Source organism: Gorilla gorilla, chromosome 16, assembly GCF_029281585.2.
Source record: "Gorilla gorilla gorilla isolate KB3781 chromosome 16, NHGRI_mGorGor1-v2.1_pri, whole genome shotgun sequence".
Lineage (NCBI taxonomy): Eukaryota > Metazoa > Chordata > Mammalia > Primates > Hominidae > Gorilla > Gorilla gorilla.
In genome coordinates, this window is record NC_073240.2 from 160,997 (window position 1) to 305,175 (window position 144,179).

Sequence of the window (144,179 nt, forward strand, 5' to 3'; positions counted from 1 at the left end):
TACATTATATATAGTAATACAATGTAATATATAATATATTGTGATATATTATACATACTATATTATGATATAATATACGTTATATATTAAGATATTTTACATAAAATATGTAATGTAATCATATAGAATAGAATATTATGTACAATATATAATATATAACCTATTAAATATATATCATATATAATGTATATCATGTATTATATATCTTGTATTATATAATATGTATCATATCTTACATATATGGTACGTTACATGTAATAGATATCATATATTATATGTTTTCTATCATATACTATCTGTTATATATCACATATTATCAATAATATATATCATATGTTCAATATAACATGTATCATACATAACATAATATATAGCATATGTTATATAATATATAATATGTTATATAATATATAGCATATATCATATAATATATATCATATGTCATAATTTATAGCATACAAGTTATATATAACAGAATTTTATATATTATATATGATATATAACATATATAATATATTTTACAAATCATACATAATATATATCACGTATTATATATCATATATTATATATAACTTGCATCACATTACGTTTATAATACATTTTATGTAATATATATCATTTATTATGTTACATATATCATATAATATATGTTATAAATCATATACTATATGTTATATGTCAGATATTATCAATAATATATATCAAATGTTCAATGTAATATATATCATACATTATATAATATATAGCATGTTATAAAATATATTTAATATATTATATAATATATAGCATATTTTACATAATGTATATCATATATCATATTATATACCATATATCATATAATATACACCATACATTATATTATATATATCATATTCTATATAATATACGTCATATATCATATTTATCATAGACAGTATATATTACCTATAATACAGTATTTACATAGCTTACAGTCTATAATTTAAATATTATATTATATATTATATATTTTGTTTAACATATAATATGCAAAATGTATATATTATATGTTTTATATAGGATATATTTGATATTTGATATATATTATCTATTATATATAATATATAACAGATTATATATATTATACACATGTCATAAAATATATTATATGTTGTAGATCATGTTGTAATACACATATTATATATTAGATAAAATATATAATATATAGATTATATATATGACATATAATATAAATAATATATATTATGTGTAGTATATAGTGTCATATAATATATATGACATATAATATATGTAATATATAATCAATATAACACATATATATAATGTGACATTATATTTTTAGTATATTATGAGATATGATATATTATATATATTATACTATGCAGATATAATATATTATATAATATATAATGCATATATATAATACATATTATTTATATAATTGTTTTTAGACAGGGTCTTGTTCTGTTGCACAGACTGTTGTGCAATGGCTCCGTCTTGGCTCACTGCAATCTCTGCCTCACGGGTTCAAGCCATTGTCCTGCCTCAGCCTCCCAGGTAGCTGGGACTACACCATACTGGGACTACTCCAGCTGCCACCATGCCTGGCTAATTTTTTTAGTGTTAGTAGAGACAGGATTTCACTGTATTGACCAGGATGGTCTTGATCTCCTCACGTTGTGATCCTCTTGCCTTGGCCTCCCAAAGTGCTGGGATTAGAGGCCTGAGCCAAGATACATCTTTTTTAAATGAAGAAAAATTTCAAAGGTACTCTGCTTGGTACAATAATCTAATATATAAATTGAGGAATAAAACATAACCATGAAACTTATTGATAGCTGCATATGGAAAATACAGAGGATAATGTTTCAAAAAACATATTTGGAAAGCACTAACTAATCATTTGAAGAGTTTGCATTTGACAGGCCAGTATGAACATACCTTGAATGCAGCAACACAGGTTCCACATGAGAAAAATCAAAATCAGGGAAAATGAAACCACAAAGGTTCAATCTGCTCTGAGCTTTGAAAAACTCAGCACAGACAGTGGCACTTAGGACCAAGGGCGGGAGATCCCTAATCCCATCACCACGGCGATAGGGCATAAGCATTCCAGGGTGAAGGCACAATCCACATGGTGAGGTCCAACTGCTGCCAGGCAGTCAGGAGTGCTTTCACATGTACAGGAAGGTCATTGAAGGCTCAGTGTTTTCTTGCAAAAACTGAATCCCAAGCCCACACATTACTATGCTGTACCTCTTAAAATAAGTTATGAGATGGGAAACAGGGCACCCCCAAATATATATATATATATATGTGTGTATATATATATAATTTATATAATGTAATATATATAACTTATATAATATGTATAACATATGTATAATTTTCTTTTACATCTTGCATGCTTATATTATGTACAATATCTTAGGTATAATATAAAATATAATGATATGTTATTATTATATACAATATAGTACATGTAATAATATATATTACATATAACAAAATATATAATTATATACTTAATTGTACAGTTATATATATAATTATGTACAATATAATAATATATAGTATATATAACATATAATATCTAATATATCATATGTTATATAATATAGTATATCATATGTATTACACAGTATAAACTATATGAAATTTACTCTATGATATAATATATGATGTATTATATATTACGTATAATATGGAACATATTATACATATGTAATATATTAGATATTATATAACATAAAATGTATTATTATATAAGATATTATATAACTTATAATGTATTATAAATTATATAACATATTGTATATTATATCCTATTATTATATATATTATAATATTATATGTGACATGTATTAAATTAAACGTTATATAATATATTACATTATATATAGTAATACAATGTAATATATAATATATTGTGATATATTATACATACTATATTATGATATAATATACGTTATATATTAAGATATTTTACATAAAATATGTAATGTAATCATATAGAATAGAATATTATGTACAATATATAATATATAACCTATAAATTATATATCATATATAATGTATATCATGTATTATATATCTTGTATTATATAATATGTATCATATCTTATATATATCGTACATTACATGTAATAGATATCATATATTATATGTTTTCTATCATATACTATATGTTATATATCACATATTATCAATAATATATATCATATGTTCATTGTAACATATATCATACATAACATAATATATAGCATAGGTTATATAATATATAACATGTTATATAATATATAGCATATATCATATAATATATATCATATGTCATAGTATATACCATACAAGCTGTATATAACAGAATTTTATATATTATATATAATATATAACATATATAATATATTTTATAAATCATACATAATATATATCACGTATTATATATCATATATTATATATAACATGCATCACATTACGTTTATCATACATTTTATGTAATATATATCATTTATTATGTTACATATCATATATTATGTTTAATATATCATATATTATATGTTCTATATCATATACTATATGTTATATGTCAGATATTATCAGTAATATATATCAAATGTTCAATGTAATATATATCATACATTATATAATATATAGCATGTTATAAAATATATTTAATATATTATGTAATATATAGCATATTTTACATAATGTATATCATATATCATATTATATACCATATATCATATAATATACACCATACATTATATTATATATATCATATGCTATATAATATACGTCATATATCATATTTATCATAGACTGTATATATTACCTATAATACAGTATTTACATAGCTTACAGTCTATAATTTGAATATTATATTATATATTATATATTTTGTTTAACATATAATATGCATAATGTATATATTATATGTTTTATATAGGATATATTTGATATTTGATATATATTATCTATTATATATAATATATAACAGATTATATATATTATATACATGTCATAAAATATATTATATGTTGTAGATCATGTTGTAATACACATATTATATATTAGATAAAATATATAATATATAGATTATATATATTACATATAATATAAATAATATATATTATGTGTAGTATATAGTGTCATATAATATATATGACATATAATATATGTAATATATAATCAATATAACACATATATATAATGTGACATTATATTTTTATGTATGTTATGAAATATTATATATAATATATATTATACTATACAGATATAATATATTATATAATATATAATGCATATATATAATATATATTATTTATATAATTGTTTTTAGACAGGGTTTTGTTCTGTTGCACAGACTGTTGTGCAATGGCTCCGTCTTGGCTCACTGCAATCTCTGCCTCACGGGTTCAAGCGATTGTCCTGCCTCAGCCTCCCAGGTAGCTGGGACTACACCATACTGGGACTACTCCAGCTGCCACCATGCCTGGCTAATTTTTTTAGTGTTAGTAGAGACAGGATTTCACTGTATTGACCAGGATGGTCTTGATCTCCTCACGTTGTGATCCTCTTGCCTTGGCCTCCCAAGGTGCTGGGATTAGAGGCCTGAGCCAAGATACATCTTTTTTAAAGGAAGAAAAATTTCAAAGGTACTCTGCTTGGTACAATAATCAAATATATAAATTGAGGAATAAAACATAACCATGAAACTTATTGATAACTGGATATGGAAAATACAGAGGATAATGTTTCAAAAAACATATTTGGAAAGCACTAACTAATCATTTGAAGAGTTTGCATTTGACAGGCCAGTATGAACATACCTTGAATGCAGCAACACAGGTTCCACATGAGAAAAATCAAAATCAGGGAAAATGAAACCACAAAGGTTCAATCTGCTCTGAGCTTTGAAAAACTCAGCACAGACTGTGGCACTTAGGACCAAGGGCGGGAGATCCCTAATCCCATCACCACGGCGATAGGGCATAAACATTCCAGGGTGAAGGCACAATCCACATTGTGAGGTCCAACTGTTGCCAGGCAGTCAGGAGTGCTTTCACATGTACAGGAAGGTCATTGAAGGCTCAGTGTTTTCTTTCAAAAACTGAATCCCAAGCCCACACATTACTATGCTGTACCTCTTAAAATAAGTTATGAGATGGGAAACAGGGCACCCCCAAATATAAATATATATATATATATGTGTGTATATATATATAATTTATATAATGTAATATATATAACTTATATAATATGTATAACATATGTATAATTTTCTTTTACATCTTGCATGCTTATATTATGTACAATATCTTAGGTATAATATAAAATATAATGATATGTTATTATTATATACAATATAGTACATGTAATAATATATATTACATATAACAAAATATATAATTATATACTTAATTGTACAGTTATATATATAATTATGTACAATATAATAATATATAGTATATATAACTTATAATATCTAATACATCATATGTTATATAATATAGAATATCATATGTATAACACAGTATATAATATATGAAATTTACTCTATGATATAATATATGATGTATTATATATTACATATAATATAGAACATATTATACATATGTAATATATTAGATATTATATATCATATAATGTATAATATGTTAGATATTATATAACTTATAATGTATTATAAATTATATAACATATTATATACTATATCCTATTATAATATATATTATAATATTATATATGACATGTATTAAATTAAACGTTATATAATATATTACATTATATATAGTAATACAATGTAATATATAATATATTGTGATATATTATACATACTATATTATGATATAATATACGTTATATATTAAGATATTTTACATAAAATATGTAATGTAATCATATAGAATAGAATATTATGTACAATATATAATATATAACCTATAAAATATATATCATATATAATGTTTATCATGTATTATATATCTTGTATTATATAATATGTATCATATCTTACATATATCGTACATTACATGTAATAGATATCATATATTATATGTTTTCTATCATATACTATCTGTTATATATCACATATTATCAATAATATATATCATATGTTCAATGTAACATGTATCATAAATAACATAATATATAGCATATGTTATATAATATATAATATGTTATATAATATATAGCATATATCAAAATATATATCATGTGTCATAATATATACCATACAAGTTGTATATAACAGAATTTTATATATTATATATAATATATAACATATATAATATATTTCATAAATCATACATAATATATATCACGTATTATATATCATATATTATATATAACATGCATCACATTACGTTTATCATTCATTTTATGTAATATATATCATTTATTATGTTACATATCATATATTATGTTTAATATATCATATATTATATGTTATATGTCATATACTATATGTTATATGTCAGATTTTATCAATAATATATATCAAATGTTCAATGTAATATATATCATACATTATATAATATATAGCATGTTATAAAATATATTTAATATATTATATAATATATAGCATATTTTACATAATGTATATCATATATCATATTATATACGATATATCATATAATATTCACCATACATTATATTATATATATCATATGCTATATAATATACGTCATATATCATATTTATCATAGACAGTATATATTACTATAATACAGTATTTACATAGCTTACAGTCTATAATTTAAATATTATATTATATATTATATATTTTGTTTAACATATAATATGCATAATGTATATATTATATGTTTTATATAGGATATATTTGATATTTGATATATATTATCTATTATATATAATATATAAGAGATTATATATAGTATACATGTCATAAAATATATTATATGTTGTAGATCATGTTGTAATACACATATTATATATTAGATAAAATATATAATATATAGATTATATATATTACATATAATGTAAATAATATATATTATGTGTAGTATATAGTGTCATATAATATATATGACATATAATATATGTAATATATAATCAATATAACACATATATATAATGTGACATTATATTTTTATGTATATTATGAGATATGATATATTATATATATTATACTATGCAGATATAATATATTATATACTATATAATGCATATATATAATACATATTATATATATAATTGTTTTTAGACAGGGTCTTGTTCTGTTGCACAGACTGTTGTGCAATGGCTCCATCTTGGCTCACTGCAATCTCTGCCTCATGGGTTCAAGCGATTGTCCTGCCTTAGCCTCCCAGGTAGCTGGGACTACACCATACTGGGACTACTCCAGCTGCCACCATGCCTGGCTAATTTTTTTAGTGTTAGTAGAGACAGGATTTCACTGTATTGGCCAGGATGGTCTTGATCACCTCACGTTGTGATCCTCTTGCCTTGGCCTCCCAAAGTGCTGGGATTAGAGGCCTGAGCCAAGATACATCTTTTTTAAATGAAGAAAAATTTCAAATGTACTCTGCTTGGTACTATAATCAAATATATATATTGAGGAATAAAACATAACCATGAAACTTATTGATAACTGCATATGGAAAATACAGAGGATAATGTTTCCAAAAACATATTTGGAAAGCACTAACTAATCATTTGAAGAGTTTGCATTTGACAGGCCAGTATGAACATACCTTGAATGCAGCAACGCAGGTTCCACATGAGAAAAATCAAAATCAGGGAAAATGAAACCAGAAAGGTTCAATCTGCTCTGAGCGTTGAAAAACTCAGCACAGACAGTGGCACTTAGGACCAAGGCCGGGAGATCCCTAATCCCATCTCCACGGCGATAAGGCATAAACATTCCAGGGTGAAGGCACAATCCACATTGTGAGGTCCAACTGCTGCCAGGCCGTCAGGAGTGCTTTGACATGTACAGGAAAGTCATCGAAGGCTCAGTGTTTTCTTTCAAAAACTGAATCCCAAGCCCACACATTACTATGCTGTACCTCTTAAAATAAGTTATGAGATGGGAAACAGGGCACCCCCAAATATATATATATATATTTATATGTGTGTATATATATATAATTTATATAATGTAATATATATAACTTATATAATATGTATAACATATGTATAATTTTCTTTTACATCTTGCATGCTTATATTATGTACAATATCTTAGGTATAATATAAAATATAATGATATGTTATTATTATATACAATATATTACATGTAATAATATATATTACATAGAACAAAATATATAATTATATACTTAATTGTACAGTTTTATATATATAATTATGTACAATATAATAATATATAGTATATATAACCTATAATATCTAATATATCATATGTTATATAATATAGAATATCATATGTATAACACAGTATATAATATATGAAATTTATTCTATGACATAATATATGATGTATTATATATTACGTATAATATGGAACATATTATACATATGTAATATATTAGATATTATATAACATATAATGTATTATATATTAGATATTATATAACTTATAATGTATTATAAATTATATAACATATTATATACTATATCCTATTGTGATATATATTATAATATTATATATGACATGTATTAAATTAAACGTTATATAATATATTACATTATATATAGTAATACAATATAATATATAATATATTGGAAAGTATTATACATAATATATTATGATATAATATACGTTATATATTAAGATATTTTACATAAAATATGTAATGTAATCATATAGAATAGAATATTATGTACAATATATAATATATAACCTATAAATTATATATCATATATAATGTATATCATGTATTATATATCTTGTATTACATAATATGTATCATATCTTATATATATCGTACATTACATGTAATAGATATCATATATTATATGTTTTCTATCATATACTATATGTTATATATCACATATTATCAATAATATATATCATATGTTCATTGTAACATATATCATACATAACATAATATATAGCATAGGTTATATAATATATAACATGTTATATAATATATAGCATATATCATATAATATATATCATATGTCATAGTATATACCATACAAGCTGTATATAACAGAATTTTATATATTATATATAATATATAACATATATAATATATTTTATAAATCATACATAATATATATCACGTATTATATATCATATATTATATATAACATGCATCACATTACGTTTATCATACATTTTATGTAATATATATCATTTATTATGTTACATATCATATATTATGTTTAATATATCATATATTATATGTTATATATCATATACTATATGTTATATGTCAGATATTATCAGTAATATATATCAAATGTTCAATGTAATATATATCATACATTATATAATATATAGCATGTTATAAAATATATTTAATATATTATGTAATATATAGCATATTTTACATAATGTATATCATATATCATATTATATACCATATATCATATAATATACACCATACATTATATTACATATATCATATGCTATATAATATACGTCATATATCATATTTATCATAGACAGTATATATTACGTATAATACAGTATTTACATAGCTTACAGTCTATAATTTAAGTATTATATTATATATTATATATTTTGTTTAACATATAATATGCATAATGTATATATTATATGTATTATATAGGATATATTTGATATTTGATATATATTATCTATTATATATGATATATAACAGATTATATATATTGTATACGTGTCATAAAATATATTATATGTTGTAGATCATGTTGTAATACACATATTATATATTAGATAAAATATATAATATATAGATTATATATATTACATACAATGTAAATAATATATATTATGTGTAGTATATAGTTTCATATAATATATATGACATATAATATATGTAATATATAATCAATATGACACATATATATAATGTGACATTATATTTTTATGTATATTATGAGATATGATATATTATATATATTATACTATGCAGATATAATATATTATATACTATATAATGCATATATATAATACATATTATTTATATAATTGTTTTTAGACAGGGTCTTGTTCTGTTGCACAGACTGTTGTGCAATGGCTCCCTCCTGGCACACTGCAATCTCTGCCTCACGGGTTCAAGCGATTGTCCTGCCTCAGCCTCCCAGGTAGCTGGGACTACACCATACTGGGACTACTCCAGCTGCCACCATGCCTGGCTAATTTTTTTAGTGTTAGTAGAGACAGGATTTCACTGTATTGACCAGGATGGTCTTGATCTCCTCACGTTGCGATCCTCTTGCCTTGGCCTCCCAATGTGCTGGGATTAGAGGCCTGAGCCAAGATACATCTTTTTTAAATGAAGAAAAATTTCAAAGGTTCTCTGCTTGGTACAATAATCAAGTAAATAAATTGAGGAATAAAACATAACCATGAAACATATTGATAACTGCATATGGAAAATACAGAGGATAATGTTTCCAAAAACATATTTGGAAAGCACTAACTAATCATTTGAAGAGTTTGCATTTGACAGGCCAGTATGAACATACCTTGAATGCAGCAACGCAGGTTCCACATGAGAAAAATCAAAATCAGGGAAAATGAAACCAGAAAGGTTCAATCTGCTCTGAGCGTTGAAAAACTCAGCACAGACAGTGGCACTTAGGACCAAGGCCGGGAGATCCCTAATCCCATCTCCACGGCGATAGGGCATAAACATTCCAGGGTGAAGGCACAATCCACATTGTGAGGTCCAACTGCTGCCAGGCAGTCAGGAGTGCTTTCACATGTAGAGGAAAGTCATCGAAGGCTCAGTGTTTTCTTTCAAAAACTGAATCCCAAGCCCACACATTACTATGCTGTACCTCTTAAAATAAGTTATGAGATGGGAAACAGGGCACCCCCAAATATATATATATATATTTATATGTGTGTATATATATATAATTTATATAATGAAATATATATAACTTATATAATATGTATAACATATGTATAATTTTCTTTTACATCTTGCATGCTTATATTATGTACAATATCTTAGGTATAATATAAAATATAATGATATGTTATTATTATATACAATATAGTACATGTAATAATATATATTACATAGAACAAAATATATAATTATATACTTAATTGTACAGTTATATATATAATTATGTACAATATAATAATATATGGTATATATAACATATAATATCTAATACATCATATGTTATATAATATAGAATATCATATGTATAACACAGTATATAATATATGAAATTTACTCTATGATATAATATATGATGTATTATATATTACATATAATATGGGACATATTATACATATGTAATATATTAGATATTATATAACATATAATATATTATATATTAGATATTACATAACTTATAATGTATTATAAATTATATAACATATTATATACTATATCCTATTGTGATATATATTATAATATTATATATGACATGTATTAAATTAAACGTTATATAATATATTACATTATATATAGTAATACAATATAATATATAATATATTGGAAAGTATTATACATAATATATTATGATATAATATACGTTATATATTAAGATATTTTACATAAAATATGTAATGTAATCATATAGAATAGAATATTATGTACAATATATAATATATAACCTATAAATTATATATCATATATAATGTATATCATGTATTATATATCTTGTATTACATAATATGTATCATATCTTATATATATCGTACATTACATGTAATAGATATCATATATTATATGTTTTCTATCATATACTATCTGTTATATATCACATATTATCAATAATATATATCATATGTTCATTGTAACATATATCATACATAACATAATATATAGCATATGTTATATAATATATAACATGTTATATAATATATAGCATATATCATAATATATATCATATGTCATAGTATATACCATACAAGTTACATGTAACAGAATTTTATATATTATATATAATATATAACATATATAATATATTTTATAAATCATACATAATATATATCACGTATTATATATCATATATTATATATAACATGCATCACATTACGTTTATCATACATTTTATGTAATATATATCATTTATTATGTTACATATCATATATTATGTTTAATATATCATATATTATATGTTATATATCATATACTATATGTTATATGTCAGATATTATCAATAATATATATCAAATGTTCAATGTAATATATATCATACATTATATAATATATAGCATGTTATAAAATATATTTAATATATTATATAATATATAGCATATTTTACATAATGTATATCATATATCATATTATATACCATATATCATATAATATACACCATACATTATATTATATATATCATATGCTATATAATATACGTCATATATCATATTTATCATAGACAGTATATATTACCTATAATACAGTATTTACATAGCTTACAGTCTATAATTTAAATATTATATTATGTATTATATATTTTGTTTAACATATAATATGCATAATGTATATATTATATGTTTTATATAGGATATATTTGATATTTGATATATATTATCTATTATATATAATATATAACAGATTATATATATTATATACATGTCATAAAATATATTATATGTTGTAGATCATGTTGTAATACACATATTATATAATAGATAAAATATATAATATATAGATTATATATATTACATATAATATAAATAATATATATTATGTGTAGTATATAGTGTCATATAATATATATGACATATAATATATGTAATATATCATCAATATAACACATATATATAATGTGACATTATATTTTTATGTATGTTATGAAATATGATATATTATATATATTATACTATACAGATACAATATATTATATAATATATAATGCATATATATAATACATATTATTTATATAATTGTTTTTAGACAGGGTCTTGTTCTGTTGCACAGACTGTTGTGCAATGGCTCCGTCTTGGCTCACTGCAATCTCTGCCTCACGGGTTCAAGCGATTGTCCTGCCTCAGCCTCCCAGGTAGCTGGGACTACACCATACTGGGACTACTCCAGCTGCCACCATGCCTGGCTAATTTTTTTAGTGTTAGTAGAGACAGGATTTCACTGTATTGACCAGGATGGTCTTGATCTCCTCACGTTGTGATCCTCTTGCCTTGGCCTCCCAAGGTGCTGGGATTAGAGGCCTGAGCCAAGATACATCTTTTTTAAATGAAGAAAAATTTCAAAGGTACTCTGCTAGGTACAATAATCAAGTAAATAAATTGAGGAATAAAACATAACCATGAAACTTATTGATAACTGCATATGGAAAATACAGAGGATAATGTTTCAAAAAACATATTTGGAAAGCACTAACTAATCATTTGAAGAGTTTGCATTTGACAGGCCAGTATGAACATACGTTGAATGCAGCAACACAGGTTCCACATGAGAAAAATCAAAATCAGGGAAAATGAAACCACAAAGGTTCAATCTGCTCTGAGCTTTCAAAAACTCAGCACAGACAGTGGCACTTAGGACCAAGGGCGGGAGATCCCTAATCCCATCACCACGGCGATAGGGCATAAACATTCCAGGGTGAAGGCACAATCCACATTGTGAGGTCCAACTGCTGCCAGGCAGTCAGGAATGCTTTCACATGTACAGGAAGGTCATTGAAGGCTCAGTGTTTTCTTTCAAAAACTGAATCCCAAGCCCACACATTACTATGCTGTACCTCTTTAAATAAGTTATGAGATGGGAAACAGGGCACCCCCAAATATATATATATATATATGTGTGTATATATATATAATTTATATAATGTAATATATATAACTTATATAATATGTATAACATATGTATAATTTTCTTTTACATCTTGCATGCTTATATTATGTACAATATCTTAGGTATAATATAAAATATAATGATACGTTATTATTATATACAATATAGTACATGTAATAATATATATTACATATAACAAAATATATAATTATATACTTAATTGTACAGTTATATATATAATTATGTACAATATAATAATATATAGTATATATAACATATAATATCTAATATATCATATGTTATATAATATAGAATACCATATGTATAACACAGTATATAATATATGATAATTACTCTATGATATATTATATGATGTATTATATATTACATATAATATGGAACATATTATACATATGTAATATATTAGATATTATATAACATATAATGTATTATATATTAGATATAATATAACTTATAATGTATTATAAATTATATAACATATTGTATATTATATCCTATTATTATATATATTATAATATTATATATGACATGTATTAAATTAAACGTTATATAATATATTACATTATATATAGTAATACAATGTAATATATAATATATTGTGATATATTATACACACTATATTATGATATAATATACGTTATATATTAAGATATTTTACATAAAATATGTAATGTAATCATATAGAATAGAATATTATGTACAATATATAATATATAACCTATAAAATATATATCATATATAATGTTTATCATGTATTATATATCTTGTATTATATAATATGTATCATATCTTACATATATCGTACATTACATGTAATAGATATCATATATTATATGTTTTCTATCATATACTATCTGTTATATATCACATATTATCAATAATATATATCATATGTTCAATGTAACATGTATCATACATAACATAATATATAGCATATGTTATATAATATATAATATGTTATATAATATATAGCATATATCATAATATATATCATGTGTCATAATATATACCATACAAGTTGTATATAACAGAATTTTATATATTATATATAATATATAACATATATAATATATTTTATAAATCATACATAATATATATCACGTATTATATATCATATATTATATATAACATGCATCACATTACGTTTATCATACATTTTATGTAATATATATCATTTATTATGTTACATATCATGTATTATGTTTAATATATCATGTATTATATGTTATATATCATATACTATATGTTATATGTCAGATATTATCAATAATATATATCAAATGTTCAATGTAATATATATCATACATTATATAATATATAGCATGTTATAAAATATATTTAATATATTATATAATATATAGCATATTTTACATAATGTATATCATATATCATATTATATACGATATATCATATAATATACACCATACATTATATTATATATATCATATGCTATATAATATACGTCATATATCATATTTATCATAGACAGTATATATTACCTATAATACAGTATTTACATAGCTTACAGTCTATAATTTAAATATTATATTATATATTATATATTTTGTTTAACATATAATATGCATAATGTATATATTATATGTTTTATATAGGATATATTTGATATTTGATATATATTATCTATTATATATAATATATAAGAGATTATATATAGTATACATGTCATAAAATATATTATATGTTGTAGATCATGTTGTAATACACATATTATATATTAGATAAAATATATAATATATAGATTATATATATTACATATAATGTAAATAATATATATTATGTGTAGTATATAGTGTCATATAATATATGTGACATATAATATATGTAATATATAATCAATATAACACATATATATAATGTGACATTATATTTTTATGTATATTATGAGATATGATATATTATATATATTATACTATGCAGATATAATATATTATATACTATATAATGCATATATATAATACATATTATATATATAATTGTTTTTAGACAGGGTCTTGTTCTGTTGCACAGACTGTTGTGCAATGGCTCCATCTTGGCTCACTGCAATCTCTGCCTCATGGGTTCAAGCGATTGTCCTGCCTTAGCCTCCCAGGTAGCTGGGACTACACCATACTGGGACTACTCCAGCTGCCACCATGCCTGGCTAATTTTTTTAGTGTTAGTAGAGACAGGATTTCACTGTATTGGCCAGGATGGTCTTGATCACCTCACGTTGTGATCCTCTTGCCTTGGCCTCCCAAAGTGCTGGGATTAGAGGCCTGAGCCAAGATACATCTTTTTTAAATGAAGAAAAATTTCAAATGTACTCTGCTTGGTACAATAATCAAATATATAAATTGAGGAATAAAACATAACCATGAAACTTATTGATAACTGCATATGGAAAATACAGAGGATAATGTTTCCAAAAACATATTTGGAAAGCACTAACTAATCATTTGAAGAGTTTGCATTTGACAGGCCAGTATGAACATACCTTGAATGCAGCAACGCAGGTTCCACATGAGAAAAATCAAAATCAGGGAAAATGAAACCAGAAAGGTTCAATCTGCTCTGAGCGTTGAAAAACTCAGCACAGACAGTGGCACTTAGGACCAAGGGCGGGAGATCCCTAATCCTATCACCACGGCGATAAGGCATAAACATTCCAGGGTGAAGGCACAATCCACATAGTGAGGTCGAACTGCTGCCAGGCCGTCAGGAGTGCTTTCACATGTACAGGAAAGTCATCGAAGGCTCAGTGTTTTCTTTCAAAAACTGAATCCCAAGCCCACACATTACTATGCTGTACCTCTTAAAATAAGTTATGAGATGGGAAACAGGGCACCCCCAAATATATATATATATATATATATATATATATATATATATATATGTGTGTGTATATATATATAATTTATATAATGTAATATATATAACTTATATAATATGTATAACATATGTATAATTTTCTTTTACATCTTGCATGCTTATATTATGTACAATATCTTAGGTATAATATAAAATATAATGATATGTTATTATTATATACAATATATTACATGTAATAATATATATTACATAGAACAAAATATATAATTATATACTTAATTGTACAGTTATATATATAATTATGTACAATATAATAATATATAGTATATATAACAAATAATATCTAATATATCATATGTTATATAATATAGAATATCATATGTATAACACAGTATATAATATATGAAATTTATTCTATGATATAATATATGATGTATTATATATTACGTATAATATGGAACATATTATACATATGTAATATATTAGATATTATATAACATATAATGTATTATATATTAGATATTATATAACTTATAATGTATTATAAATTATATAACATATTATATACTATATCCTATTGTAATATATATTATAATATTATATATGACATGTATTAAATTAAACGTTATATAATATATTACATTATATATAGTAATACAATATAATATATAATATATTGGAAAGTATTATACATAATATATTATGATATAATATACGTTATATATTAAGACATTTTACATAAAATATGTAATGTAATCATATAGAATAGAATATTATGTACAATATATAATATATAACCTATAAATTATATATCATATATAATGTATATCATGTATTATATATCTTGTATTATATAATATGTATCATATCTTATATATATCGTACATTACATGTAATAGATATCATATATTATATGTTTTCTATCATATACTATATGTTATATATCACATATAATCAGTAATATATATCATATGTTCAATGTAACATATATCATACATAACATAATATATTGTATAGGTTATATAATATATAACATGTTATATAATATATAGCATATATCATATAATATATATCATATGTCATAGTATATACCATACAAGTTGTATATAACAGAATTTTATATATTATATATAATATATAACATATATAATATATTTTATAAATCATACATAATATATATCACGTATTATATATCATATATTATATATAACATGCATCACATTACGTTTATCATACATTTTATGTAATATATATCATTTATTATGTTACATATCATATATTATGTTTAATATATCATATATTATATGTTATATATCATATACTATATGTTATATGTCAGATATTATCAGTAATATATATCAAATGTTCAATGTAATATATATCATACATTATATAATATATAGCATGTTATAAAATATATTTAATATATTATATAATATATAGCATATTTTACATAATGTATATCATATATCATATTATATACCATATATCATATAATATACACCACACATTATATTACATATATCATATGCTATATAATATATGTCATATATCATATTTATCATAGACAGTATATATTGCGTATAATATAGTATTTACATAGCTTACAGTCTATAATTTAAGTATTATATTATATATTATATATTTTGTTTAACATATAATATGCATAATGTATATATTATATGTTTTATATAGGATATATTTGATATTTGATATATATTATCTATTATATATAATATATAACAGATTATATATATTACATACATCTCATAAAATATATTATATGTTGTAGATCATGTTGTAATACACATATTATATATTAGATAAAATATATAATATATAGATTATATATATTACATATAATATAAATAATATATATTATGTGTAGTATATAGTGTCATATAGTATATTTGACATATAATATATGTAATATGTAATCAATATAACACATATATATAATGTGACATTATATTTTTATGTATATTATGAGATATGATATGTTATATATATTATACTATGCAGATATAATATATTATATAATATATAATGCATATATATAATACATATTATTTATATAATTGTTTTTAGACAGGGTCTTGTTCTGTTGCACAGACTGTTGTGCAATGGCTCCCTCTTGGCACACTGCAATCTCTGCCTCACGGGTTCAAGCGATTGTCCTGCCTCAGCCTCCCAGGTAGCTGGGACTACACCATACTGGGACTACTCCAGCTGCCACCATGCCTGGCTAATTTTTTTAGTGTTAGTAGAGACAGGATTTCACTGTATTGACCAGGATGGTCTTGATCTCCTCACGTTGTGATCCTCTTGCCTTGGCCTCCCAAAGTGCTGGGATTAGAGGCCTGAGCCAAGATACATCTTTTTTAAATGAAGAAAAATTTCAAAGGTACTCTGCTTGGTACAATAATCAAGTAAATAAATTGAGGAATAAAACATAACCATGAAACATATTGATAACTGCATATGGAAAATACAGAGGATAATGTTTCAAAAAACATATTTGGAAAGCACTAACTAATCATTTGAAGAGTTTGCATTTGACAGGCCAGTATGAACATACCTTGAATGCAGCAACACAGGTTCCACATGAGAAAAATCAAAATCAGGGAAAATGAAACCCGAAAGGTTCAATCTGCTCTGAGCTTCGAAAAACTCAGCACAGACAGTGGCACTTAGGACCAAGGGCGGGAGATAACTAATCCCATCACCACGGCGATAGGGCATAAACATTCCAGGGTGAAGGCACAATCCACATTGTGAGGTCCAACTGCTGCCAGGCAGTCAGGAGTGCTTTCACATGTACAGGAAAGTCATTGAAGGCTCAGTGTTTTTTTTCAAAAACTGAATCCCAAGCCCACACATTACTATGCTGTACCTCTTAAAATAAGTTATGAGATGGGAAACAGGGCACCCCCAAATATATATATATATATATATATATATGTGTGTATATATATATAATTTATATAATGTAATATATATAACTTATATAATATGTATAACATATGTATAATTTTCTTTTACATTTTGCATGCTTATATTATGTACAATATCTTAGGTATAATATAAAATATAATTTTATGTTATTATTATATACAATATATTACATGTAATAATATATATTACATAGAACAAAATATATAATTATATACTTAATTGTACAGTAATATATATAATTATGTAAAATATAATAATATATAGTATATATAACATATAATATCTAATATATCATATGTTATATAATATAGAATATCATATGTATAACACAGTATATAATATATGAAATTTATTCTATGATATAATATATGATGTATTATATATTACGTATAATATGGAACATATTATACATATGTAATATATTAGATATTATATAACATATAATGTATTATATATTAGATATTATATAACTTATAATGTATTATAAATTATATAACATATTATATACTATATCCTATTGTAATATATATTATAATATTGTATATGACATGTATTAAATTAAACGTTATATAATATATTACATTATATATAGTAATACAATATAATATATAATATATTGGAAAGTATTATACATAATATATTATGATATAATATACGTTATATATTAAGACATTTTACATAAAATATGTAATGTAATCATATAGAACAGAATATTATGTACAATATATAATATATAACCTATAAATTATATATCATATATAATGTATATCATGTATTATATATCTTGTATTATATAATATGTATCATATCTTATATATATCGTACATTACATGTAATAGATATCATATATTATATGTTTTCTATCATATACTATATGTTATATATCACATATTATCAATAATATATATCATATGTTCAATGTAACATATATCATACATAACATAATATATAGCATAGGTTATATAATATATAACATGTTATATAATATATAGCATATATCATATAATATATATCATATGTCATAGTATATACCATACAAGTTGTATATAACAGAATTTTATATATTATATATATTATATAACATATATAATATATTTTATAAATCATAGATAATATATATCACGTATTATATATCATATATTATATATAACATGCATCACATTACGTTTATCATACATTTTATGTAATCTATATCATTTATTATGTTACATATCATATATTATGTTTAGTATATCATATATTATATGTTATATATCATATACTATATGTTATATGTCAGATATTATCAATAATATATATCAAATGTTCAATGTAATATATATCATACATTATATAATATATAGCATGTTATAAAATATATTTAATATATTATATAATATATAGCATATTTTACATAATGTATATCATATATCATATTATATACCATATATCATATAATATACACCATACATTATATTATATATATCATATGCTATATAATATACGTCATATATCATATTTATCATAGACAGTATATATTACCTATAATACAGTATTTACATAGCTTACAGTCTATAATTTAAATATTATATTAAATATTATATATTTTGTTTAACATATAATATGCATAATGTATATATTACATGTTTTATATAGGATATATTTGATATTTGATATATATTATCTATTATATATAATATATAACAGATTATATATATTGTATACAAGTCATAAAATATATTATATGTTGTAGATCATGTTGTAATACACATATTATATATTAGATAAAATATATAATATATAGCTTATATATTACATATAATGTAAATAATATATGTTATGTGTAGTATATAGTGTCATATAATATATATGACATATAATATATGTAATATATAATCAATATAACACATATATATAATGTGACATTATATTTTTATGTATATTATGAGATATGATATATTATACATATTATACTATGCAGATATAATATATTATATAGTATATAATGCATATATATAATACATATTATTTATATAATTGTTTTTAGACAGGGTCTTGTTCTGATGCACAGACTGTTGTGCAATGGTCCGTCTTGGCTCACTGCAATCTCTGCCTCACGGGTTCAAGCGATTGTCCTGCCTCAGCCTCCCAGGTAGCTGGGACTACACCATACTGGGACTACTCCAGCTGCCACCATGCCTGGCTAATTTTTTTAGTTTTAGTAGAGACAGGATTTCACTGTATTGACCAGGATGGTCTTGATCTCCTCACGTTGTGATCCTCTTGCCTTGGCCTCCCAAAGTGCTGGGATTAGAGGCCTGAGCCAAGATACAGCTTTTTTAAATGAAGAAAAATTTCAAAGGTACTCTGCTTGGTACAATAATCAAATATATAAATTGAGGAATAAAACATAACCACGAAACTTATTGATAGCTGCATATGGAAAATACAGAGGATAATGTTTCAAAAAACATATTTGGAAAGCACTAACTAATCATTTGAAGAGTTTGCATTTGACAGGCCAGTATGAACATACCTTGAATGCAGCAACACAGGTTCCACATGAGAAAAATCAAAATCAGGGAAAATGAAACCACAAAGGTTCAATCTGATCTGAGCTTTGAAAAACTCAGCACAGACAGTGGCACTTAGGACCAAGGGCGGGAGATCCCTAATCCCATCACCACGGCGATAGGGCATAAGCATTCCAGGGTGAAGGCACAATCCACATGGTGAAGTCCAACTGCTGCCAGGCAGTCAGGAGTGCTTTCACATGTACAGGAAGGTCATTGAAGGCTCAGTGTTTTCTTTCAAAAACTGAATCCCAAGCCCACACATTACTATGCTGTACCTCTTAAAATAAGTTATGAGATGGGAAACAGGGCACCCCCAAATATATATATATATATATGTGTGTATATATATATAATTTATATAATGTAATATATATAACTTATATAATATGTATAACATATGTATAATTTTCTTTTACATCTTGCATGCTTATATTATGTACAATATCTTAGGTATAATATAAAATATAATGATATGTTATTATTATATACAATATAGTACATGTAATAATATATATTACATATAACAAAATATATAATTATATACTTAATTGTACAGTTATATATATAATTATGTACAATATAATCATATATAGTATATATAACATATAATATCTAATATATCATATGTTATATAATATAGTATATCATATGTATTACACAGTATAACCTATATGAAATTTACTCTATGATATAATATATGATGTATTATATATTACGTATAATATGGAACATATTATACATATGTAATATATTAGATATTATATAACATAAAATGTATTATTATATGAGATATTATATAACTTATAATGTATTATAAATTATATAACATATTGTATATTATATCCTATTATTATATATTATAATATTATATATGACATGTATTAAATTAAACGTTATATAATATATTACATTATATATAGTAATACAATGTAATATATAATATATTGTGATATATTATACATACTATATTATGATATAATATACGTTATATATTAAGATATTTTACATAAAATATGTAATGTAATCATATAGAATAGAATATTATGTACAATATATAATATATAACCTATTAAATATATATCATATATAATGTATATCATGTATTATATATCTTGTATTATATAATATGTATCATATCTTACATATATCGTACATTACATGTAATAGATATCATATATTATATGTTTTCTATCATATACTATCTGTTATATATCACATATTATCAATAATATATATCATATGTTCAATGTAACATGTATCATACATAACATAATATATAGCATATGTTATATAATATATAATATGTTATATAATATATAGCATATATCATATAATATATATCATATGTCATAATATATACTATACAAGTTATATATAACAGAATTTTATATATTATATATAATATATAACATATATAATATATTTTATAAATCATACATAATATATATCACGTATTATATATCATATATGATATATAACATGCATCACATTACGTTTATCATACATTTTATGTAATCTATATCATTTATTATGTTACATATCATATATTATGTTTAGTATATCATATATTATATGTTATATATCATATACTATATGTTATATGTCAGATATTATCAATAATATATATCAAATGTTCAATGTAATATATATCATACATTATATAATATATAGCATGTTATAAAATATATTTAATATATTATATAATATATAACATATTTTACATAATGTATATCATATATCATATTATATACCATATATCATATAATATACACCATACATTATATTATATACAACATATGCTATATAATATACGTCATATATCATATTTATCATAGACAGTATATATTACCTATAATACAGTATTTACATAGCTTACAGTCTATAATTTAAATATTATATTAAATATTATATATTTTGTTTAACATATAATATGCATAATGTATATATTATATGTTTTATATAGGATATATTTGATATTTGATATATATTATCTATTATATAGAATATATAACAGATTATATATATTGTATACATGTCATAAAATATATTATATGTTGTAGATCATGTTGTAATACACATATTATATATTAGATAAAATATATAATATATAGCTTATATATATTACATATAATGTAAATAATATATGTTATGTGTAGTATATAGTGTCATATAATATATATGACATATAATATATGTAATATATAATCAATATAACACATATATATAATGTGACATTATATTTTTATGTATATTATGAGATATGATATATTATACATATTATACTATGCAGATATAATATATTATATAGTATATAATGCATATATATAATACATATTATTTATATAATTGTTTTTAGACAGGGTCTTGTTCTGATGCACAGACTGTTGTGCAATGGTCCGTCTTGGCTCACTGCAATCTCTGCCTCACGGGTTCAAGCGATTGTCCTGCCTCAGCCTCCCAGGTAGCTGGGACTACACCATACTGGGACTACTCCAGCAGCCACCATGCCTGGCTAAATTTTTTAGTGTTAGTAGAGACAGGATTTCACTGTATTGACCAGGATGGTCTTGATCTCCTCACGTTGTGATCCTCTTGCCTTGGCCTCCCAAAGTGCTGGGATTAGAGGCCTGAGCCAAGATACATCTTTTTTAAATGAAGAAAAATTTCAAAGGTACTCTGCTTGGTACAATAATCAAGTAAATAAATTGAGGAATAAAACATAACCATGAAACATATTGATAACTGCATATGGAAAATACAGAGGATAATGTTTCCAAAAACATATTTGGAAAGCACTAACTAATCATTTGAAGAGTTTGCATTTGACAGGCCAGTATGAACATACCTTGAATGCAGCAACACAGGTTCCACATGAGAAAAATCAAAATCAGGGAAAATGAAACCCGAAAGGTACAATCTGCTCTGAGCTTCGAAAAACTCAGCACAGACAGTGGCACTTAGGACCAAGGGCGGGAGATAACTAATCCCATCACCACGGCGATAGGGCATAAACATTCCAGGGTGAAGGCACAATCCACATTGTGAGGTCCAACTGCTGCCAGGCAGTCAGGAGTGCTTTCACATGTACAGGAAAGTCATTGAAGTCTCAGTGTTTTCTTTCAAAAACTGAATCCCAAGCCCACACATTACTATGCTGTACCTCTTAAAATAAGTTATGAGATGGGAAACAGGGCACCCCCAAATATATATATATATATATATATATATATATATATGTGTGTATATATATATAATTTATATAATGTAATATATATAACTTATATAATATGTATAACATATGTATAATTTTCTTTTACATTTTGCATGCTTATATTATGTACAATATCTTAGGTATAATATAAAATATAATTTTATGTTATTATTATATACAATATATTACATGTAATAATATATATTACATAGAACAAAATATATAATTATATACTTAATTGTACAGTTATATATATAATTATGTACAATATAATAATATATAGTATATATAACATATAATATCTAATATATCATATGTTATATAATATAGAATATCATATGTATAACACAGTATATAATATATGAAATTTATTCTATGATATAATATATGATGTATTATATATTACGTATAATATGGAACATATTATACATATGTAATATATTAGATATTATATAACATATAATGTATTATATATTAGATATTATATAACTTATAATGTATTATAAATTATATAACATATTATATACTATATCCTATTGTAATATATATTATAATATTATATATGACATGTATTAAATTAAACGTTATATAATATATTACATTATATATAGTAATACAATATAATATATAATATATTGGAAAGTATTATACATAATATATTATGATATAATATACGTTATATATTAAGACATTTTACATAAAATATGTAATGTAATCATATAGAATAGAATATTATGTACAATATATAATATATAACCTATAAATTATATATCATATATAATGTATATCATGTATTATATATCTTGTATTATATAATATGTATCATATCTTATATATATCGTACATTACATGTAATAGATATCATATATTATATGTTTTCTATCATATACTATATGTTATATATCACATATTATCAATAATATATATCATATGTTCAATGTAACATATATCATACATAACATAATATATAGCATAGGTTATATAATATATAACATGTTATATAATATATAGCATATATCATATAATATATATCATATGTCATAGTATATACCATACAAGTTGTATATAACAGAATTTTATATATTATATATATTATATAACATATATAATATATTTTATAAATCATAGATAATATATATCACGTATTATATATCATATATGATATATAACATGCATCACATTACGTTTATCATACATTTTATGTAATCTATATCATTTATTATGTTACATATCATATATTATGTTTAGTATATCATATATTATATGTTATATATCATATACTATATGTTATATGTCAGATATTATCAATAATATATATCAAATGTTCAATGTAATATATATCATACATTATATAATATATAGCATGTTATAAAATATATTTAATATATTATATAATATATAGCATATTTTACATAATGTATATCATATATCATATTATATACCATATATCATATAATATACACCATACATTATATTATATATATCATATGCTATATAATATACGTCATATATCATATTTATCATAGACAGTATATATTACCTATAATACAGTATTTACATAGCTTACAGTCTATAATTTAAATATTATATTAAATATTATATATTTTGTTTAACATATAATATGCATAATGTATATATTACATGTTTTATATAGGATATATTTGATATTTGATATATATTATCTATTATATATAATATATAACAGATTATATATATTGTATACAAGTCATAAAATATATTATATGTTGTAGATCATGTTGTAATACACATATTATATATTAGATAAAATATATAATATATAGCTTATATATCACATATAATGTAAATAATATATGTTATGTGTAGTATATAGTGTCATATAATATATATGACATATAATATATGTAATATATAATCAATATAACACATATATATAATGTGACATTATATTTTTATGTATATTATGAGATATGATATATTATACATATTATACTATGCAGATATAATATATTATATAGTATATAATGCATATATATAATACATATTATTTATATAATTGTTTTTAGACAGGGTCTTGTTCTGATGCACAGACTGTTGTGCAATGGTCCGTCTTGGCTCACTGCAATCTCTGCCTCACGGGTTCAAGCGATTGTCCTGCCTCAGCCTCCCTGGTAGCTGGGACTACACCATACTGGGACTACTCCAGCTGCCACCATGCCTGGCTAATTTTTTTAGTTTTAGTAGAGACAGGATTTCACTGTATTGACCAGGATGGTCTTGATCTCCTCACGTTGTGATCCTCTTGCCTTGGCCTCCCAAAGTGCTGGGATTAGAGGCCTGAGCCAAGATACAGCTTTTTTAAATGAAGAAAAATTTCAAAGGTACTCTGCTTGGTACAATAATCAAATATATAAATTGAGGAATAAAACATAACCACGAAACTTATTGATAGCTGCATATGGAAAATACAGAGGATAATGTTTCAAAAAACATATTTGGAAAGCACTAACTAATCATTTGAAGAGTTTGCATTTGACAGGCCAGTATGAACATACCTTGAATGCAGCAACACAGGTTCCACATGAGAAAAATCAAAATCAGGGAAAATGAAACCACAAAGGTTCAATCTGATCTGAGCTTTGAAAAACTCAGCACAGACAGTGGCACTTAGGACCAAGGGCGGGAGATCCCTAATCCCATCACCACGGCGATAGGGCATAAGCATTCCAGGGTGAAGGCACAATCCACATGGTGAAGTCCAACTGCTGCCAGGCAGTCAGGAGTGCTTTCACATGTACAGGAAGGTCATTGAAGGCTCAGTGTTTTCTTTCAAAAACTGAATCCCAAGCCCACACATTACTATGCTGTACCTCTTAAAATAAGTTATGAGATGGGAAACAGGGCACCCCCAAATATATATATATATATATGTGTGTATATATATATAATTTATATAATGTAATATATATAACTTATATAATATGTATAACATATGTATAATTTTCTTTTACATCTTGCATGCTTATATTATGTACAATATCTTAGGTATAATATAAAATATAATGATATGTTATTATTATATACAATATAGTACATGTAATAATATATATTACATATAACAAAATATATAATTATATACTTAATTGTACAGTTATATATATAATTATGTACAATATAATCATATATAGTATATATAACATATAATATCTAATATATCATATGTTATATAATATAGTATATCATATGTATTACACAGTATAACCTATATGAAATTTACTCTATGATATAATATATGATGTATTATATATTACGTATAATATGGAACATATTATACATATGTAATATATTAGATATTATATAACATAAAATGTATTATTATATGAGATATTATATAACTTATAATGTATTATAAATTATATAACATATTGTATATTATATCCTATTATTATATATTATAATATTATATATGACATGTATTAAATTAAACGTTATATAATATATTACATTATATATAGTAATACAATGTAATATATAATATATTGTGATATATTATACATACTATATTATGATATAATATACGTTATATATTAAGATATTTTACATAAAATATGTAATGTAATCATATAGAATAGAATATTATGTACAATATATAATATATAACCTATTAAATATATATCATATATAATGTATATCATGTATTATATATCTTGTATTATATAATATGTATCATATCTTACATATATCGTACATTACATGTAATAGATATCATATATTATATGTTTTCTATCATATACTATCTGTTATATATCACATATTATCAATAATATATATCATATGTTCAATGTAACATGTATCATACATAACATAATATATAGCATATGTTATATAATATATAATATGTTATATAATATATAGCATATATCATATAATATATATCATATGTCATAATATATACTATACAAGTTATATATAACAGAATTTTATATATTATATATAATATATAACATATATAATATATTTTATAAATCATACATAATATATATCACGTATTATATATCATATATGATATATAACATGCATCACATTACGTTTATCATACATTTTATGTAATCTATATCATTTATTATGTTACATATCATATATTATGTTTAGTATATCATATATTATATGTTATATATCATATACTATATGTTATATGTCAAATATTATCAATAATATATATCAAATGTTCAATGTAATATATATCATACATTATATAATATATAGCATGTTATAAAATATATTTAATATATTATATAATATATAACATATTTTACATAATGTATATCATATATCATATTATATACCATATATCATATAATATACACCATACATTATATTATATACAACATATGCTATATAATATACGTCATATATCATATTTATCATAGACAGTATATATTACCTATAATACAGTATTTACATAGCTTACAGTCTATAATTTAAATATTATATTAAATATTATATATTTTGTTTAACATATAATATGCATAATGTATATATTATATGTTTTATATAGGATATATTTGATATTTGATATATATTATCTATTATATAGAATATATAACAGATTATATATATTGTATACATGTCATAAAATATATTATATGTTGTAGATCATGTTGTAATACACATATTATATATTAGATAAAATATATAATATATAGCTTATATATATTACATATAATGTAAATAATATATGTTATGTGTAGTATATAGTGTCATATAATATATATGACATATAATATATGTAATATATAATCAATATAACACATATATATAATGTGACATTATATTTTTATGTATATTATGAGATATGATATATTATACATATTATACTATGCAGATATAATATATTATATAGTATATAATGCATATATATAATACATATTATTTATATAATTGTTTTTAGACAGGGTCTTGTTCTGATGCACAGACTGTTGTGCAATGGTCCGTCTTGGCTCACTGCAATCTCTGCCTCACGGGTTCAAGCGATTGTCCTGCCTCAGCCTCCCAGGTAGCTGGGACTACACCATACTGGGACTACTGCAGCTGCCACCATGCCTGGCTAAATTTTTTAGTGTTAGTAGAGACAGGATTTCTCTGTATTGACCAGGATGGTCTTGATCTCCTCACGTTGTGATCCTCTTGCCTTGGCCTCCCAAAGTGCTGGGATTAGAGGCCTGAGCCAAGATACAGCTTTTTTAAATGAAGAAAAATTTCAAAGGTACTCTGCTTGGTACAATAATCAAATATATAAATTGAGGAATAAAACATAACCACGAAACTTATTGATAGCTGCATATGGAAAATACAGAGGATAATGTTTCAAGAAACATATTTGGAAAGCACTAACTAATCATTTGAAGAGTTTGCATTTGACAGGCCAGTATGAACACTCCTTGAATGCAGCAACACAGGTTCCACATGAGAAAAATCAAAATCAGGGAAAATGAAACCACAAAGGTTCAATCTGCTCTGAGCTTTGAAAAACTCAGCACAGACAGTGGCACTTAGGACCAAGGGCGGGAGATCCCTAATCCCATCACCACGGCGATAGGGCATAAACATTCCAGGGTGAAGGCACAATCCACATTGTGAGGTCCAACTGCTGCCAGGCAGTCAGGAGTGCTTTCACATGTACAGGAAAGTCATTGAAGGCTCAGAGTTTTCTTTCAAAAACTGAATCCCAAGCCCACACATTACTATGCTGTACCTCTTAAAATAAGTTATGAGATGGGAAACAGGGCACCCCCAAATATATATATATATATATATGTGTGTATATATATATAACTTATATAATGTAATATATATAACTTATATAATATGTATAATATATGTATAATTTTCTTTTACATCTTGCATGCTTATATTATGTACAATATCTTAGGTATAATATAAAATATAATGATATGTTATTATTATATACAATATAGTACATGTAATAATATGTATTACATATAACAAAATATATAATTATATACTTAATTGTACAGTTATATATATAATTATGTACAATATAATAATATATAGTATATATAACATATAATATCTAATATATCATATGATATATAATATAGAATATCATATGTATAACACAGTATATAATATATGAAATTTACTCTATGATATAATATATGATGTATTATATATTACATTTAATATAGAACATATTATACATATGTAATATATTAGATATTATATAACATATAATGTATTATATATTAGATATTATATAACTTATAATGTATTATAAATTATATAACATATTGTTTATTATATCCTATTATATATATTATATTATATATGACATGTATTAAATTAAACGTTATATAATATGTTACATTATATATAGTAATACAATGTAATATATAATATATTGTGATATATTATACATACTATATTATGATATAATATACGTTATATATTAAGATATTTTACATAAAATATGTAATGTAATCATATAGAATAGAATATTATGTACAATATATAATATATAACCTATAAAATATATATCATATATAATGTATATCATGTATTATATATCTTGTATTATATAATATGTATCATATCTTACATATATCGTACATTACATGTAATAGATATCATATATTATATGTTTTCTATCATATACTATCTGTTATATATCACATATTATCAATAATATATATCATATGTTCAATGTAACATGTATCATAAATAACATAATATATAGCATATGTTATATAATACATAATATGTTATATAATATATAGCATATATCATATAATATATATCATATGTCATAATATATACCATACAAGTTATATATAACAGAATTTTATGTATTATATATAATATATAACATATATAATATATTTTATAAATCATACATAATATATATCACGTATTATATATCATATATTATATATAACTTGCATCACATTACGTTTATCATACATTTTATGTAATATATGTCATTTATTATGTTACATATCATATATTATGTTTAATATATCATATATTATATGTTATATATCATACACTATATGTTATATGTCAGATATTATCAATAATATATATCAAATGTTCAATGTAATATATATCATACATTATATAATATATAGCATGTTATAAAATATATTTAATATATTATATAATATATGGCATATTTTACGTAATGTATATCATATATCTTATTATATACCATATATCATATAGTATACACCATACATTATATTATATATATCATATGCTATATAATATATGTCATATATCATATTTATCATAGACAGTATATATTACCTATAATACAGTATTTACATAGCTTACAGTCTATAATTTAAATATTATATTATATATTATATATTTTGTTTAACATATAATATGCATAATGTATATATTATATGTTTTATATAGGTTATATTTTATATTTGATATAAATTATCTATTTTATATAATATATAACAGATTATATATATTATATACATGTCATAAAATATATTATATGTTGTAGATCATGTTGTAATACACATATTATATATTAGATAAAATATATAATATATAGATTATATATATTACATATAATATAAACAATATATATTATGTGTAGTATATAGTGTCATATAATATATGTGACATATAATATATGTAATATATAATCAATATAACACATATATATAATGTGACATTATATTTTTATGTATATTATGAGATATGATATATTATATATATTATACTATGCAGATATAATATATTATATAATATATAATGCATATATATAATACATATTATTTATATAATTGTTTTTAGACAAGGTCTTGTTCTGTTGCACAGACTGTTGTGCAATGGCTCCGTCTTGGCTCACTGCAATCTCTGCCTCACGGGTTCAAGCGATTGTCCTGCCTCAGCCTCCCAGGTAGCTGGGACTACACCATACTGGGACTACTCCAGCTGCCACCATGCCTGGCTAATTTTTTTAGTGTTAGTAGAGACAGGATTTCACTGTATTGACCAGGATGGTCTTGATCTCCTCACGTTGTGATCCTCTTGCCTTGGCCTCCCAAAGTGCTGGGATTAGAGGCCTGAGCCAAGATACATCTTTTTTAAATGAAGAAAAATTTCGAAGGTACTCTGCTTGGTACAATAATCAAGTAAATAAATTGAGGAATAAAACATAACCATGAAACATATTGATAACTGCATATGGAAAATACAGAGGATAAAGTTTCAAAAAACATATTTGGAAAGCACTAACTAATCATTTGAAGAGTTTGCATTTGACAGGCCAGTATGAACATACCTTGAATGCAGCAACACAGGTTCCACATGAGAAAAATCAAAATCAGGGAAAATGAAACCACAAAGGTTCAATCTGCTCTGAGCTTTGAAAAACTCAGCACAGACAGTGGCACTTAGGACCAAGGGCGGGAGATCCCTAATCCCATCACCACGGCGATAGGGCATAAACATTCCAGGGTGAAGGCACAATCCACATTGTGAGGTCCAACTGCTGCCAGGCAGTCAGGAGTGCTTTCACATGTACAGGAAGGTCATTGAAGGCTCAGTGTTTTCTTTCAAAAACTGAATCCCAAGCCCACACATTACTATGCTGTACCTCTTAAAATAAGTTATGAGATGGGAAACAGGGCACCCCCAAATATATATATATATATATATATATATGTGTGTATATATATATAATTTATATAATGTAATATATATAACTTATATAATATGTATAACATATGTATAATTTTCTTTTACATCTTGCATGCTTATATTATGTACAATATCTTAGGTATAATATAAAATATAATGATATGTTATTATTATATACAATATAGTACATGTAATAATATATATTACATATAACAAAATATATAATTATATACTTAATTGTACAGTTATATATATAATTATGTACAATATAATAATATATAGTATATATAACATATAATATCTAATACATCATATGTTATATAATATAGAATATCATATGTATAACACAGTATATAATATATGAAATTTACTCTATGATATAATATATGATGTATTATATATTACATATAATATAGAACATATTATACATATGTAATATATTAGATATTATATAACATATAATGTATAATATATTAGATATTATATAACTTATAATGTATTATAAATTATATAACATATTATATACTATATCCTATTATAATATATATTATAATATTATATATGACATGTATTAAATTAAACGTTATATAATATATTACATTATATATACTAATACAATATAATATATACTATATTGTGATATATTCTACATAATATATTATGATATAATATACGTTATATATTAAGATATTTTACATAAAATATGTAATGTAATCATATAGAATAGAATATTATGTACAATATATAATATATAACCTATAAATTATATACCATATATAATGTATATCATGTATTATATATCTTGTATTATATAATATGTATCATATCTTATATATATCGTACATTACTTGTAATAGATATCATATATTATATGTTTTCTATCATATACTATCTGTTATATATCACATATTATCAATAATATATATCATATGTTCAATGTAACATATATCATACATAACATAATATATAGCATATGTTATATAATATATAATATGTTATATAATATATAGCATATATAATAATATATAACATATGTCATAGTATATACCATACAAGTTACATGTAACAGAATTTTATATATTATATATAATATATAACATATATAATATATTTTTTAAATCATACATAATATATATCACGTATTATATATCATATATTATATATAACATGCATCACATTACGTTTATCATACATTTTATGTAATATATATCATTTATTATGTTACATATCATATATTATGTTTAATATATCATATATTATATGTTATATATCATATACTATATGTTATATGTCAGATATTATCAATAATATATATCAAATGTTCAATGTAATATATATCATACATTATATAATATATAGCATGTTATAAAATATATTTAATATATTATATAATATATAGCATATTTTACATAATGTATATCATATATCATATTATATACCATATATCATATAATATACACCATACATTATATTATATATATCATATGCTATAAAATATACGTCATATATCATATTTATCATAGACAGTATATATTACCTATAATACAGTATTTACATAGCTTACAGTCTATAATTTAAATATTATATTATATATTATATATTTTGTTTAACATATAATATGCATAATGTATATATTATATGTTTTATATAGGTTATATTTGATATTTGATATAAATTATCTATTTTATATAATATATAACAGATTATATATATTATATACATGTCATAAAATATATTATATGTTGTAGATCATGTTGTAATACACATATTATATATTAGATAAAATATATAATACATAGATTATATATATTACATATAATATAAATAATATATATTATGTGTAGTATATAGTGTCATATATGTGACATATAATTTATGTAATATATAATCAATATAACACATATATATAATGTGGCATTATATTTTTATGTATATTATGAGATATGATATATTATATATATTATACTATGCAGATATAATATATTATATAATATGTAATGCATATATATAATACATATTATTTATATAATTGTTTTTAGACAGGGTCTTGTTCTGTTGCACAGACTGTTGTGCAATGGCTCCGTCTTGGCTCACTGCAATCTCTGCCTCACGGGTTCAAGCGATTGTCCTGCCTCAGCCTCCCAGGTAGCTGGGACTACACCATACTGGGACTACTCCAGCTGCCACCATGCCTGGCTAATTTTTTTAGTGTTAGTAGAGACAGGATTTCACTGTATTGACCAGGATGGTCTTGATCTCCTCACGTTGTGATCCTCTTGCCTTGGCCTCCCAAAGTGCTGGGATTAGAGGCCTGAGCCAAGATACATATTTTTAAATGAAGAAAAATTTCAAAGGTACTCTGCTTGGTACAATAATCAAGTAAATAAATTGAGGAATAAAACATAACCATGAAACATATTGATAACTGCATATGGAAAATACAGAGGATAATGTTTCAAAAAACATATTTGGAAAGCACTAACTAATCATTTGAAGAGTTTGCATTTGACAGGCCAGTATGAACATACCTTGAATGCAGCAACACAGGTTCCACATGAGAAAAATCAAAATCAGGGAAAATGAAACCACAAAGGTTCAATCTGCTCTGAGCTTTGAAAAACTCAGCACAGACAGTGGCACTTAGGACCAAGGGCGGGAGATCCCTAATCCCATCACCACGGCGATAGGGCATAAACATTCCAGGGTGAAGGCACAATCCACATGGTGAGGTCCAACTGCTGCCAGGCAGTCAGGAGTGCTTTCACATGTACAGGAAGGTCATTGAAGGCTCAGTGTTTTCTTTCAAAAACTGAATCCCAAGCCCACACATTACTATGCTGTACCTCTTAAAATAAGTTATGAGATGGGAAACAGGGCACCCCCAAATATATATATATATATATATGTGTGTATATATATATAATTTATATAATGTAATATATATAACTTATATAATATGTATAACATATGTATAATTTTCTTTTACATCTTGCATGCTTATATTATGTACAATATCTTAGGTATAATATAAAATATAATGATATGTTATTATTATATACAATATAGTACATGTAATAATATATATTACATATAACAAAATATATAATTATATACTTAATTGTACAGTTATATATATAATTATGTACAATATAATAATATATAGTATATATAACATATAATATCTAATATATCATATGTTATATAATATAGAATATCATATGTATAACACAGAATAAAATATATGAAATTTACTCTATGATATAATATATGATATATTATATATTACATATAATATGGAACATATTATACATATGTAATATATTAGATATTATATGACAGATAATGTATTATATATTAGATATTATATAACTTATAATATATTATAAATTATATAACCTATTGTATATTATATCCTATTATTATATATATTATAATATTATATATGACATGTATTAAATTAAACGTTATATAATATATTACACTATATATAGTAATACAATGTAATATATAATACATTGTGCTATATTATACATACTATATTATGATATAATATACGTTATATATTAAGATATTTTACAAAATATGTAATGTAATCATATAGAATAGAATATTATGTACAATATATAGTATATAACCTATAAAATATATATCATATATAATGTATATCATGTATTATATATCTTGTATTATATAATATGTATCATATCTTACATATATCGTACATTACATGTAATAGATATCATATATTATATGTTTTCTATCATATACTATCTGTTATATATCACATATTATCAATAATATATATCATATGTTCAATGTAACATGTATCATACATAACATAATATATAGCATATGTTATATAATATATAATATGTTATATAATATATAGCATATACCATATAATATATATCATATGTCATAATATATACCATACAAGTTATATATAACAGAATTTTATATATTATATATAATATATAACATATATAATATATTTTATAAATCATACATAATATATATCACGTATTATATATCATATATTATATATAACTTGCATCACATTACGTTTATCATACATTTTATGTAATCTATATCATTTATTAAGTTACATATCATATATTATGTTTAATATATCATATAATATATGTTATAGATCATATACTATATGTTATATGTCAGATATTATCAATAATATATATCAAATGTTCAATGTAATATATATCATACATTACATAATATATAGCATGTTATAAAATATATTTAATATATTATATAATATATAGCATATTTTACATAATGTATATCATATATCATATTATACACCATATATCATATAATATACACCATACATTATATTATATATATCATATGCTATATAATATACGTCATATATCATATTTATCATAGACAGTATATATTACCTATAATACAGTATTTACATAGCTTACAGTCTATAATTTAAATATTATATTATATATTATATATTTTGTTTAACATATAATATGCATAATGTATATATTATATGTTTTATAAAGGATATATTTGATATTTGATATATATTATCTATTATATATGATATGTAACAGATTATATATATTGTATACATGTCATAAAATATATTATAAGTTGTAGATCATGTTGTAATACACATATTATATATTAGATAAAATATGTAATATATAGATTATATATATTACATATAATGTAAATAATATATATTATGTGTAGTATATAGTTTCATATAATATATATGACATATAATATATGTAATATATAATCAATATAACACATATATATAATGTGACATTATATTTTTATGTATATTATGAGATATGATATATTATATATATTATACTATGCAGATATAATATATTATATACTATATAATGCATATATATAATACACATTATTTATATAATTGTTTTTAGACAGGGTCTTGTTCTGTTGCACAGACTGTTGTGCAATGGCTCCGTCTTGGCTCACTGCAATCTCTGCCTCACGGGTTCAAGCGATTGTCCTGCCTCAGCCTCCCAGGTAGCTGGGACTACACCATACTGGGACTACTCCAGCTGCCACCATGCCTGGCTAATTTTTTTAGTGTTAGTAGAGACAGGATTTCACTGTATTGGCCAGGATGGTCTTGATCTCCTCACGTTGTGATCCTCTTGCCTTGGCCTCCCAAAGTGCTGGGATTAGAGGCCTGAGCCAAGATACATCTTTTTTAAATGAAGAAAAATTTCAAAGGTACTCTGCTTGGTACAATAATCAAGTAAATAAATTGAGGAATAAAACATAACCATGAAACTTATTGATAACTGCATATGGAAAATACAGAGGATAATGTTTCAAAAAACATATTTGGAAAGCACTAACTAATCATTTGAAGAGTTTGCATTTGACAGGCCAGTATGAACATACCTTGAATGCAGCAACACAGGTTCCACATGAGAAAAATCAAAATCAGGGAAAATGAAACCACAAAGGTTCAATCTGCTCTGAGCTTTCAAAAACTCAGCACAGACAGTGGCACTTAGGACCAAGGGCGGGAGATCCCTAATCCCATCACCACGGCGATAGGGCATAAACATTCCAGGGTGAAGGCAGAATCCACATGGTGAGGTCCAACTGCTGCCAGGCAGTCAGGAGTGCTTTCACATGTACAGGAAGGTCATTGAAGGCTCAGTGTTTTCTTTCAAAAACTGAATCCCAAGCCCACACATTACTATGCTGTACCTCTTAAAATAAGTTATGAGATGGGAAACAGGGCACCCCCAAATATATATATATATATATGTGTGTATATATATATAATTTATATAATGTAATATATATAACTTATATAATATGTATAACATATGTATAATTTTCTTTTACATCTTGCATGCTTATATTATGTACAATATCTTAGGTATAATATAAAATATAATGATATGTTATTATTATATACAATATAGTACATGTAATAATATATATTACATATAACAAAATATATAATTATATACTTAATTGTACAGTTATATATATAATTATGTACAATATAATAATATATAGTATATATAACATATAATATCTAATATATCATATGTTATATAATATAGAATATCATATGTATAACACAGTATAAAATATATGAAATTTACTCTATGATATAATATATGATGTATTATATATTACGTATAATATGGAACATATTATACATATGTAATATATTAGATATTATATAACATATAATGTATTATTATATGAGATATTATATAACTTATAATGTATTATAAATTATATAACATATTGTATATTATATCCTATTATTATATATATTATAATATTATATATGACATGTATTAAATTAAACGTTATATAATATATTACATTATATATAGTAATACAATGTAATATATAATATATTGTGATATATTATACATACTATATTATGATATAATATACGTTATATATTAAGATATTTTACATAAAATATGTAATGTAATCATATAGAATAGAATATTATGTACAATATATAATATATAACCTATAAAATATATATCATATATAATGTATATCATGTATTATATATCTTGTATTATATAATATGTATCATATCTTACATATATCGTACATTACATGTAATAGATATCATATATTATATGTTTTCTATCATATACTATCTGTTATATGTCACATATTATCAATAATATATATCATATGTTCAATGTAACATATATCATACATAACATAATATATAGCATATGTTATATAATATATAATATGTTATATAATATATAGCATATATCATATAATATATATCATATGTCATAATATATACCATACAAGTTATATATAACAGAATTTTATATATTATATATTATATATAACATATATAATATATTTTATAACTCATATATAATATATATCACGTATCATATATCATATATTATATATAACTTGCATCACGTTACGTTTATCATACATTTTATGTAATCTATATCATTTATTAAGTTACATATCATATATTATGTTTAATATATCATATAATATATGTTATAGATCATATACTATATGTTATATGTCAGATATTATCAATAATATGTATCAAATGTTCAATGTAATATATATCATACATTACATAATATATAGCATGTTATAAAATATATTTAATATATTATATAATATATAGCATATTTTACATAATGTATATCATATATCATATTATACACCATATATCATATAATATACACCATACATTATATTATATATATCATATGCTATATAATATACGTCATATATCATATTTATCATAGACAGTATATATTACCTATAATACAGTATTTACATAGCTTACAGTCTATAATTTAAATATTATATTATATATTATATATTTTGTTTAACATATAATATGCATAATGTATATATTATATGTTTTATAAAGGATATATTTGATATTTGATATATATTATCTATTATATATGATATGTAACAGATTATATATATTGTATACATGTCATAAAATATATTATAAGTTGTAGATCATGTTGTAATACACATATTATATATTAGATAAAATATGTAATATATAGATTATATATATTACATATAATGTAAATAATATATATTATGTGTAGTATATAGTTTCATATAATATATATGACATATAATATATGTAATATATAATCAATATAACACATATATATAATGTGACATTATATTTTTATGTATATTATGAGATATGATATATTATATATATTATACTATGCAGATATAATATATTATATACTATATAATGCATATATATAATACACATTATTTATATAATTGTTTTTAGACAGGGTCTTGTTCTGTTGCACAGACTGTTGTGCAATGGCTCCGTCTTGGCTCACTGCAATCTCTGCCTCACGGGTTCAAGCGATTGTCCTGCCTCAGCCTCCCAGGTAGCTGGGACTACACCATACTGGGACTACTCCAGCTGCCACCATGCCTGGCTAATTTTTTTAGTGTTAGTAGAGACAGGATTTCACTGTATTGACCAGGATGGTCTTGATCTCCTCACGTTGTGATCCTCTTGCCTTGGCCTCCCAAAGTGCTGGGATTAGAGGCCTGAGCCAAGATACATCTTTTTTAAATGAAGAAAAATTTCAAAGGTACTCTGCTTGGTACAATAATCAAGTAAATAAATTGAGGAATAAAACATAACCATGAAACTTATTGATAACTGCATATGGAAAATACAGAGGATAATGTTTCAAAAAACATATTTGGAAAGCACTAACTAATCATTTGAAGAGTTTGCATTTGACAGGCCAGTATGAACATACCTTGAATGCAGCAACACAGGTTCCACATGAGAAAAATCAAAATCAGGGAAAATGAAACCACAAAGGTTCAATCTGCTCTGAGCTTTCAAAAACTCAGCACAGACAGTGGCACTTAGGACCAAGGGCGGGAGATCCCTAATCCCATCACCACGGCGATAGGGCATAAACATTCCAGGGTGAAGGCACAATCCACATGGTGAGGTCCAACTGCTGCCAGGCAGTCAGGAGTGCTTTCACATGTACAGGAAGGTCATTGAAGGCTCAGTGTTTTCTTTCAAAAACTGAATCCCAAGCCCACACATTACTATGCTGTACCTCTTAAAATAAGTTATGAGATGGGAAACAGGGCACCCCCAAATATATATATATATATATGTGTGTATATATATATAATTTATATAATGTAATATATATAACTTATATAATATGTATAACATATGTATAATTTTCTTTTACATCTTGCATGCTTATATTATGTACAATATCTTAGGTATAATATAAAATATAATGATATGTTATTATTATATACAATATACTACATGTAATAATATATATTACATATAACAAAATATATAATTATATACTTAATTGTACAGTTATATATATAATTATGTACAATATAATAATATATAGTACATATAACATATAATATCTAATATATCATATGTTATATAATATAGAATGTCATATGTATAACACAGTATAAAATATATGAAATTTACTCTATGATATAATATATGATGTATTATATATTACATATAATATGGAACATATTATACATATGTAATATATTAGATATTATATAACATATAATGTATTATTATATGAGATATTATATAACTTATAATGTATTATAAATTATATAACATATTGTATATTATATCCTATTATTATATATATTATAATATTATATATGACATGTATTAAATTAAACGTTATATAATATATTACATTATATATAGTAATACAATGTAATATATAATATATTGTGATATATTATACATACTATATTATGATATAATATACGTTATATATTAAGATATTTTACATAAAATATGTAATGTAATCATATAGAATAGAATATTATGTACAATATATAATATATAACCTATAAAATATATATCATATATAATGTATATCATGTATTATATATCTTGTATTATATAATATGTATCATAACTTACATATATCGTACATTACATGTAATAGATATCATATATTATGTTTTCTATCATATACTATCTGTTATATATCACATATTATCAATAATATATATCATATGTTCAATGTAACATGTATCATACATAACATAATATATAGCATATGTTATATAATATATAATATGTTATATAATATATAGCATATATCATATAATATATATCATATGTCATAATATATACCATACAAGTTATATATAACAGAATTTTATATATTATATATAATATATAACATATATAATATATTTTATAAATCATACATAATATATATCACGTATTATATATCATATATTTTATATAACTTGCATCACATTACGTTTATCATACATTTTATGTAATCTATATCATTTATTATGTTACATATCATATATTCTGTTTAATATATCATATAATATATGTTATATATCATATACTATATGTTATATGTCAGATATTATCAATAATATATATCAAATGTTCAATGTAATATATATCATACATTATATAATATATAGCATGTTATAAAATATATTTAATATATTATATAATATATAGCATATTTTACATAATGTATATCGTATATCATATTATATACCATATATCATATAATATACACCATACATTATGTTATATATATCATATGCTATATAATATACGTCATATATCATATTTATCATAGACAGTATATATTACCTATAATACAGTATTTACATAGCTTACAGTCTATAATTTAAATATTATATTATATATTATATATTTTGTTTAACATATAATATGCATAATGTATATATTATATGTTTTATATAGGATATATTTGATATTTGATATATATTATCTATTATATATGATATATAACAGATTATATATATTGTATACATGTCATAAAATATATTATATGTTGTAGATCATGTTGTAATACACATATTATATATTAGATAAAATGTATAATATATAGATTATATATATTACATATAATGTAAATAATATATATTATGTGTAGTATATAGTTTCATATATTATATATGACATATAATATATGTAATATATAATCAATATAACACATATATATAATGTGACATTATATTTTTATGTATATTATGAGATATGATATATTATATATATTATACTATGCAGATATAATATATTATATACTATATAATGCATATATATAATACATATTATTTATATAATTGTTTTTAGACAGGGTCTTGTTCTGTTGCACAGACTGTTGTGCAATGGCTCCGTCTCGGCTCACTGCAATCTCTGCCTCACGGGTTCAAGCGATTGTCCTGCCTCAGCCTCCCAGGTAGCTGGGACTACACCATACTGGGACTACTCCAGCTGCCACCATGCCTGGCTAATTTTTTTAGTGTTAGTAGAGACAGGATTTCACTGTATTGACCAGGATGGTCTTGATCTCCTCACGTTGTGATCCTCTTGCCTTGGCCTCCCAAAGTGCTGGGATTAGAGGCCTGAGCCAAGATACATCTTTTTTAAATGAAGAAAAATTTCAAAGGTACTCTGCTTGGTACAATAATCAAGTAAATAAATTGAGGAATAAAACATAACCATGAAACTTATTGATAACTGCATATGGAAAATACAGAGGATAATGTTTCAAAAAACATATTTGGAAAGCACTAACTAATCATTTGAAGAGTTTGCATTTGACAGGCCAGTATGAACATACCTTGAATGCAGCAACACAGGTTCCACATGAGAAAAATCAAAATCAGGGAAAATGAAACCACAAAGGTTCAATCTGCTCTGAGCTTTCAAAAACTCAGCACAGACAGTGGCACTTAGGACCAAGGGCGGGAGATCCCTAATCCCATCACCACGGCGATAGGGCATAAACATTCCAGGGTGAAGGCACAATCCACATGGTGAGGTCCAACTGCTGCCAGGCAGTCAGGAGTGCTTTCACATATACAGGAAGGTCATTGAAGGCTCAGTGTTTTCTTTCAAAAACTGAATCCCAAGCCCACACATTACTATGCTGTACCTCTTAAAATAAGTTATGAGATGGGAAACAGGGCACCCCCAAATATATATATATATATATGTGTGTATATATATATAATTTATATAATGTAATATATATAACTTATATAATATGTATAACATATGTATAATTTTCTTTGACATCTTGCATGCTTATATTATGTACAATATCTTAGGTATAATATAAAATATAATGATATGCTATTATTATATACAATATACTACATGTAATAATATATATTACATATAACAAAATATATAATTATATACTTAATTGTACAGTTATATATATAATTATGTACAATATAATAATATATAGTACATATAACATATAATATCAAATATATCATATGTTATATAATATAGAATATCATATGTATAACACAGTATAAAATATATGAAATTTACTCTATGATATAATATATGATGTATTATATATTACATATAATATGGAACATATTATACATATGTAATATATTAGATATTATATAACATATAATGTATTATTATATGAGATATATAACTTATAATGTATTATAAATTATATAACATATTGTATATTATATCCTATTATTATATATATTATAATATTATATATGACATGTATTAAATTAAACGTTATATAATATATTACATTATATATAGTAATACAATGTAACATATAATATATTGTGATATATTATACATACTATATTATGATATAATATACGTTATATATTAAGATATTTTACATAAAATATGTAATGTAATCATATAGAATAGAATATTATGTACAATATATAATATATAACCTATAAATTATATATCATATATAATGTATATCATGTATTATATATCTTGTATTATATAATATGTATCATATCTTACATATATCGTACATTACATGTAATAGATATCATATATTATATGTTTTCTATCATATACTATCTGTTATATATCACATATTATCAATAATATATATCATATGTTCAATGTAACATGTATCATACATAACATAATATATAGCATATGTTATATAATATATAATATGTTATATAATATATAGCATATATCATATAATATATATCATATGTCATAATATATACCATACAAGTTATATATAACAGAATTTTATATATTATATATAATATATAACATATATAATATATTTTATAAATCATACATAATATGTATCACGTATTATATATCATATATTATATATAACTTGCATCACATTACGTTTATCATACATTTTATGTAATCTATATCATTTATTATGTTACATATCATATATTCTGTTTAATATATCATATAATATATGTTATATATCATATACTATATGTTATATGTCAGATATTATCAATAATATATATCAAATGTTCAATGTAATATATATCATACATTATATAATATATAGCATGTTATAAAATATATTTAATATATTATATAATATATAGCATATTTTACATAATGTATATCGTATATCATATTATATACCATATATCATATAATATACACCATACATTATGTTATATATATCATATGCTATATAATGTACGTCATATATCATATTTATCATAGACAGTATATATTACCTATAATACAGTATTTACATAGCTTACAGTCTATAATTTAAATATTATATTATATATTATATATTTTGTTTAACATATAATATGCATAATGTATATATTATATGTTTTATATAGGATATATTTGATATTTGATATATATTATCTCTTATATATGATATATAACAGATTATATATATTGTATACATGTCATAAAATATATTATATGTTGTAGATCATGTTGTAATACACATATTATATATTAGATAAAATGTATAATATATAGATTATATATATTACATATAATGTAAATAATATATATTATGTGTAGTATATAGTTTCATATAATATATATGACATATAATATATGTAATATATAATCAATATAACACATATATATAATGTGACATTATATTTTTATGTATATTATGAGATATGATATATTATATATATTATACTATGCAGATATAATATATTATATACTATATAATGCATATATATAATACATATTATTTATATAATTGTTTTTAGACAGGGTCTTGTTCTGTTGCACAGACTGTTGTGCAATGGCTCCGTCTTGGCTCACTGCAATCTCTGCCTCACGGGTTCAAGCCATTGTCCTGCCTCAGCCTCCCAGGTAGCTGGGACTACACCATACTGGGACTACTCCAGCTGCCACCATGCCTGGCTAATTTTTTTAGTGTTAGTAGAGACAGGATTTCACTGTATTGACCAGGATGGTCTTGATCTCCTCACGTTGTGATCCTCTTGCCTTGGCCTCCCAAAGTGCTGGGATTAGAGGCCTGAGCCAAGATACATCTTTTTTAAATGAAGAAAAATTTCAAAGGTACTCTGCTTGGTACAATAATCAAGTAAATAAATTGAGGAATAAAACATAACCATGAAACTTATTGATAACTGCATATGGAAAATACAGAGGATAATGTTTCAAAAAGCATATTTGGAAAGCACTAACTAATCATTTGAAGAGTTTGCATTTGACAGGCCAGTATGAACATACCTTGAATGCAGCAACACAGGTTCCACATGAGAAAAATCAAAATCAGGGAAAATGAAACCACAAAGGTTCAATCTGCTCTGAGCTTTGAAAAACTCAGCACAGACAGTGGCACTTAGGACCAAGGGCGGGAGATCCCTAATCCCATCACCACGGCGATAGGGCATAAACATTCCAGGGTGAAGGCACAATCCACATGGTGAGGTCCAACTGCTGCCAGGCAGTCAGGAGTGCTTTCACATGTACAGGAAGGTCATTGAAGGCTCAGTGTTTTCTTTCAAAAACTGAATCCCAAGCCCACACATTACTATGCTGTACCTCTTAAAATAAGTTATGAGATGGGAAACAGGGCACCCCCAAATATATATATATATATATGTGTGTATATATATATAATTTATATAATGTAATATATATAACTTATATAATATGTACAACATATGTATAATTTTCTTTTACATCTTGCATGCTTATATTATGTACAATATCTTAGGTATAATATAAAATATAATGATATGCTATTATTATATACAATATACTACATGTAATAATATATATTACATATAACAAAATATATAATTATATACTTAATTGTACAGTTATATATATAATTATGTACAATATAATAATATATAGTACATATAACATATAATATCAAATATATCATATGTTACATAATATAGAATATCATATGTATAACACAGTATAAAATATATGAAATTTACTCTATGATATAATATATGATGTATTATATATTACATATAATATGGAACATATTATACATATGTAATATATTAGATATTATATAACACATAATGTATTATTATATGAGATATTATATAACTTATAATGTATTATAAATTATATAACATATTGTATATTATATCCTATTATTATATATATTATAATATTATATATGACATGTATTAAATTAAACGTTATATAATATATTACATTATATATAGTAATACAATGTAATATATAATATATTGTGATATATTATACATACTATATTATGATATAATATACGTTATATATTAAGATATTTTACATAAAATATGTAATGTAATCATATAGAATAGAATATTATGTACAATATATAATATATAACCTATAAAATATATATCATATATAATGTATATCATGTATTATATATCTTGTATTATATAATATGTATCATATCTTACATATATCGTACATTACATGTAATAGATATCATATATTATATGTTTTCTATCATATACTATCTGTTATATATCACATATTATCAATAATATATATCATATGTTCAATGTAACATGTATCATACATAACATAATATATAGCATATGTTATATAATATATAATATGTTATATAATATATAGCATATATCATATAATATATATCATATGTCATAATATATACCATACAAGTTATATATAACAGAATTTTATATATTATATATAATATATAACATATATAATATATTTTATAAATCATACATAATATATATCACGTATTATATATCATATATTACATATAACTTGCATCACATTACGTTTATCATACATTTTATGTAATCTATATCATTTATTATGTTACATATCATATATTCTGTTCAATATATCATATAATATATGTTATATATCATATACTATATGTTATATGTCAGATATTATCAATAATATATATCAAATGTTCAATGTAATATATATCATACATTATATAATATATAGCATGTTATAAAATATATTTAATATATTATATAATATATAGCATATTTTACATAATGTATATCGTATATCATATTATATACCATATATCATATAATATACACCATACATTATGTTATATATATCATATGCTATATAATGTACGTCATATATCATATTTATCATAGACAGTATATATTACCTATAATACAGTATTTACATAGCTTACAGTCTATAATTTAAATATTATATTATATATTATATATTTTGTTTAACATATAATATGCATAATGTATATATTATATGTTTTATATAGGATATATTTGATATTTGATATATATTATCTCTTATATATGATATATAACAGATTATATATATTGTATACATGTCATAAAATATATTATATGTTGTAGATCATGTTGTAATACACATATTATATATTAGATAAAATGTATAATATATAGATTATATATATTACATATAATGTAAATAATATATATTATGTGTAGTATATAGTTTCATATAATATATATGACATATAATATATGTAATATATAATCAATATAACACATATATATAATGTGACATTATATTTTTATGTATATTATGAGATATGATATATTATATATATTATACTATGCAGATATAATATATTATATACTATATAATGCATATATATAATACATATTATTTATATAATTGTTTTTAGACAGGGTCTTGTTCTGTTGCACAGACTGTTGTGCAATGGCTCCGTCTTGGCTCACTGCAATCTCTGCCTCACGGGTTCAAGCCATTGTCCTGCCTCAGCCTCCCAGGTAGCTGGGACTACACCATACTGGGACTACTCCAGCTGCCACCATGCCTGGCTAATTTTTTTAGTGTTAGTAGAGACAGGATTTCACTGTATTGACCAGGATGGTCTTGATCTCCTCACGTTGTGATCCTCTTGCCTTGGCCTCCCAAAGTGCTGGGATTAGAGGCCTGAGCCAAGATACATCTTTTTTAAATGAAGAAAAATTTCAAAGGTACTCTGCTTGGTACAATAATCAAGTAAATAAATTGAGGAATAAAACATAACCATGAAACTTATTGATAACTGCATATGGAAAATACAGAGGATAATGTTTCAAAAAGCATATTTGGAAAGCACTAACTAATCATTTGAAGAGTTTGCATTTGACAGGCCAGTATGAACATACCTTGAATGCAGCAACACAGGTTCCACATGAGAAAAATCAAAATCAGGGAAAATGAAACCACAAAGGTTCAATCTGCTCTGAGCTTTGAAAAACTCAGCACAGACAGTGGCACTTAGGACCAAGGGCGGGAGATCCCTAATCCCATCACCACGGCGATAGGGCATAAACATTCCAGGGTGAAGGCACAATCCACATGGTGAGGTCCAACTGCTGCCAGGCAGTCAGGAGTGCTTTCACATGTACAGGAAGGTCATTGAAGGCTCAGTGTTTTCTTTCAAAAACTGAATCCCAAGCCCACACATTACTATGCTGTACCTCTTAAAATAAGTTATGAGATGGGAAACAGGGCACCCCCAAATATATATATATATATATGTGTGTATATATATATAATTTATATAATGTAATATATATAACTTATATAATATGTACAACATATGTATAATTTTCTTTTACATCTTGCATGCTTATATTATGTACAATATCTTAGGTATAATATAAAATATAATGATATGCTATTATTATATACAATATACTACATGTAATAATATATATTACATATAACAAAATATATAATTATATACTTAATTGTACAGTTATATATATAATTATGTACAATATAATAATATATAGTACATATAACATATAATATCAAATATATCATATGTTACATAATATAGAATATCATATGTATAACACAGTATAAAATATATGAAATTTACTCTATGATATAATATATGATGTATTATATATTACATATAATATGGAACATATTATACATATGTAATATATTAGATATTATATAACACATAATGTATTATTATATGAGATATTATATAACTTATAATGTATTATAAATTATATAACATATTGTATATTATATCCTATTATTATATATATTATAATATTATATATGACATGTATTAAATTAAACGTTATATAATATATTACATTATATATAGTAATACAATGTAATATATAATATATTGTGATATATTATACATACTATATTATGATATAATATACGTTATATATTAAGATATTTTACATAAAATATGTAATGTAATCATATAGAATAGAATATTATGTACAATATATAATATATAACCTATAAAATATATATCATATATAATGTATATCATGTATTATATATCTTGTATTATATAATATGTATCATATCTTACATATATCGTACATTACATGTAATAGATATCATATATTATATGTTTTCTATCATATACTATCTGTTATATATCACATATTATCAATAATATATATCATATGTTCAATGTAACATGTATCATACATAACATAATATATAGCATATGTTATATAATATATAATATGTTATATAATATATAGCATATATCATATAATATATATCATATGTCATAATATATACCATACAAGTTATATATAACAGAATTTTATATATTATATATAATATATAACATATATAATATATTTTATAAATCATACATAATATATATCACGTATTATATATCATATATTACATATAACTTGCATCACATTACGTTTATCATACATTTTATGTAATCTATATCATTTATTATGTTACATATCATATATTCTGTTCAATATATCATATAATATATGTTATATATCATATACTATATGTTATATGTCAGATATTATCAATAATATATATCAAATGTTCAATGTAATATATATCATACATTATATAATATATAGCATGTTATAAAATATATTTAATATATTATATAATATATAGCATATTTTACATAATGTATATCGTATATCATATTATATACCATATATCATATAATATACACCATACATTATGTTATATATATCATATGCTATATAATGTACGTCATATATCATATTTATCATAGACAGTATATATTACCTATAATACAGTATTTACATAGCTTACAGTCTATAATTTAAATATTATATTATATATTATATATTTTGTTTAACATATAATATGCATAATGTATATATTATATGTTTTATATAGGATATATTTGATATTTGATATATATTATCTCTTATATATGATATATAACAGATTATATATATTGTATACATGTCATAAAATATATTATATGTTGTAGATCATGTTGTAATACACATATTATATATTAGATAAAATGTATAATATATAGATTATATATATTACATATAATGTAAATAATATATATTATGTGTAGTATATAGTTTCATATAATATATATGACATATAATATATGTAATATATAATCAATATAACACATATATATAATGTGACATTATATTTTTATGTATATTATGAGATATGATATATTATATATATTATACTATGCAGATATAATATATTATATACTATATAATGCATATATATAATACATATTATTTATATAATTGTTTTTAGACAGGGTCTTGTTCTGTTGCACAGACTGTTGTGCAATGGCTCCGTCTTGGCTCACTGCAATCTCTGCCTCACGGGTTCAAGCGATTGTCCTGCCTCAGCCTCCCAGGTAGCTGGGACTACACCATACTGGGACTACTCCAGCTGCCACCATGCCTGGCTAATTTTTTTAGTGTTAGTAGAGACAGGATTTCACTGTATTGACCAGGATGGTCTTGATCTCCTCACGTTGTGATCCTCTTGCCTTGGCCTCCCAAAGTGCTGGGATTAGAGGCCTGAGCCAAGATACATCTTTTTTAAATGAAGAAAAATTTCAAAGGTACTCTGCTTGGTACAATAATCAAGTAAATAAATTGAGGAATAAAACATAACCATGAAACTTATTGATAACTGCATATGGAAAATACAGAGGATAATGTTTCAAAAAACATATTTGGAAAGCACTAACTAATCATTTGAAGAGTTTGCATTTGACAGGCCAGTATGAACATACCTTGAATGCAGCAACACAGGTTCCACATGAGAAAAATCAAAATCAGGGAAAATGAAACCACAAAGGTTCAATCTGCTCTGAGCTTTCAAAAACTCAGCACAGACAGTGGCACTTAGGACCAAGGGCGGGAGATCCCTAATCCCATCACCACGGCGATAGGGCATAAACATTCCAGGGTGAAGGCACAATCCACATGGTGAGGTCCAACTGCTGCCAGGCAGTCAGGAGTGCTTTCACATGTACAGGAAGGTCATTGAAGGCTCAGTGTTTTCTTTCAAAAACTGAATCCCAAGCCCACACATTACTATGCTGTACCTCTTAAAATAAGTTATGAGATGGGAAACAGGGCACCCCCAAATATATATATATATATATATATATGTGTGTATATATATATAATTTATATAATGTAATATATATAACTTATATAATATGTACAACATATGTATAATTTTCTTTTACATCTTGCATGCTTATATTATGTACAATATCTTAGGTATAATATAAAATATAATGATATGCTATTATTATATACAATATACTACATGTAATAATATATATTACATATAACAAAATATATAATTATATACTTAATTGTACAGTTATATATATAATTATGTACAATATAATAATATATAGTACATATAACATATAATATCTAATATATCATATGTTATATAATATAGAATATCATATGTATAACACAGTATAAAATATATGAAATTTACTCTATGATATAATATATGATGTATTATATATTACATATAATATGGAACATATTATACATATGTAATATATTAGATATTATATAACATATAATGTATTATTATATGAGATATTATATAACTTATAATGTATTATAAATTATATAACATATTGTATATTATATCCTATTATTATATATATTATAATATTATATATGACATGTATTAAATTAAACGTTATATAATATATTACATTATATATAGTAATACAATGTAATATATAATATATTGTGATATATTATACATACTATATTATGATATAATATACGTTATATATTAAGATATTTTACATAAAATATGTAATGTAATCATATAGAATAGAATATTATGTACAATATATAATATATAACCTATAAAATATATATCATATATAATGTATATCATGTATTATATATCTTGTATTATATAATATGTATCATATCTTACATATATCGTACATTACATGTAATAGATATCATATATTATATGTTTTCTATCATATACTATCTGTTATATATCACATATTATCAATAATATATATCATATGTTCAATGTAACATGTATCATACATAACATAATATATAGCATATGTTATATAATATATAATATGTTATATAATATATAGCATATATCATATAATATATATCATTTGTCATAATATATACCATACAAGTTATATATAACAGAATTTTATATATTATATATAATATATAACATATATAATATATTTTATATATCATACACAATATATATCACGTATTATATATCATATATTATATATAACTTGCATCACATTACGTTTATCATACATTTTATGTAATCTATATCATTTATTATGTTACATATCATATATTCTGTTTAATATATCATATAATATATGTTATATATCATATACTGTATGTTATATGTCAGATATTATCAATAATATATATCAAATGTTCAATGTAATATATATCATACATTATATAATATATAGCATGTTATAAAATATATTTAATATATTATATAATATATAGCATATTTTACATAATGTATATCGTATATCATATTATATACCATATATCATATAATATACACCATACATTATATTATATATATCATATGCTATATAATATACGTCATATATCATATTTATCATAGACAGTATATATTACCTATAATACAGTATTTACATAGCTTACAGTCTATAATTTAAATATTATATTATATATTATATATTTTGTTTAACATATAATATGCATAATGTATATATTATATGTTTTATATAGGATATATTTGATATTTGATATATATTATCTATTATATATGATATATAACAGATTATATATATTGTATACATGTCATAAAATATATTATATGTTGTAGATCATGTTGTAATACACATATTATATATTAGATAAAATATGTAATATATAGATTATATATATTACATATAATGTAAATAATATATATTATGTGTAGTATATAGTTTCATATAATATATATGACATATAATATATGTAATATATAATCAATATAACACATATATATAATGTGACATTATATTTTTATGTATATTATGAGATATGATATATTATATATATTATACTATGCAGATATAATATATTATATACTATATAATGCATATATATAATACATGTTATTTATATAATTGTTTTTAGACAGGGTCTTGTTCTGTTGCACAGACTGTTGTGCAATGGCTCCGTCTTGGCTCACTGCAATCTCTGCCTCACGGGTTCAAGCGATTGTCCTGCCTCAGCCTCCCAGGTAGCTGGGACTACACCATACTGGGACTACTCCAGCTGCCACCATGCCTGGCTAATTTTTTTAGTGTTAGTAGAGACAGGATTTCACTGTATTGACCAGGATGGTCTTGATCTCCTCACGTTGTGATCCTCTTGCCTTGGCCTCCCAAAGTGCTGGGATTAGAGGCCTGAGCCAAGATACATCTTTTTTAAATGAAGAAAAATTTCAAAGGTACTCTGCTTGGTACAATAATCAAGTAAATAAATTGAGGAATAAAACATAACCATGAAACTTATTGATAACTGCATATGGAAAATACAGAGGATAATGTTTCAAAAAACATATTTGGAAAGCACTAACTAATCATTTGAAGAGTTTGCATTTGACAGGCCAGTATGAACATACCTTGAATGCAGCAACACAGGTTCCACATGAGAAAAATCAAAATCAGGGAAAATGAAACCACAAAGGTTCAATCTGCTCTGAGCTTTCAAAAACTCAGCACAGACAGTGGCACTTAGGACCAAGGGCGGGAGATCCCTAATCCCATCACCACGGCGATACGGCATAAACATTCCAGGGTGAAGGCACAATCCACATGGTGAGGTCCAACTGCTGCCAGGCAGTCAGGAGTGCTTTCACATGTACAGGAAGGTCATTGAAGGCTCAGTGTTTTCTTTCAAAAACTGAATCCCAAGCCCACACATTACTATGCTGTACCTCTTAAAATAAGTTATGAGATGGGAAACAGGGCACCCCCAAATATATATATATATATATATATATGTGTGTATATATATATAATTTATATAATGTAATATATATAACTTATATAATATGTATAACATATGTATAATTTTCTTTTACATCTTGCATGCTTATATTATGTACAATATCTTAGGTATAATATAAAATATAATGATATGCTATTATTATATACAATATACTACATGTAATAATATATATTACATATAACAAAATATATAATTATATACTTAATTGTACAGTTATATATATAATTATGTACAATATAATAATATATAGTACATATAACATATAATATCTAATATATCATATGTTATATAATATAGAATATCATATGTATAACACAGTATAAAATATATGAAATTTACTCTATGATATAATATATGATGTATTATATATTACATATAATATGGAACATATTATACATATGTAATATATTAGATATTATATAACATATAATGTATTATTATATGAGATATTATATAACTTATAATGTATTATAAATTATATAACATATTGTATATTATATCCTATTATTATATATATTATAATATTATATATGACATGTATTAAATTAAACGTTATATAATATATTACATTATATATAGTAATACAATGTAATATATAATATATTGTGATATATTATACATACTATATTATGATATAATATACGTTATATATTAAGATATTTTACATAAAATATGTAATGTAATCATATAGAATAGAATATTATGTACAATATATAATATATAACCTATAAAATATATATCATATATAATGTATATCATGTATTATATATCTTGTATTATATAATATGTATCATATCTTACATATATCGTACATTACATGTAATAGATATCATATATTATATGTTTTCTATCATATACTATCTGTTATATATCACATATTATCAATAATATATATCATATGTTCAATGTAACATGTATCATACATAACATAATATATAGCATATGTTATATAATATATAATATGTTATATAATATATAGCATATATCATATAATATATATCATTTGTCATAATATATACCATACAAGTTATATATAACAGAATTTTATATATTATATATAATATATAACATATATAATATATTTTATATATCATACACAATATATATCACGTATTATATATCATATATTATATATAACTTGCATCACATTACGTTTATCATACATTTTATGTAATCTATATCATTTATTATGTTACATATCATATATTCTGTTTAATATATCATATAATATATGTTATATATCATATACTGTATGTTATATGTCAGATATTATCAATAATATATATCAAATGTTCAATGTAATATATATCATACATTATATAATATATAGCATGTTATAAAATATATTTAATATATTATATAATATATAGCATATTTTACATAATGTATATCGTATATCATATTATATACCATATATCATATAATATACACCATACATTATATTATATATATCATATGCTATATAATATACGTCATATATCATATTTATCATAGACAGTATATATTACCTATAATACAGTATTTACATAGCTTACAGTCTATAATTTAAATATTATATTATATATTATATATTTTGTTTAACATATAATATGCATAATGTATATATTATATGTTTTATATAGGATATATTTGATATTTGATATATATTATCTATTATATATGATATATAACAGATTATATATATTGTATACATGTCATAAAATATATTATATGTTGTAGATCATGTTGTAATACACATATTATATATTAGATAAAATATGTAATATATAGATTATATATATTACATATAATGTAAATAATATATATTATGTGTAGTATATAGTTTCATATAATATATATGACATATAATATATGTAATATATAATCAATATAACACATATATATAATGTGACATTATATTTTTATGTATATTATGAGATATGATATATTATATATATTATACTATGCAGATATAATATATTATATACTATATAATGCATATATATAATACATGTTATTTATATAATTGTTTTTAGACAGGGTCTTGTTCTGTTGCACAGACTGTTGTGCAATGGCTCCGTCTTGGCTCACTGCAATCTCTGCCTCACGGGTTCAAGCGATTGTCCTGCCTCAGCCTCCCAGGTAGCTGGGACTACACCATACTGGGACTACTCCAGCTGCCACCATGCCTGGCTAATTTTTTTAGTGTTAGTAGAGACAGGATTTCACTGTATTGACCAGGATGGTCTTGATCTCCTCACGTTGTGATCCTCTTGCCTTGGCCTCCCAAAGTGCTGGGATTAGAGGCCTGAGCCAAGATACATCTTTTTTAAATGAAGAAAAATTTCAAAGGTACTCTGCTTGGTACAATAATCAAGTAAATAAATTGAGGAATAAAACATAACCATGAAACTTATTGATAACTGCATATGGAAAATACAGAGGATAATGTTTCAAAAAACATATTTGGAAAGCACTAACTAATCATTTGAAGAGTTTGCATTTGACAGGCCAGTATGAACATACCTTGAATGCAGCAACACAGGTTCCACATGAGAAAAATCAAAATCAGGGAAAATGAAACCACAAAGGTTCAATCTGCTCTGAGCTTTCAAAAACTCAGCACAGACAGTGGCACTTAGGACCAAGGGTGGGAGATCCCTATTCCCATCACCACGGCGATAGGGCATAAACATTCCAGGGTGAAGGCACAATCCACATGGTGAGGTCCAACTGCTGCCAGGCAGTCAGGAGTGCTTTCACATGTACAGGAAGGTCATTGAAGGCTCAGTGTTTTCTTTCAAAAACTGAATCCCAAGCCCACACATTACTATGCTGTACCTCTTAAAATAAGTTATGAGATGGGAAACAGGGCACCCCCAAATATATATATATATATATGTGTGTATATATATATAATTTATATAATGTAATATATATAACTTATATAATATGTATAACATATGTATAATTTTCTTTTACATCTTGCATGCTTATATTATGTACAATATCTTAGGTATAATATAAAATATAATGATATGCTATTATTATATACAATATACTACATGTAATAATATATATTACATATAACAAAATATATAATTATATACTTAATTGTACAGTTATATATATAATTATGTACAATATAATAATATATAGTACATATAACATATAATATCTAATATATCATATGTTATATAATATAGAATATCATATGTATAACACAGTATAAAATATATGAAATTTACTCTATGATATAATATATGATGTATTATATATTACATATAATATGGAACATATTATACATATGTAATATATTAGATATTATATAACATATAATGTATTATTATATGAGATATTATATAACTTATAATGTATTATAAATTATATAACATATTGTATATTATATCCTATTATTATATATATTATAATATTATATATGACATGTATGAAATTAAACGTTATATAATATATTACATTATATATAGTAATACAATGTAATATATAATATATTGTGATATATTATACATACTATATTATGATATAATATACGTTATATATTAAGATATTTTACATAAAATATGTAATGTAATCATATAGAATAGAATATTATGTACAATATATAATATATAACCTATAAAATATATATCATATATAATGTATATCATGTATTATATATCTTGTATTATATAATATGTATCATATCTTACATATATCGTACATTACATGTAATAGATATCATATATTATATGTTTTCTATCATATACTATCTGTTATATATCACATATTATCAATAATATATATCATATGTTCAATGTAACATGTATCATACATAACATAATATATAGCATATGTTATATAATATATAATATGTTATATAATATATAGCATATATCATATAATATATATCATTTGTCATAATATATACCATACAAGTTATATATAACAGAATTTTATATATTATATATAATATATAACATATATAATATATTTTATATATCATACACAATATATATCACGTATTATATATCATATATTATATATAACTTGCATCACATTACGTTTATCATACATTTTATGTAATCTATATCATTTATTATGTTACATATCATATATTCTGTTTAATATATCATATAATATATGTTATATATCATATACTATATGTTATATGTCAGATATTATCAATAATATATATCAAATGTTCAATGTAATATATATCATACATTATATAATATATAGCATGTTATAAAATATATTTAATATATTATATAATATATAGCATATTTTACATAATGTATATCATATATCATATTATATACCATATATCATATAATATACACCATACATTATATTATATATATCATATGCTATATAATATACGTCATATATCATATTTATCATAGACAGTATATATTACCTGTAATACAGTATTTACATAGCTTACAGTCTATAATTTAAATATTATATTATATATTATATATTTTGTTTAACATATAATATGCATAATGTATATATTATATGTTTTATATAGGATATATTTGATATTTGATATATATTATCTATTATATATGATATATAACAGATTATATATATTGTATACATGTCATAAAATATATTATATGTTGTAGATCATGTTGTAATACACATATTATATATTAGATAAAATATGTAATATATAGATTATATATATTACATATAATGTAAATAATATATATTATGTGTAGTATATAGTTTCATATAATATATATGACATATAATATATGTAATATATAATCAATATAACACATATATATAATGAGACATTATATTTTTATGTATATTATGAGATATGATATATTATATATATTATACTATGCAGATATAATATATTATATACTATATAATGCATATATATAATACATGTTATTTATATAATTGTTTTTAGACAGGGTCTTGTTCTGTTGCACAGACTGTTGTGCAATGGCTCCGTCTTGGCTCACTGCAATCTCTGCCTCACGGGTTCAAGCGATTGTCCTGCCTCAGCCTCCCAGGTAGCTGGGACTACACCATACTGGGACTACTCCAGCTGCCACCATGCCTGGCTAATTTTTTTAGTGTTAGTAGAGACAGGATTTCACTGTATTGGCCAGGATGGTCTTGATCGCCTCACGTTGTGATCCTCTTGCCTTGGCCTCCCAAAGTGCTGGGATTAGAGGCCTGAGCCAAGATACATCTTTTTTAAATGAAGAAAAATTTCAAAGGTACTCTGCTTGGTACAATAATCAAGTAAATAAATTGAGGAATAAAACATAACCATGAAACTTATTGATAACTGCATATGGAAAATACAGAGGATAATGTTTCAAAAAACATATTTGGAAAGCACTAACTAATCATTTGAAGAGTTTGCATTTGACAGGCCAGTATGAACATACCTTGAATGCAGCAACACAGGTTCCACATGAGAAAAATCAAAATCAGGGAAAATGAAACCACAAAGGTTCAATCTGCTCTGAGCTTTCAAAAACTCAGCACAGACAGTGGCACTTAGGACCAAGGGCGGGAGATCCCTATTCCCATCACCACGGCGATAGGGCATAAACATTCCAGGGTGAAGGCACAATCCACATGGTGAGGTCCAACTGCTGCCAGGCAGTCAGGAGTGCTTTCACATGTACAGGAAGGTCATTGAAGGCTCAGTGTTTTCTTTCAAAAACTGAATCCCAAGCCCACACATTACTATGCTGTACCTCTTAAAATAAGTTATGAGATGGGAAACAGGGCACCCCCAAATATATATATATATATATATATGTGTGTATATATATATAATTTATATAATGTAATATATATAACTTATATAATATGTATAACATATGTATAATTTTCTTTTACATCTTGCATGCTTATATTATGTACAATATCTTAGGTATAATATAAAATATAATGATATGCTATTATTATATACAATATACTACATGTAATAATATATATTACATATAACAAAATATATAATTATATACTTAATTGTACAGATATATATATAATTATGTACAATATAATAATATATAGAACATATAACATATAATATCTAATGTATCATATGTTATATAATATAGAATATCATATGTATAACACAGTATAAAATATATGAAATTTACTCTATGATATAATATATGATGTATTATATATTACATATAATATGGAACATATTATACATATGTAATATATTAGATATTATATAACATATAATGTATTATTATATGAGATATTATATAACTTATAATGTATTATAAATTATATAACATATTGTATATTATATCCTATTATTATATATATTATAATATTATATATGACATGTATTAAATTAAACGTTATATAATATATTACATTATATATAGTAATACAATGTAATATATAATATATTGTGATATATTATACATACTATATTATGATATAATATACGTTATATATTAAGATATTTTACATAAAATATGTAATGTAATCATATAGAATAGAATATTATGTACAATATATAATATATAACCTATAAAATATATATCATATATAATGTATATCATGTATTATATATCTTGTATTATATAATATGTATCATATCTTACATATATCGTACATTACATGTAATAGATATCATATATTATATGTTTTCTATCATATACTATCTGTTATATATCACATATTATCAATAATATATATCATATGTTCAATGTAACATGTATCATACATAACATAATATATAGCATATGTTATATAATATATAATATGTTATATAATATATAGCATATATCATATAATATATATCATTTGTCATAATATATACCATACAAGTTATATATAACAGAATTTTATATATTATATATAATATATAACATATATAATATATTTTATATATCATACACAATATATATCACGTATTATATATCATATATTATATATAACTTGCATCACATTACGTTTATCATACATTTTATGTAATCTATATCATTTATTATGTTACATATCATATATTCTGTTTAATATATCATATAATATATGTTATATATCATATACTATATGTTATATGTCAGATATTATCAATAATATATATCAAATGTTCAATGTAATATATATCATACATTATATAATATATAGCATGTTATAAAATATATTTAATATATTATATAATATATAGCATATTTTACATAATGTATATCGTATATCATATTATATACCATATATCATATGATATACACCATACATTATGTTATATATATCATATGCTATATAATATACGTCATATATCATATTTATCATAGACAGTATATATTACCTATAATGCAGTATTTACATAGCTTACAGTCTATAATTTAAATATTATATTATATATTATATATTTTGTTTAACATATAATATGCATAATGTATATATTATATGTTTTATATAGGATATATTTGATATTTGATATATATTATCTATTATATATGATATATAACAGATTATATATATTGTATACATGTCATAAAATATATTATATGTTGTAGATCATGTTGTAATACACATATTATATATTAGATAAAATATGTAATATATAGATTATATATATTACATATAATGTAAATAATATATATTATGTGTAGTATATAGTTTCATATAATATATATGACATATAATATATGTAATATATAATCAATATAACACATCTATATAATGTGACATTATATTTTTATGTATATTATGAGATATGATATATTATATATATTATACTATGCAGATATAATATATTATATACTATATAATGCATATATATAATACATGTTATTTATATAATTGTTTTTAGACAGGGTCTTGTTCTGTTGCACAGACTGTTGTGCAATGGCTCCGTCTTGGCTCACTGCAATCTCTGCCTCACGGGTTCAAGCGATTGTCCTGCCTCAGCCTCCCAGGTAGCTGGGACTACACCATACTGGGACTACTCCAGCTGCCACCATGCCTGGCTAATTTTTTTAGTGTTAGTAGAGACAGGATTTCACTGTATTGGCCAGGATGGTCTTGATCGCCTCACGTTGTGATCCTCTTGCCTTGGCCTCCCAAAGTGCTGGGATTAGAGGCCTGAGCCAAGATACATCTTTTTTAAATGAAGAAAAATTTCAAAGGTACTCTGCTTGGTACAATAATCAAGTAAATAAATTGAGGAATAAAACATAACCATGAAACTTATTGATAACTGCATATGGAAAATACAGAGGATAATGTTTCAAAAAACATATTTGGAAAGCACTAACTAATCATTTGAAGAGTTTGCATTTGACAGGCCAGTATGAACATACCTTGAATGCAGCAACACAGGTTCCACATGAGAAAAATCAAAATCAGGGAAAATGAAACCACAAAGGTTCAATCTGCTCTGAGCTTTCAAAAACTCAGCACAGACAGTGGCACTTAGGACCAAGGGCGGGAGATCCCTAATCCCATCACCACGGCGATAGGGCATAAACATTCCAGGGTGAAGGCACAATCCACATGGTGAGGTCCAACTGCTGCCAGGCAGTCAGGAGTGCTTTCACATGTACAGGAAGGTCATTGAAGGCTCAGTGTTTTCTTTCAAAAACTGAATCCCAAGCCCACACATTACTATGCTGTACCTCTTAAAATAAGTTATGAGATGGGAAACAGGGCACCCCCAAATATATATATATATATATGTGTGTATATATATATAATTTATATAATGTAATATATATAACTTATATAATATGTATAACATATGTATAATTTTCTTTTACATCTTGCATGCTTATATTATGTACAATATCTTAGGTATAATATAAAATATAATGATATGCTATTATTATATACAATATACTACATGTAATAATATATATTACATATAACAAAATATATAATTATATACTTAATTGTACAGTTATATATATAATTTTGTACAATATAATAATATATAGTACATATAACATATAATATCTAATGTATCATATGTTATATAATATAGAATATCATATGTATAACACAGTATAAAATATATGAAATTTACTCTATGATATAATATATGATGTATTATATATTACATATAATATGGAACATATTATACATATGTAATATATTAGATATTATATAACATATAATGTATTATTATATGAGATATTATATAACTTATAATGTATTATAAATTATATAACATATTGTATATTATATCCTATTATTATATATATTATAATATTATATATGACATGTATTAAATTAAACGTTATATAATATATTACATTATATATAGTAATACAATGTAATATATAATATATTGTGATATATTATACATACTATATTATGATATAATATACGTTATATATTAAGATATTTTACATAAAATATGTAATGTAATCATATAGAATAGAATATTATGTACAATATGTAATATATAACCTATAAAATATATATCATATATAATGTATATCATGTATTATATATCTTGTATTATATAATATGTATCATATCTTACATATATCGTACATTACATGTAATAGATATCATATATTATATGTTTTCTATCATATACTATCTGTTATATATCACATATTATCAATAATATATATCATATGTTCAATGTAACATGTATCATACATAACATAATATATAGCATATGTTATATAATATATAATATGTTATATAATATATAGCATATATCATATAATATATATCATTTGTCATAATATATACCATACAAGTTATATATAACAGAATTTTATAAATTATATATAATATATAACATATATAATATATTTTATATATCATACACAATATATATCACGTATTATATATCATATATTATATATAACTTGCATCACATTACGTTTATCATACATTTTATGTAATCTATATCATTTATTATGTTACATATCATATATTCTGTTTAATATATCATATAATATATGTTATATATCATATACTATATGTTATATGTCAGATATTATCAATAATATATATCAAATGTTCAATGTAATATATATCATACATTATATAATATATAGCATGTTATAAAATATATTTAATATATTATATAATATATAGCATATTTTACATAATGTATATCGTATATCATATTATATACCATATATCATATAATATACACCATACATTATGTTATATATATCATATGCTATATAATATACGTCATATATCATATTTATCATAGACAGTATATATTACCTATAATGCAGTATTTACATAGCTTACAGTCTATAATTTAAATATTATATTATATATTATATATTTTGTTTAACATATAATATGCATAATGTATATATTATATGTTTTATATAGGATATATTTGATATTTGATATATATTATCTATTATATATGATATATAACAGATTATATATATTGTATACATGTCATAAAATATATTATATGTTGTAGATCATGTTGTAATACACATATTATATATTAGATAAAATGTATAATATATTGATTATATATATTACATATAATGTAAATAATATATATTATGTGTAGTATATAGTTTCATATAATATATATGACATATAATATATGTAATATATAATCAATATAACACATCTATATAATGTGACATTATATTTTTATGTATATTATGAGATATGATATATTATATATATTATACTATGCAGATATAATATATTATATACTATATAATGCATATATATAATACATATTATTTATATAATTGTTTTTAGACAGGTTCTTGTTCTGTTGCACAGACTGTTGTGCAATGGCTCCGTCTTGGCTCACTGCAATCTCTGCCTCACGGGTTCAAGCGATTGTCCTGCCTCAGCCTCCCAGGTAGCTGGGACTACACCATACTGGGACTACTCCAGCTGCCACCATGCCTGGCTAATTTTTTTAGTGTTAGTAGAGACAGGATTTCACTGTATTGACCAGGATGGTCTTGATCTCCTCACGTTGTGATCCTCTTGCCTTGGCCTCCCAAAGTGCTGGGATTAGAGGCCTGAGCCAAGATACATCTTTTTTAAATGAAGAAAAATTTCAAAGGTACTCTGCTTGGTACAATAATCAAGTAAATAAATTGAGGAATAAAACATAACCATGAAACTTATTGATAACTGCATATGGAAAATACAGAGGATAATGTTTCAAAAAACATATTTGGAAAGCACTAACTAATCATTTGAAGAGTTTGCATTTGACAGGCCAGTATGAACATACCTTGAATGCAGCAACACAGGTTCCACATGAGAAAAATCAAAATCAGGGAAAATGAAACCACAAAGGTTCAATCTGCTCTGAGCTTTCAAAAACTCAGCACAGACAGTGGCACTTAGGACCAAGGGCGGGAGATCCCTATTCCCATCACCACGGCGATAGGGCATAAACATTCCAGGGTGAAGGCACAATCCACATGGTGAGGTCCAACTGCTGCCAGGCAGTCAGGAGTGCTTTCACATGTACAGGAAGGTCATTGAAGGCTCAGTGTTTTCTTTCAAAAACTGAATCCCAAGCCCACACATTACTATGCTGTACCTCTTAAAATAAGTTATGAGATGGGAAACAGGGCACCCCCAAATATATATATATATATATGTGTGTATATATATATAATTTATATAATGTAATATATATAACTTATATAATATGTATAACATATGTATAATTTTCTTTTACATCTTGCATGCTTATATTATGTACAATATCTTAGGTATAATATAAAATATAATGATATGCTATTATTATATACAATATACTACATGTAATAATATATATTACATATAACAAAATATATAATTATATACTTAATTGTACAGATATATATATAATTATGTACAATATAATAATACATAGAACATATAACATATAATATCTAATGTATCATATGTTATATAATATAGAATATCATATGTATAACACAGTATAAAATATATGAAATTTACTCTATGATATAATATATGATGTATTATATATTACATATAATATGGAACATATTATACATATGTAATATATTAGATATTATATAACATATAATGTATTATTATATGAGATATTATATAACTTATAATGTATTATAAATTATATAACATATTGTATATTATATCCTATTATTATATATATTATAATATTATATATGACATGTATTAAATTAAACGTTATATAATATATTACATTATATATAGTAATACAATGTAATATATAATATATTGTGATATATTATACATACTATATTATGATATAATATACGTTATATATTAAGATATTTTACATAAAATATGTAATGTAATCATATAGAATAGAATATTATGTACAATATATAATATATAACCTATAAAATATATATCATATATAATGTATATCATGTATTATATATCTTGTATTATATAATATGTATCATATCTTACATATATCGTACATTACATGTAATAGATATCATATATTATATGTTTTCTATCATATACTATCTGTTATATATCACATATTATCAATAATATATATCATATGTTCAATGTAACATGTATCATACATAACATAATATATAGCATATGTTATATAATATATAATATGTTATATAATATATAGCATATATCATATAATATATATCATTTGTCATAATATATACCATACAAGTTATATATAACAGAATTTTATATATTATATATAATATATAACATATATAATATATTTTATATATCATACACAATATATATCACGTATTATATATCATATATTATATATAACTTGCATCACATTACGTTTATCATACATTTTATGTAATCTATATCATTTATTATGTTACATATCATATATTCTGTTTAATATATCATATAATATATGTTATATATCATATACTATATGTTATATGTCAGATATTATCAATAATATATATCAAATGTTCAATGTAATATATATCATACATTATATAATATATAGCATGTTATAAAATATATTTAATATATTATATAATATATAGCATATTTTACATAATGTATATCGTATATCATATTATATACCATATATCATATGATATACACCATACATTATGTTATATATATCATATGCTATATAATATACGTCATATATCATATTTATCATAGACAGTATATATTACCTATAATGCAGTATTTACATAGCTTACAGTCTATAATTTAAATATTATATTATATATTATATATTTTGTTTAACATATAATATGCATAATGTATATATTATATGTTTTATATAGGATATATTTGATATTTGATATATATTATCTATTATATATGATATATAACAGATTATATATATTGTATACATGTCATAAAATATATTATATGTTGTAGATCATGTTGTAATACACATATTATATATTAGATAAAATATGTAATATATAGATTATATATATTACATATAATGTAAATAATATATATTATGTGTAGTATATAGTTTCATATAATATATATGACATATAATATATGTAATATATAATCAATATAACACATCTATATAATGTGACATTATATTTTTATGTATATTATGAGATATGATATATTATATATATTATACTATGCAGATATAATATATTATATACTATATAATGCATATATATAATACATGTTATTTATATAATTGTTTTTAGACAGGGTCTTGTTCTGTTGCACAGACTGTTGTGCAATGGCTCCGTCTTGGCTCACTGCAATCTCTGCCTCACGGGTTCAAGCGATTGTCCTGCCTCAGCCTCCCAGGTAGCTGGGACTACACCATACTGGGACTACTCCAGCTGCCACCATGCCTGGCTAATTTTTTTAGTGTTAGTAGAGACAGGATTTCACTGTATTGGCCAGGATGGTCTTGATCGCCTCACGTTGTGATCCTCTTGCCTTGGCCTCCCAAAGTGCTGGGATTAGAGGCCTGAGCCAAGATACATCTTTTTTAAATGAAGAAAAATTTCAAAGGTACTCTGCTTGGTACAATAATCAAGTAAATAAATTGAGGAATAAAACATAACCATGAAACTTATTGATAACTGCATATGGAAAATACAGAGGATAATGTTTCAAAAAACATATTTGGAAAGCACTAACTAATCATTTGAAGAGTTTGCATTTGACAGGCCAGTATGAACATACCTTGAATGCAGCAACACAGGTTCCACATGAGAAAAATCAAAATCAGGGAAAATGAAACCACAAAGGTTCAATCTGCTCTGAGCTTTCAAAAACTCAGCACAGACAGTGGCACTTAGGACCAAGGGCGGGAGATCCCTAATCCCATCACCACGGCGATAGGGCATAAACATTCCAGGGTGAAGGCACAATCCACATGGTGAGGTCCAACTGCTGCCAGGCAGTCAGGAGTGCTTTCACATGTACAGGAAGGTCATTGAAGGCTCAGTGTTTTCTTTCAAAAACTGAATCCCAAGCCCACACATTACTATGCTGTACCTCTTAAAATAAGTTATGAGATGGGAAACAGGGCACCCCCAAATATATATATATATATATGTGTGTATATATATATAATTTATATAATGTAATATATATAACTTATATAATATGTATAACATATGTATAATTTTCTTTTACATCTTGCATGCTTATATTATGTACAATATCTTAGGTATAATATAAAATATAATGATATGCTATTATTATATACAATATACTACATGTAATAATATATATTACATATAACAAAATATATAATTATATACTTAATTGTACAGTTATATATATAATTTTGTACAATATAATAATATATAGTACATATAACATATAATATCTAATGTATCATATGTTATATAATATAGAATATCATATGTATAACACAGTATAAAATATATGAAATTTACTCTATGATATAATATATGATGTATTATATATTACATATAATATGGAACATATTATACATATGTAATATATTAGATATTATATAACATATAATGTATTATTATATGAGATATTATATAACTTATAATGTATTATAAATTATATAACATATTGTATATTATATCCTATTATTATATATATTATAATATTATATATGACATGTATTAAATTAAACGTTATATAATATATTACATTATATATAGTAATACAATGTAATATATAATATATTGTGATATATTATACATACTATATTATGATATAATATACGTTATATATTAAGATATTTTACATAAAATATGTAATGTAATCATATAGAATAGAATATTATGTACAATATGTAATATATAACCTATAAAATATATATCATATATAATGTATATCATGTATTATATATCTTGTATTATATAATATGTATCATATCTTACATATATCGTACATTACATGTAATAGATATCATATATTATATGTTTTCTATCATATACTATCTGTTATATATCACATATTATCAATAATATATATCATATGTTCAATGTAACATGTATCATACATAACATAATATATAGCATATGTTATATAATATATAATATGTTATATAATATATAGCATATATCATATAATATATATCATTTGTCATAATATATACCATACAAGTTATATATAACAGAATTTTATAAATTATATATAATATATAACATATATAATATATTTTATATATCATACACAATATATATCACGTATTATATATCATATATTATATATAACTTGCATCACATTACGTTTATCATACATTTTATGTAATCTATATCATTTATTATGTTACATATCATATATTCTGTTTAATATATCATATAATATATGTTATATATCATATACTATATGTTATATGTCAGATATTATCAATAATATATATCAAATGTTCAATGTAATATATATCATACATTATATAATATATAGCATGTTATAAAATATATTTAATATATTATATAATATATAGCATATTTTACATAATGTATATCGTATATCATATTATATACCATATATCATATAATATACACCATACATTATGTTATATATATCATATGCTATATAATATACGTCATATATCATATTTATCATAGACAGTATATATTACCTATAATGCAGTATTTACATAGCTTACAGTCTATAATTTAAATATTATATTATATATTATATATTTTGTTTAACATATAATATGCATAATGTATATATTATATGTTTTATATAGGATATATTTGATATTTGATATATATTATCTATTATATATGATATATAACAGATTATATATATTGTATACATGTCATAAAATATATTATATGTTGTAGATCATGTTGTAATACACATATTATATATTAGATAAAATGTATAATATATTGATTATATATATTACATATAATGTAAATAATATATATTATGTGTAGTATATAGTTTCATATAATATATATGACATATAATATATGTAATATATAATCAATATAACACATCTATATAATGTGACATTATATTTTTATGTATATTATGAGATATGATATATTATATATATTATACTATGCAGATATAATATATTATATACTATATAATGCATATATATAATACATATTATTTATATAATTGTTTTTAGACAGGTTCTTGTTCTGTTGCACAGACTGTTGTGCAATGGCTCCGTCTTGGCTCACTGCAATCTCTGCCTCACGGGTTCAAGCGATTGTCCTGCCTCAGCCTCCCAGGTAGCTGGGACTACACCATACTGGGACTACTCCAGCTGCCACCATGCCTGGCTAATTTTTTTAGTGTTAGTAGAGACAGGATTTCACTGTATTGACCAGGATGGTCTTGATCTCCTCACGTTGTGATCCTCTTGCCTTGGCCTCCCAAAGTGCTGGGATTAGAGGCCTGAGCCAAGATACATCTTTTTTAAATGAAGAAAAATTTCAAAGGTACTCTGCTTGGTACAATAATCAAGTAAATAAATTGAGGAATAAAACATAACCATGAAACTTATTGATAACTGCATATGGAAAATACAGAGGATAATGTTTCAAAAAACATATTTGGAAAGCACTAACTAATCATTTGAAGAGTTTGCATTTGACAGGCCAGTATGAACATACCTTGAATGCAGCAACACAGGTTCCACATGAGAAAAATCAAAATCAGGGAAAATGAAACCACAAAGGTTCAATCTGCTCTGAGCTTTCAAAAACTCAGCACAGACAGTGGCACTTAGGACCAAGGGCGGGAGATCCCTATTCCCATCACCACGGCGATAGGGCATAAACATTCCAGGGTGAAGGCACAATCCACATGGTGAGGTCCAACTGCTGCCAGGCAGTCAGGAGTGCTTTCACATGTACAGGAAGGTCATTGAAGGCTCAGTGTTTTCTTTCAAAAACTGAATCCCAAGCCCACACATTACTATGCTGTACCTCTTAAAATAAGTTATGAGATGGGAAACAGGGCACCCCCAAATATATATATATATATATATGTGTGTATATATATATAATTTATATAATGTAATATATATAACTTATATAATATGTATAACATATGTATAATTTTCTTTTACATCTTGCATGCTTATATTATGTACAATATCTTAGGTATAATATAAAATATAATGATATGCTATTATTATATACAATATACTACATGTAATAATATATATTACATATAACAAAATATATAATTATATACTTAATTGTACAGATATATATATAATTATGTACAATATAATAATATATAGAACATATAACATATAATATCTAATGTATCATATGTTATATAATATAGAATATCATATGTATAACACAGTATAAAATATATGAAATTTACTCTATGATATAATATATGATGTATTATATATTACATATAATATGGAACATATTATACATATGTAATATATTAGATATTATATAACATATAATGTATTATTATATGAGATATTATATAACTTATAATGTATTATAAATTATATAACATATTGTATATTATATCCTATTATTATATATATTATAATATTATATATGACATGTATTAAATTAAACGTTATATAATATATTACATTATATATAGTAATACAATGTAATATATAATATATTGTGATATATTATACATACTATATTATGATATAATATACGTTATATATTAAGATATTTTACATAAAATATGTAATGTAATCATATAGAATAGAATATTATGTACAATATATAATATATAACCTATAAAATATATATCATATATAATGTATATCATGTATTATATATCTTGTATTATATAATATGTATCATATCTTACATATATCGTACATTACATGTAATAGATATCATATATTATATGTTTTCTATCATATACTATCTGTTATATATCACATATTATCAATAATATATATCATATGTTCAATGTAACATGTATCATACATAACATAATATATAGCATATGTTATATAATATATAATATGTTATATAATATATAGCATATATCATATAATATATATCATTTGTCATAATATATACCATACAAGTTATATATAACAGAATTTTATATATTATATATAATATATAACATATATAATATATTTTATATATCATACACAATATATATCACGTATTATATATCATATATTATATATAACTTGCATCACATTACGTTTATCATACATTTTATGTAATCTATATCATTTATTATGTTACATATCATATATTCTGTTTAATATATCATATAATATATGTTATATATCATATACTATATGTTATATGTCAGATATTATCAATAATATATATCAAATGTTCAATGTAATATATATCATACATTATATAATATATAGCATGTTATAAAATATATTTAATATATTATATAATATATAGCATATTTTACATAATGTATATCGTATATCATATTATATACCATATATCATATGATATACACCATACATTATGTTATATATATCATATGCTATATAATATACGTCATATATCATATTTATCATAGACAGTATATATTACCTATAATGCAGTATTTACATAGCTTACAGTCTATAATTTAAATATTATATTATATATTATATATTTTGTTTAACATATAATATGCATAATGTATATATTATATGTTTTATATAGGATATATTTGATATTTGATATATATTATCTATTATATATGATATATAACAGATTATATATATTGTATACATGTCATAAAATATATTATATGTTGTAGATCATGTTGTAATACACATATTATATATTAGATAAAATGTATAATATATTGATTATATATATTACATATAATGTAAATAATATATATTATGTGTAGTATATAGTTTCATATAATATATATGACATATAATATATGTAATATATAATCAATATAACACATCTATATAATGTGACATTATATTTTTATGTATATTATGAGATATGATATATTATATATATTATACTATGCAGATATAATATATTATATACTATATAATGCATATATATAATACATATTATTTATATAATTGTTTTTAGACAGGGTCTTGTTCTGTTGCACAGACTGTTGTGCAATGGCTCCGTCTTGGCTCACTGCAATCTCTGCCTCACGGGTTCAAGCGATTGTCCTGCCTCAGCCTCCCAGGTAGCTGGGACTACACCATACTGGGACTACTCCAGCTGCCACCATGCCTGGCTAATTTTTTTAGTGTTAGTAGAGACAGGATTTCACTGTATTGACCAGGATGGTCTTGATCTCCTCACGTTGTGATCCTCTTGCCTTGGCCTCCCAAAGTGCTGGGATTAGAGGCCTGAGCCAAGATACATCTTTTTTAAATGAAGAAAAATTTCAAAGGTACTCTGCTTGGTACAATAATCAAGTAAATAAATTGAGGAATAAAACATAACCATGAAACTTATTGATAACTGCATATGGAAAATACAGAGGATAATGTTTCAAAAAACATATTTGGAAAGCACTAACTAATCATTTGAAGAGTTTGCATTTGACAGGCCAGTATGAACATACCTTGAATGCAGCAACACAGGTTCCACATGAGAAAAATCAAAATCAGGGAAAATGAAACCACAAAGGTTCAATCAGCTCTGAGCTTTCAAAAACTCAGCACAGACAGTGGCACTTAGGACCAAGGGCGGGAGATCCCTAATCCCATCACCACGGCGATAGGGCATAAACATTCCAGGGTGAAGGCACAATCCACATGGTGAGGTCCAACTGCTGCCAGGCAGTCAGGAGTGCTTTCACATGTACAGGAAGGTCATTGAAGGCTCAGTGTTTTCTTTCAAAAACTGAATCCCAAGCCCACACATTACTATGCTGTACCTCTTAAAATAAGTTATGAGATGGGAAACAGGGCACCCCCAAATATATATATATATATATATGTGTGTATATATATATAATTTATATAATGTAATATATATAACTTATATAATATGTATAACATATGTATAATTTTCTTTTACATCTTGCATGCTTATATTATGTACAATATCTTAGGTATAATATAAAATATAATGATATGCTATTATTATATACAATATACTACATGTATTAATATATATTACATATAACAAAATATATAATTATATACTTAATTGTACAGTTATATATATAATTATGTACAATATAATAATATATAGTACATATAACATATAATATCTAATATATCATATGTTATATAATATAGAATATCATATGTATAACACAGTATAAAATATATGAAATTTACTCTATGATATAATATATGATGTATTATATATTACATATAATATGGAACATATTATACATATGTAATATATTAGATATTATATAACATATAATGTATTATTATATGAGATATTATATAACTTATAATGTATTATAAATTATATAACATATTGTATATTATATCCTATTATTATATATATTATAATATTATATATGACATGTATGAAATTAAACGTTATATAATATATTACATTATATATAGTAATACAATGTAATATATAATATATTGTGATATATTATACATACTATATTATGATATAATATACGTTATATATTAAGATATTTTACATAAAATATGTAATGTAATCATATAGAATAGAATATTATGTACAATATATAATATATAACCTATAAAATATATATCATATATAATGTATATCATGTATTATATATCTTGTATTATATAATATGTATCATATCTTACATATATCGTACATTACATGTAATAGATATCATATATTATATGTTTTCTATCATATACTATCTGTTATATATCACATATTATCAATAATATATATCATATGTTCAATGTAACATGTATCATACATAACATAATATATAGCATATGTTATATAATATATAATATGTTATATAATATATAGCATATATCATATAATATATATCATATGTCATAATATATACCATACAAGTTATATATAACAGAATTTTATATATTATATATAATATATAACATATATAATATATTTTATAAATCATACATAATATATATCACGTATTATATATCATATATTATATATAACTTGCATCACATTACGTTTATCATACATTTTATGTAATCTATATCATTTATTATGTTACATATCATATATTCTGTTTAATATATCATATAATATATGTTATATATCATATACTATATGTTATATGTCAGATATTATCAATAATATATATCAAATGTTCAATGTAATATATATCATACATTATATAATATATAGCATGTTATAAAATATATTTAATATATTATATAATATATAGCATATTTTACATAATGTATATCGTATATCATATTATATACCATATATCATATAATATACACCATACATTATGTTATATATATCATATGCTATATAATATACGTCATATATCATATTTATCATAGACAGTATATATTACCTATAATACAGTATTTACATAGCTTACAGTCTATAATTTAAATATTATATTATATATTATATATTTTGTTTAACATATAATATGCATAATGTATATATTATATGTTTTATATAGGATATATTTGATATTTGATATATATTATCTATTATATATGATATATAACAGATTATATATATTGTATACATGTCGTAAAATATATTATATGTTGTAGATCATGTTGTAATACACATATTATATATTAGATAAAATGTATAATATATAGATTATATATATTACATATAATGTAAATAATATATATTATGTGTAGTATATAGTTTCATATAATATATATGACATATAATATATGTAATATATAATCAATATAACACATATATATAATGTGACATTATATTTTTATGTATATTATGAGATATGATATATTATATATATTATACTATGCAGATATAATATATTATATACTATATAATGCATATATATAATACATATTATTTATATAATTGTTTTTAGACAGGGTCTTGTTCTGTTGCACAGACTGTTGTGCAATGGCTCCGTCTTGGCTCACTGCAATCTCTGCCTCACGGGTTCAAGCGATTGTCCTGCCTCAGCCTCCCAGGTAGCTGGGACTACACCATACTGGGACTACTCCAGCTGCCACCATGCCTGGCTAATTTTTTTAGTGTTAGTAGAGACAGGATTTCACTGTATTGACCAGGATGGTCTTGATCTCCTCACGTTGTGATCCTCTTGCCTTGGCCTCCCAAAGTGCTGGGATTAGAGGCCTGAGCCAAGATACATCTTTTTTAAATGAAGAAAAATTTCAAAGGTACTCTGCTTGGTACAATAATCAAGTAAATAAATTGAGGAATAAAACATAACCATGAAACTTATTGATAACTGCATATGGAAAATACAGAGGATAATGTTTCAAAAAACATATTTGGAAAGCACTAACTAATCATTTGAAGAGTTTGCATTTGACAGGCCAGTATGAACATACCTTGAATGCAGCAACACAGGTTCCACATGAGAAAAATCAAAATCAGGGAAAATGAAACCACAAAGGTTCAATCTGCTCTGAGCTTTCAAAAACTCAGCACAGACAGTGGCACTTAGGACCAAGGGCGGGAGATCCCTATTCCCATCACCACGGCGATAGGGCATAAACATTCCAGGGTGAAGGCACAATCCACATGGTGAGGTCCAACTGCTGCCAGGCAGTCAGGAGTGCTTTCACATGTACAGGAAGGTCATTGAAGGCTCAGTGTTTTCTTTCAAAAACTGAATCCCAAGCCCACACATTACTATGCTGTACCTCTTAAAATAAGTTATGAGATGGGAAACAGGGCACCCCCAAATATATATATATATATATATGTGTGTATATATATATAATTTATATAATGTAATATATATAACTTATATAATATGTATAACATATGTATAATTTTCTTTTACATCTTGCATGCTTATATTATGTACAATATCTTAGGTATAATATAAAATATAATGATATGCTATTATTATATACAATATACTACATGTAATAATATATATTACATATAACAAAATATATAATTATATACTTAATTGTACAGTTATATATATAATTATGTACAATATAATAATATATAGTACATATAACATATAATATCTAATATATCATATGTTATATAATATAGAATATCATATGTATAACACAGTATAAAATATATGAAATTTACTCTATGATACAATATATGATGTATTATATATTACATATAATATGGAACATATTATACATATGTAATATATTAGATATTATATAACATATAATGTATTATTATATGAGATATTATATAACTTATAATGTATTATAAATTATATAACATATTGTATATTATATCCTATTATTATATATATTATAATATTATATATGACATGTATGAAATTAAACGTTATATAATATATTACATTATATATAGTAATACAATGTAATATATAATATATTGTGATATATTATACATACTATATTATGATATAATATACGTTATATATTAAGATATTTTACATAAAATATGTAATGTAATCATATAGAATAGAATATTATGTACAATATATAATATATAACCTATAAAATATATATCATATATAATGTATATCATGTATTATATATCTTGTATTATATTATATGTATCATATCTTACATATATCGTACATTACATGTAATAGATATCATATATTATATGTTTTCTATCATATACTATCTGTTATATATCACATATTATCAATAATATATATCATATGTTCAATGTAACATGTATCATACATAACATAATACATAGCATATGTTATATAATATATAATATGTTATATAATATATAGCATATATCATATAATATATATCATATGTCATAATATATACCATACAAGTTATATATAACAGAATTTTATATATTATATATAATATATAACATATATAATATATTTTATAAATCATACATAATATATATCACGTATTATATATCATATATTATATATAACTTGCATCACATTACGTTTATCATACATTTTATGTAATCTATATCATTTATTATGTTACATATCATATATTCTGTTTAATATATCATATAATATATGTTATATATCATATACTATATGTTATATGTCAGATATTATCAATAATATATATCAAATGTTCAGTGTAATATATATCATACATTATATAATATATAGCATGTTATAAAATATATTTAATATATTATATAATATATACCATATTTTACATAATGTATATCGTATATCATATTATATACCATATATCATATAATATACACCATACATTATGTTATATATATCATATGCTATATAATATACGTCATATATCATATTTATCATAGACAGTATATATTACCTATAATACAGTATTTACATAGCTTACAGTCTATAATTTAAATATTATATTATATATTATATATTTTGTTTAACATATAATATGCATAATGTATATATTATATGTTTTATATAGGATATATTTGATATTTGATATATATTATCTATTATATATGATATATAACAGATTATATATATTGTATACATGTCATAAAATATATTATATGTTGTAGATCATGTTGTAATACACATATTATATATTAGATAAAATGTATAATATATAGATTATATATATTACATATAATGTAAATAATATATATTATGTGTAGTATATAGTTTCATATAATATATATGACATATAATATATGTAATATATAATCAATATAACACATATATGTAATGTGACATTATATTTTTATGTATATTATGAGATATGATATATTATATATATTATACTATGCAGATATAATATATTATATACTATATAATGCATATATATAATACATATTATTTATATAATTGTTTTTAGACAGGGTCTTGTTCTGTTGCACAGACTGTTGTGCAATGGCTCCGTCTTGGCTCACTGCAATCTCTGCCTCACGGGTTCAAGCGATTGTCCTGCCTCAGCCTCCCAGGTAGCTGGGACTACACCATACTGGGACTACTCCAGCTGCCACCATGCCTGGCTAATTTTTTTAGTGTTAGTAGAGACAGGATTTCACTGTATTGACCAGGATGGTCTTGATCTCCTCACGTTGTGATCCTCTTGCCTTGGCCTCCCAAAGTGCTGGGATTAGAGGCCTGAGCCAAGATACATCTTTTTTAAATGAAGAAAAATTTCAAAGGTACTCTGCTTGGTACAATAATCAAGTAAATAAATTGAGGAATAAAACATAACCATGAAACTTATTGATAACTGCATATGGAAAATACAGAGGATAATGTTTCAAAAAACATATTTGGAAAGCACTAACTAATCATTTGAAGAGTTTGCATTTGACAGGCCAGTATGAACATACCTTGAATGCAGCAACACAGGTTCCACATGAGAAAAATCAAAATCAGGGAAAATGAAACCACAAAGGTTCAATCTGCTCTGAGCTTTCAAAAACTCAGCACAGACAGTGGCACTTAGGACCAAGGGCGGGAGATCCCTATTCCCATCACCACGGCGATAGGGCATAAACATTCCAGGGTGAAGGCACAATCCACATGGTGAGGTCCAACTGCTGCCAGGCAGTCAGGAGTGCTTTCACATGTACAGGAAGGTCATTGAAGGCTCAGTGTTTTCTTTCAAAAACTGAATCCCAAGCCCACACATTACTATGCTGTACCTCTTAAAATAAGTTATGAGATGGGAAACAGGGCACCCCCAAATATATATATATATATATGTGTGTATATATATATAATTTATATAATGTAATATATATAACTTATATAATATGTATAACATATGTATAATTTTCTTTTACATCTTGCATGCTTATATTATGTACAATATCTTAGGTATAATATAAAATATAATGATATGCTATTATTATATACAATATACTACATGTAATAATATATATTACATATAACAAAATATATAATTATATACTTAATTGTACAGTTATATATATAATTATGTACAATATAATAATATATAGTACATATAACATATAATATCTAATATATCATATGTTATATAATATAGAATATCATATGTATAACACAGTATAAAATATATGAAATTTACTCTATGATACAATATATGATGTATTATATATTACATATAATATGGAACATATTATACATATGTAATATATTAGATATTATATAACATATAATGTATTATTATATGAGATATTATATAACTTATAATGTATTATAAATTATATAACATATTGTATATTATATCCTATTATTATATATATTATAATATTATATATGACATGTATTAAATTAAACGTTATATAATATATTACATTATATATAGTAATACAATGTAATATATAATATATTGTGATATATTATACATACTATATTATGATATAATATACGTTATATATTAAGATATTTTACATAAAATATGTAATGTAATCATATAGAATAGAATATTATGTACAATATATAATATATAACCTATAAAATATATATCATATATAATGTATATCATGTATTATATATCTTGTATTATATAATATGTATCATATCTTACATATATCGTACATTACATGTAATAGATATCATATATTATATGTTTTCTATCATATACTATCTGTTATATATCACATATTATCAATAATATATATCATATGTTCAATGTAACATGTATCATACATAACATAATATATAGCATATGTTATATAATATATAATATGTTATATAATATATAGCATATATCATATAATATATATCATATGTCATAATATATACCATACAAGTTATATATAACAGAATTTTATATATTATATATAATATATAACATATATAATATATTTTATAAATCATACATAATATATATCACGTATTATATATCATATATTATATATAACTTGCATCACATTACGTTTATCATACATTTTATGTAATCTATATCATTTATTATGTTACATATCATATATTCTGTTTAATATATCATATAATATATGTTATATATCATATACTATATGTTATATGTCAGATATTATCAATAATATATATCAAATGTTCAATGTAATATATATCATACATTATATAATATATAGCATGTTATAAAATATATTTAATATATTATATAATATATAGCATATTTTACATAATGTATATCGTATATCATATTATATACCATATATCATATAATATACACCATACATTATGTTATATATATCATATGCTATATAATATACGTCATATATCATATTTATCATAGACAGTATATATTACCTATAATACAGTATTTACATAGCTTACAGTCTATAATTTAAATATTATATTATATATTATATATTTTGTTTAACATATAATATGCATAATGTATATATTATATGTTTTATATAGGATATATTTGATATTTGATATATATTATCTATTATATATGATATATAACAGATTATATATATTGTATACATGTCATAAAATATATTATATGTTGTAGATCATGTTGTAATACACATATTATATATTAGATAAAATGTATAATATATAGATTATATATATTACATATAATGTAAATAATATATATTATGTGTAGTATATAGTTTCATATAATATATATGACATATAATATATGTAATATATAATCAATATAACACATATATATAATGTGACATTATATTTTTATGTATATTATGAGATATGATATATTATATATATTATACTATGCAGATATAATATATTATATACTATATAATGCATATATATAATACATATTATTTATATAATTGTTTTTAGACAGGGTCTTGTTCTGTTGCACAGACTGTTGTGCAATGGCTCCGTCTTGGCTCACTGCAATCTCTGCCTCACGGGTTCAAGCGATTGTCCTGCCTCAGCCTCCCAGGTAGCTGGGACTACACCATACTGGGACTACTCCAGCTGCCACCATGCCTGGCTAATTTTTTTAGTGTTAGTAGAGACAGGATTTCACTGTATTGACCAGGATGGTCTTGATCTCCTCACGTTGTGATCCTCTTGCCTTGGCCTCCCAAAGTGCTGGGATTAGAGGCCTGAGCCAAGATACATCTTTTTTAAATGAAGAAAAATTTCAAAGGTACTCTGCTTGGTACAATAATCAAGTAAATAAATTGAGGAATAAAACATAACCATGAAACTTATTGATAACTGCATATGGAAAATACAGAGGATAATGTTTCAAAAAACATATTTGGAAAGCACTAACTAATCATTTGAAGAGTTTGCATTTGACAGGCCAGTATGAACATACCTTGAATGCAGCAACACAGGTTCCACATGAGAAAAATCAAAATCAGGGAAAATGAAACCACAAAGGTTCAATCTGCTCTGAGCTTTCAAAAACTCAGCACAGACAGTGGCACTTAGGACCACGGGCGGGAGATCCCTAATCCCATCACCACGGCGATAGGGCATAAACATTCCAGGGTGAAGGCACAATCCACATGGTGAGGTCCAACTGCTGCCAGGCAGTCAGGAGTGCTTTCACATGTACAGGAAGGTCATTGAAGGCTCAGTGTTTTCTTTCAAAAACTGAATCCCAAGCCCACACATTACTATGCTGTACCTCTTAAAATAAGTTATGAGATGGGAAACAGGGCACCCCCAAATATATATATATATATATGTGTGTATATATATATAATTTATATAATGTAATATATATAACTTATATAATATGTATAACATATGTATAATTTTCTTTTACATCTTGCATGCTTATATTATGTACAATATCTTAGGTATAATATAAAATATAATGATATGCTATTATTATATACAATATACTACATGTAATAATATATATTACATATAACAAAATATATAATTATATACTTAATTGTACAGTTATATATATAATTATGTACAATATAATAATATATAGTACATATAACATATAATATCTAATATATCATATGTTATATAATATAGAATATCATATGTATAACACAGTATAAAATATATGAAATTTACTCTATGATACAATATATGATGTATTATATATTACATATAATATGGAACATATTATACATATGTAATATATTAGATATTATATAACATATAATGTATTATTATATGAGATATTATATAACTTATAATGTATTATAAATTATATAACATATTGTATATTATATCCTATTATTATATATATTATAATATTATATATGACATGTATTAAATTAAACGTTATATAATATATTACATTATATATAGTAATACAATGTAATATATAATATATTGTGATATATTATACATACTATATTATGATATAATATACGTTATATATTAAGATATTTTACATAAAATATGTAATGTAATCATATAGAATAGAATATTATGTACAATATATAATATATAACCTATAAAATATATATCATATATAATGTATATCATGTATTATATATCTTGTATTATATAATATGTATCATATCTTACATATATCGTACATTACATGTAATAGATATCATATATTATATGTTTTCTATCATATACTATCTGTTATATATCACATATTATCAATAATATATATCATATGTTCAATGTAACATGTATCATACATAACATAATATATAGCATATGTTATATAATATATAATATGTTATATAATATATAGCATATATCATATAATATATATCATATGTCATAATATATACCATACAAGTTATATATAACAGAATTTTATATATTATATATAATATATAACATATATAATATATTTTATAAATCATACATAATATATATCACGTATTATATATCATATATTATATATAACTTGCATCACATTACGTTTATCATACATTTTATGTAATCTATATCATTTATTATGTTACATATCATATATTCTGTTTAATATATCATATAATATATGTTATATATCATATACTATATGTTATATGTCAGATATTATCAATAATATATATCAAATGTTCAATGTAATATATATCATACATTATATAATATATAGCATGTTATAAAATATATTTAATATATTATATAATATATAGCATATTTTACATAATGTATATCGTATATCATATTATATACCATATATCATATAATATACACCATACATTATGTTATATATATCATATGCTATATAATATACGTCATATATCATATTTATCATAGACAGTATATATTACCTATAATACAGTATTTACATAGCTTACAGTCTATAATTTAAATATTATATTATATATTATATATTTTGTTTAACATATAATATGCATAATGTATATATTATATGTTTTATATAGGATATATTTGATATTTGATATATATTATCTATTATATATGATATATAACAGATTATATATATTGTATACATGTCATAAAATATATTATATGTTGTAGATCATGTTGTAATACACATATTATATATTAGATAAAATGTATAATATATAGATTATATATATTACATATAATGTAAATAATATATATTATGTGTAGTATATAGTTTCATATAATATATATGACATATAATATATGTAATATATAATCAATATAACACATATATATAATGTGACATTATATTTTTATGTATATTATGAGATATGATATATTATATATATTATACTATGCAGATATAATATATTATATACTATATATTGCATATATATAATACATATTATTTATATAATTGTTTTTAGACAGGGTCTTGTTCTGTTGCACAGACTGTTGTGCAATGGCTCCGTCTTGGCTCACTGCAATCTCTGCCTCACGGGTTCAAGCGATTGTCCTGCCTCAGCCTCCCAGGTAGCTGGGACTACACCATACTGGGACTACTCCAGCTGCCACCATGCCTGGCTAATTTTTTTAGTGTTAGTAGAGACAGGATTTCACTGTATTGACCAGGATGGTCTTGATCTCCTCACGTTGTGATCCTCTTGCCTTGGCCTCCCAAAGTGCTGGGATTAGAGGCCTGAGCCAAGATACATCTTTTTTAAATGAAGAAAAATTTCAAAGGTACTCTGCTTGGTACAATAATCAAGTAAATAAATTGAGGAATAAAACATAACCATGAAACTTATTGATAACTGCATATGGAAAATACAGAGGATAATGTTTCAAAAAACATATTTGGAAAGCACTAACTAATCATTTGAAGAGTTTGCATTTGACAGGCCAGTATGAACATACCTTGAATGCAGCAACACAGGTTCCACATGAGAAAAATCAAAATCAGGGAAAATGAAACCACAAAGGTTCAATCTGCTCTGAGCTTTCAAAAACTCAGCACAGACAGTGGCACTTAGGACCAAGGGCGGGAGATCCCTATTCCCATCACCACGGCGATAGGGCATAAACATTCCAGGGTGAAGGCACAATCCACATGGTGAGGTCCAACTGCTGCCAGGCAGTCAGGAGTGCTTTCACATGTACAGGAAGGTCATTGAAGGCTCAGTGTTTTCTTTCAAAAACTGAATCCCAAGCCCACACATTACTATGCTGTACCTCTTAAAATAAGTTATGAGATGGGAAACAGGGCACCCCCAAATATATATCTATATATATGTGTGTATATATATATAATTTATATAATGTAATATATATAACTTATATAATATGTATAACATATGTATAATTTTCTTTTACATCTTGCATGCTTATATTATGTACAATATCTTAGGTATAATATAAAATATAATGATATGCTATTATTATATACAATATACTACATGTAATAATATATATTACATATAACAAAATATATAATTATATACTTAATTGTACAGTTATATATATAATTATGTACAATATAATAATATATAGTACATATAACATATAATATCTAATATATCATATGTTATATAATATAGAATATCATATGTATAACACAGTATAAAATATATGAAATTTACTCTATGATACAATATATGATGTATTATATATTACATATAATATGGAACATATTATACATATGTAATATATTAGATATTATATAACATATAATGTATTATTATATGAGATATTATATAACTTATAATGTATTATAAATTATATAACATATTGTATATTATATCCTATTATTATATATATTATAATATTATATATGACATGTATTAAATTAAACGTTATATAATATATTACATTATATATAGTAATACAATGTAATATATAATATATTGTGATATATTATACATACTATATTATGATATAATATACGTTATATATTAAGATATTTTACATAAAATATGTAATGTAATCATATAGAATAGAATATTATGTACAATATATAATATATAACCTATAAAATATATATCATATATAATGTATATCATGTATTATATATCTTGTATTATATAATATGTATCATATCTTACATATATCGTACATTACATGTAATAGATATCATATATTATATGTTTTCTATCATATACTATCTGTTATATATCACATATTATCAATAATATATATCATATGTTCAATGTAACATGTATCATACATAACATAATATATAGCATATGTTATATAATATATAATATGTTATATAATATATAGCATATATCATATAATATATATCATATGTCATAATATATACCATACAAGTTATATATAACAGAATTTTATATATTATATATAATATATAACATATATAATATATTTTATATATCATACACAATATATATCACGTATTATATATCATATATTATATATAACTTGCATCACATTACGTTTATCATACATTTTATGTAATCTATATCATTTATTATGTTACATATCATATATTCTGTTTAATATATCATATAATATATGTTATATATCATATACTATATGTTATATGTCAGATATTATCAATAATATATATCAAATGTTCAATGTAATATATATCATACATTATATAATATATAGCATGTTATAAAATATATTTAATATATTATATAATATATAGCATATTTTACATAATGTATATCGTATATCATATTATATACCATATATCATATAATATACACCATACATTATGTTATATATATCATATGCTATATAATATACGTCATATATCATATTTATCATAGACAGTATATATTACCTATAATACAGTATTTACATAGCTTACAGTCTATAATTTAAATATTATATTATATATTATATATTTTGTTTAACATATAATATGCATAATGTATATATTATATGTTTTATATAGGATATATTTGATATTTGATATATATTATCTATTATATATGATATATAACAGATTATATATATTGTATACATGTCATAAAATATATTATATGTTGTAGATCATGTTGTAATACACATATTATATATTAGATAAAATGTATAATATATAGATTATATATATTACATATAATGTAAATAATATATATTATGTGTAGTATATAGTTTCATATAATATATATGACATATAATATATGTAATATATAATCAATATAACACATATATATAATGTGACATTATATTTTTATGTATATTATGAGATATGATATATTATATATATTATACTATGCAGATATAATATATTATATACTATATATTGCATATATATAATACATATTATTTATATAATTGTTTTTAGACAGGGTCTTGTTCTGTTGCACAGACTGTTGTGCAATGGCTCCGTCTTGGCTCACTGCAATCTCTGCCTCACGGGTTCAAGCGATTGTCCTGCCTCAGCCTCCCAGGTAGCTGGGACTACACCATACTGGGACTACTCCAGCTGCCACCATGCCTGGCTAATTTTTTTAGTGTTAGTAGAGACAGGATTTCACTGTATTGACCAGGATGGTCTTGATCTCCTCACGTTGTGATCCTCTTGCCTTGGCCTCCCAAAGTGCTGGGATTAGAGGCCTGAGCCAAGATACATCTTTTTTAAATGAAGAAAAATTTCAAAGGTACTCTGCTTGGTACAATAATCAAGTAAATAAATTGAGGAATAAAACATAACCATGAAACTTATTGATAACTGCATATGGAAAATACAGAGGATAATGTTTCAAAAAACATATTTGGAAAGCACTAACTAATCATTTGAAGAGTTTGCATTTGACAGGCCAGTATGAACATACCTTGAATGCAGCAACACAGGTTCCACATGAGAAAAATCAAAATCAGGGAAAATGAAACCACAAAGGTTCAATCTGCTCTGAGCTTTCAAAAACTCAGCACAGACAGTGGCACTTAGGACCAAGGGCGGGAGATCCCTATTCCCATCACCACGGCGATAGGGCATAAACATTCCAGGGTGAAGGCACAATCCACATGGTGAGGTCCAACTGCTGCCAGGCAGTCAGGAGTGCTTTCACATGTACAGGAAGGTCATTGAAGGCTCAGTGTTTTCTTTCAAAAACTGAATCCCAAGCCCACACATTACTATGCTGTACCTCTTAAAATAAGTTATGAGATGGGAAACAGGGCACCCCCAAATATATATCTATATATATGTGTGTATATATATATAATTTATATAATGTAATATATATAACTTATATAATATGTATAACATATGTATAATTTTCTTTTACATCTTGCATGCTTATATTATGTACAATATCTTAGGTATAATATAAAATATAATGATATGCTATTATTATATACAATATACTACATGTAATAATATATATTACATATAACAAAATATATAATTATATACTTAATTGTACAGTTATATATATAATTATGTACAATATAATAATATATAGTACATATAACATATAATATCTAATATATCATATGTTATATAATATAGAATATCATATGTATAACACAGTATAAAATATATGAAATTTACTCTATGATACAATATATGATGTATTATATATTACATATAATATGGAACATATTATACATATGTAATATATTAGATATTATATAACATATAATGTATTATTATATGAGATATTATATAACTTATAATGTATTATAAATTATATAACATATTGTATATTATATCCTATTATTATATATATTATAATATTATATATGACATGTATTAAATTAAACGTTATATAATATATTACATTATATATAGTAATACAATGTAATATATAATATATTGTGATATATTATACATACTATATTATGATATAATATACGTTATATATTAAGATATTTTACATAAAATATGTAATGTAATCATATAGAATAGAATATTATGTACAATATATAATATATAACCTATAAAATATATATCATATATAATGTATATCATGTATTATATATCTTGTATTATATAATATGTATCATATCTTACATATATCGTACATTACATGTAATAGATATCATATATTATATGTTTTCTATCATATACTATCTGTTATATATCACATATTATCAATAATATATATCATATGTTCAATGTAACATGTATCATACATAACATAATATATAGCATATGTTATATAATATATAATATGTTATATAATATATAGCATATATCATATAATATATATCATATGTCATAATATATACCATACAAGTTATATATAACAGAATTTTATATATTATATATAATATATAACATATATAATATATTTTATATATCATACACAATATATATCACGTATTATATATCATATATTATATATAACTTGCATCACGTTACGTTTATCATACATTTTATGTAATCTATATCATTTATTATGTTACATATCATATATTATGTTTAATATATCATATAATATATGTTATAGATCATATACTATATGTTATATGTCAGATATTATCAATAATATATATCAAATGTTCAATGTAATATATATCATACATTACATAATATATAGCATGTTATAAAATATATTTAATATATTATATAATATATAGCATATTTTACATAATGTATATCGTATATCATATTATATACCATATATCATATAATATACACCATACATTATGTTATATATATCATATGCTATGTAATATACGTCATATATCATATTTATCATAGACAGTATATATTACCTATAATACAGTATTTACATAGCTTACAGTCTATAATTTAAATATTATATTATATATTATATATTTTGTTTAACATATAATATGCATAATGTATATATTATATGTTTTATGTAGGATATATTTGATATTTGATATATATTATCTATTATATATGATATATAACAGATTATATATATTGTATACATGTCATAAAATATATTATATGTTGTAGATCATGTTGTAATACACATATTATATATTAGATAAAATGTATAATATATAGATTATATATATTACATATAATGTAAATAATATATATTATGTGTAGTATATAGTTTCATATAATATATATGACATATAATATATGTAATATATAATCAATATAACACATATATATAATGTGACATTATATTTTTATGTATATTATGAGATATGATATATTATATATATTATACTATGCAGATATAATATATTATATACTATATAATGCATATATATAATACATGTTATTTATATAATTGTTTTTAGACAGGGTCTTGTTCTGTTGCACAGACTGTTGTGCAATGGCTCCGTCTTGGCTCACTGCAATCTCTGCCTCACGGGTTCAAGCGATTGTCCTGCCTCAGCCTCCCAGGTAGCTGGGACTACACCATACTGGGACTACTCCAGCTGCCACCATGCCTGGCTAATTTTTTTAGTGTTAGTAGAGACAGGATTTCACTGTATTGACCAGGATGGTCTTGATCTCCTCACGTTGTGATCCTCTTGCCTTGGCCTCCCAAAGTGCTGGGATTAGAGGCCTGAGCCAAGATACATCTTTTTTAAATGAAGAAAAATTTCAAAGGTACTCTGCTTGGTACAATAATCAAGTAAATAAATTGAGGAATAAAACATAACCATGAAACTTATTGATAACTGCATATGGAAAATACAGAGGATAATGTTTCAAAAAACATATTTGGAAAGCACTAACTAATCATTTGAAGAGTTTGCATTTGACAGGCCAGTATGAACATACCTTGAATGCAGCAACACAGGTTCCACATGAGAAAAATCAAAATCAGGGAAAATGAAACCACAAAGGTTCAATCTGCTCTGAGCTTTCAAAAACTCAGCACAGACAGTGGCACTTAGGACCAAGGGCGGGAGATCCCTAATCCCATCACCACGGCGATAGGGCATAAACATTCCAGGGTGAAGGCACAATCCACATGGTGAGGTCCAACTGCTGCCAGGCAGTCAGGAGTGCTTTCACATGTACAGGAAGGTCATTGAAGGCTCAGTGTTTTCTTTCAAAAACTGAATCCCAAGCCCACACATTACTATGCTGTACCTCTTAAAATAAGTTATGAGATGGGAAACAGGGCACCCCCAAATATATATATATATATATGTGTGTATACATATATAATTTATATAATGTAATATATATAACATATATAATACGTATAACATATGTATAATTTTCTTTTACATCTTGCATGCTTATATTATGTACAATATCTTAGGTATAATATAAAATATAATGATATGCTATTATTATATACAATATAGTACATGTAATAATATATATTACATATAACAAAATATATAATTATATACTTAATTGTACAGTTATACATATAATTATGTACAATATAATAATATATAGTATATATAACATATAATATCTAATATATCATATGTTATATAATATAGAATATCATATGTATAACACAGTATAAAATATATGAAATTTACTCTATGATACAATATATGATGTATTATATATTACATATAATATGGAACATATTATACATATGTAATATATTAGATATTATATAACATATAATGTATTATTATATGAGATATTATATAACTTATAATGTATTATAAATTATATAACATATTGTATATTATATCCTATTATTATATATATTATAATATTATATATGACATGTATGAAATTAAACGTTATATAATATATTACATTATATATAGTAATACAATGTAATATATAATATATTGTGATATATTATACATACTATATTATGATATAATATACGTTATATATTAAGATATTTTACATAAAATATGTAATGTAATCATATAGAATAGAATATTATGTACAATATATAATATATAACCTATAAAATATCTATCATATATAATGTATATCATGTATTATATATCTTGTATTATATAATATGTATCATATCTTACATATATCGTACATTACATGTAATAGATATCATATATTATATGTTTTCTATCATATACTATCTGTTATATATCACATATTATCAATAATATATATCATATGTTCAATGTAACATGTATCATACATAACATAATATATAGCATATGTTATATAATATATAATATGTTATATAATATATAGCATATATCATATAATATATATCATATGTCATAATATATACCATACAAGTTATATATAACAGAATTTTATATATTATATATAATATATAACATATATAATATATTTTATAAATCATACACAATATATATCACGTATTATATATCATATATTATATATAACTTGCATCACATTACGTTTATCATACATTTTATGTAATCTATATCATTTATTATGTTACATATCATATATTCTGTTTAATATATCGTATAATATATGTTATATATCATATACTATATGTTATATGTCAGATATTATCAATAATATATATCAAATGTTCAATGTAATATATATCATACATTATATAATATATAGCATATTATAAAATATATTTAATATATTATATAATATATAGCATATTTTACATAATGTATATCGTATATCATATTATATACCATATATCATATAATATACACCATACATTATGTTATATATATCATATGCTATATAATATACGTCATATATCATATTTATCATAGACAGTATATATTACCTATAATACAGTATTTACATAGCTTACAGTCTATAATTTAAATATTATATTATATATTATATATTTTGTTTAACATATAATATGCATAATGTATATATTATATGTTTTATATAGGATATATTTGATATTTGATATATATTATCTATTATATATGATATATAACAGATTATATATATTGTATACATGTCATAAAATATATTATATGTTGTAGATCATGTTGTAATACACATATTATATATTAGATAAAATATGTAATATATAGATTATATATATTACATATAATGTAAATAATATATATTATGTGTAGTATATAGTTTCATATAATATATATGACATATAATATATGTAATATATAATCAATATAACACATATATATAATGTGACATTATATTTTTATGTATATTATGAGATATGATATATTATATATATTATACTATGCAGATATAATATATTATATACTATATAATGCATATATATAATACATGTTATTTATATAATTGTTTTTAGACAGGGTCTTGTTCTGTTGCACAGACTGTTGTGCAATGGCTCCGTCTTGGCTCACTGCAATCTCTGCCTCACGGGTTCAAGCGATTGTCCTGCCTCAGCCTCCCAGGTAGCTGGGACTACACCATACTGGGACTACTCCAGCTGCCACCATGCCTGGCTAATTTTTTTAGTGTTAGTAGAGACAGGATTTCACTGTATTGACCAGGATGGTCTTGATCTCCTCACGTTGTGATCCTCTTGCCTTGGCCTCCCAAAGTGCTGGGATTAGAGGCCTGAGCCAAGATACATCTTTTTTAAATGAAGAAAAATTTCAAAGGTACTCTGCTTGGTACAATAATCAAGTAAATAAATTGAGGAATAAAACATAACCATGAAACTTATTGATAACTGCATATGGAAAATACAGAGGATAATGTTTCAAAAAACATATTTGGAAAGCACTAACTAATCATTTGAAGAGTTTGCATTTGACAGGCCAGTATGAACATACCTTGAATGCAGCAACACAGGTTCCACATGAGAAAAATCAAAATCAGGGAAAATGAAACCACAAAGGTTCAATCTGCTCTGAGCTTTCAAAAACTCAGCACAGACAGTGGCACTTAGGACCAAGGGCGGGAGATCCCTAATCCCATCACCACGGCGATAGGGCATAAACATTCCAGGGTGAAGGCACAATCCACATGGTGAGGTCCAACTGCTGCCAGGCAGTCAGGAGTGCTTTCACATGTACAGGAAGGTCATTGAAGGCTCAGTGTTTTCTTTCAAAAACTGAATCCCAAGCCCACACATTACTATGCTGTACCTCTTAAAATAAGTTATGAGATGGGAAACAGGGCACCCCCAAATATATATATATATATATGTGTGTATATATATATAATTTATATAATGTAATATATATAACTTATATAATATGTATAACATATGTATAATTTTCTTTTACATCTTGCATGCTTATATTATGTACAATATCTTAGGTATAATATAAAATATAATGATATGCTATTATTATATACAATATACTACATGTAATAATATATATTACATATAACAAAATATATAATTATATACTTAATTGTACAGTTATATATATAATTATGTACAATATAATAATATATAGTACATATAACATATAATATCTAATATATCATATGTTATATAATATAGAATATCATATGTATAACACAGTATAAAATATATGAAATTTACTCTATGATACAATATATGATGTATTATATATTACATATAATATGGAACATATTATACATATGTAATATATTAGATATTATATAACATATAATGTATTATTATATGAGATATTATATAACTTATAATGTATTATAAATTATATAACATATTGTATATTATATCCTATTATTATATATATTATAATATTATATATGACATGTATTAAATTAAACGTTATATAATATATTACATTATATATAGTAATACAATGTAATATATAATATATTGTGATATATTATACATACTATATTATGATATAATATACGTTATATATTAAGATATTTTACATAAAATATGTAATGTAATCATATAGAATAGAATATTATGTACAATATATAATATATAACCTATAAAATATATATCATATATAATGTATATCATGTATTATATATCTTGTATTATATAATATGTATCATATCTTACATATATCGTACATTACATGTAATAGATATCATATATTATATGTTTTCTATCATATACTATCTGTTATATATCACATATTATCAATAATATATATCATATGTTCAATGTAACATGTATCATACATAACATAATATATAGCATATGTTATATAATATATAATATGTTATATAATATATAGCATATATCATATAATATATATCATATGTCATAATATATACCATACAAGTTATATATAACAGAATTTTATATATTATATATAATATATAACATATATAATATATTTTATAAATCATACATAATATATATCACGTATTATATATCATATATTATATATAACTTGCATCACATTACGTTTATCATACATTTTATGTAATCTATATCATTTATTATGTTACATATCATATATTCTGTTTAATATATCATATAATATATGTTATATATCATATACTATATGTTATATGTCAGATATTATCAATAATATATATCAAATGTTCAATGTAATATATATCATACATTATATAATATATAGCATGTTATAAAATATATTTAATATATTATATAATATATAGCATATTTTACATAATGTATATCGTATATCATATTATATACCATATATCATATAATATACACCATACATTATGTTATATATATCATATGCTATATAATATACGTCATATATCATATTTATCATAGACAGTATATATTACCTATAATACAGTATTTACATAGCTTACAGTCTATAATTTAAATATTATATTATATATTATATATTTTGTTTAACATATAATATGCATAATGTATATATTATATGTTTTATATAGGATATATTTGATATTTGATATATATTATCTAGTATATATGATATATAACAGATTATATATATTGTATACATGTCATAAAATATATTATATGTTGTAGATCATGTTGTAATACACATATTATATATTAGATAAAATGTATAATATATAGATTATATATATTACATATAATGTAAATAATATATATTATGTGTAGTATATAGTTTCATATAATATATATGACATATAATATATGTAATATATAATCAATATAACACATATATATAATGTGACATTATATTTTTATGTATATTATGAGATATGATATATTATATATATTATACTATGCAGATATAATATATTATATACTATATAATGCATATATATAATACATGTTATTTATATAATTGTTTTTAGACAGGGTCTTGTTCTGTTGCACAGACTGTTGTGCAATGGCTCCGTCTTGGCTCACTGCAATCTCTGCCTCACGGGTTCAAGCGATTGTCCTGCCTCAGCCTCCCAGGTAGCTGGGACTACACCATACTGGGACTACTCCAGCTGCCACCATGCCTGGCTAATTTTTTTAGTGTTAGTAGAGACAGGATTTCACTGTATTGACCAGGATGGTCTTGATCTCCTCACGTTGTGATCCTCTTGCCTTGGCCTCCCAAAGTGCTGGGATTAGAGGCCTGAGCCAAGATACATCTTTTTTAAATGAAGAAAAATTTCAAAGGTACTCTGCTTGGTACAATAATCAAGTAAATAAATTGAGGAATAAAACATAACCATGAAACTTATTGATAACTGCATATGGAAAATACAGAGGATAATGTTTCAAAAAACATATTTGGAAAGCACTAACTAATCATTTGAAGAGTTTGCATTTGACAGGCCAGTATGAACATACCTTGAATGCAGCAACACAGGTTCCACATGAGAAAAATCAAAATCAGGGAAAATGAAACCACAAAGGTTCAATCTGCTCTGAGCTTTCAAAAACTCAGCACAGACAGTGGCACTTAGGACCAAGGGCGGGAGATCCCTATTCCCATCACCACGGCGATAGGGCATAAACATTCCAGGGTGAAGGCACAATCCACATGGTGAGGTCCAACTGCTGCCAGGCAGTCAGGAGTGCTTTCACATGTACAGGAAGGTCATTGAAGGCTCAGTGTTTTCTTTCAAAAACTGAATCCCAAGCCCACACATTACTATGCTGTACCTCTTAAAATAAGTTATGAGATGGGAAACAGGGCACCCCCAAATATATATATATATATATGTGTGTATACATATATAATTTATATAATGTAATATATATAACTTATATAATACGTATAACATATGTATAATTTTCTTTTACATCTTGCATGCTTATATTATGTACAATATCTTAGGTATAATATAAAATATAATGATATGCTATTATTATATACAATATACTACATGTAATAATATATATTACATATAACAAAATATATAATTATATACTTAATTGTACAGTTATATATATAATTATGTACAATATAATAATATATAGTACATATAACATATAATATCTAATATATCATATGTTATATAATATAGAATATCATATGTATAACACAGTATAAAATATATGAAATTTACTCTATGATACAATATATGATGTATTATATATTACATATAATATGGAACATATTATACATATGTAATATATTAGATATTATATAACATATAATGTATTATTATATGAGATATTATATAACTTATAATGTATTATAAATTATATAACATATTGTATATTATATCCTATTATTATATATATTATAATATTATATATGACATGTATGAAATTAAACGTTATATAATATATTACATTATATATAGTAATACAATGTAATATATAATATATTGTGATATATTATACATACTATATTATGATATAATATACGTTATATATTAAGATATTTTACATAAAATATGTAATGTAATCATATAGAATAGAATATTATGTACAATATATAATATATAACCTATAAAATATATATCACATATAATGTATATCATGTATTATATATCTTGTATTATATAATATGTATCATATCTTACATATATCGTACATTACATGTAACAGATATCATATATTATATGTTTTCTATCATATACTATCTGTTATATATCACATATTATCAATAATATATATCATATGTTCAATGTAACATGTATCATACATAACATAATATATAGCATATGTTATATAATATATAATATGTTATATAATATATAGCATATATCATATAATATATATCATATGTCATAATATATACCATACAAGTTATATATAACAGAATTTTATATATTATATATAATATATAACATATATAATATATTTTATATATCATACACAATATATATCACGTATTATATATCATATATTATATATAACTTGCATCACATTACGTTTATCATACATTTTATATAATCTATATCATTTATTATGTTACATATCATATATTATGTTTAATATATCATATAATATATGTTATAGATCATATACTATATGTTATATGTCAGATATTATCAATAATATATATCAAATGTTCAATGTAATATATATCATACATTACATAATATATAGCATGTTATAAAATATATTTAATATATTATATAATATATAGCATATTTTACATAATGTATATCGTATATCATATTATATACCATATATCATATAATATACACCATACATTATGTTATATATATCATATGCTATGTAATATACGTCATATATCATATTTATCATAGACAGTATATATTACCTATAATACAGTATTTACATAGCTTACAGTCTATAATTTAAATATTATATTATATATTATATATTTTGTTTAACATATAAAATGCATAATGTATATATTATATGTTTTATATAGGATATATTTGATATTTGATATACATTATCTATTATATATGATATATAACAGATTATATATATTGTATACATGTCATAAAATATATTATATGTTGTAGATCATGTTGTAATACACATATTATATATTAGATAAAATGTATAATATATAGATTATATATATTACATATAATGTAAATAATATATATTATGTGTAGTATATAGTTTCATATAATATATATGACATATAATATATGTAATATATAATCAATATAACACATATATATAATGTGACATTATATTTTTATGTATATTATGAGATATGATATATTATATATATTATACTATGCAGATATAATATATTATATAATATATAATGCATGTATATAATACATGTTATTTATATAATTGTTTTTAGACAGGGTCTTGTTCTGTTGCACAGACTGTTGTGCAATGGCTCCGTCTTGGCTCACTGCAATCTCTGCCTCACGGGTTCAAGCGATTGTCCTGCCTCAGCCTCCCAGGTAGCTGGGACTACACCATACTGGGACTACTCCAGCTGCCACCATGCCTGGCTAATTTTTTTAGTGTTAGTAGAGACAGGATTTCACTGTATTGACCAGGATGGTCTTGATCTCCTCACGTTGTGATCCTCTTGCCTTGGCCTCCCAAAGTGCTGGGATTAGAGGCCTGAGCCAAGATACATCTTTTTTAAATGAAGAAAAATTTCAAAGGTACTCTGCTTGGTACAATAATCAAGTAAATAAATTGAGGAATAAAACATAACCATGAAACTTATTGATAACTGCATATGGAAAATACAGAGGATAATGTTTCAAAAAACATATTTGGAAAGCACTAACTAATCATTTGAAGAGTTTGCATTTGACAGGCCAGTATGAACATACCTTGAATGCAGCAACACAGGTTCCACATGAGAAAAATCAAAATCAGGGAAAATGAAACCACAAAGGTTCAATCTGCTCTGAGCTTTGAAAAACTCAGCACAGACAGTGGCACTTAGGACCAAGGGCGGGAGATCCCTAATCCCATCACCACGGCGATAGGGCATAAACATTCCAGGGTGAAGGCACAATCCACATGGTGAGGTCCAACTGCTGCCAGGCAGTCAGGAGTGCTTTCACATGTACAGGAAGGTCATTGAAGGCTCAGTGTTTTCTTTCAAAAACTGAATCCCAAGCCCACACATTACTATGCTGTACCTCTTAAAATAAGTTATGAGATGGGAAACAGGGCACCCCCAAATATATATATATATATATGTGTGTATACATATATAATTTATATAATGTAATATATATAACTTATATAATACGTATAACATATGTATAATTTTCTTTTACATCTTGCATGCTTATATTATGTACAATATCTTAGGTATAATATAAAATATAATGATATGTTATTATTATATACAATATAGTACATGTAATAACATATATTACATATAACAAAATATATAATTATATACTTAATTGTACAGTTATATATATAATTATGTACAATATAATAATATATAGTATATATAACATATAATATCTAATATATCATATGTTATATAATATAGAATATCATATGTATAACACAGTATAAAATATATGAAATTTACTCTATGATATAATATATGATGTATTATATATTACATATAATATGGAACATATTATACATATGTAATATATTAGATATTATATAACATATAATGTATTATTATATGAGATATTATATAACTTATAATGTATTATAAATTATATAACATATTGTATATTATATCCTATTATTATATATATTATAATATTATATATGACATGTATGAAATTAAACGTTATATAATATATTACATTATATATAGTAATACAATGTAATATATAATATATTGTGATATATTATACATACTATATTATGATATAATATACGTTATATATTAAGATATTTTACATAAAATATGTAATGTAATCATATAGAATAGAATATTATGTACAATATATAATATATAACCTATAAAATATATATCATATATAATGTATATCATGTATTATATATCTTGTATTATATAATATGTATCATATCTTACATATATCGTACATTACATGTAATAGATATCATATATTATATGTTTTCTATCATATACTATCTGTTATATATCACATATTATCAATAATATATATCATATGTTCAATGTAACATGTATCATACATAACATAATATATAGCATATGTTATATAATATATAATATGTTATATAATATATAGCATATATCATATAATATATATCATATGTCATAATATATACCATACAAGTTATATATAACAGAATTTTATATATTATATATAATATATAACATATATAATATATTTTATATATCATACACAATATATATCACGTATTATATATCATATATTATATATAACTTGCATCACGTTACGTTTATCATACATTTTATGTAATCTATATCATTTATTATGTTACATATCATATATTATGTTTAATATATCATATAATATATGTTATAGATCATATACTATATGTTATATGTCAGATATTATCAATAATATATATCAAATGTTCAATGTAATATATATCATACATTACATAATATATAGCATGTTATAAAATATATTTAATATATTATATAATATATAGCATATTTTACATAATGTATATCGTATATCATATTATATACCATATATCATATAATATACACCATACATTATGTTATATATATCATATGCTATGTAATATACGTCATATATCATATTTATCATAGACAGTATATATTACCTATAATACAGTATTTACATAGCTTACAGTCTATAATTTAAATATTATATTATATATTATATATTTTGTTTAACATATAATATGCATAATGTATATATTATATGTTTTATGTAGGATATATTTGATATTTGATATATATTATCTATTATATATGATATATAACAGATTATATATATTGTATACATGTCATAAAATATATTATATGTTGTAGATCATGTTGTAATACACATATTATATATTAGATAAAATGTGTAATATATAGATTATATATATTACATATAATGTAAATAATATATATTATGTGTAGTATATAGTTTCATATAATATATATGACATATAATATATGTAATATATAATCAATATAACACATATATATAATGTGACATTATATTTTTATGTATATTATGAGATATGATATATTATATATATTATACTATGCAGATATAATATATTATATACTATATAATGCATATATATAATACATGTTATTTATATAATTGTTTTTAGACAGGGTCTTGTTCTGTTGCACAGACTGTTGTGCAATGGCTCCGTCTTGGCTCACTGCAATCTCTGCCTCACGGGTTCAAGCGATTGTCCTGCCTCAGCCTCCCAGGTAGCTGGGACTACACCATACTGGGACTACTCCAGCTGCCACCATGCCTGGCTAATTTTTTTAGTGTTAGTAGAGACAGGATTTCACTGTATTGACCAGGATGGTCTTGATCTCCTCACGTTGTGATCCTCTTGCCTTGGCCTCCCAAAGTGCTGGGATTAGAGGCCTGAGCCAAGATACATCTTTTTTAAATGAAGAAAAATTTCAAAGGTACTCTGCTTGGTACAATAATCAAGTAAATAAATTGAGGAATAAAACATAACCATGAAACTTATTGATAACTGCATATGGAAAATACAGAGGATAATGTTTCAAAAAACATATTTGGAAAGCACTAACTAATCATTTGAAGAGTTTGCATTTGACAGGCCAGTATGAACATACCTTGAATGCAGCAACACAGGTTCCACATGAGAAAAATCAAAATCAGGGAAAATGAAACCACAAAGGTTCAATCTGCTCTGAGCTTTCAAAAACTCAGCACAGACAGTGGCACTTAGGACCAAGGGCGGGAGATCCCTAATCCCATCACCACGGCGATAGGGCATAAACATTCCAGGGTGAAGGCACAATCCACATGGTGAGGTCCAACTGCTGCCAGGCAGTCAGGAGTGCTTTCACATGTACAGGAAGGTCATTGAAGGCTCAGTGTTTTCTTTCAAAAACTGAATCCCAAGCCCACACATTACTATGCTGTACCTCTTAAAATAAGTTATGAGATGGGAAACAGGGCACCCCCAAATATATATATATATATATGTGTGTATACATATATAATTTATATAATGTAATATATATAACATATATAATACGTATAACATATGTATAATTTTCTTTTACATCTTGCATGCTTATATTATGTACAATATCTTAGGTATAATATAAAATATAATGATATGTTATTATTATATACAATATAGTACATGTAATAATATATATTACATATAACAAAATATATAATTATATACTTAATTGTACAGTTATATATATAATTATGTACAATATAATAATATATAGTATATATAACATATAATATCTAATATATCATATGTTATATAATATAGAATATCATATGTATAACACAGTATAAAATATATGAAATTTACTCTATGATACAATATATGATGTATTATATATTACATATAATATGGAACATATTATACATATGTAATATATTAGATATTATATAACATATAATGTATTATTATATGAGATATTATATAACTTATAATGTATTATAAATTATATAACATATTGTATATTATATCCTATTATTATATATATTATAATATTATATATGACATGTATGAAATTAAACGTTATATAATATATTACATTATATATAGTAATACAATGTAATATATAATATATTGTGATATATTATACATACTATATTATGATATAATATACGTTATATATTAAGATATTTTACATAAAATATGTAATGTAATCATATAGAATAGAATATTATGTACAATATATAATATATAACCTATAAAATATCTATCATATATAATGTATATCATGTATTATATATCTTGTATTATATAATATGTATCATATCTTACATATATCGTACATTACATGTAATAGATATCATATATTATATGTTTTCTATCATATACTATCTGTTATATATCACATATTATCAATAATATATATCATATGTTCAATGTAACATGTATCATACATAACATAATATATAGCATATGTTATATAATATATAATATGTTATATAATATATAGCATATATCATATAATATATATCATATGTCATAATATATACCATACAAGTTATATATAACAGAATTTTATATATTATATATAATATATAACATATATAATATATTTTATATATCATACACAATATATATCACGTATTATATATCATATATTATATATAACTTGCATCACATTACGTTTATCATACATTTTATGTAATCTATATCATTTATTATGTTACATATCATATATTCTGTTTAATATATCATATAATATATGTTATATATCATATACTATATGTTATATGTCAGATATTATCAATAATATATATCAAATGTTCAATGTAATATATATCATACATTATATAATATATAGCATGTTATAAAATATATTTAATATATTATATAATATATAGCATATTTTACATAATGTATATCATATATCATATTATATACCATATATCATATAATATACACCATACATTATATTATATATATCATATGCTATATAATATACGTCATATATCATATTTATCATAGACAGTATATATTACCAATAATACAGTATTTACATAGCTTACAGTCTATAATTTAAATATTATATTATATATTATATATTTTGTTTAACATATAATATGCATAATGTATATATTATATGTTTTATATAGGATATATTTGATATTTGATATATATTATCTAGTATATATGATATATAACAGATTATATATATTGTATACATGTCATAAAATATATTATATGTTGTAGATCATGTTGTAATACACATATTATATATTAGATAAAATGTATAATATATAGATTATATATATTACATATAATGTAAATAATATATATTATGTGTAGTATATAGTTTCATATAATATATATGACATATAATATATGTAATATATAATCAATATAACACATATATATAATGTGACATTATATTTTTATGTATATTATGAGATATGATATATTATATATTATACTATGCAGATATAATATATTATATACTATATAATGCATATATATAATACATATTATTTATATAATTGTTTTTAGACAGGGTCTTGTTCTGTTGCACAGACTGTTGTGCAATGGCTCCGTCTTGGCTCACTGCAATCTCTGCCTCACGGGTTCAAGCGATTGTCCTGCCTCAGCCTCCCAGGTAGCTGGGACTACACCATACTGGGACTACTCCAGCTGCCACCATGCCTGGCTAATTTTTTTAGTGTTAGTAGAGACAGGATTTCACTGTATTGACCAGGATGGTCTTGATCTCCTCACGTTGTGATCCTCTTGCCTTGGCCTCCCAAAGTGCTGGGATTAGAGGCCTGAGCCAAGATACATCTTTTTTAAATGAAGAAAAATTTCAAAGGTACTCTGCTTGGTACAATAATCAAGTAAATAAATTGAGGAATAAAACATAACCATGAAACTTATTGATAACTGCATATGGAAAATACAGAGGATAATGTTTCAAAAAACATATTTGGAAAGCACTAACTAATCATTTGAAGAGTTTGCATTTGACAGGCCAGTATGAACATACCTTGAATGCAGCAACACAGGTTCCACATGAGAAAAATCAAAATCAGGGAAAATGAAACCACAAAGGTTCAATCTGCTCTGAGCTTTGAAAAACTCAGCACAGACAGTGGCACTTAGGACCAAGGGCGGGAGATCCCTAATCCCATCACCACGGCGATAGGGCATAAACATTCCAGGGTGAAGGCACAATCCACATGGTGAGGTCCAACTGCTGCCAGGCAGTCAGGAGTGCTTTCACATGTACAGGAAGGTCATTGAAGGCTCAGTGTTTTCTTTCAAAAACTGAATCCCAAGCCCACACATTACTATGCTGTACCTCTTAAAATAAGTTATGAGATGGGAAACAGGGCACCCCCAAATATATATATATATATATGTGTGTATACATATATAATTTATATAATGTAATATATATAACTTATATAATACGTATAACATATGTATAATTTTCTTTTACATCTTGCATGCTTATATTATGTACAATATCTTAGGTATAATATAAAATATAATGATATGTTATTATTATATACAATATAGTACATGTAATAATATATATTACATATAACAAAATATATAATTATATACTTAATTGTACAGTTATATATATAATTATGTACAATATAATAATATATAGTATATATAACATATAATATCTAATATATCATATGTTATATAATATAGAATATCATATGTATAACACAGTATAAAATATATGAAATTTACTCTATGATATAATATATGATGTATTATATATTACATATAATATGGAACATATTATACATATGTAATATATTAGATATTATATAACATATAATGTATTATTATATGAGATATTATATAACTTATAATGTATTATAAATTATATAACATATTGTATATTATATCCTATTATTATATATATTATAATATTATATATGACATGTATGAAATTAAACGTTATATAATATATTACATTATATATAGTAATACAATGTAATATATAATATATTGTGATATATTATACATACTATATTATGATATAATATACGTTATATATTAAGATATTTTACATAAAATATGTAATGTAATCATATAGAATAGAATATTATGTACAATATATAATATATAACCTATAAAATATATATCATATATAATGTATATCATGTATTATATATCTTGTATTATATAATATGTATCATATCTTACATATATCGTACATTACATGTAATAGATATCATATATTATATGTTTTCTATCATATACTATCTGTTATATATCACATATTATCAATAATATATATCATATGTTCAATGTAACATGTATCATACATAACATAATATATAGCATATGTTATATAATATATAATATGTTATATAATATATAGCATATATCATATAATATATATCATATGTCATAATATATACCATACAAGTTATATATAACAGAATTTTATATATTATATATAATATATAACATATATAATATATTTTATATATCATACACAATATATATCACGTATTATATATCATATATTATATATAACTTGCATCACATTACGTTTATCATACATTTTATATAATCTATATCATTTATTATGTTACATATCATATATTCTGTTTAATATATCATATAATATATGTTATATATCATATACTATATGTTATATGTCAGATATTATCAATAATATATATCAAATGTTCAATGTAATATATATCATACATTATATAATATATAGCATGTTATAAAATATATTTAATATATTATATAATATATAGCATATTTTACATAATGTATATCATATATCATATTATATACCATATATCATATAATATACACCATACATTATATTATATATATCATATGCTATATAATATACGTCATATATCATATTTATCATAGACAGTATATATTACCTATAATACAGTATTTACATAGCTTACAGTCTATAATTTAAATATTATATTATATATTATATATTTTGTTTAACATATAATATGCATAATGTATATATTATATGTTTTATATAGGATATATTTGATATTTGATATATATTATCTATTATATATGATATATAACAGATTATATATATTGTATACATGTCATAAAATATATTATATGTTGTAGATCATGTTGTAATACACATATTATATATTAGATAAAATATGTAATATATAGATTATATATATTACATATAATGTAAATAATATATATGTGTAGTATATAGTTTCATATAATATATATGACATATAATATATGTAATATATAATCAATATAACACATATATATAATGTGACATTATATTTTTATGTATATTATGAGATATGATATATTATATATATTATACTATGCAGATATAATATATTATATACTATATAATGCATATATATAATACATGTTATTTATATAATTGTTTTTAGACAGGGTCTTGTTCTGTTGCACAGACTGTTGTGCAATGGCTCCGTCTTGGCTCACTGCAATCTCTGCCTCACGGGTTCAAGCGATTGTCCTGCCTCAGCCTCCCAGGTAGCTGGGACTACACCATACTGGGACTACTCCAGCTGCCACCATGCCTGGCTAATTTTTTTAGTGTTAGTAGAGACAGGATTTCACTGTATTGACCAGGATGGTCTTGATCTCCTCACGTTGTGATCCTCTTGCCTTGGCCTCCCAAAGTGCTGGGATTAGAGGCCTGAGCCAAGATACATCTTTTTTAAATGAAGAAAAATTTCAAAGGTACTCTGCTTGGTACAATAATCAAGTAAATAAATTGAGGAATAAAACATAACCATGAAACTTATTGATAACTGCATATGGAAAATACAGAGGATAATGTTTCAAAAAACATATTTGGAAAGCACTAACTAATCATTTGAAGAGTTTGCATTTGACAGGCCAGTATGAACATACCTTGAATGCAGCAACACAGGTTCCACATGAGAAAAATCAAAATCAGGGAAAATGAAACCACAAAGGTTCAATCTGCTCTGAGCTTTGAAAAACTCAGCACAGACAGTGGCACTTAGGACCAAGGGCGGGAGATCCCTAATCCCATCACCACGGCGATAGGGCATAAACATTCCAGGGTGAAGGCACAATCCACATGGTGAGGTCCAACTGCTGCCAGGCAGTCAGGAGTGCTTTCACATGTACAGGAAGGTCATTGAAGGCTCAGAGTTTTCTTTCAAAAACTGAATCCCAAGCCCACACATTACTATGCTGTACCTCTTAAAATAAGTTATGAGATGGGAAACAGGGCACCCCCAAATATATATATATATATATGTGTGTATACATATATAATTTATATAATGTAATATATATAACTTATATAATACGTATAACATATGTATAATTTTCTTTTACATCTTGCATGCTTATATTATGTACAATATCTTAGGTATAATATAAAATATAATGATATGTTATTATTATATACAATATAGTACATGTAATAATATATATTACATATAACAAAATATATAATTATATACTTAATTGTACAGTTATATATATAATTATGTACAATATAATAATATATAGTATATATAACATATAATATCTAATATATCATATGTTATATAATATAGAATATCATATGTATAACACAGTATAAAATATATGAAATTTACTCTATGATATAATATATGATGTATTATATATTACATATAATATGGAACATATTATACATATGTAATATATTAGATATTATATAACATATAATGTATTATTATATGAGATATTATATAACTTATAATGTATTATAAATTATATAACATATTGTATACTATATCCTATTATTATATATATTATAATATTATATATGACATGTATGAAATTAAACGTTATATAATATATTACATTATATATAGTAATACAATGTAATATATAATATATTGTGATATATTATACATACTATATTATGATATAATATACGTTATATATTAAGATATTTTACATAAAATATGTAATGTAATCATATAGAATAGAATATTATGTACAATATATAATATATAACCTATAAAATATATATCACATATAATGTATATCATGTATTATATATCTTGTATTATATAATATGTATCATATCTTACATATATCGTACATTACATGTAACAGATATCATATATTATATGTTTTCTATCATATACTATCTGTTATATATCACATATTATCAATAATATATATCATATGTTCAATGTAACATGTATCATACATAACATAATATATAGCATATGTTACATAATATATAATATGTTATATAATATATAGCATATATCATATAATATATATCATATGTCATAATATATACCATACAAGTTATATATAACAGAATTTTATATATTATATATAATATATAACATATATAATATATTTTATATATCATACACAATATATATCACGTATTATATATCATATATTATATATAACTTGCATCACATTACGTTTATCATACATTTTATATAATCTATATCATTTATTATGTTACATATCATATATTATGTTTAATATATCATATAATATATGTTATATATCATATACTATATGTTATATGTCAGATATTATCAATAATATATATCAAATGTTCAATGTAATATATATCATACATTATATAATATATAGCATGTTATAAAATATATTTAATATATTATATAATATATAGCATGTTTTACATAATGTATATCATATATCATATTATATACCATATATCATATAATATACACCATACATTATATTATATATATCATATGCTATATAATATACGTCATATATCATATTTATCATAGACAGTATATATTACCTATAATACAGTATTTACATAGCTTACAGTCTATAATTTAAATATTATATTATATATTATATATTTTGTTTAACATATAATATGCATAATGTATATATTATATGTTTTATATAGGATATATTTGATATTTGATATATATTATCTATTATATATGATATATAACAGATTATATATATTGTATACATGTCATAAAATATATTATATGTTGTAGATCATGTTGTAATACACATATTATATATTAGATAAAATATGTAATATATAGATTATATATATTACATATAATGTAAATAATATATATTATGTGTAGTATATAGTTTCATATAATATATATGACATATAATATATGTAATATATAATCAATATAACACATATATATAATGTGACATTATATTTTTATGTATATTATGAGATATGATATATTATATATATTATACTATGCAGATATAATATATTATATACTATATAATGCATATATATAATACATGTTATTTATATAATTGTTTTTAGACAGGGTCTTGTTCTGTTGCACAGACTGTTGTGCAATGGCTCCGTCTTGGCTCACTGCAATCTCTGCCTCATGGGTTCAAGCGATTGTCCTGCCTCAGCCTCCCAGGTAGCTGGGACTACACCATACTGGGACTACTCCAGCTGCCACCATGCCTGGCTAATTTTTTTAGTGTTAGTAGAGACAGGATTTCACTGTATTGACCAGGATGGTCTTGATCTCCTCACGTTGTGATCCTCTTGCCTTGGCCTCCCAAAGTGCTGGGATTAGAGGCCTGAGCCAAGATACATCTTTTTTAAATGAAGAAAAATTTCAAAGGTACTCTGCTTGGTACAATAATCAAGTAAATAAATTGAGGAATAAAACATAACCATGAAACTTATTGATAACTGCATATGGAAAATACAGAGGATAATGTTTCAAAAAACATATTTGGAAAGCACTAACTAATCATTTGAAGAGTTTGCATTTGACAGGCCAGTATGAACATACCTTGAATGCAGCAACACAGGTTCCACATGAGAAAAATCAAAATCAGGGAAAATGAAACCACAAAGGTTCAATCTGCTCTGAGCTTTCAAAAACTCAGCACAGACAGTGGCACTTAGGACCAAGGGCGGGAGATCCCTAATCCCATCACCACGGCGATAGGGCATAAACATTCCAGGGTGAAGGCACAATCCACATGGTGAGGTCCAACTGCTGCCAGGCAGTCAGGAGTGCTTTCACATGTACAGGAAGGTCATTGAAGGCTCAGTGTTTTCTTTCAAAAACTGAATCCCAAGCCCACACATTACTATGCTGTACCTCTTAAAATAAGTTATGAGATGGGAAACAGGGCACCCCCAAATATATATATATATATATGTGTGTATACATATATAATTTATATAATGTAATATATATAACTTATATAATACGTATAACATATGTATAATTTTCTTTTACATCTTGCATGCTTATATTATGTACAATATCTTAGGTATAATATAAAATATAATGATATGTTATTATTATATACAATATAGTACATGTAATAATATATATTACATATAACAAAATATATAATTATATACTTAATTGTACAGTTATATATATAATTATGTACAATATAATAATATATAGTATATATAACATATAATATCTAATATATCATATGTTATATAATATAGAATATCATATGTATAACACAGTATAAAATATATGAAATTTACTCTATGATATAATATATGATGTATTATATATTACATATAATATGGAACATATTATACATATGTAATATATTAGATATTATATAACATATAATGTATTATTATATGAGATTTATATAACTTATAATGTATTATAAATTATATAACATATTGTATATTATATCCTATTATTATATATATTATAATATTATATATGACATGTATGAAATTAAACGTTATATAATATATTACATTATATGTAGTAATACAATGTAATATATAATATATTGTGATATATTATACATACTATATTATGATATAATATACGTTATATATTAAGATATTTTACATAAAATATGTAATGTAATCATATAGAATAGAATATTATGTACAATATATAATATATAACCTATAAAATATATATCATATATAATGTATATCATGTATTATATATCTTGTATTACATAATATGTATCATATCTTACATATATCGTACATTACATGTAATAGATATCATATATTATATGTTTTCTATCATATACTATCTGTTATATATCACATATTATCAATAATATATATCATATGTTCAATGTAACATGTATCATACATAACATAATATATAGCATATGTTATATAATATATAATATGTTATATAATATATAGCATATATCATATAATATATATCATATGTCATAATATATACCATACAAGTTATATATAACAGAATTTTATATATTATATATAATACATAACATATATAATATATTTTATATATCATACACAATATATATCACGTATTATATATCATATATTATATATAACTTGCATCACATTACGTTTATCATACATTTTATGTAATCTATATCATTTATTATGTTACATATCATATATTCTGTTTAATATATCATATAATATATGTTATATATCATATACTATATGTTATATGTCAGATATTATCAATAATATATATCAAATGTTCAATGTAATATATATCATACATTATATAATATATAGCATGTTATAAAATATATTTAATATATTATATAATATATAGCATATTTTACATAATGTATATCGTATATCATATTATATACCATATATCATATAATATACACCATACATTATGTTATATATATCATATGCTATATAATATACGTCATATATCATATTTATCATAGACAGTATATATTACCTATAATACAGTATTTACATAGCTTACAGTCTATAATTTAAATATTATATTATATATTATATATTTTGTTTAACATATAATATGCATAATGTATATATTATATGTTTTATATAGGATATATTTGATATTTGATATATATTATCTATTATATATGATATATAACAGATTATATATATTGTATACATGTCATAAAATATATTATATGTTGTAGATCATGTTGTAATACACATATTATATATTAGATAAAATATGTAATATATAGATTATATATATTACATATAATGTAAATAATATATATTATGTGTAGTATATAGTTTCATATAATATATATGACATATAATATATGTAATATATAATCAATATAACACATATATATAATGTGACATTATATTTTTATGTATATTATGAGATATGATATATTATATATATTATACTATGCAGATATAATATATTATATACTATATAATGCATATATATAATACATGTTATTTATATAATTGTTTTTAGACAGGGTCTTGTTCTGTTGCACAGACTGTTGTGCAATGGCTCCGTCTTGGCTCACTGCAATCTCTGCCTCACGGGTTCAAGCGATTGTCCTGCCTCAGCCTCCCAGGTAGCTGGGACTACACCATACTGGGACTACTCCAGCTGCCACCATGCCTGGCTAATTTTTTTAGTGTTAGTAGAGACAGGATTTCACTGTATTGACCAGGATGGTCTTGATCTCCTCACGTTGTGATCCTCTTGCCTTGGCCTCCCAAAGTGCTGGGATTAGAGGCCTGAGCCAAGATACATCTTTTTTAAATGAAGAAAAATTTCAAAGGTACTCTGCTTGGTACAATAATCAAGTAAATAAATTGAGGAATAAAACATAACCATGAAACTTATTGATAACTGCATATGGAAAATACAGAGGATAATGTTTCAAAAAACATATTTGGAAAGCACTAACTAATCATTTGAAGAGTTTGCATTTGACAGGCCAGTATGAACATACCTTGAATGCAGCAACACAGGTTCCACATGAGAAAAATCAAAATCAGGGAAAATGAAACCACAAAGGTTCAATCTGCTCTGAGCTTTGAAAAACTCAGCACAGACAGTGGCACTTAGGACCAAGGGCGGGAGATCCCTAATCCCATCACCACGGCGATAGGGCATAAACATTCCAGGGTGAAGGCACAATCCACATGGTGAGGTCCAACTGCTGCCAGGCAGTCAGGAGTGCTTTCACATGTACAGGAAGGTCATTGAAGGCTCAGAGTTTTCTTTCAAAAACTGAATCCCAAGCCCACACATTACTATGCTGTACCTCTTAAAATAAGTTATGAGATGGGAAACAGGGCACCCCCAAATATATATATATATATGTGTGTATACATATATAATTTATATAATGTAATATATATAATTTATATAATAAGTATAACATATGTATAATTTTCTTTTACATCTTGCATGCTTATATTATGTACAATATCTTAGGTATAATATAAAATATAATGATATGTTATTATTATATACAATATAGTACATGTAATAATATATATTACATATAACAAAATATATAATTATATACTTAATTGTACAGTTATATATATAATTATGTACAATATAATAATATATAGTATATATAACATATAATATCTAATATATCATATGTTATATAATATAGAATATCATATTTATAACACAGTATAAAATATATGAAATTTACTCTATGATATAATATATGATGTATTATATATTACATATAATATGGAACATATTATACATATGTAATATATTAGATATTATATAACATATAATGTATTATTATATGAGATATTATATAACTTATAATGTATTATAAATTATATAACATATTGTATATTATATCCTATTATTATATATATTATAATATTATATATGACATGTATGAAATTAAACGTTATATAATATATTACATTATATATAGTAATACAATGTAATATATAATATATTGTGATATATTATACATACTATATTATGATATAATATACGTTATATATTAAGATATTTTACATAAAATATGTAATGTAATCATATAGAATAGAATATTATGTACAATATATAATATATAACCTATAAAATATATATCATATATAATGTATATCATGTATTATATATCTTGTATTACATAATATGTATCATATCTTACATATATCGTACATTACATGTAATAGATATCATATATTATATGTTTTCTATCATATACTATCTGTTATATATCACATATTATCAATAATATATATCATATGTTCAATGTAACATGTATCATACATAACATAATATATAGCATATGTTATATAATATATAATATGTTATATAATATATAGCATATATCATATAATATATATCATATGTCATAATATATACCATACAAGTTATATATAACAGAATTTTATATATTATATATAATACATAACATATATAATATATTTTATATATCATACACAATATATATCACGTATTATATATCATATATTATATATAACTTGCATCACATTACGTTTATCATACATTTTATGTAATCTATATCATTTATTATGTTACATATCATATATTCTGTTTAATATATCATATAATATATGTTATATATCATATACTATATGTTATATGTCAGATATTATCAATAATATATATCAAATGTTCAATGTAATATATATCATACATTATATAATATATAGCATGTTATAAAATATATTTAATATATTATATAATATATAGCATATTTTACATAATGTATATCGTATATCATATTATATACCATATATCATATAATATACACCATACATTATGTTATATATATCATATGCTATATAATATACGTCATATATCATATTTATCATAGACAGTATATATTACCTATAATACAGTATTTACATAGCTTACAGTCTATAATTTAAATATTATATTATATATTATATATTTTGTTTAACATATAATATGCATAATGTATATATTATATGTTTTATATAGGATATATTTGATATTTGATATATATTATCTATTATATATGATATATAACAGATTATATATATTGTATACATGTCATAAAATATATTATATGTTGTAGATCATGTTGTAATACACATATTATATATTAGATAAAATATGTAATATATAGATTATATATATTACATATAATGTAAATAATATATATTATGTGTAGTATATAGTTTCATATAATATATATGACATATAATATATGTAATATATAATCAATATAACACATATATATAATGTGACATTATATTTTTATGTATATTATGAGATATGATATATTATATATATTATACTATGCAGATATAATATATTATATACTATATAATGCATATATATAATACATGTTATTTATATAATTGTTTTTAGACAGGGTCTTGTTCTGTTGCACAGACTGTTGTGCAATGGCTCCGTCTTGGCTCACTGCAATCTCTGCCTCACGGGTTCAAGCGATTGTCCTGCCTCAGCCTCCCAGGTAGCTGGGACTACACCATACTGGGACTACTCCAGCTGCCACCATGCCTGGCTAATTTTTTTAGTGTTAGTAGAGACAGGATTTCACTGTATTGACCAGGATGGTCTTGATCTCCTCACGTTGTGATCCTCTTGCCTTGGCCTCCCAAAGTGCTGGGATTAGAGGCCTGAGCCAAGATACATCTTTTTTAAATGAAGAAAAATTTCAAAGGTACTCTGCTTGGTACAATAATCAAGTAAATAAATTGAGGAATAAAACATAACCATGAAACTTATTGATAACTGCATATGGAAAATACAGAGGATAATGTTTCAAAAAACATATTTGGAAAGCACTAACTAATCATTTGAAGAGTTTGCATTTGACAGGCCAGTATGAACATACCTTGAATGCAGCAACACAGGTTCCACATGAGAAAAATCAAAATCAGGGAAAATGAAACCACAAAGGTTCAATCTGCTCTGAGCTTTGAAAAACTCAGCACAGACAGTGGCACTTAGGACCAAGGGCGGGAGATCCCTAATCCCATCACCACGGCGATAGGGCATAAACATTCCAGGGTGAAGGCACAATCCACATGGTGAGGTCCAACTGCTGCCAGGCAGTCAGGAGTGCTTTCACATGTACAGGAAGGTCATTGAAGGCTCAGAGTTTTCTTTCAAAAACTGAATCCCAAGCCCACACATTACTATGCTGTACCTCTTAAAATAAGTTATGAGATGGGAAACAGGGCACCCCCAAATATATATATATATATGTGTGTATACATATATAATTTATATAATGTAATATATATAATTTATATAATAAGTATAACATATGTATAATTTTCTTTTACATCTTGCATGCTTATATTATGTACAATATCTTAGGTATAATATAAAATATAATGATATGTTATTATTATATACAATATAGTACATGTAATAATATATATTACATATAACAAAATATATAATTATATACTTAATTGTACAGTTATATATATAATTATGTACAATATAATAATATATAGTATATATAACATATAATATCTAATATATCATATGTTATATAATATAGAATATCATATTTATAACACAGTATAAAATATATGAAATTTACTCTATGATATAATATATGATGTATTATATATTACATATAATATGGAACATATTATACATATGTAATATATTAGATATTATATAACATATAATGTATTATTATATGAGATATTATATAACTTATAATGTATTATAAATTATATAACATATTGTATATTATATCCTATTATTATATATATTATAATATTATATATGACATGTATGAAATTAAACGTTATATAATATATTACATTATATATAGTAATACAATGTAATATATAATATATTGTGATATATTATACATACTATATTATGATATAATATACGTTATATATTAAGATATTTTACATAAAATATGTAATGTAATCATATAGAATAGAATATTATGTACAATATATAATATATAACCTATAAAATATATATCATATATAATGTATATCATGTATTATATATCTTGTATTACATAATATGTATCATATCTTACATATATCGTACATTACATGTAATAGATATCATATATTATATGTTTTCTATCATATACTATCTGTTATATATCACATATTATCAATAATATATATCATATGTTCAATGTAACATGTATCATACATAACATAATATATAGCATATGTTATATAATATATAATATGTTATATAATATATAGCATATATCATATAATATATATCATATGTCATAATATATACCATACAAGTTATATATAACAGAATTTTATATATTATATATAATACATAACATATATAATATATTTTATATATCATACACAATATATATCACGTATTATATATCATATATTATATATAACTTGCATCACATTACGTTTATCATACATTTTATGTAATCTATATCATTTATTATGTTACATATCATATATTCTGTTTAATATATCATATAATATATGTTATATATCATATACTATATGTTATATGTCAGATATTATCAATAATATATATCAAATGTTCAATGTAATATATATCATACATTATATAATATATAGCATGTTATAAAATATATTTAATATATTATATAATATATAGCATATTTTACATAATGTATATCGTATATCATATTATATACCATATATCATATAATATACACCATACATTATGTTATATATATCATATGCTATATAATATACGTCATATATCATATTTATCATAGACAGTATATATTACCTATAATACAGTATTTACATAGCTTACAGTCTATAATTTAAATATTATATTATATATTATATATTTTGTTTAACATATAATATGCATAATGTATATATTATATGTTTTATGTAGGATATATTTGATATTTGATATATATTATCTATTATATATGATATATAACAGATTATATATATTGTATACATGTCATAAAATATATTATATGTTGTAGATCATGTTGTAATACACATATTATATATTAGATAAAATATGTAATATATAGATTATATATATTACATATAATGTAAATAATATATATTATGTGTAGTATATAGTTTCATATAATATATATGACATATAATATATGTAATATATAATCAATATAACACATATATATAATGTGACATTATATTTTTATGTATATTATGAGATATGATATATTATATATATTATACTATGCAGATATAATATATTATATACTATATAATGCATATATATAATACATGTTATTTATATAATTGTTTTTAGACAGGGTCTTGTTCTGTTGCACAGACTGTTGTGCAATGGCTCCGTCTTGGCTCACTGCAATCTCTGCCTCACGGGTTCAAGCGATTGTCCTGCCTCAGCCTCCCAGGTAGCTGGGACTACACCATACTGGGACTACTCCAGCTGCCACCATGCCTGGCTAATTTTTTTAGTGTTAGTAGAGACAGGATTTCACTGTATTGACCAGGATGGTCTTGATCTCCTCACGTTGTGATCCTCTTGCCTTGGCCTCCCAAAGTGCTGGGATTAGAGGCCTGAGCCAAGATACATCTTTTTTAAATGAAGAAAAATTTCAAAGGTACTCTGCTTGGTACAATAATCAAGTAAATAAATTGAGGAATAAAACATAACCATGAAACTTATTGATAACTGCATATGGAAAATACAGAGGATAATGTTTCAAAAAACATATTTGGAAAGCACTAACTAATCATTTGAAGAGTTTGCATTTGACAGGCCAGTATGAACATACCTTGAATGCAGCAACACAGGTTCCACATGAGAAAAATCAAAATCAGGGAAAATGAAACCACAAAGGTTCAATCTGCTCTGAGCTTTCAAAAACTCAGCACAGACAGTGGCACTTAGGACCAAGGGCGGGAGATCCCTAATCCCATCACCACGGCGATAGGGCATAAACATTCCAGGGTGAAGGCACAATCCACATGGTGAGGTCCAACTGCTGCCAGGCAGTCAGGAGTGCTTTCACATGTACAGGAAGGTCATTGAAGGCTCAGTGTTTTCTTTCAAAAACTGAATCCCAAGCCCACACATTACTATGCTGTACCTCTTAAAATAAGTTATGAGATGGGAAACAGGGCACCCCCAAATATATATATATATATATGTGTGTATACATATATAATTTATATAATGTAATATATATAACTTATATAATACGTATAACATATGTATAACTTTCTTTTACATCTTGCATGCTTATATTATGTACAATATCTTAGGTATAATATAAAATATAATGATATGTTATTATTATATACAATATAGTACATGTAATAATATATATTACATATAACAAAATATATAATTATATACTTAATTGTACAGTTATATATATAATTATGTACAATATAATAATATATAGTATATATAACATATAATATCTAATATATCATATGTTATATAATATAGAATATCATATTTATAACACAGTATAAAATATATGAAATTTACTCTATGATATAATATATGATGTATTATATATTACATATAATATGGAACATATTATACATATGTAATATATTAGATATTATATAACATATAATGTATTATTATATGAGATATTATATAACTTATAATGTATTATAAATTATATAACATATTGTATATTATATCCTATTATTATATATATTATAATATTATATATGACATGTATGAAATTAAACGTTATATAATATATTACATTGTATATAGTAATACAATGTAATATATAATATATTGTGATATATTATACATACTATATTATGATATAATATACGTTATATATTAAGATATTTTACATAAAATATGTAATGTAATCATATAGAATAGAATATTATGTACAATATATAATATATAACCTATAAAATATATATCATATATAATGTATATCATGTATTATATATCTTGTATTATATAATATGTATCATATCTTACATATATCGTACATTACATGTAATAGGTATCATATATTATATGTTTTCTATCATATACTATCTGTTATATATCACATATTATCAATAATATATATCATATGTTCAATGTAAAATGTATCATACATAACATAATATATAGCATATATTATATAATATATAATATGTTATATAATATATAGCATATATCATATAATATATATCATATGTCATAATATATACCATACAAGTTATATATAACAGAATTTTATATATTATATATAATACATAACATATATAATATATTTTATATATCATACACAATATATATCACGTATTATATATCATATATTATATATAACTTGCATCACATTACGTTTATCATACATTTTATGTAATCTATATCATTTATTATGTTACATATCATATATTCTGTTTAATATATCATATAATATATGTTATATATCATATACTATATGTTATATGTCAGATATTATCAATAATATATATCAAATGTTCAATGTAATATATATCATACATTATATAATATATAGCATGTTATAAAATATATTTAATATATTATATAATATATAGCATATTTTACATAATGTATATCGTATATCATATTATATACCATATATCATATAATATACACCATACATTATGTTATATATATCATATGCTATATAATATACGTCATATATCATATTTATCATAGACAGTATATATTACCTATAATACAGTATTTACATAGCTTACAGTCTATAATTTAAATATTATATTATATATTATATATTTTGTTTAACATATAATATGCATAATGTATATATTATATGTTTTATATAGGATATATTTGATATTTGATATATATTATCTATTATATATGATATATAACAGATTATATATATTGTATACATGTCATAAAATATATTATATGTTGTAGATCATGTTGTAATACACATATTATATATTAGATAAAATATGTAATATATAGATTATATATATTACATATAATGTAAATAATATATATTTTGTGTAGTATATTGTTTCATATAATATATATGACATATAATATATGTAATATATAATCAATATAACACATATATATAATGTGACATTATATTTTTATGTATATTATGAGATATGATATATTATATATATTATACTATGCAGATATAATATATTATATACTATATAATGCATATATATAATACATGTTATTTATATAATTGTTTTTAGACAGGGTCTTGTTCTGTTGCACAGACTGTTGTGCAATGGCTCCGTCTTGGCTCACTGCAATCTCTGCCTCACGGGTTCAAGCGATTGTCCTGCCTCAGCCTCCCAGGTAGCTGGGACTACACCATACTGGGACTACTCCAGCTGCCACCATGCCTGGCTAATTTTTTTAGTGTTAGTAGAGACAGGATTTCACTGTATTGACCAGGATGGTCTTGATCTCCTCACGTTGTGATCCTCTTGCCTTGGCCTCCCAAAGTGCTGGGATTAGAGGCCTGAGCCAAGATACATCTTTTTTAAATGAAGAAAAATTTCAAAGGTACTCTGCTTGGTACAATAATCAAGTAAATAAATTGAGGAATAAAACATAACCATGAAACTTATTGATAACTGCATATGGAAAATACAGAGGATAATGTTTCAAAAAACATATTTGGAAAGCACTAACTAATCATTTGAAGAGTTTGCATTTGACAGGCCAGTATGAACATACCTTGAATGCAGCAACACAGGTTCCACATGAGAAAAATCAAAATCAGGGAAAATGAAACCACAAAGGTTCAATCTGCTCTGAGCTTTCAAAAACTCAGCACAGACAGTGGCACTTAGGACCAAGGGCGGGAGATCCCTAATCCCATCACCACGGCGATAGGGCATAAACATTCCAGGGTGAAGGCACAATCCACATGGTGAGGTCCAACTGCTGCCAGGCAGTCAGGAGTGCTTTCACATGTACAGGAAGGTCATTGAAGGCTCAGAGTTTTCTTTCAAAAACTGAATCCCAAGCCCACACATTACTATGCTGTACCTCTTAAAATAAGTTATGAGATGGGAAACAGGGCACCCCCAAATATATATATATATATGTGTGTATACATATATAATTTATATAATGTAATATATATAACTTATATAATACGTATAACATATGTATAATTTTCTTTTACATCTTGCATGCTTATATTATGTACAATATCTTAGGTATAATATAAAATATAATGATATGTTATTATTATATACAATATAGTACATGTAATAATATATATTACATATAACAAAATATATAATTATATACTTAATTGTACAGTTATATATATAATTATGTACAATATAATAATATATAGTATATATAACATATAATATCTAATATATCATATGTTATATAATATAGAATATCATATGTATAACACAGTATAAAATATATGAAATTTACTCTATGATATAATATATGATGTATTATATATTACATATAATATGGAACATATTATACATATGTAATATATTAGATATTATATAACATATAATGTATTATTATATGAGATATTATATAACTTATAATGTATTATAAATTATATAACATATTGTATATTATATCCTATTATTATATATATTATAATATTATATATGACATGTATGAAATTAAACGTTATATAATATATTACATTATATATAGTAATACAATGTAATATATAATATATTGTGATATATTATACATACTATATTATGATATAATATACGTTATATATTAAGATATTTTACATAAAATATGTAATGTAATCATATAGAATAGAATATTATGTACAATATATAATATATAACCTATAAAATATATATCATATATAATGTATATCATGTATTATATATCTTGTATTATATAATATGTATCATATCTTACATATATCGTACATTACATGTAATAGATATCATATATTATATGTTTTCTATCATATACTATCTGTTATATATCACATATTATCAATAATATATATCATATGTTCAATGTAACATGTATCATACATAACATAATATATAGCATATGTTATATAATATATAATATGTTATATAATATATAGCATATATCATATAATATATATCATATGTCATAATATATACCATACAAGTTATATATAACAGAATTTTATATATTATATATAATACATAACATATATAATATATTTTATATATCATACACAATATATATCACGTATTATATATCATATATTATATATAACTTGCATCACATTACGTTTATCATACATTTTATGTAATCTATATCATTTATTATGTTACATATCATATATTCTGTTTAATATATCATATAATATATGTTATATATCATATACTATATGTTATATGTCAGATATTATCAATAATATATATCAAATGTTCAATGTAATATATATCATACATTATATAATATATAGCATGTTATAAAATATATTTAATATATTATATAATATATAGCATATTTTACATAATGTATATCGTATATCATATTATATACCATATATCATATGATATACACCATACATTATGTTATATATATCATATGCTATATAATATACGTCATATATCATATTTATCATAGACAGTATATATTACCTATAATACAGTATTTACATAGCTTACAGTCTATAATTTAAATATTATATTATATATTATATATTTTGTTTAACATATAATATGCATAATGTATATATTATATGTTTTATATAGGATATATTTGATATTTGATATATATTATCTATTATATATGATATATAACAGATTATATATATTGTATACATGTCATAAAATATATTATATGTTGTAGATCATGTTGTAATACACATATTATATATTAGATAAAATATGTAATATATAGATTATATATATTACATATAATGTAAATAATATATATTATGTGTAGTATATAGTTTCATATAATATATATGACATATAATATATGTAATATATAATCAATATAACACATATATATAATGTGACATTATATTTTTATGTATATTATGAGATATGATATATTATATATATTATACTATGCAGATATAATATATTATATACTATATAATGCATATATATAATACATGTTATTTATATAATTGTTTTTAGACAGGGTCTTGTTCTGTTGCACAGACTGTTGTGCAATGGCTCCGTCTTGGCTCACTGCAATCTCTGCCTCACGGGTTCAAGCGATTGTCCTGCCTCAGCCTCCCAGGTAGCTGGGACTACACCATACTGGGACTACTCCAGCTGCCACCATGCCTGGCTAATTTTTTTAGTGTTAGTAGAGACAGGATTTCACTGTATTGACCAGGATGGTCTTGATCTCCTCACGTTGTGATCCTCTTGCCTTGGCCTCCCAAAGTGCTGGGATTAGAGGCCTGAGCCAAGATACATCTTTTTTAAATGAAGAAAAATTTCAAAGGTACTCTGCTTGGTACAATAATCAAGTAAATAAATTGAGGAATAAAACATAACCATGAAACTTATTGATAACTGCATATGGAAAATACAGAGGATAATGTTTCAAAAAACATATTTGGAAAGCACTAACTAATCATTTGAAGAGTTTGCATTTGACAGGCCAGTATGAACATACCTTGAATGCAGCAACACAGGTTCCACATGAGAAAAATCAAAATCAGGGAAAATGAAACCACAAAGGTTCAATCTGCTCTGAGCTTTGAAAAACTCAGCACAGACAGTGGCACTTAGGACCAAGGGCGGGAGATCCCTAATCCCATCACCACGGCGATAGGGCATAAACATTCCAGGGTGAAGGCACAATCCACATGGTGAGGTCCAACTGCTGCCAGGCAGTCAGGAGTGCTTTCACATGTACAGGAAGGTCATTGAAGGCTCAGTGTTTTCTTTCAAAAACTGAATCCCAAGCCCACACATTACTATGCTGTACCTCTTAAAATAAGTTATGAGATGGGAAACAGGGCACCCCCAAATATATATATATATATATGTGTGTATACATATATAATTTATATAATGTAATATATATAACTTATATAATACGTATAACATATGTATAATTTTCTTTTACATCTTGCATGCTTATATTATGTACAACATCTTAGGTATAATATAAAATATAATGATATGTTATTATTATATACAATATAGTACATGTAATAATATATATTACATATAACAAAATATATAATTATATACTTAATTGTACAGTTATATATATAATTATGTACAATATAATAATATATAGTATATATAACATATAATATCTAATATATCATATGTTATATAATATAGAATATCATATGTATAACACAGTATAAAATATATGAAATTTACTCTATGATATAATATATGATGTATTATATATTACATATAATATGGAACATATTATACATATGTAATATATTAGATATTATATAACATATAATGTATTATTATATGAGATTTATATAACTTATAATGTATTATAAATTATATAACATATTGTATATTATATCCTATTATTATATATATTATAATATTATATATGACATGTATGAAATTAAACGTTATATAATATATTACATTATATATAGTAATACAATGTAATATATAATATATTGTGATATATTATACATACTATATAATGATATAATATACGTTATATATTAAGATATTTTACATAAAATATGTAATGTAATCATATAGAATAGAATATTATGTACAATATATAATATATAACCTATAAAATATATATCATATATTATGTATATCATGTATTATATATCTTGTATTATATAATATGTATCATATCTTACATATATCGTACATTACATGTAATAGATATCATATATTATATGTTTTCTATCATATACTATCTGTTATATATCACATATTATCAATAATATATATCATATGTTCAATGTAACATGTATCATACATAACATAATATATAGCATATGTTATATAATATATAATATGTTATATAATATATAGCATATATCATATAATATATATCATATGTCATAATATATACCATACAAGTTATATATAACAGAATTTTATATATTATATATAATACATAACATATATAATATATTTTATATATCATACACAATATATATCACGTATTATATATCATATATTATATATAACTTGCATCACATTACGTTTATCATACATTTTATGTAATCTATATCATTTATTATGTTACATATCATATATTCTGTTTAATATATCATATAATATATGTTATATATCATATACTATATGTTATATGTCAGATATTATCAATAATATATATCAAATGTTCAATGTAATATATATCATACATTATATAATATATAGCATGTTATAAAATATATTTAATATATTATATAATATATAGCATATTTTACATAATGTATATCGTATATCATATTATATACCATATATCATATAATATACACCATACATTATGTTATATATATCATATGCTATATAATATACGTCATATATCATATTTATCATAGACAGTATATATTACCTATAATACAGTATTTACATAGCTTACAGTCTATAATTTAAATATTATATTATATATTATATATTTTGTTTAACATATAATATGCATAATGTATATATTATATGTTTTATATAGGATATATTTGATATTTGATATATATTATCTATTATATATGATATATAACAGATTATATATATTGTATACATGTCATAAAATATATTATATGTTGTAGATCATGTTGTAATACACATATTATATATTAGATAAAATATGTAATATATAGATTATATATATTACATATAATGTAAATAATATATATTATGTGTAGTATATAGTTTCATATAATATATATGACATATAATATATGTAATATATAATCAATATAACACATATATATAATGTGACATTATATTTTTATGTATATTATGAGATATGATATATTATATATATTATACTATGCAGATATAATATATTATATACTATATAATGCATATATATAATACATATTATTTATATAATTGTTTTTAGACAGGGTCTTGTTCTGTTGCACAGACTGTTGTGCAATGGCTCCGTCTTGGCTCACTGCAATCTCTGCCTCACGGGTTCAAGCCATTGTCCTGCCTCAGCCTCCCAGGTAGCTGGGACTACACCATACTGGGACTACTCCAGCTGCCACCATGCCTGGCTAATTTTTTTAGTGTTAGTAGAGACAGGATTTCACTGTATTGACCAGGATGGTCTTGATCTCCTCACGTTGTGATCCTCTTGCCTTGGCCTCCCAAAGTGCTGGGATTAGAGGCCTGAGCCAAGATACATCTTTTTTAAATGAAGAAAAATTTCAAAGGTACTCTGCTTGGTACAATAATCAAGTAAATAAATTGAGGAATAAAACATAACCATGAAACTTATTGATAACTGCATATGGAAAATACAGAGGATAATGTTTCAAAAAACATATTTGGAAAGCACTAACTAATCATTTGAAGAGTTTGCATTTGACAGGCCAGTATGAACATACCTTGAATGCAGCAACACAGGTTCCACATGAGAAAAATCAAAATCAGGGAAAATGAAACCACAAAGGTTCAATCTGCTCTGAGCTTTCAAAAACTCAGCACAGACAGTGGCACTTAGGACCAAGGGCGGGAGATCCCTAATCCCATCACCACGGCGATAGGGCATAAACATTCCAGGGTGAAGGCACAATCCACATGGTGAGGTCCAACTGCTGCCAGGCAGTCAGGAGTGCTTTCACATGTACAGGAAGGTCATTGAAGGCTCAGTGTTTTCTTTCAAAAACTGAATCCCAAGCCCACACATTACTAAGCTGTACCTCTTAAAATAAGTTATGAGATGGGAAACAGGGCACCCCCAAATATATATATATATATATGTGTGTATATATATATAATTTATATAATGTAATATATATAACTTATATAATACGTATAACATATGTATAATTTTCTTTTACATCTTGCATGCTTATATTATGTACAATATCTTAGGTATAATATAAAATATAATGATATGCTATTATTATATACAATATACTACATGTAATAATATATATTACATATAACAAAATATATAATTATATACTTAATTGTACAGTTATATATATAATTATGTACAACATAATAATATATAGTACATATAACATATAATATCTAATATATCATATGTTATATAATATAGAATATCATATGTATAACACAGTATAAAATATATGAAATTTACTCTATGATATAATATATGATGTATTATATATTACATATAATATGGAACATATTATACATATGTAATATATTAGATATTATATAACATATAATGTATTATTATATGAGATATTATACAACTTATAATGTATTATAAATTATATAACATATTGTATATTATATCCTATTATTATATATATTATAATATTATATATGACATGTATGAAATTAAACGTTATATAATATATTACATTATATATAGTAATACAATGTAATATATAATATATTGTGATATATTATACATACTATATTATGATATAATATACGTTATATATTAAGATATTTTACATAAAATATGTAATGTAATCATATAGAATAGAATATTATGTACAATATATAATATATAACCTATAAAATATATATCATATATAATGTATATCATGTATTATATATCTTGTATTATATAATATGTATCTTATCTTACATATATCGTACATTACATGTAATAGATATCATATATTATATGTTTTCTATCATATACTATCTGTTATATATCACATATTATCAATAATATATATCATATGTTCAATGTAACATGTATCATACATAACATAATATATAGCATATGTTATATAATATATAATATGTTATATAATATATAGCATATATCATATAATATATATCATATGTCATAATATATACCATACAAGTTATATATAACAGAATTTTATATATTATATATAATATATAACATATATAATATATTTTATAAATCATACATAATATATATCACGTATTATATATCATATATTATATATAACTTGCATCACATTACGTTTATCATACATTTTATGTAATCTATATCATTTATTATGTTACATATCATATATTCTGTTTAATATATCATATAATATATGTTATATATCATATACTATATGTTATATGTCAGATATTATCAATAATATATATCAAATGTTCAATGTAATATATATCATACATTATATAATATATAGCATGTTATAAAATATATTTAATATATTATATAATATATAGCATATTTTACATAATGTATATCGTATATCATATTATATACCATATATCATATAATATACACCATACATTATGTTATATATATCATATGCTATATAATATACGTCATATATCATATTTATCATAGACAGTATATATTACCTATAATACAGTATTTACATAGCTTACAGTCTATAATTTAAATATTATATTATATATTATATATTTTGTTTAACATATAATATGCATAATGTATATATTATATGTTTTATATAGGATATATTTGATATTTGATATATATTATCTATTATATATGATATATAACAGATTATATATATTGTATACATGTCATAAAATATATTATATGTTGTAGATCATGTTGTAATACACATATTATATATTAGATAAAATGTATAATATATAGATTATATATATTACATATAATGTAAATAATATATATTATGTGTAGTATATAGTTTCATATAATATATATGACATATAATATATGTAATATATAATCAATATAACACATATATATAATGTGACATTATATTTTTATGTATATTATGAAATATGATATATTATATATATTATACTATGCAGATATAATATATTATATACTATATAATGCATATATATAATACATATTATTTATATAATTGTTTTTAGACAGGGTCTTGTTCTGTTGCACAGACTGTTGTGCAATGGCTCCGTCTTGGCTCACTGCAATCTCTGCCTCACGGGTTCAAGCCATTGTCCTGCCTCAGCCTCCCAGGTAGCTGGGACTACACCATACTGGGACTACTCCAGCTGCCACCATGCCTGGCTAATTTTTTTAGTGTTAGTAGAGACAGGATTTCACTGTATTGACCAGGATGGTCTTGATCTCCTCACGTTGTGATCCTCTTGCCTTGGCCTCCCAAAGTGCTGGGATTAGAGGCCTGAGCCAAGATACATCTTTTTTAAATGAAGAAAAATTTCAAAGGTACTCTGCTTGGTACAATAATCAAGTAAATAAATTGAGGAATAAAACATAACCATGAAACTTATTGATAACTGCATATGGAAAATACAGAGGATAATGTTTCAAAAAACATATTTGGAAAGCACTAACTAATCATTTGAAGAGTTTGCATTTGACAGGCCAGTATGAACATACCTTGAATGCAGCAACACAGGTTCCACATGAGAAAAATCAAAATCAGGGAAAATGAAACCACAAAGGTTCAATCTGCTCTGAGCTTTCAAAAACTCAGCACAGACAGTGGCACTTAGGACCAAGGGCGGGAGATCCCTAATCCCATCACCACGGCGATAGGGCATAAACATTCCAGGGTGAAGGCACAATCCACATGGTGAGGTCCAACTGCTGCCAGGCAGTCAGGAGTGCTTTCACATGTACAGGAAGGTCATTGAAGGCTCAGTGTTTTCTTTCAAAAACTGAATCCCAAGCCCACACATTACTAAGCTGTACCTCTTAAAATAAGTTATGAGATGGGAAACAGGGCACCCCCAAATATATATATATATATATGTGTGTATATATATATAATTTATATAATGTAATATATATAACTTATATAATATGTATAACATATGTATAATTTTCTTTTACATCTTGCATGCTTATATTATGTACAATATCTTAGGTATAATATAAAATATAATGATATGCTATTATTATATACAATATACTACATGTAATAATATATATTACATATAACAAAATATATAATTATATACTTAATTGTACAGTTATATATATAATTATGTACAACATAATAATATATAGTACATATAACATATAATATCTAATATATCATATGTTATATAATATAGAATATCATATGTATAACACAGTATAAAATATATGAAATTTACTCTATGATATAATATATGATGTATTATATATTACATATAATATGGAACATATTATACATATGTAATATATTAGATATTATATAACATATAATGTATTATTATATGAGATATTATACAACTTATAATGTATTATAAATTATATAACATATTGTATATTATATCCTATTATTATATATATTATAATATTATATATGACATGTATGAAATTAAACGTTATATAATATATTACATTATATATAGTAATACAATGTAATATATAATATATTGTGATATATTATACATACTATATTATGATATAATATACGTTATATATTAAGATATTTTACATAAAATATGTAATGTAATCATATAGAATAGAATATTATGTACAATATATAATATATAACCTATAAAATATATATCATATATAATGTATATCATGTATTATATATCTTGTATTATATAATATGTATCTTATCTTACATATATCGTACATTACATGTAATAGATATCATATATTATATGTTTTCTATCATATACTATCTGTTATATATCACATATTATCAATAATATATATCATATGTTCAATGTAACATGTATCATACATAACATAATATATAGCATATGTTATATAATATATAATATGTTATATAATATATAGCATATATCATATAATATATATCATATGTCATAATATATACCATACAAGTTATATATAACAGAATTTTATATATTATATATAATATATAACATATATAATATATTTTATAAATCATACATAATATATATCACGTATTATATATCATATATTATATATAACTTGCATCACATTACGTTTATCATACATTTTATGTAATCTATATCATTTATTATGTTACATATCATATATTCTGTTTAATATATCATATAATATATGTTATATATCATATACTATATGTTATATGTCAGATATTATCAATAATATATATCAAATGTTCAATGTAATATATATCATACATTATATAATATATAGCATGTTATAAAATATATTTAATATATTATATAATATATAGCATATTTTACATAATGTATATCGTATATCATATTATATACCATATATCATATAATATACACCATACATTATGTTATATATATCATATGCTATATAATATACGTCATATATCATATTTATCATAGACAGTATATATTACCTATAATACAGTATTTACATAGCTTACAGTCTATAATTTAAATATTATATTATATATTATATATTTTGTTTAACATATAATATGCATAATGTATATATTATATGTTTTATATAGGATATATTTGATATTTGATATATATTATCTATTATATATGATATATAACAGATTATATATATTGTATACATGTCATAAAATATATTATATGTTGTAGATCATGTTGTAATACACATATTATATATTAGATAAAATGTATAATATATAGATTATATATATTACATATAATGTAAATAATATATATTATGTGTAGTATATAGTTTCATATAATATATATGACATATAATATATGTAATATATAATCAATATAACACATATATATAATGTGACATTATATTTTTATGTATATTATGAGATATGATATATTATATATATTATACTATGCAGATATAATATATTATATACTATATAATGCATATATATAATACATATTATTTATATAATTGTTTTTAGACAGGGTCTTGTTCTGTTGCACAGACTGTTGTGCAATGGCTCCGTCTTGGCTCACTGCAATCTCTGCCTCACGGGTTCAAGCCATTGTCCTGCCTCAGCCTCCCAGGTAGCTGGGACTACACCATACTGGGACTACTCCAGCTGCCACCATGCCTGGCTAATTTTTTTAGTGTTAGTAGAGACAGGATTTCACTGTATTGACCAGGATGGTCTTGATCTCCTCACGTTGTGATCCTCTTGCCTTGGCCTCCCAAAGTGCTGGGATTAGAGGCCTGAGCCAAGATACATCTTTTTTAAATGAAGAAAAATTTCAAAGGTACTCTGCTTGGTACAATAATCAAGTAAATAAATTGAGGAATAAAACATAACCATGAAACTTATTGATAACTGCATATGGAAAATACAGAGGATAATGTTTCAAAAAACATATTTGGAAAGCACTAACTAATCATTTGAAGAGTTTGCATTTGACAGGCCAGTATGAACATACCTTGAATGCAGCAACACAGGTTCCACATGAGAAAAATCAAAATCAGGGAAAATGAAACCACAAAGGTTCAATCTGCTCTGAGCTTTCAAAAACTCAGCACAGACAGTGGCACTTAGGACCAAGGGCGGGAGATCCCTAATCCCATCACCACGGCGATAGGGCATAAACATTCCAGGGTGAAGGCACAATCCACATGGTGAGGTCCAACTGCTGCCAGGCAGTCAGGAGTGCTTTCACATGTACAGGAAGGTCATTGAAGGCTCAGTGTTTTCTTTCAAAAACTGAATCCCAAGCCCACACATTACTATGCTGTACCTCTTAAAATAAGTTATGAGATGGGAAACAGGGCACCCCCAAATATATATATATATATGTGTGTATACATATATAATTTATATAATGTAATATATATAACTTATATAATACGTATAACATATGTATAATTTTCTTTTACATCTTGCATGCTTATATTATGTACAATATCTTAGGTATAATATAAAATATAATGATATGTTATTATTATATACAATATAGTACATGTAATAATATATATTACATATAACAAAATATATAATTATATACTTAATTGTACAGTTATATATATAATTATGTACAATATAATAATATATAGTATATATAACATATAATATCTAATATATCATATGTTATATAATATAGAATATCATATGTATAACACAGTATAAAATATATGAAATTTACTCTATGATATAATATATGATGTGTTATATATTACATATAATATGGAACATATTATACTTATGTAATATATTAGATATTATATAACATATAATGTATTATTATATGAGATATTATATAACTTATAATGTATTATAAATTATATAACATATTGTATATTATATCCTATTATTATATATATTATAATATTATATATGACATGTATGAAATTAAACGTTATATAATATATTACATTATATATAGTAATACAATGTAATATATAATATATTGTGATATATTATACATACTATATTATGATATAATATACGTTATATATTAAGATATTTTACATAAAATATGTAATGTAATCATATAGAATAGAATATTATGTACAATATATAATATATAACCTATAAAATATATATCATTTATAATGTATATCATGTATTATATATCTTGTATTATATAATATGTATCATATCTTACATATATCGTACATTACATGTAATAGATATCATATATTATATGTTTTCTATCATATACTATCTGTTATATATCACATATTATCAATAATATATATCATATGTTCAATGTAACATGTATCATACATAACATAATATATAGCATATGTTATATAATATATAATATGTTATATAATATATAGCATATATCATATAATATATATCATATGTCATAATATATACCATACAAGTTATATATAACAGAATTTTATATATTATATATAATATATAACATATATAATATATTTTATATATCATACACAATATATATCACGTATTATATATCATATATTATATATAACTTGCATCACATTACGTTTATCATACATTTTATGTAATCTATATCATTTATTATGTTACATATCATATATTATGTTTAATATATCATATAATATATGTTATATATCATATACTATATGTTATATGTCAGATATTATCAATAATATATATCAAATGTTCAATGTAATATATATCATACATTATATAATATATAGCATGTTATAAAATATATTTAATATATTATATAATATATAGCATATTTTACATAATGTATATCGTATATCATATTATATACCATATATCATATAATATACACCATACATTATGTTATATATATCATATGCTATATAATATACGTCATATATCATATTTATCATAGACAGTATATATTACCTATAATACAGTATTTACATAGCTTACAGTCTATAATTTAAATATTATATTATATATTATATATTTTGTTTAACATATAATATGCATAATGTATATATTATATGTTTTATATAGGATATATTTGATATTTGATATATATTATCTATTATATATGATATATAACAGATTATATATATTGTATACATGTCATAAAATATATTATATGTTGTAGATCATGTTGTAATACACATATTATATATTAGATAAAATATGTAATATATAGATTATATATATTACATATAATGTAAATAATATATATTATGTGTAGTATATAGTTTCATATAATATATATGACATATAATATATGTAATATATAATCAATATAACACATATATATAATGTGACATTATATTTTTATGTATATTATGAGATATGATATATTATATATATTATACTATGCAGATATAATATATTATATACTATATAATGCATATATATAATACATATTATTTATATAATTGTTTTTAGACAGGGTCTTGTTCTGTTGCACAGACTGTTGTGCAATGGCTCCGTCTTGGCTCACTGCAATCTCTGCCTCACGGGTTCAAGCCATTGTCCTGCCTCAGCCTCCCAGGTAGCTGGGACTACACCATACTGGGACTACTCCAGCTGCCACCATGCCTGGCTAATTTTTTTAGTGTTAGTAGAGACAGGATTTCACTGTATTGACCAGGATGGTCTTGATCTCCTCACGTTGTGATCCTCTTGCCTTGGCCTCCCAAAGTGCTGGGATTAGAGGCCTGAGCCAAGATACATCTTTTTTAAATGAAGAAAAATTTCAAAGGTACTCTGCTTGGTACAATAATCAAGTAAATAAATTGAGGAATAAAACATAACCATGAAACTTATTGATAACTGCATATGGAAAATACAGAGGATAATGTTTCAAAAAACATATTTGGAAAGCACTAACTAATCATTTGAAGAGTTTGCATTTGACAGGCCAGTATGAACATACCTTGAATGCAGCAACACAGGTTCCACATGAGAAAAATCAAAATCAGGGAAAATGAAACCACAAAGGTTCAATCTGCTCTGAGCTTTGAAAAACTCAGCACAGACAGTGGCACTTAGGACCAAGGGCGGGAGATCCCTAATCCCATCACCACGGCGATAGGGCATAAACATTCCAGGGTGAAGGCACAATCCACATGGTGAGGTCCAACTGCTGCCAGGCAGTCAGGAGTGCTTTCACATGTACAGGAAGGTCATTGAAGGCTCAGTGTTTTCTTTCAAAAACTGAATCCCAAGCCCACACATTACTAAGCTGTACCTCTTAAAATAAGTTATGAGATGGGAAACAGGGCACCCCCAAATATATATATATATATGTGTGTATATATATATAATTTATATAATGTAATATATATAACTTATATAATATGTATAACATATGTATAATTTTCTTTTACATCTTGCATGCTTATATTATGTACAATATCTTAGGTATAATATAAAATATAATGATATGCTATTATTATATACAATATACTACATGTAATAATATATATTACATATAACAAAATATATAATTATATACTTAATTGTACAGTTATATATATAATTATGTACAATATAATAATATATAGTACATATAACATATAATATCTAATATATCATATGTTATATAATATAGAATATCATATGTATAACACAGTATAAAATATATGAAATTTACTCTATGATATAATATATGATGTATTATATATTACATATAATATGGAACATATTATACATATGTAATATATTAGATATTATATAACATATAATGTATTATTATATGAGATATTATATAACTTATAATGTATTATAAATTATATAACATATTGTATATTATATCCTATTATTATATATATTATAATATTATATATGACATGTATGAAATTAAACGTTATATAATATATTACATTATATATAGTAATACAATGTAATATATAATATATTGTGATATATTATAAATACTATATTATGATATAATATACGTTATATATTAAGATATTTTACATAAAATATGTAATGTAATCATATAGAATAGAATATTATGTACAATATATAATATATAACCTATAAAATATATATCATATATAATGTATATCATGTATTATATATCTTGTATTATATAATATGTATCATATCTTACATATATCGTACATTACATGTAATAGATATCATATATTATATGTTTTCTATCATATACTATCTGTTATATATCACATATTATCAATAATATATATCATATGTTCAATGTAACATGTATCATACATAACATAATATATAGCATATGTTATATAATATATAATATGTTATATAATATATAGCATATATCATATAATATATATCATATGTCATAATATATACCATACAAGTTATATATAACAGAATTTTATATATTATATATAATATATAACATATATAATATATTTTATAAATCATACATAATATATATCACGTATTATATATCATATATTATATATAACTTGCATCACATTACGTTTATCATACATTTTATGTAATCTATATCATTTATTATGTTACATATCATATATTCTGTTTAATATATCATATAATATATGTTATATATCATATACTATATGTTATATGTCAGATATTATCAATAATATATATCAAATGTTCAATGTAATATATATCATATATTATATAATATATAGCATGTTATAAAATATATTTAATATATTATATAATATATAGCATATTTTACATAATGTATATCGTATATCATATTATATACCATATATCATATAATATACACCATACATTATGTTATATATATCATATGCTATATAATATACGTCATATATCATATTTATCATAGACAGTATATATTACCTATAATACAGTATTTACATAGCTTACAGTCTATAATTTAAATATTATATTATATATTATATATTTTGTTTAACATATAATATGCATAATGTATATATTATATGTTTTATATAGGATATATTTGATATTTGATATATATTATCTATTATATATGATATATAACAGATTATATATATTGTATACATGTCATAAAATATATTATATGTTGTAGATCATGTTGTAATACACATATTATATATTAGATAAAATGTATAATATATAGATTATATATATTACATATAATGTAAATAATATATATTATGTGTAGTATATAGTTTCATATAATATATATGACATATAATATATGTAATATATAATCAATATAACACATATATATAATGTGACATTATATTTTTATGTATATTATGAGATATGATATATTATATATTATACTATGCAGATATAATATATTATATACTATATAATGCATATATATAATACATATTATTTATATAATTGTTTTTAGACAGGGTCTTGTTCTGTTGCACAGACTGTTGTGCAATGGCTCCGTCTTGGCTCACTGCAATCTCTGCCTCACGGGTTCAAGCGATTGTCCTGCCTCAGCCTCCCAGGTAGCTGGGACTACACCATACTGGGACTACTCCAGCTGCCACCATGCCTGGCTAATTTTTTTAGTGTTAGTAGAGACAGGATTTCACTGTATTGACCAGGATGGTCTTGATCTCCTCACGTTGTGATCCTCTTGCCTTGGCCTCCCAAAGTGCTGGGATTAGAGGCCTGAGCCAAGATACATCTTTTTTAAATGAAGAAAAATTTCAAAGGTACTCTGCTTGGTACAATAATCAAGTAAATAAATTGAGGAATAAAACATAACCATGAAACTTATTGATAACTGCATATGGAAAATACAGAGGATAATGTTTCAAAAAACATATTTGGAAAGCACTAACTAATCATTTGAAGAGTTTGCATTTGACAGGCCAGTATGAACATACCTTGAATGCAGCAACACAGGTTCCACATGAGAAAAATCAAAATCAGGGAAAATGAAACCACAAAGGTTCAATCTGCTCTGAGCTTTGAAAAACTCAGCACAGACAGTGGCACTTAGGACCAAGGGCGGGAGATCCCTAATCCCATCACCACGGCGATAGGGCATAAACATTCCAGGGTGAAGGCACAATCCACATGGTGAGGTCCAACTGCTGCCAGGCAGTCAGGAGTGCTTTCACATGTACAGGAAGGTCATTGAAGGCTCAGTGTTTTCTTTCAAAAACTGAATCCCAAGCCCACACATTACTATGCTGTACCTCTTAAAATAAGTTATGACATGGGAAACAGGGCACCCCCAAATATATATATATATATATGTGTGTATATATATATAATTTATATAATGTAATATATATAACTTATATAATATGTATAACATATGTATAATTTTCTTTTACATCTTGCATGCTTATATTATGTACAATATCTTAGGTATAATATAAAATATAATGATATGCTATTATTATATACAATATACTACATGTAATAATATATATTACATATAACAAAATATATAATTATATACTTAATTGTACAGTTATATATATAATTATGTACAATATAATAATATATAGTACATATAACATATAATATCTAATATATCATATGTTATATAATATAGAATATCATATGTATAACACAGTATAAAATATATGAAATTTAC